Source organism: Adiantum capillus-veneris, chromosome 27 (assembly GCF_014529385.1).
Source record: "Adiantum capillus-veneris isolate H3 chromosome 27, ASM1452938v2, whole genome shotgun sequence".
Classification (NCBI taxonomy): domain Eukaryota; kingdom Viridiplantae; phylum Streptophyta; class Polypodiopsida; order Polypodiales; family Pteridaceae; genus Adiantum; species Adiantum capillus-veneris.
In genome coordinates, this window is record NC_140957.1 from 95,404,985 (window position 1) to 95,549,163 (window position 144,179).

Below are 144,179 nucleotides of genomic sequence, written 5' to 3' on the forward strand. Positions count from 1 at the left end.
AGATATGCAAGTATTGCGTACATACTTGCAGTACGTGTGCGGTACGTCTGGTGGTGTATGGACTTACACGGGAGCAAGACAGTCGGATGCACATGATCATAGCCAGGCAGTGGGTATCGGTTGAGAGAGGTTTTCTCTCGCCTTTTATAGTCTTTAGAATAGGTTCTCTTCCTTAAAGGCACAGTCACCTTTAAGTGGGAGGTTGTTGGGGTATAGGCGTCTGTGCCTTGCCCGACCGCCCAGAGTTGGGCGCCCACTGACTTGTATACCTTATACATAGCATAAGTGTATAGGGGGCTGCTCACTCTTTGAGTCTCCCAACCCATATCTGTGTGTCGTGTGTCTCCTTCTCTCTCTCACTCTCCATCTGTGGTGCTCCCCGATCTCCTTCACTAAGTGAAAGATTAGTGAAAACCAAGCAATATTGTACTAGTAACCCTAGGTTTTGCCTTTGCAATCAAAACCCCTTGGTTAAATTTGAGAATGGCAAACCCCTTGGTTAGAATCTCTAGGAAAATTGCTCAACCTAGAAACCAAACATGCTTGAGTGGAATGAGTCCATAATACTCACATGCCATGCATACATACTAGAAAAATAGGGTTATAAGTCCTTGGCTTCAACGACGGTCTCCATAATGTGAGTAGATGTCATATGTCCCTTGCATGACGTGTACTATCATGGACACATCAGAGTTGGTTATTGCCAACCATAATTGTGAGCTTATATCCTCATATCGTCAAATTGGTGTGGCACTATTCTTGATCCTAAAGTGTAGATTAACCATGAGAAGTGGCTACATTGATGTTACCACCTTTTCTTTGAGCAGTAATGTTCAACTATACCTGTCTAGTCCAATTTTTCAGGAAAGTGACTCTTGCAATAGCAATGCGCATAATGCATCAAACTTGACAACTTCTAGATGTCCTTGGGTTATAAGTCTCCAAGTCCTACGAAAATTCTAATAAGATCTGGCAAAGCATCAAGAAAAATTTGCACAAGAGAACTATCAGGAATGACTTCTCTTGCATAAATAAGTTTCTCATTGATATCCTTGACACCATCAAGGAAAGTTTCCATATCATCTTCCTCATGCATAATCTTCGACTCTAGCTCTTTACTCAACAATGAAATTTTTGCCTCATGGCGACTTCATAAAGACCAGCCACAATATCCCAAGCTTGTTTTGTAGATTTTGTTAAACGAATGTGAGGAGTAATGGTGGGGTCCACATTCAATGCAATCAATGCATGAGCCTCGGCAACTTCTACATCCCAATGAGCTTGCTCAGTCATAGGAAAAACAGCTCTGGTAGCAGCAACCCTGCCACCAAAACCTGCAACATCCTCAACATTGCCTACATCCTCAGAACCAGGACGTACATCAATGCCCTGCACAATATTCCAAACAGCCTTTGACACAAGGACATGTTGCGTCATATAAGCTCACATGGGGTAATTGTCTCCATCCAATCTATCCTCAGCAGCAAACATCTTGAACACATCTATGTTGTTGTCACCCATGGAAAATGTTGCACTTGATGTGAAAACTTCTCGAAAAGAGGAGATACAAAAGAGAGAACAACACGTGCTATATAGCACAAATCGTAGAAGATTGTAAGGGACTTGTTATGCAGAAAGTGGCACTGATAGAAATTATACACAAAATAACAAAATTGCATGTGTAGCATTGCCTGTAGTGGAAATAGAGGTGGAAATGAGATGGAATAAAAAATCTTAGCACCTTTATCTTTGGACATGCTGTCACTTAGACACCTTGTCCTCGGGGTTCGAAGATTGTGGATACCCTTTGTGTGGCATGCATGATTGCGAGACTAGCATGGATACCACATAAAACTTGATGGGAAAAAAATCTTATGCTATAGAAAACTCTTGTAGCTTCCATAGCCCGTTGGTGCCGATTGACTACGCTTACCCCACCTATCGTTTCCACCCGCATGACAAGGGAGGGAGTGTACCCTGGGTGGGCATGCTCCCTTGAAGAAATTTGGGGGGCGTGGGGTACCTGCCCTAGCAGGCGCTTCATGTGAAAAAGAAAAAAAGCATTAACAACTTTTTAGCTTTTCCATGGAAATGGAAAGCAGTAACGTAGAGAGAGAGAGAGAGAGACCGTTGCAGAAACAAAAAATACTGTTGAAGCCGGTGCGAACGAATAGAGAGAACCATCTCATGTATTTGTGTTAGTCGCCCTGCTTCCCCTCCATAGCTAAGGGACCTTTCCCACACCGCCTTGCTTCCCCTCCATGGACAAGGGTCCTTCCCCATACGGTTGCGTCCAAGACCTTCCTCCTTCTCTCCATGGCTTTGCCTGCATGTAAGCACGCTTTCCATGTCCATGACCTTCCTTGGTTCTTCGTTCTATAGCTCACCCTGGAGGGAGAGAGAGATAGAGATAGAGATAGAGAGAGAGAGAGAGAGAGAGAGAGAGAGAGAGAGAGAGAGAGAGAGAGAGAGAGAACTCATACATCCACTCTTCTCCTACTCCTTCATAGATCCCCTCTCCCCTGAGTTCCGATACCAGTGTAAGACTGCAGGGGACTCGACCATGCAATTCTCTACCCAACCTCCCTATATATAGGCTCCTAGCCGTCCAAACATAGCACCCCTTCATCACATGTTCTTCTTGGCCCTTGGTCTGCCCGATCCTACCCTAGGCATGACACAATGATGATTGTAAGTAGATACCTTCAAATCATTGTTTGGTCTTTAATGCTAAATCTTGAGATTGAGAAAGCCCAGAACAAATATTTTTGTTGTTACACTCGTTTCTTTAACCTCTACCTCCCTCCCTCTCTCTCTCTCTCTCTCTCTCTCTCACACACACACACACACACACATGCACACTCCCATTCACACATACATCCTTAGCAATACTATTCTATCTTTTGAAAGGCCATCCTGAATTCTTAGCATTTCTTATCGTTGTTTCTTGTTCCTACCTCTATTTGTATGCTTTAAAGTTTTCAAAATTCCCCCTTAGTCCTGCACTTATGTGGTACTATAAATTTCACTTAAGCATGGGTATTAGTGTGAGTAAGAAGAGAAAAATAAACTAATGTTTCTATCACCCAAGTGTGGTACAAGTTTCTCTCAAGCATGGGTATTTGTGTGACATGAAAAATAAACTAATGTTTCTATCACCCAAGTGTGGTACAAGTTTCTCTTGAGCAAGAAACTTAAGAAGAGAAAAATAAACTAATGTTTCTATCACCCGTGTGGTAGAGAATTAACGCATTTCACTCTTGCATAGGAGGTCATGAATTCAAGATTCAAATGGATCTTTGAGATCTTTTGGTACCATTCTTATGACAATAAGTGAGTGTGTGTGTGTGTGTGTGTGTGTGTGTGTGTGTGTGTTTGTTTTGTAGAGAAGAGAAGAGGATATCCTTCCGAGAATTTTAAAGAGAGAGAAAGAAAGATTTGAGAAGTAGGGAGACCATAAAATTGACCTAAAAACAAACTAAAGTGTCCAAGAGCCCTTACCAAATTAAATCATGAGAGAAACAATGATGTCAAACATGATGTCAAACATGAAGAGAAGTCATAATGTTATGATGAAACTTGAACTCAAGATCTAGAATTTTAAAGGAAAGTTGGAAGTTGGAACACTAGTCTACCAGACTTGAGAAAGAGTGTTCATTGTGAGAAAAAGTACATTCTTGGTATTATGAAGAGACTTAAAACTTTACTCTCTCTCTCTCTCTCTCTCTCTCTCTCTCTCTCTCTCTCTCTCTCTCTCTATAACATGCAGCGGAAGTGAATGTTAAACTTTGCTCAAGATGAGTGCTCCGAACTGTGCTCAAGGTTCCTTTTACTTACGGAAGGGAGAGCCTTGTGTTCCTTTAGTGAGAGAGTGCAATGGACACAAACAAAGTGGATGAACACTGTGAATGAAGGTACTAAGACTCAGAGATAGAGAGAGAAGAATACGACACCAGAATGTTTTCACAAGAATATACTACCTGGAAGTGGTTGATAATACCTAATGTTGATCCAGCAAATGCACTGGATGCATAAGGACAGTCTTTCTACCGTTACGCCTTTGGCATATGTCCTTGTTCGGAGAGACTTCGATCTCTGCTGTCCAGAAACCAAACACAGGCTCCTTTATGTCCTCTGTGATATTTGTAGAATAATGAGCTTGCCATTGACATGCTAATACTAGAAATCTAAAAAAGGATTGTTCTCATCCTCTAAATGGAGTCGTGCATTTGCAAAACCAATATTTCTTTTTTGTATGCCCAAACGACTTTGCAAGTGCTCTATCCGTAAAGGGACATGCATCTACTTCATCCCTCAAATTAATGCATTCCATTACTGTTGCCCTCTTGAAAAGCATTTCCGTGGGCTGAGTGTGGGACCTTGACTTCTGACAAGGTGTTGCAAATGTTGAAAACACTACTCTCTGTATAGAATGTGCCTAGTTTTTAGGTTGCAAAAAACTGGTTGCTAGAGTAAATGCTCCAAAATATATCCTTGGAGTCTCGTTGTCAATCCTTGCGTCTGCTCTTGCCAGCATCTTATCGAGTTGGACATCCTTCCCCATTTTATCTCCTCACAGAGTCTGCTGCCTTTGCCTCTCTCTTTGTTCCCTTTTCTTTGCCGCCCAATAATCACGTAAGTAGCCTGTGAGCTGCTCGAGAAACTCTACTACACTTTGTACTGGTGGGCATGGATCCGGATCAAGAAAACCTGAAGAAAAAGAGCTCAATGCATGAACATACATCATGAAGAGCCCATGCATCAACAAGACCAAACATGTCATAGACACTGACACACACCTAACTGGCAAGAAGTCTCCATCCTATTTGAGAGAGAGAGAGAGAGAGAGAGAGAGAGAGAGAGAGAGAGAGAGAGAGAACTAAGCACACACAACAGAAAACCGTACGTAGAGGAAAGAAAGGGAATGCGTTGCAAAAACACCACACAGAGAATGAGAGAAAGGTGCTCTGCTCTATTCGAAAACCTCTCGTAGAGAATGCCCTAAACCTATAGCTTTGTGTAGAGCCACCACGCAGATAGGGAGACAAAGGGGGTGCTCGTACGTCCAAGACCTGGTGGTAAAAAAATGCATACGTCTCTTTTTTTTAAAATATCCCCCATCTTCATTACACTCATCATTGATTTTCCTCCCTCAAAAATCAAATGTAGACTCAAAAGTTCCCAAAAAATACCTTAATAAAAAGGAGTGTCCAAGATAGCCCTTTTTGGATCACCTATACACGCTTTTACCCTATGGAACATGTGATAGAGAAGATGACTATATTAGAATTAGAGAAGGGATAAGCTTTGTTGAAAGATAAACATAATAAAGAGGCAACAAAGTTAGCAAATAGCTTTAAAAGAGATGTATCAGTTAAAAGAACAAATAGGAGAGATCTGTTTGATTTTACAAGAAGAACATAGATCTCGTGTTGAGGAAGTGAAAACAATGAGTGATGATATTAAAGCGAAGAAAGAGGAGATTAATGAGTATAAGCAACTTAGATTAGGATTTCAAGTCCCTTGCACTTTACTAAACATGTTAGTGATGATGATGAGGAGCATAAGAGATATAAACATGAATTTCTATCACATGTGATCATTTTTTGAGGAATGAGATAATTAGGCAGTAGATTGTAGATGAGCAAGAGGGGGACATAGCCAAGAGATTAGAATACAATAGTATGCCTAGGAGACAAAATGTGCAAACAAAGTTTCAAATAGAGCCTATAAAAGATTGGATAGAAGCCAAGGATAGTAGAATATATGAGAAGAGACAATCTAGGTATAAATATTATGGTGTGATAGGACATATTGTAAAGCTTGCAAAAATACGGAATTACTAAGCCATACCCTTTTAGCTTTATGACAAGGGAATTATAGGAGAGAATTCGTGTGGTCTAAAAAATTTAAAAAATAATAATAAATGTTGTTTGTAATATGAAATAGCTGGCTCATTTTTTATTGAGATACATGGATAGTAAGTGTGAGTTCTAATGTATTGTCATTTATGTGTAGATATTTGGGCTACATTGACGATTTTTTGTTGTTCCTATTTGGATGTTTACTGATTTTATGTGTGTGCAAGATGAATACGAATATGAAAGTTGATTAACACTAGGGATTTGTGAACATGAGCCACTTTTATGACTATAAGTAACTTTTTTGTAAATTCGTATTCTCATAGACCACAAAATACGTCATCAAACCTTTCATGGATTTTTTCTCAAGGCACATAGGGAGTTGAAAAAACATAGAAATAATAATTTCATGTAAAATTGTTATTTTCTAAGAGCCATCTTTTAGGTACAATCGAGCAAAAATCGCTCAAAATTTTTGATATTCCTTGTAGACCCCTTACAAACCTTCAATGCACATTGAAACTCTTTTGAAAAATACATGGATATTTATACAATGAGAATCTAAGCATATACTATTTTTAGAAAAAAATTGGCAACTTCTAAGCCCCAAAAACATGTATGCTATTAGATTTAAAAGCCAGTTTTGTTGCTTTTTACTATTTTTAGAAAACTATTTTTTAAATTTTGCACATTTTTGGGATAAACAGTATGCTATAATTCTCCTCTATGTCATACAACCTCAATGATATCCTATGATCATGATTTCTTGCAAAATATCCAATCTTAGAGCCAATTTTATAGAATGAGGTGCCAAGACACTATTGTGGCTCAAGTGACTTAAGTGGCTCAAACACAAACCTAGTGTTGAATTAAGTGGTTAAGTTATCGTGCGAGAGAGAATCTAGTTAAGGAAGATTGTGAGTTTGAGGGAGAGCAAGAAGTGAGTAAAGAGTAAGAGTGAGTGTGGCTTGAGTGGTGTGAGATAAGATATAGTTGAGGAGAGGGTTCCTTGTTTATCCTTGATCTTATGCGAGTCATTTACATTCAATTGTAGGACGAATGATGAATTTTAGCTAACTACAAATTCAAACATATTTGGCTAAACTTTGGTGCTTGACTAATAGAAGTTTACCAAAATTGTGGAATGAGAAAAAATCAATGCATAATTCTATGTCAATTGAAATGGATGTAAAGCAATTCAGACATAGTAGACATCATGTCTAGTGTACTCTGTGTTTCAAAATTACAACGCATGTTTATGGTGAAAGAAATATTGGTGTTTCAGAGAAAAAGAAGTGTATGAGAGTAGAGTTGAAATAGTAGAAGTTACAAGGTGTAAATTGAAAAGATGTTAGCAAAGTGAAGGATTCTGGAGAGCATTGAACAATAGAGATGTTATGAAGTGAGGGATGCTTGAGAGTTGGATATGTCAAGGACTTGAGATATAATTGAGAAGTAGAGTAGAGAAGCTAGAGAAGCAAGAAGTTTGGGTGATGTTAGTGAAGATATTGGAGAGATAAGAGATGTTTGGGAGCTAGAAATGCTACAAGATTTTGAGATGTGGGGTTTGAGAGGAAGTTTCAAGTTGTTAATTTGTCAACGTTTGTGGTATTAGTTTCAAAGCAAAGAACTATTTCTTCGTAAGTGTTTATAAATAGATTTGCATTTGAAAAAAGAGATATTAGAACCCCTACCTAATTGGAGATAAATATTTGAGTGACCTAATTTTTTCCTTGAGTGCAATGTTAGTTTAAAACTGATGAGAGATAAATATGTTTGGGATGAATTATTTGTTTGGGAAATTGTGAGATGAATCTAGATGAGATGAATGAGGATCATGCAATGGAAAAACATTATTGATTGTACCTAGTGAGTTATGACTCCTATTGTTACCTCCTTCACATATACATCTTGGTTTTTTTAAAGAAGAAATTTTTCTTTTAAACATTTGTGTAGTGAATAGGGCATTGTACACATGGGACACTACAACTTTTTACTGGAAAGTAGGTGTCTGCAACATGTATGTATGCTTGGGATCCATATCACAATGAGAGAAACATGACTGCATGGTGGATAGGGGATGCCATACATGTAGGGAGCTTAAGGTCTACAGAGAATGAAGAACCTAACCAAAGAGAAAAATCTGCATTTTGAAAAATTAGGGTTGACCTAAGAAGAAAATTGTGATTTCTTCTTGACGGTTGTTGAAATTATTGGAACTTTGTGTGCTCATAGGCCTTGGTGTGAGAAGCTCACTGGTCATTTCAAAATCAAATTTGGACACTCAAATCACAGGTGAGGCTCAAAATAGCCAGAAAGAGACTCTAAAATTACCAAAACAAGATTAGGGGGCGTTCTAAAACTCAAAAATGGACCAAAAATGGCGGGTAGACTATTCATAAGCTAAGGAACCCAAGCAAAGTGAAAAAAATTGAAAATAAATTAAACGAGATCATCTTCATTAAAAAATCACATTTTTTTCCCAAGTACTCCAAAAATTTTGGTGTTTTTGTAGGGCATGATGTGTTGAGTGCACAATGAAAATTTTGTGTCATTTGGAAATTGGGAGTGCAAGATACAAGTAAAACAGTCTACCAAGAAAGGCTCAAACTATTATTTTTTGTGTTTTCCTTCACCTCAAAAGATCAAAACTTGATACACATGGTATATTGAGATTGGGGAGCCCACATGACTCACCAAAACTGAAAAAGGTTGCAAAAAAATATTTTGAAAAAAAAATCACGCTATCAATTTGCTACAAAGATCAAAACTAAACAAGACTTGGTGAACTTATTGTGCATGACTTGCACATTGCACTGATCAATTTTCGGCCAAAAATACCTAGCAAAGCTCAAGCTACAACTAGTTTTGTGTTGCAAGTGAAAACTAGTTTTCACAAAAACGGCCATAAGTTTCACATATGGACTCCGATTGCCCCAAATTTTCATTTTTGTTTAGGGGTGTTTGAAACTAGCTTTTTGGCAATTCTGGGAGGAAACAAACAAAGTTTTTTGACATAGTTTTGAATTTTTTTCAACCCTGACCACTTGGGACAATTGAGAAAAGACCTTAGGAACAAAGTAGGGTTGGAGTTCCCATCATAACACTTCCTAGAAACATACCATTCAATAGCTGACAATTGTAACTTAAAAGAAGAGCCAATTTTTTGCGGGTTTCCTTACCATTTTTTATTGTTTGTGAGTATACACAAATTTTACATAAGTTCTAGACAAGAACACAAGATTCAAAGAGCCAAAATCTTTTAGACAAGTGGAAAAGCGTTGTTGCAAGTTTTGGAGAGAACGTTAATAGGTAGCGGGTTGGGTTTGCGCAAACACTCAATTTTTTTCGATTTCATGCTTTTAAGATCTGGTAACTCTTATAATTCAAGGGTTGGGTTAGAGAGATATATTGAGAGTAACGTCTCATTAGAAAACAATATCAACAATCAGGAACTTATAGCAGAGCCTATGGAAAGCCTAGAACCTATCATTGAGGACTATGTGTCTGATACAACTTGAGAGTCTTCTCATTTCTACAAAAGGTCTTTTGATATATGTGAGAAAGAACCTGAGATAACTAGTTCTAGCCAAAGAGATGAAGTGCCTGAATCATGGGCATTGCCATCTTCGAAAATATCTCAAGTAAGTACATTGCTTGAAAACAAAACATGCCTTGACAAATGATACATCCATAACTCTCTATTGGACATCCATAGGAGAAGATATTAACATGTACAAAGGGAAGTCCATTGGATATAAAAAGATCACAAAAGAGAAGATCCTATATGTTTTTCCTTCAATAATTATACAAACTATCTTAATCTTAGACAAGTTTGGATATAAGTTTGAAGCAATATTGATGTGGTCTGAGTCAGGTAGCAAGAAGAGTGGCCTCTAAACACCTGTATAGACTCCCTTGATACTCAATTGGGTTGGGGGTTGCAGAAAGCAACAAATAAACACAAACAAATCCACAACCAGACTCTACACAAATTTGGGGCACCACCTAGTTTTGGATGCAAACTAGGATGTGTAGAGAGAGAGAGAGAGAGAGAGAGAGAGAGAGAGAGTTCTATTATCATCCTCGGAGATCAAATATGACCTATGGGACCAAATGAACATGTCACGTGGTGTGAGTGGACATCATAAGTGACTCTCGATGCTAAAAAATGGCTTAAATGAGCATGGCAATAGAGAGTCCACATCGTGGTTGGGAGAGAAAGGTATGTAGGGAGAGCTTCTGGCTGAATATATCGGGGAAATAGGACCTAATGTGGTCAGAAGCTGAGCACTCAAGGTATCTCTCACTTGACAAGGGCATAAGGTGCAACGTCGATGAGACTCCTTGCCAGTGCCCCAACATCCTGTCTTGCAGTGTAGAGAATGGGAGCTAAGACGAATGGAGGCAATGGTGCAGGTTGCACTCAACGAGATGGTCTCAAGGATGTAGGGATGGGTTCAATTACCTTGTTTCGAGAAGAAAAGAGATTTGTAGTTTGGGGCAACATGTGTGGTGTAATGGTTGAAGCGATAACCTCCAGATTTCTCCCAATCCATGATACATTGGCGTCGTAAGAAGGCCTCATTAACTTCAGAGTCGATCGATGCATCCTTGACCCAGTGACATGGATCCCATCTTCCAAACCATTTATTGATGTCAAGCATCCACCCCGAACATAGTATTTTGCTCTTGCATGTCTTTTGGACCTTTTGACTTGCTTCATATGCGATTCTAGGAAGTTGATGCAAAGAGATATGTTGTGTCTTAAGCATGTACTTCACAAACCTTTGCATGTCAAAGACCTCAATGGGAAGCGATCTGCACTCAAGAAGTAAGAGCATGTAGGGTGTTTGTGTCTTGAATTGGAGAAAGTTGGTGAGAAAACACTTTTGAACATTCTTAAACTCTTTCCAAGTAGACTTCCCGATGCTTCCACCCCACACATCCACTTAATAAAGAAGCATCGGTGTCACCAATGTGTCAAAGAGGTATTTTTTGAGAGCCCAACACTTGATCTCTCCAGCATTGCACATGTTCTCGAATGCATAATAAGCCCTCTTTCCGGCTTCCAAGTGACACATTTCACAGTCCTTCCATTTATGATTGGATGGAACTTCAAGGCCAAGGTACTTGAAGTGATCTACCACTTCAAGTTGCTCATTGTTGTATACAATGCATGGATTTTCATCATTGAGGGTCTTTACAAGCATAACCTTGGTTTTGGATACATTCACGATCAGCCCGCTATGTAGGAAAAAGTGTTCCAAGACACTCATAAGCTTTTGTGCATCTTCTAAGGTATGTGCCAAGAGCACTACATCATCGGCATAAAGCAAAAGCATGATCACGGCATTTCCAATATTAACCTCTTTATGACTTCTTGCTGCATAAAATAAAGAACCATGCATTCCAATTCATCAATGAGTAGCCCAAAGAGGGTTGGGGAAAGTGGGCATCCTTGTTTGACACCAATGGTGCTCCCATATGTAATCGACATATCACTTTTTGGTAGATGCGAAAGACTGCATGCATAAATTCTTTCGGCACGTGAAGGCTTTGCATACGTCTCCAAAGATTTCGTCGCGGTACCATGTAAAAAGATTTTTTGAAATCCACAAAGCAATAATACAACTTTTTTCCTTTCAATCAAGAGGCTTCCATAAGAACTCGAAGAGTGACAAAGTGATCAATAGTGCTATGATGCTTTAGAAAACCTGCTTGGCCAAGCGCAAGTTTGCCATTCTTTTTAGCCCATTCACTTATCTTCATCTCCATGATACATCCAAATAACTTTTCCATGAAAGAACCATTATAGTGCGATAGTTGTTCACATTGTTTACATCTCCTCCTTTGTGCAAAGGTTTGATCCAATTTTCACTCCAATCATGAGGCATGCCATGTTGAACATATCGCATATCCAATATCATGTTTTCTTGCTTGTCCATTTAATCATTTCAGCCAAACCTTGAAGGTCCCTGCCTTGCGAGTAGCAAGTTTCTCAAGCGCGGGACATACATCTTCAATGGTAAAGAAGGGAGACATAAACGGAAGGGAGCTACAATACTCCATCTTATCAACATTGGGTTGCTCATAGAGGTTCTTGCAATTCATATACATAACCTAATGAGTGAAGTCACCAAAGCTCTCAACACGCTTGCCTTTTAGATTTTGCCAAAACTTGCCACATGCATGTGCTTTCTCTTGCAGTAAAAGAAGTTGTGTTTTGACTTCCCACCTTCTCCTCTTCTTTTGAACAAGTGCTTTGTATGCATGTGAACATTCCAAGTAAACTTCATTGTCTTTGCTTGCATCCAATCTTAGAAAGTGTTTTTGGGCTTCACTACATTCCATGTCAAACCATTTCTTCTTGGTGCTACCCTTCTTAGACCTTTTGCAAGACATGTGTTTCACTGAAAAGCATTCCTTCGCACAAGAGAAAATTACTTCTTTGAAAACTTTCCACTTGCATTCTAATGTTGGGCTCTTTTGATGCTCTATCATGCTTAACATTTGGTTTACCATATCAGCATATATAAGTGCTCGTTCGAAGTCTAGACGTAGGTAGAAATGATTCACATCATGATTGGATGCTACATGCTCGGGCCGTTTACCACACTTGAGCTCTATCATGCTTAACATTTGGTTCACCATATTAGCATATATAAGTGCTCGTTTGAAGTCTAGACGTAGGTAGAAATGATTCACATCATGATTGGATGCTGCATGCTCGGGCCGTTTACCAAACTTGACGTCAATACATAGCATCCTATGATCCGATTCTGGATTCCATTCACCAAGTGTAAAGCTCTGTATGCATACTAGAGTGGCTTTCGAGAAAAAAATATAGTCAATCAAGCTATCACCATTGTGCTTTCTACATGTAAATTCATTGGTGCCTTGCTATAGAGATGCACCATTTGCAATGAGCATTCCGGTACTATTGCACATATGTAAAGTGACTTTCCATAGTGATCCAATTCTTTTGCATCATTAGAACTTCAATTGTACATGTATAAGTCATCCATTCTTCTTGAGACATGCAGCATGTCAACTTGTGTGTCATGTTGTAATTTGTGCGAGCATTCATGTCTCCAAAAACAATGACTTCACCTTGATCCTTGTAATGAGCAATGTCTTCCTCTAGTTCAACAAAGGGCTGAACTCTATCCATATCCAATCGAGCATAAAAGTTAGAGTCATAGTGAGGAATGTAGCAACCAGCCACAAACATGACTTGACCATTTGTGGGCTGATTTTCAACCATAATTAGAGTTTATACTTATCTTCTTTGACAATGGAAACATCTTTCAAACCCTTTTTGTTCATACATGCTACGCCTCCTTGGCCTCTTCGTTGCTTTGCATTTTTAGCCCACATCAAAGAATGCACATTGTATTTGTCAAATCCAAGAATTCCTTGTGCATCATGCTCCCATGTTTTGACAGTAAGTATCACATTGGAGTCATTGGTAAGCTCATCAATGCCAATTCCCGCATTCCATGGATACCCGTTACAATTCCAAAATCTTATTCGCAAGCATGAGTTGGTCTCATAGATCATGTGTCCCTATTTATTGGGTGGAGTTGCATCCTCCTTAAGTGTCTTTTCTTCTTGAGATGACACCTTAACCTTCTTGCTTCTTTCCTCATATGCTTTGCGACGTACATTTTGTTGCATAGGAGTGCGACCCTCATATACATTACAACCCGTTCCTTTGAGGTAGATCCAACTATTGTCAAGGATGATCTTTCTCTTTACCTCATCAGCCATGGTACATACAATAGGTCTTTCTCCCGAGCGAGGGACTCCTTGTTTTCCAACTCAATGTGCACCATAAGCCATGATTCCTGACATGCCAAAGTGTGTAACCAAAAACTCTTCAAAAGCAACCGCAAGAGATTGGGGTGTTTCCATTCTTTTCTCCTCGATTCCACGAATGACGATGTTCTTTGAGCGTTTTTGTCGTTCTTGCAATTCTTGAGTGTCCACATTCTCTACATTCTTTGCTTCGAGAACAGCTTGCGTAATAGGAGATGTAGAAACCACATTATCCTTACATATATCAGCCCATGATTTGGATGCATTTCTCATCTCACATACATCATGTCGTATTATATCTATCATTTCCTCTTTCAATACATGATCACTCTCAACTTTGCTCAAGCGCTCTTTCAATACATTCATGTCAACAAGAGAGCGTTTACATTCTTGAACTTCATTCTCAAGATGCATCAAGTGTGTTTTTTGCATTTCAAGAACCTTCTTGAGGTGGTCATTCTCCACAATGAGAACTCTTAAAGTGCCATTGTCCATTGCAAGTGTGTGCAACTGTTCACCTTGCTTGTTGACAATTTCTTGTAATGAGATCAAGTAAGCCATGATCATTGTTTTCGTTGTTGTAGACGATGTGGTTGGATTAACATCCAAATTACTTGGAGATTTTGCATCATTCTCCATGGCGAGTGTGGATTTTCCACCCTTGCGAGTTTTGTCTGATATTGCCTTCATGTCGGCAACAAAAACGAAAAGTTTTGACAGTTTTTTCAGTTCTAAGATGCTGTTACAACAAAGCCTTCCATTACACATAAAGATTCTGTCTTTACATCAATGTGTAAAGGGCTTCATGCTCTTCCATTGAGGCTTTAGACCACCTAAATCGAAGTTCAAATGAGTGAGTTATGGTCAAAAGAGTGAACTGCTGTCTACTAGGTCAAAAAACGGTTGTGTGTGTGTGTGTGTGTGTGTGTGAGAGAGAGAGAGAGAGAGAGAGATGCTTTGAAACTTAGTGACTATTATCAAGCAAACCCGATATATATATACACATAAAGAAGAGAGGGGGGGGGGGGGGGGAGAAAGGGCTTATTGCACTAATACCTGCTCACCAAGCAGCCATGACCAAACAAAGTGAGATTAGCATTTTTCTCAACATAGCCTGAGTATAATATACCACAACACATCACAAGACAAGCCACCCCAATCACAGCTAAGGGTGTCCTCTCCATCCTGCCACCCCGTACGTAGGCTCGGTAAATACCCACACTTCAATATAGGCATATACAAAAAATTTTAACATACTTACATAAACAAACATTATGTTTGATCCAAAATTAGGGTACAATAATATGTATAAACCTAACCATAATACTTATCTATATGTTTTTTGTCTTGCCTATATAGATACCTAGTTAGTTGAGGTCTCTTCCATGGAATAATAGGTCGCATAACACACACACATATATATACATATGAATAGGTGAGGATAGCCATAGTGTTAAAGTGATTTTTCTTGGATTTTTCTTGGGTGATGTGGCTCCATATGAAAAATATGAAGAGCCAAAAAACAACTATCCCCCCCCCTGCATTCATGTACCATCTATCTGATCACATAGTATGTAGACCTTATAACATCTATCTCTTTCTGCTTTCACATTTCTTGAAGGACCTTTTTTGTATGATTATAAAACCTTGTGTGTTGTGAAATAATCTCTCCAGATCCAATAGCATGCTCTAATGATGTTGTTGAGTAAGCTGCCTCCATTAAAAAAGTTTTCATAAGCACCCCCAGGATCAAAGATCTTGAAGTTTCTATCCCAAAGAGAGATGTATGGCATGGAATCACTTACTATATTCGGTATAAACTTGTAGCTCTTAATTTTATCCATCATTGATTCCACCACTATGAATGTGATATAAAAGATAGGTTGCTCTTTCTTGTAAAGTCCCCAACCCCGACTATACCGAGATCGGGATGGGATCCTTGACAAGTCTCTAGGTCTAATAAGAATCAGAGTCTCTAAACAAGAAAAATCCGAGGAATAGACCTTTACCATTGACAATGGCTTGGGTTTATAGCCTTAGAAGTAGACCTAGTCCTGTCTCGCAGCGGAAACAGGACAATGTATTCAAACGACCTAAAAAAAATTCTTATTTAGGCCCTATAACTTCATCATTCAGATTATGGTTTCCTTAGCCAACGCTTTTTTCCCCCTAACATATGTGAGGGCACAGCCGTTGGTGGATTCCTCTTCCAAGTGAGAAGTTTCTAAAACATTTTAGTGCGCAAAAATGGATAGTTACCTGACTAATCAGGTCCACCTGTCCTTGATTGACAACCTTAGTCAATCCCCACTTACCACCCCGCACTCACACATGATTCAATTATCTTATTATCACATTGTTTTAGCACTTAAAATAATGATTCCTTTTAACTTTGTGTCATAGTAATTCCTTGAATAAATTATTAAAAACAACATTGAAAGCATTCTTTTAGAAAACAGACATCTTTAAACTTAAGACAGGGTACTCTCAATCAAAACATTATCCATAATAACCATGACCAGTACTCTTCTTGTCTCAAGACCACCTAAGGGTGAAAAACGACACCCATTCCTTATTCAAATCCGGAGTGGATAAACCCCCACCCAAGGTTCCAGGTGCCCATACACCAAACCAATTGCCCATACAACCGGGCGGCTCCCCTAGAATAAAAACGGTCTCCTAACTTATGTAGAAACATCAAAACATGACACGGAGTAGAAACTCATCGTTCATGGGGGTAACTGACTTAACCGTGGCTAGAAATCCAATCATTATCATCAATTTATATCAAGGAGTCGGAGGTGTCTTGAGACAAGCTGTCTTAAGGATGATCAAACATATCTTTCCTAATTCAGCCAGTTTTAACCCAAACAATTCTTTCCTATATTATAAAAAAATGCACGTTGGAAGTTACGTTCCGTTTTCAGCCAGATTATCCTTCTTACGTATGCAATGCTAACTTATCAAATAACTTAAAATAATTAAGTTAAACGGTATCCTAACTTATGTAGAAACATCAAAACATGACACGGAGTAGAAACTCATCGTTCATGGGGGTAACCGACTTAACCGTGGCTAGAAAGCCAATCATTATCATCAATTTATATCAAGGAGTCGGAGGTGTCTTGAGACAAAATGTCTTAAGGATGATCAAACATATCTTTCCTAATTCAACCAATTTTAACCCAAACAATTCTTTCCTATATTATAAACAAATGCACGTTGGAAGTTACGTTCCGTTTTCAGCCAGATTATCCTTCTTACTTATGCAATGCTAACTTATCAAATAACTTAAACTAATTAAAGACTTAATTGAATAAGGGACACCCACCTGGGATTGATTAGCCATCTGCTGCTGCACTGGCGCCTGAAGACTCTCCTCCGTAGGCCTACTACTAGGCCCGACTTCGTCATCGTGTGACGCTCTAGTTTGTTTTGGAGCTACTTCCTCATCATCAGATGTAGGATTTGCTCGGGTTCTTTTTGGTGCCATAACTTCTTATCCTTATAAAAAGGACGTCTAATCATTAGGTAAATAATTCAAAATCTAGACTTAACCTTTGTATTCAACCGTAACCCATCCAAGGTTGAATTTATAGTCTTAATTGATAAATTCTTGACCTACTAATTTCTTATTTGTCTATATAAACATGATAACTTCTTCCACCGCTTCCCTAAGGGTTTTTTAAGCTCTCCTAATTTTTTTATAATTTTCTATATCTTTTTCCTAATTTTCCTATCAACTTTTAAGCTAATAATCTACTTATTTTGGGCTTAATATTTATTGTAATTAATTTCTCTTAAATATTTCATTTCCTTAACTTGATATCATAGGTTTTCACTTACTATAATTTTTCTAAAAACTTTTAACCACAAAGTCTATTTATTTTAATTAATCATTTGCTCAAAATAAAACTTTTGGTCAATTATGATTTACTAACCTCACTAATTAACTATGGTATAGTTACCACAAGTAGATAAGGATATTTTTGACCTTTGGTAATTATCTTATTATTTTATAACTTAATTATATAATTTCCATGTTCAATTTTTAGCTAAAATTATGATAATTTGACTTAAATAAATACTTATACTACTTTTCTAACCTTGACATATTTATCACGGTATCTTTATTATGTAAGATAACTGTAATAAATAGAATGTAATCATATAGCATGATTTACTAATTTCCCCTTTGAAATTTCCACCAAAATTAGTATATTTTGACTTAGATAAATATCTATACTACTTTTCTAACCTTTGAATAATTATCACGGCCTCTTTACCCTATAATACAGCTCTGATAAATAGCATGTAATCATATAGCACAATTTACTAATTTCCCTCTTTAATTTTTAGCTAAAAATTGTGTAATTTGACGTAGATAAATATCTATACTACTTTTCTAACCTTGGCATAATTATCAAGGTCTTTTTACCCTATAATATATCTCTGATAAATAGCATGTAATCATATATCATCATTTACTAAATTCCCTCTTTAGTTTTTAGCTAAAAATAGTGTAATTTGACTTTGATAAATATCTATACTACTTTTCTAACTTTGGAATAATTATCACGGCCTTTTCACCCTATAATATAGCTTTGATAAATAGCATGTAATTATAGAACATGATTTACTAACTTTCCACTTTAATTTACCCCTAAAAAATAGCGTAATTTTACTTAGATAATTAGTTAAACTAATTATCTGAGATCAGCATAATTATCATAGGTTTCATAACCTCTAACTAACCTCTAATAAATAACTCAATTTAATTTGAATCTATTTGCTAATTTTCCCTATTTAACTTGTCGTAAAATCAGAGTTTTTCTACTAACATAATTATGTAGATTAATTATCTGAGCTTCCTCTAATTATCATGGGTTCCTTAATACCTAATTAACCCTTGATAAATATATCACAAAATATTGACTACTATAAGTGAATGTCAAAAATAACCAAGAGCTATAACTCTACTCTAGGTACGGTAGCAATGAAATGCACTCAACTGATCCAAAAGAAGCAACCTGCAAAACGAGAAAATGCTCTAAAAGAAAAGAGCTCACCAGCACGTATAATGCTCATGCGAATCCACACATAAATCTCTCGCAGTAGTGTAACCACACTGTGCTCCACAAATGGAAATGATGCAAATCCCAAATGCCAAGTGTACAAGGCTCCTGTAGAGTAAACCAAGCTCTTGTGTGGCTATAAAATATGGCTACAAATCAGCCCCAAAACAGCCCCACAATTCAGCTCTTAAACAGCTGCATAAAAAGTCACAAACGTGTCCCAGATCAGCCTACAATTGAGCCATACATGGACACCTGCAAAGAGGAAACAATGGCTGCAAATTCAACGTCCAAATAAGCCAATAAACCTGCCTGTAAACCTGTAGCTGAAACCTATTGAAAAAATTCAAGCCATTAGTGCTCGAATCCGGCTACCCAGCCACACAAGCATACATCACAATATTCACTCTTGTGAGTACGCCAAGATAACTATACGCTTGTCAAACCGTGAGCTAATCACCAAGCCACACTGTGCGGTATCGATGCATACACACGCACAAATCTCCCACATGTAGAGAACACCGCACGCAAATGCTGAGTGCAACCCGCAATCTCTACCTGATCGCATAAATGATGTGCATAAAACTCCTGGGAAAATTTCGCCAAAGTTTCGACGCACAATGGCTATCAACACAAAAGAACTATTGTCCTGCAAGCTCAATACAATGAGCAATCAATGTGCATCAAACTACACTCAACATACATGCATAAGCTCTGCAAACCTGTGTCCAACAAATGCTCACAAAGAGTATCACAGGTGACCATACATGTTATCCACAACCAACCTCTGCACTTACTCACAAGATCTACTGCTCACCATATAAGCATACATAGAGCATTACCCGCTCAAAGACCATGTATGCAAGCCACAACACTGCAGAAGAACCACTCAACTGCAACAACTGACAATACATGTGGGAGTACTAGACTCAACCTGTACCTGGGAGTCAAACCCAATCTTAAAACACCTCATATGTGCCTGCTACCTGCAGTGTGCACGACTAAGGTCTCTGCAGCAAAGAAAACAACAGAGCCCAAAACTGTCCTAAAAAATAGTCTCTGTGTTTTTAATTTTAGATCCATCTGCACTCCAAATCAGAAAACAATTCCTTCTACAAAGTCGTAGAACTTAAAGCCAGCTTCGTTTTGAACCAAAAAGGTTTGGAATCGGAGCTTTGTAGCTCAAGTTATGAGCAAAACAATAGACTATTGTCAAACTGCCAAAAAACTGAACGACTTTCTTTTCTGCTTCTTTGAGCTCATAGAAAGGCTCAAACTCACTTCCCACCTCAATGCGTGAGCTGAATGTATCAATCTCACAATGCTTCCATGTCTGTGGAAGCTCCAAGCTCCAATCTGTCCGATGTAGCCATTGCAAAGCTTGCCGAGAAGAGGGAAGATGATGTACACAGTGGGCTGATCTATAGAGGAACTGTGGACTGATCTGTGAGCACTAGGAAGCTCCTGAGAGCTCTCCTGCAAGCCTCTGTATGGCTCTCCACAAGACTCCTCTATTTCTTTGCTCAGATCTGTGACCTCTCCGCCATAGCTGACGAGTTCATCGCGAAGCCGTCCATCTACGCTCTCACACCTGTCGCTTTGATACCAATTGAAGGGAATTGGGGAGCATCACAGATGGAGAGTGAGAGAGAGCAGGAGACACACGACACACAGATATGGGTGGGGAGACTCAAAGAGTGAGCAGCCCCCTATACACTTATGCTATGTATAAGGTATACAAGTCAGTGGGCGCCCAGACTCTAGGCAGCCGGGCAAGGCACAGGCGCCTATACCCCAACACTTAGTGTTCCTAAGACTTTGCACGCAAGAAATTTGGGCATGTGCATTTGACTATGGGTAAGTGAACACTGTGTTCAACCTCCACGTATGCATCTATTTTGGTTTTATTCATTTTCTAATATGTTTTGATTGAAATTTCCAAGTAGGATGCATAAGCTTCTATGCTTTCATCCATTTCTCTCTTCAAGAGACATGACAAGGTCATGTAGGAGCAAAGTATTTTGGGCCACAATGGCCAAAATACATTTATGAATTATATAGTTATAGATCTACATGTAGGGTTTTGTTTGGCACTTGTTTTCACATGGGATACAAAATGGTCTAGGAACTCAAGGAGTTTAGTTTAGCCAGTGTGTAATAAGGATAATGATGGTCCCTCTCACTCATGTCGCAGAGTGCTCACAATTACCTCTACACACAAGTACATCTTGTACTTGAAGGATGTTCTTCCTTCAGACATCCTTATCTAAGACATATTTCACATAAGGAGAATATGAGTCTCTAGAATTGACATTGGTGCCCGTTATTCCAATTATGTGTTGAGACAAAGTCTCTATTATCAGACAATTTGAGCACATTGTATCATGAGCAATTTCAGTGTGGCAAGAATTCATCAGATACTTTGTAAGACTTGTTAAGGCTGGAAGTATTGTTAAACAACTTTGACGAATGGTTGTTTTTACAAGTAGCAAAGTTACATTTTGTTGATGAACTAGTTCATTTGGTACCTAGATGTAATGGATTTTCACATTATGGTCCAAATATGTTGGCATGGTTTTCATATGGACAGTATTTAGTACTTTTTCTGTGAACCGTGGGCATAACATTAGCCATAAGCATTTGCACGTATGGTTATGAATATGTAGGTTCAGATTAGTTTTGCTAAATGCATGCACACTAGGTGGTATTGGGCCTAGTGTTTAGCAATAGCTGATTTGGAGCAGCATGCACATTCATGACATTTGTAGCTCCTATAACATTTCACACTCTATGAGATTAGTTGTAGATCTATCAATCACCAGTAAAGGTCATGGATTGGTTTGGGTGCTTGTAGATCAACTCACTATAGTTAATCAAGATGGTTGTTTCTAGAATTATTGATTAATGAGAAATAATATAAGGAATTGTGATCCCTGTTTACCAATCATTTTGGAGGAATGTTTGTAAACAATCGGAAACACACCTCAGTATTGTGAGTTATCCAAAGAGGATACACAGTTTACAAACGTTAATCTTGTGCTAAAGGATATGCTAAGCCTGTATTTTAGCACCAAGCAATTCATTTGGAAAAATTATCTCTCTACTTGGAGTTTTCTTACCATGAGGAATACCATGTTGCAAGACTAAGTTTAGCCTCTTCATGTTTAAATTAGGTTCTCAACCTTGAAAATTGGTTATGGTGGGGTTTTCTACTAATGAAGAATGATAACAAGTCAAAGACTTATTCTTTATTGATGAGTCACATTAGATAGTTACTTTCATGGAAAGTGAGAAGAGGCATTCTTTTAGATACATCTTAGTTGTGATAACTCGTTTATCATACTCACATGAGTTCTAAATGGAGTCTATATGCTAGGTTGGCTAATCAAACAAGGGATAAAAATATGGAAGATCAAGATGCTCTTCTTGAATCAATGAGCCTCCTACTGAATCGTATTCCGATCAGATGCATAGCTGGATCCATGGAGGATGCCACTGAAAAAACCGTTAGTGTTCATATGAAGAGCTCACCACTTTTTTTTTTGAGGACGAAAATGCTTCTCCAAGGGGGGAGTAATGTCATGCCTAGGGTAAGATTGGGCACGTCAAGGGCCAGGATGGACATGTCATCAAGAGGTTCTATGTTTGGACGGCTAGGAGACTATATATAGCGAGGTTGGGTGGAGAATTGCATGGTCCAGTCCCCCACGGTCTTATGCATTGTCTTACCCCAAAGTGGGATATTTCCAGGCAAGCAGTTTTTGGTGAGTGCTTTTTAGGAATCAGCTAGGTAGATTCCTAAAAAGATTCTCTCTTCCTCATTGTCGACTCTTTCGTCTTTTTCATATCTCTATCTCTGAGAGAGAGAGAGAGAGAGAGAGAGAGAGAGAGTTGAGACGTAGTCAAATATATGGAAGCTAAAAAAATTGTTTCAAAAACAATAGAGACAAGGGTACTTAAAACAAGAACACCCATTAATAATAAAAAAGTTACATTTTATTAAACTTGCATTACATAGGCAAGAAGTGTTCATCTTCTAGAAGGCTCGATTTTAGGAGTTGATGTGCTCCCTTCGAGTGGAAAATTAAGATTCACCACGTTCCCTAGCTGCTGTGTCATTTCCTCCTCATCCTCCTCTATGATGAGCCTAGTCTTCTTCCAGCAAGAGAAATCAAATTGTCCCGTCTCGTTCAAATTGATTAAGCTCCGCATATTGAGTTCCTTGTGGCATCGATAGAGGCGATACACATTGATGGTTGCCTTTAGAGCCTCCCTAAACCAGTCGGCTCCATACAATGCCTCCCCATTGGGAATGGCTTCCATGGCATCCCACGTAGACTTGATTTTACTCTCAAGATCGTCGGACATCGTGAAAAGAAAGAGAGGTGTGCTAGGAATCTAGTGGACACTTTCACAAAAATAACTCAAGCTATGGAAATTTTTAGTCATTGTGGTAATATTATAATACTTTTTTCACGATTTGACACATAAACAACCAGTACTCAAATATGAAAAATAGCTACAAATAAATGTATCCAAATGTGGCCATCATAAGATAAAATTAGAACGTAGTATAGTTGTCTAGGTAAAGCATACTAAGAAAAAGTGAGAATTAGCAAATGCTATGCATCCATGCCTGGGTAAGTCCGGCTTCGGCTCAGTGCCCTAAAGATATCAATATCTACGAGGATTGGTTGATGGATAAACATGTTCTCATTTTGGCTTATCCCTAGCACACGCAGATAAATAAAATGCAAATGTTTACATGCAAGATATGGTTTTTCCTTTGACACCCGTTCCATGAAGTCTGGACATGTGAACGATGGCTGGTTGCTAATACAAACTTTGTACATCCCAACATGACCATCTTCACTTTTCGTCTCTACTTTGAAGACCTCATTAACACCATCTGTTGTACATATCTCTTCTACGAACTTCGCTCTCAGGGCTAGTGCTAAACTGATCTTGCGAGCAGTATCCTCGGAAATGGAAGTCTGATACCGTACACACAGACCATCTCGCACTTTGGCTCTTGCACTGCCTTCAGGAGTGGATGTATCTTTTGACTCGAAAGGAGAGTTTGTCATATTTTTTTCTTGAGCAACTGGAGTTATATTAGATACTCCTTCTTTGCTTAGATCCACTTGATATCCCCCTTCATGCAATATTTTCACCTCATCCTCCGATAGGTTGGTGCCCACATGAAAGGGCCAAGTGTGTGGTGGATGCTCAGGCTGCGGCTCTTCAATGTTTTGGTCTACTATATGGCAATGCAAGACATGATCTGGAAAAAACCAAAACCATTGACGCACCACACCATTTGGATGTTTTTGATATCCTTCAAACAATGGGGCTGGTATACCAAGGCTAGAACCTGCTATACTGCATCTACACCTGCATCCTCCTCTTGGCGTGCTGCTACATGTGACCCTACTACCTTGTGGAGTTTGGCGTATGGCCCACATTGCCTCATTGACCTTGCACTCAACTACACTAGAACCTTGCCTCTTTTGCCTCCACTTCTCACACATTTCTTTGTGTGTGTGTGTTGAGAAGCTTGCACCACATACTTTGTTGTGTGTTGATTCAAGCTTTGCTTCCAATGGAAAAGACAAGAATGCTCTCGACCGCTCATTGTATTGGTCTTGCCACCACCATTGAAAACAATTCTAAATGCATTCCAATTTTCTTGAGCTTCATCTGCCATGTAGCCAAAGAAATTAGCTTTGTCACACCCACATGATATCATTACATCATTGAGGCACTCCCAAAACAAACATTGAATTTTCATGTCTTCCTGTTTCAATTCACAAGTTGCAATAGTCAAAAGGTCCTACATGCTGCAAACAAATTGTTTTAGAGAGAGTAAAAGGCAAGCCACAAATCTCTTAAGGTGCTCCATGTACCTTGGATCATAGACATGACAGGCCATAGTCACCCATTTGTTAACACGTCTGGTGTGATCAAACTGGATCCATGCACGTCGAATATCTCCATCCCAATCTTGTCTCATTCGGTTCACTAGGTCCACACCGGATGCTAGACCAACTGTGGACATTTTGAAGACATAACATTTCTCCCCCTCCATAACTTGACCAGGAAACCGGCTTCCATGGAAAAACTAATATGTGCAATTTCGATTCAATTTTAGGAGTGCATCAATGCCAAAAGATTCTTTGTCAACTCCTCCACGTAAAATAGATACTGGCCTCCAAAACCTATCAATGTAAAAGTGTTTAGATAAAAAAATAATTTAGCATAGAGTTTTGCATCGAAATAAGAATCTAGGAAATTCTCGTACCAATTATCTTGCACCAATGTCCCCAACTCCTCAGCGATTGCAAATAGTTGTTGCTCGCCTAAAATTCCTTCATTGGTGTTGTTGCAAAGAAGTGTTGTACTTGTAATTTCTTTTGCCAAAAAAAATTGAACCTTCCTGGATCCTGCGTGTGGGTCAACAATCAAAATCCTTTGCACCATCATCTTGGTGTTGTCCGTTAGTGTTTTGGATGTGCCGCTGCGCACATCGTGTCGATGTGTGCAACGATGAATCATGACTCTAGTGGCAGTCTCATCGGATGGCATGGCATAGTATACTACACAATCACATGTTGCAATACAGAAAGAAATTGCCTTACAAAAGTGGCATGTAAGGCTCTTATCTCCAACCTTACAATATTGCCCGGGTGCAGTTTCCTTTTGTATGTACCCATTGAAATGACTTGTATTAGGAATATGATAATTATCCAAGCGGACACATTGTTCATTCATGCACTTGAGAGATCTTATGCAATGACTAAGACGCGCTACACCTGGAAAAACAATATTGGATGTAGTAGGCTTCGACCACAAATGAGGATCATTCTTATGCTCCATCGCATCCATATGGTGAAACTTTCCCATAGTAGGTGGAAATTCTAGAACGAGATCTCCATTGTAAGACCTTGGAATCTCTGTAACTTGTTCCACTTGTTGTATTTGCATTAAAAGATTTGTCAATGTGCCCTTCTTTTCAGCGTGTAAGAGTTTTTGTCTTGTACTCCTTTTGAAGCTGTTTGAGGGCAAAAATCGAGGGGGGGTACATAGATCTATTAACTCCTTTTGACCGAATTGCATCTTTGACGGACTATCCACAATGGCAACGGGAGTCATGCTAGGTGAGCCGGCATATTGTGTTTGTGATGGGATACGTTGACTTTGTATTTACGTGAAAGCTGCTCATCCAGTACATAGATGAATTCACCCAAATTGTTGAGCGTCCTCTCAAGAGGCAAATTCATTTCAATATCACTTGCTTCGATGACTGCATCTAAAGTTGTAAATTGCATTGGAGAAATTAATTCTAAAAGAAATGGTTCAGATATTATAAATTTACCATTGTAATTTACCAAGGAAAAATAAAGAGCAAGCCATAATAGTATGCTAAGCAAATAATTAAGCACAAGATCACATTATATAAACTAAAACAAATTGTTTATATACTCACGTCTAATAATATAGCCGTTATAAATTGAAAATTAATATAATTTTATTATTTTGAAAAATTAATGTAAAAAAATTATCAGATATTAAAAAAAAAAGATTTGTTACAAAATATTTGTTTGTGATTGTGTGATCACGTGAATTTATTTATTCTAATTTCTTTTTTTAATGTTTGTGTAAAGGAGATGTGTGAGGAATCGAGTGTGCTAAGGATAGAGGAGCAAGATGTTGTAAGTCGGAGAATGTATAAAGAGCAAGCCATAATAGTATGCTAAGCAAATAATTAAGCACAAGATCACATTATATAAACTAAAACAAATTGTTTATATACTCACGTCTAATAATATAGCCGTTATAAATTGAAAATTAATATAATTTTATTATTTTGAAAAATTAATGTAAAAAATTATCAGATATTTTTTAAAAAAAGATTTGTTACAAAATATTTGTTTGTGACTGTGTGATCACGTGAATTTATTTATTCTAATTTCTTTTTTTAATGTTTGTGTAAAGGAGATGTGTGAGGAATCGAGTGTGCTAAGGATAGAGGAGCAAGATGTTGTAAGTCGGAGAATGTTTAGGAGATAGTACTCCCCAACCCCTACCACGCCATTCGGGCGACGAGGTACGGGGGTGGGGGATGTGTGCGTTGGTGGGGTAAGGAGAGGAAGGGCGGGGCTGGGTGGGTTTTGCATGCAAAGCCGCCACTTGGGGCGGAGGCAAAGTCAGGTGCGGGGGCGGGGGAAGAGTACACACACCTATCACACGTGTGGCAGTGCATGTCAACACGTTGGCCATCGCGTGTCCACGTGGACTCGCCACGTATACCATCCTCAACCAATGGTACACGTGGCAGGCCACGTGGCCAAGAGCACTGCCACATAGGCAGCATGTCGGTAAGTCCACATGGACATACGACGACCGGCGTGGCCAGCATGTCCACATGGACTGCCACGTGTGTGTGTCCACACACACACACACACGTTGCAAAAAGCGTGTGTGTGCGTGTGAACACACACACACACACAAACGCACATACACGCACCACGAAGGCGTGTATGTGTGTACACACACACAAACGCACACACACGCACCACAAAGGCATGTATGTGTGTACACACACAAACGCACACCACGCAGGCGCGCGCGTGTGTGTGTACACCACACACATGCATGTGTGTAGCGCGTGTGTGTGCACGCATACACACACGCGTGCACGCATACATGCACACACACTCCTCTCTCTCTCACACACACAAGGATAAAATAATATAATTAAAAAATTAAAATTAATAAAAAAATATGAAAGCTTTATAAAGTGCATTGATCTTCTCTTTTCACTTTCTTCTGCTCTATTTTCTTCTATTGCACATATCTCTTTCTTTCTCTCTGTCAAGTTTTCTCTTGTTTACATCTCAAACTCTTACCTACAATTTCTCATAAATCATCCTATATCTATCTTCTTTAATTCTTTAGCGCAAGCATGAGAACAAGAAATCAAACCAAAAGTACTGGTGTCGTGGATGAGGTTAATGTTACTACGTCACAAGAAGTACCTCTGCTATGCACACAGGATGCCGAACAATCTCAAGCCTTGAGTTCTTTAGATCGCACTGTGTCCAACATCGGTGGATGGAACATCACAATCAAGTGCCGGACCCAGTCATCGTGTGGAACTAGGTACCGCTATTGAAGATGTAAAAGATGAAGCATTTGGAAACGTTGTCGACAAGAACATTTCACTGGGCTGGGTGGATTCTCATAGAGTACCATACGATGGCAAACTTCCACGCTTGCCTCTATGTCAACTTCTTTCAAACCCCGCCATCGGCACGCATGATGACCATGTGGCCAATTTTGAACTCTCCATTGCAAATAAAAGCTACCAACCAACCATGGCAAGATTTATTGTTAGTGAACGGATTCCTATGGAGGATCAAAAACAATTTTCTCGTCGTGGTCACGCTGCAAGGGATCTTGCAATGTCATATGATTTGGATGAGGAGCTTCGCCAAATTCCCGAGCTTAGTCACATGGTCGAGAGGTACTTTGTGGTTGGGGATGGTAATCACTGATTGGAGGCATGGATGCGGTGGATGAACGAGAATGACATTTCAATTGAGAAGGAACCAAAGGTGGAGTGTCTTCTAGTTGATTTTCAGCCCCATGAGACAGCGGAGTTTCTATAATTGGTTTGGGTATTATCAATATGTAAGCCCCTTTTTTTGTGAATGTAAATGCATCTTATTTTTTAACTATATAAATTACAATGGAGTGTTAAACAGGGCCACAAGGGTTTCAGTGCCTCACACAACTGCTCATGATACTTTTATGATGAGAAAGCTAGGGTTGGCGGACCCTACTTCACTTTTGCAAAAATTCCCCGAAAGAGCGTGTTTGGCAGCAGAAAAGGCTTTGAATTTTAGAGGTCCAAACAAGTCAAAGTGGCTAAAATTGCCAATGGATGTCCTTGCGCAACTACTTTGGAAGTATGCTTTAAACCAATGCTAAATGAGAATATGTTTTGATTGCGAAATCTTATTATGGGTATTTCAATTGAATTCTTGGAAAATGATAGGAAGAGTTCGATCATATGTTTAGTAGTAAAACAGAAGGGCTACCATCAAAAGGAAGTTTTGACTACGAGTTGGCACCTGACGCATACGAGGAAAGCATCAATCTAGCGCTATCTTAAACGGAGCAATACTTTATGTGCAAAGGTCTTGAGATAGCCACCATTGCAAATCCAAAGAATGGCAGCGATGTTTTCCAAAAATGTATATCGTTTACAGGTTGGGGCGAGAAGACCATGAAAATGACACCCTCGACAGTGGTAGAGGTTGCACATGCACGCTGTCGTGCTGTGACACGTACATACTGGGAACGCATGCTACAAGATCTATCTTGTAATTTTTTAGATACATAATTATCTTTCTTATAATGTACATATGCATATTTAAGTATAATAATAAGCCTTCTATCTCATCCTATTATTTTTCTCAAGGGTAACCTATTCTTACTTTACCACCATCAGAAAATACTATGGGAAAAGCATCAATAGCTCCGTCTCTTTAACTTCGGGCAAAAAGCATTGATTCTTTATTTCTACTATCTCATTATCATCTCACACCCTAGCTAGATCCTATATCTAAGGTAAAATCCAATATATATATATTCTATGTATTTTTCTGATATTTCTTTTTAAATAGCTACTAGGAAGGAATCAAATCCTAGTCGGACACTAGCTGGCATGATTTCAAAGATACACTTATTTTAATGCATTATTGCAAGCATGATTACAAAATATTTTCAAGGATCAATGTCATGCTTTCATATGGCATGAGGTGTCCTTTGGAATCAAATGAAATTCTAGGCTAAGGGGACCACAGGAAGACTTTTGCTGCCAGAAATGGACCCTATCTTGATGATTTTTTTACACAAGCTTCCAATCCGAATTGGATAACTATTTTAAATAAAAATCGTAGCTAATGAGCTGAAGTTTCTGCCCATATTTTTACTTTTTTATTTGGAGCCACGGTTGAGGAGATACAATCAAAATACTGGACCCCAGTCTGCCCACATCATGTAGCGACAGCTCATTTCTAACTTTTCCAATTTCTGTTCACACTGGCTCTTCTCTTCTTGTGTAAACCCTTGGGGGTTCCCTTCACCTATAAAAGGAGACCTTTTCATCCTTGAAAACCACTCAAGCATTCAAGTCATTGATGAGAGGAATTCATGAGGGAGTGAGTAGTAATGCCAAATTGTACTTAGCCATTAACATAAGCCTAAGCCTACACTTTCTCCTAGAGGAAGAGGAGCCATCCTTGCAACAAGCTAACCTTGGAAGATCAACTCTAATCAAAGAAGGTCTTGTACTTGGTGTCTCAATACAAGTGGAATTCTCCACTGTTCTTCTCTCTCCATCAATAATGGTGCCGAAGGGTTGTCAAGTAAGATGTGTTCTACATTGATGTTTTCTTGATTTCTTGCTGTTTTCTTTTTCATCTCTAATCCTACACATATATATATCTAATCTCATCTCCTTAACCCATTATTAGTAATTCATCCTCTCTACAAATTCTAGGTTCTCTTTGCTACAGGTACATCTCTCCCCGCAGTATCCTTATTGCCTACGGGCAAGAATAGGGCTTGGGAGGGAAACTTCTCATCTCTTCACTTCTCTCATATCTACATTTCTCACATACTATCCTAGATGAATAACCCACATGATGATAATTTCTATCGCTTTCACTCTGTACGATCTATTAGAATTAACATATGGATTAGCCGTAAAATACACTTTCAACAACGTATAGTGTTTCTCTTTGGCCCAGAAAGGCTCAATGAAATACTTCTATAACTGGATCCCATTATACTACCTCTCCTTGACTATAAATTTTCTTTTGATGTAAGTGTAGTTATCTTGCTATGAACCAAGAGGATTTGTATACACAATTAATCCCAATCACTAGACAAAATATATATATTATGGTAAGCACAACACTACGATTCCAAAGAACAATTCGTGGCCTATTTGGTCAGCCAAGATTGAATGCCATTAACTCATTTATTAACCCTTTCATAATACCCATGATATGATATGACCATAGCCTTGATGTTTTTATCTTTGTGTTATTTTGACATTATCTTTTGTGTTCTTTGTTTGTGTGTGTGAGTGCAAGAGAGAAAGAGTGGGTCTTCTTTGATTGCACTTCTTTCCAAACCCTAGTCTTCATGGCATCTATGGTTTAACCCCTTCATATAGTTTTTGTTGAGTTCTCTCACAAACTCTCATAGCCATAAGCCCGGTGCTTTCCTGGCAAGACCGCAAATTTCTCGACATATTTTTGGTGAACCCGATGCAAATCTTCTAGGATGAGAGTTTGTGGGTAACCATGGGTGATCATGTTGAGCAACAGGGTATGCATTTTGACCCATCAACAATGCAAATATTTCAAGCATTTGCAATGTTCATGCAACAACAACATGCTACTGAAAGAAGGTAGATTTTAGCAATGAAGGCCATACAAGCGGTCGTCAACAGAATGGATCAGTTCAATGGCAAATATGTAACCAAGTACTTACGCGAGTATGTGAAGGAGATGGAGCTACATCGCGTGTCAGAAGGTGAGATGACTCAAAGCTTTGAGCTAGTTGTTGCTCCAGAAATTAGGGAGCATGTTAGGGCAATTAAAGATGGGCATGGAAGAAATTGGGAAGAACTCAAACTAGCTTTAAAGGAGGAATATTTCATGGAGGACTCGGAGAGAGTGACCAAAAGGACATTCTTAGAATGGGTAGTCAAGCCAAAGCGAGGACTATCAATAACAGAGCTACTTAGGGAATTTGAGCGGTGCTATGCACAACTCACTAGGACAAAAAGGGACACACTAGATGCAGAGAAGACAGATCTTTTCTTACAAGCTGCAGGTAAAGAGTTTCAAGAAAATTTGGAGCTTCTTCTTGAAGATAAAGATGCTGAGCAAGGACTAAAGACCGACTGGAATGAGGTTGAAGGTGCTGTCTCACTGCTTGCCAAACGACAAAGAAGAAGGGACAAGATGGTAGTAAATACTACAAGTCCTTCCACCTCAACTTCTGACAAAATGGTAAAGCCTACTTTTATCACTCCTAAGTTTGATGAGTCCATACTAGATGAGCTTGTGAAGGGAATGCGTGACTTGAAGGTGAAGTTTGCAAAGCTTGAAGAAAAAGGCTAACCATCAGGGCCACTTCCTAGGCAAAGACAATAGCCCAAAGAAGGGTTTGTTAATAGATGTATTTGGTGTGATAGTACAGACCATGTAAGAAGGGATTGTGATGATTTTAGTGATGCTTTGTCAAAAGATGTTGTCTTTTTTAAGGATGGTAAAATCCACTTAAGAGAGACAGGTCTACCCTTGAGAACTAAATTTGGGAAGGGGGGAATGCAAACCTTAGTTGAAGATATGGCAACCAAGCATGCCACCTCTTCAGTTGAGGCAGCTATTTATGGAGTAAAAATTGAACATTTTTGTGATGAAGAGGTGAGTGACCATCATGGTCAAATTTGGCCAAATGTCATGCAATTAGCTAAAAAGGGAAAGCTTACAAAAGAGATTCTACATGAAGCAGGTGATTGCATACGTCTAGAAACATGATGGAATGATCCAGGACTCATTGTCAGTGCATGCCTATATTACAAAATGTCCACAAAACATTAGGGAAAATTTGGACTCACAAAGGGGCCTTATAAGGAGTTTGACTTCCTCTCTCATGTGCAAAATGGGCGTGTGGTAATTTTTTTGCAAATCAACTCTAAACTTAGCAGAGATTTGGCAGTTAGAATCTACTCTTCAAGATCTTTCTATTGGTATATAGCATGACACGAGATTCCTCATATTTCGAAAGATTCTATTTTTTATTCTCTTGTGATGTGACTACTCCGTCTAGAATCTAAAGAATCAAAAATATAATCTTTCAAAATATGAGGAATCTCATGGTGTGCTATATATCAACAGAAAGAGCTTGAAGAGTAGATTCTAACTATAAAATCTCCACCAAGTTTAGAGTTGATTTGCAAACATTTTACCACACGCCCCTTTTGGACATAAGAAAGGAAGTCAAACTCCTTATAAGGCCCCTTTGTGGGTCCAAATTTTCCCTAATGTGAGGCGATTGTAGAAGAGAAGCGCAGACGTGAGAATGCTGATGAAGGAACATCAAAAAGAGCTTCTAGAAGTGGGGGAAGAGGCAACTCAATGCCTTCTCAAACACCCTCAACACAAGGAGCATCTCCACCTAAAGTACTCATGGAGGAGTCTACAACAGGAAAGAAGAAAGAGCCAACAAAAGGTAAGACAAAAGGCCCAACTTATAAACTACAATATGATATTGAGGTTGCTACAGATTTAAAGAAATTCTTGGAGGAAAGGATCTTGAATAGAAAGATTGAGTTTACTCTGGGAGAAGTTCTTGGCATTGCAAAGCGTGAATTCCATGAGGAGATCATTGACATCATCAAGAGGAAGAGGCAAACCCTTGCTGAAGTTTCTCGTCCACAGGTTGAAGGGGAAACCTCAAAGACACAAGAGATGCAACTGCAAAATAAGGAGAATGATGGAGCTGTGGTAGGATGCTACCAATCTAGTGGGAGAGTGAAGCAAGTGCATTTCTCAAATGATGATGAAGAAGTTGAAGATATTCCTAGGAGTTACTATTCACGAAGTCATTGGGCAAGGGCTACTACAGAAACTTTGGTCAAGGTAGGTGATCTTGAAGGCCATTTGTTGCCTTGATTGACCATGTTTCAGAAATAAACATGGGGGAGCTTGATGCTATAATGGGGTCTAGTTTGCATCTTGAAAATGAAGTTGTGGAAGTTTGCTCTATGGAAATGTATCAAGTAATAGAAGCCTTTAAACAAAACCAAACAGTTGGCCCAGAAGTCCATGTTGAAATTAAATACAAGAGTGTAGCAAAGAAGGTGAAACGAGTAGCTTCACCCTTACCACCCAACAATAGGGAAAAGATTGAGCAGGCTTCTTTACAACCAAGTTTGAGGAATCCTAAAAAGATTGGGAATACCTTCACAAAGGAGTCTTTCCAAGAGTTGCAGATTGGTCGTGAGGAGTTTCTAACACAGGAGGAGACAAAGTGCTTCAAAGAAATGCTTTCAAAGCATGGTAAGGCTTTTGCATTTGATCCAAATGAGATAGGATGTGTTGATCCTTCTATTGTAGCTCCTATGGTAATTTTCACAATACCTCATGTGCCTTGGAATGTGCGGCCTATTCCGGTTACAAAGGCTCATTTGCCAAAGTTAGTAGAGCTACTGAATGAGAAAATCAAAATGGGAATCTTGGAGCCTTCTTGTGCTCCATACTCAAATAGGTGGTTCACAGTTTTGAAGAAGAATGGTTCTCTATGCTTCATCCAAGATATGCAACCAGTGAACAAGGTGACAATTAGAAATGTAGGTACAGGTCCAATTGTGGATGAGTTTGCAGAGGCATTTGCAAGGAGGGCAATCTACTCAATGGGGGATCTCTACTCAGGGTATGATCAATTTCATCTTGCAATCGAAAGCAAAGACTTGACAACCACGAGGACACCTTTGGGTTTGGTAAGTATGTGTACCTTGCCAGAGGGAGCAACCAACTCGGTTGCACATATGATGAATGGGATGAATAAGGTCTTACGTGACTTTATTCCTCAAATCACAATGCCTTTCATTGATGATTTGCCTATCAAAGGATGTGAAGAAAGTGACAAAGATGAAGCTTTGGATCTCAAGGGATGTCGCAGGTTTGTGGTAAATCACATAAATGATTGTGATAAAATTTTGTATAGGTTGGAAGAAGTGAATCTTACATTGTCAGGGAAAAAGTCTATGTTTGGTGTCAATGAAGTGCTTATTGTGGGGCACATGTGCGGGCCATATGGTAGGAAACCTTGTCCATCAAAGGTAGATGCCATCCAAAGAATGAAAGAAACATGCACTAGCATCACTGAAGTTAGAAGGTTTCTGGGAGCATGTGTCTTCTATGTTATTTGAATTCCACATTATGCACATGTAGTTGATCCTCTTTATCAGCTACTTAGAAAGAATCAGAAGTTTAAATGGACAGAAGCACATGTAAAATCCATGAAAAAGCTAAAGGAGTTGCTCCAGTCAGCAACAACTTTGAGAAAGGTAGACTATGAGTGTCAAAGGCCAGTAATTGTGACAGTAGACACCAGTCCTACAGGGATTGGATGGGCAATAGGGCAAGATGACAAAGAAGGACACAGGTATGTGGTAAGATTTGGAGCAAAGGTACTAAGTGCTTACCAAAGAAACTATCCACAGATAAAGAGAGAGTTATGGGGTATGGTTACAACCTTGAAAAGTGCGAAAGAGTACCTAATTGGTGCATGTGTGGTTGTAGAAACAGATTGTCTACCACTTCTTGGGATGATTACACACTGCTGAACGCCAGACATTGCTATGTTGCAGTGGATTGCCTACATTAAGTCCTTAAATCCCGAGTTCAAGCACATTGCAGGTAAAGAAAATACAGTGGAAGATATTCTATCAAGGGCAAGGTATGAAGATGAGTCACAAATGATTGATGAGGGAGATGATGTAGGCACAAAGTTCTATTCTATCTCTCACGTCAAAGGTAACAATGTCTGCATGACTAATTCACTTGAATTGTTCTTGAAAGATCTTTATGAAGGTGATTGGCTTTCTATTGGAAGGTACTTGAGTACTCTAACAAAACAGGATGATTGGTCTGAACAATAATTCAAGAGGATACGCAAGAAATCATATGGGTACTTTTTGAAGGATGGTTACTTGTGGAACGATCCTAAACAAAAGGGTGCTACACCACAACGGGTTATATGTAAAAAAGAGACTCAAGTAAAGCTCATGCAAGATTTTCATGAGAGTCTATGGGCTGGACACGGAGGTGTGTGGGTAACCTTCTCCAAGTTGAAAGAAAAATACTGGTGGAAGGGTATGTATAAATATGTATCTCAGTTTGTAGAGTCGTGTGTAACTTGTCAAATGCATTCAAATGTCCGACATCGAGATGGATTGCACCCTACATATCCACTAGCCATGCACTATAAACGGGTTGTGGATCTAGTCACAATGCCTTTAGGACTCTGGAAAATGAGATACTTGGTTCTTGCACGAGAGGACCTAACTAATCAGGTTGAAGGAAGAGCATTAAGAGCTAAAACCACAGAAGCTGTGTGAAAATTCCTTCTTGATGAGGTGATTTGCCGTTATGGTTGTGTGGGAAAAATCACTGCAGATAGAGGTGAACTGGATGCCGAAGAAGCAATGGAGTTCTTTTCTAGATTAGGAATCAAGCTTTCTCTTACTACAGCTTACAACCCTGAAGGCAATGGAAAGAGTGAAAGAGGGCATCCTCCTATCATCAAAGCTTTGGCCAAGGCTTGCGAAGGAAGAGTTGGTGAGTGGCCAAAACTGTTACCATATGCTTTATGGGCTGATCGTACAACACATAGCTCAGTAACTGGCTACATGCCTGCGGAGCTAATGTATGGTCAAAAGCCAGTGATGCTGATTGAAGATACAATTCCCACATGGAATGTACTACCTTGGCAAGAGGGGCTTAGCAGGGAAGATCTCCTTGCCTTGCGTATAAGGCAACTAGAGAGAAGACCTGGAGACATTGAAGCTGCAAAAGAATGACTCAAAAATGCAAGGTTGAAAAACAAGGACTACTTTGATAAGCGACATCAACTCAGGAGCAAAGCAATTGACAAAGGTGACTGGGTTTTGGTGTATGATGGTAGCCTTGACAACCAGCACACAGTCATGCATAAGTTTTCAAAAACATGGTTTGGACCGTATGTTGTAAAGCATGTGCATGAAAATTCTACTTACAGCTTGTCTGAACTAGATGGTACAGAAGTAAAGATTCCCATTGCAGGAAAAAGGATCAAAATGTTTAAGAGAAGAGGAGACAATGATCCAAAAGATGTTGATGAGGAAGAAGAGCAAACCATAGGTAAAGATCAAAGTGAAGATGAAGCTTTAGAATCAGCCAGTGAAGAAGAAATCAAGGAAGATGTACAAGAGGGATGATCTTACAAAGAAATAATGTGGCACATACTGGAGGATGTGCAGGTTTAGAGGGGGTGGATGTCGTGCTGTGACACATACATAGTGGGAACGCATGCTACAAGATCTATCTTGTAATTTTTTAGATACATAATTATCATTCCTATAACGTACATATGCATATTTAAGTATAATAATAAGCCTTCTATCTCATCCTATTATTTTTCTCAAGGATAACCTATTCTTACTTTACCACCATCAGAAAATACTATGGGAAAAGCATCAATAGCTCCGCCTCTTTAACTTGGGACAAAAAGCATTGATTCTTTATTTCTACTATCTCATTATCATCTCACACCCTAGCTAGATCCTACATCTAAGGTAAACTCCAATATATACATATTCTATGTATTTTTCTTATATTTCCTTTTAAATAGCTACTAGGAGGGAATCAAATCCTAGTGGGACACTAGGTGGCATGATTTCAAAGATACACTTATTTTAATGCATTATTGCAAGCACGATTACAAAACTTTGTCAAGGAGCAATGTCATACTTTCATATGGCATGAGGCGTCCTTTGGAATCAAATGAAATTCTAGGCTAAGGGGACCACAGGAAGACTTTTGCTGCCAGAAATGGACCCTACTTTGATGATTTTTTTACACAAGGTTCCAATCTGAATTGGAAAACTATTTTAAAATGAAAATCGTAGATAATGAGCTGAAGTTTCTGCCCATATTTTTACTTTTTTATTTGGAGCCACGGTTGAGGCGATACAAACAAAATACTGGACCCCAGTCTGCCCACATCATGCAGGGACAACTCATTTCAAACTTTTCCAATTTCTGTTCACACTGGCTCCTCTCTTCTTGTGTAAACCCTTGGGGGTTCCCTTCACCTATAAAAGGGGACCTTTTCTTCCTTGAAAACCACTCAAGCATTCAAGTCATTGATGAGAGGAATTCATGAGGGAGTGAGTAGTAATGCCAAATTGTATTTAGCCATTAACATAAGCCTAAGCCTACACTTTCTCCTACGGGAAGAGGAGCCATCCTTGCAACAAGCTAACCTTGGAAGATCAAATCTAATCAAATAAGTTCTTGTACTTGGTGTCTCAATCCAAGTGGAATTCTACACTCTTCTTCTCTCTCCATCAATAATGGTGCGGAAGGGTTGTCAAGTAAGATGTGTTCTACATTGATGTTTTCTTGATTTCTTGTTGTTTTCTTTTTCATCTCTAATCCAAAAAATATATATATCTAATCTCATATCCTTAACCCATTCTTAGTAATTCATCCTCTCTATAAATTCTAGGTTCTGTTTGCTACAGGTACATCTCTCCCCGCAGTATCCTTATTGCCTACGGGCAAGAATAGGGCTTGGGAGGGAAACTTCTCATCTCTTCACTTCTCTCATATCTACATTTCTCACATGCTATCCTAGATGAATAACCCACATGATGATAATTTCTATCGCTTTCACTCTGTACGATCTATTAGAATTAACATATGGATTAGCCGTAAAATACACTTTCAACAACGTATAGTGTTTCTCTTTGGCCCAGAAAAGCTCAATGAAATACTTCTATAACTGGATCCCATTATACTACCTCTCCTTGACTATAACTTTTCTTTTGATGTAAGTGTAGTTATCTTGCTATGAACCAAGAGGATTTGTATACACAATTAATCCCAATCACTAGACAAAATATATATATTATGGTAACCACAACACTACAATTCCAAAGAACAATTCGTGGCCTATTTGGTCAGCCAAGATTGAATGCCATTAACTCATTTATTAACCCTTTCATACTACCCATGATACGATATGACCATAGCCTTGATGTTTTTATCTTTGTGTTATTTTGACATTATCTTTTGTGTTCTTTGTTTGTGTGTGTGAGTGCAAGAGAGAAAGAGTGGGTCTTCTTTGATTGCACTTCTTTCCAAACCCTAGTCTTCATGGCATCTATGGTTTATCCCCTTCATATAGTTTTGTTGAGTTCTCTCACAAACTCTCACAGCCATAAGCCCGGTGCTTTCCTGGCAAGACCGCAAATTTCTCGACAACGCATTAGCCCGACAGAGTAAGTAAAAGTCATTTAAATCATTGGATATATTTCTCTTTTTATTATGTAGCAATAAAAAATAAGTCTCGCTTTTCGTTTGATAGGAAGTACTGCTTGCTTAATTTGCTCCAAGGCGGTGATGCATCCTTGAAGGAGAAGGGCATCGGTTTGATGGAGAAGGCTTGGATCCAATGGCTTCGATATCACGTGTACTGGTGGCAATTAGAAAGGTTAGATTTAGTGATTATCTGCACCGGCTATAGAAATTTGTTGATAATGTAACTTGTGACTTATTATTTGCTGCTGCTGCAGGAGAGTTCTAGAGATGGCCGAGAAAATGGAGGCCGAGAATCATGATGTTTCTATCCAACATGAGAAAGCTGAAGGTAGGCATGGTTGCACACTTGCCCACACATTACTGACATATAGACGCAAGCACTTTGAGAAGGCCTTCAAGAAGTGGAGTGCTCGAATCAACTCCACACAAGATCCCAAAGAGAAACCCCATTTTGCTTGTACGGAACGACGCTTGTTGTACAGGTTTGACATCTTTAATTGACAAATTAAGAATGTAGTAGGACACACTAATCTTGTTCTATGCAAATGAAAACATTGTGGTCTGTCTTGTGTTAGGAAATAAGACGTAGCTAAATAGATAATTGAGTAGATTACTTAATGGAGAGAAACAGGTTCACATACACGAGATTATAGAGTAGAGAGAGAGAGAGAGAGAATACACACGATATACATGGTTCACCCAATGTGGGCTACATCCACTGGACAGCAGCCACCCAATGGCTTTAGTACTTCAAAACAAGAAGTAATTTACAAAGGGATTATACCCTTAATAGAGCTCCCACCTTGCTTCACTCTCACCACCTCACACCCACCTTGTTGCATCAACTTCACACTATGTAATGTGTGTAGAAATGGCCTCTTTTTATAGGCCAAAAGGGTTTCCCACTCTCATGAGAGGCAGCCATGTGTAGCTGCCCTTGTGTAGATAAGTCCAGTAGGACCCTCCAATCCACCCATGTGTGGCCGCCCTTGTGTAGAGAAATCCGCTTTTGAATTCGGCCACCGGCCACCACCGTCCATTGACTTCCGACCACTGGCCACCGGCCACCGGCCAACCGACCGGTCGATTTTCGACCACTTTCTGCCCACTGTCGGGCCATAATATTCCGGCAAAATATTCCGGCAAGGGGGAAAAAAGTCTCGGGGGCTTCCGCCCCTGAGGCCCCTAAAGTTGTCCTTGAATTTTGGCTGCGAAAATTTTGGTTTTCGGGTAAGTGATTTTGCTGCACGCACGATGGATTCTCCTCATAATGGGGGCCTTACAAATGTGCATTTTTACCACAAAAATTACAAGGGGTAAATCAGGCTCCATACTTAACAATCTCCCACTTGGAGACCGATCTCCAAACCTGTGATTGCTTTCCATCCTGGCTTCTTATCCTTGAATTCCAATTGAAGATGAGAAAAAGCTCAACTTCTCCTTGTTGATCACCTTTGTAAACCTTTTTGCAGGATTTTCACTTGTATGCACCGTTCCTAGCTTTAGTTGTCCCTCTTCCAAAAAAGTGCGTATGAAGTGATATCTCACCTCAATGTGCTTTGTCCTTGAAGGAAAGGCTGAGTTCTTTGCAAGATGGATAGCACTTTGGCTATCACTGTACAAGACACAATTGTCTTGTTTGAATCCAAGCTCTTCTAAGAATTTGTGAAGCCACAGAATTTCTTTGCTTGCATCCGTCATTGCTACATACTCTGCTTCCGTGGTAGAAAGTGAGACCACTTTTTACAGCTTTGAATCCCAGATTACTGCTGTGCCTCCAACCATTAAGAGATAGCCAGTAGTGCTCCTTCGAGTATCTTTGTCACCTGCAATATCTGCATCAGCATATCCTTCTAGAAAAATATTAGTTCCTCCAAAATACAAAGCATTTTTTGTTGTCCCTTTTAGATACATAAGTATCCACTTCAGCGCTTGCCAGTGCTCTTTACCTGGGTTGTCCATAAACCTACTTACAACTCCTTGTGCATGTGCAATGCCTGGCTTTGTCCATACCATACCATACATAAGAGAACCTATCGATGCAGCATATGGAACTTTAGACATATAGGCTATTTTCTCTTGTGTCTTTGGACACTTGTCCTTGGTTAGTTTAAAATAACCAGCCAAAGGTGTAGAAACCATTTTTGCATTTTGCATTGCAAACCTTTCTAGTACCTTCTTGATGTAATCCTCTTGAGATAGCTTTATTGTCTTGTTCATCCTGTCCCTTGATATTTTCATACCAAGTATCCTCTTTACAGCACATAAATATTTCGTTGAAAAAGATTTAGACAGCTCCTCTTTTAGGTCTTTGATGTCCTGCATGTTAGCACTTTCAATCAGCATGTCATCAACATACAACATTAGGATGATGAACTTCCCATCTCCCAAATTCTTTGTGTAGACGCAATGATCTGAGTTGCATCTACTGAATCCATGATCTAACATCCATCGATCAAACTTCAAGTACCATTGTATTAATGCTTGCTTTAATCCATACGAGCTTTTCTTTAATCTGCAAACCATTTTCTCCTTACCTTTTACTTCATACCTCTTTGGTTGAAGCATGTAGATTTCCTCCTCTATGTCACCATGAGGGAATGCCGTATTTACATCCATTTGCTCGAGATTTATATCATGAGCAGCCACAAGGCTTAAGACAAGCCTAGTTGAGTTCATTTTTACAACAAGAGAAAATATTTCATTGAAGTCAATACCTTTCTTTTGAGAAAACCCTTTTACCACAAGCCTCGACTTGTACCTTTTCTTCCCACCTTCTTCTTCCTTTAGCTTGTACACCCATTTGTTTTGAAGTGACCACTTACCTTTAGGGAACTCAACCAAGTCCCATGTTTGGTTGGGATGTAGTGATTCCATCTCCACTTGCATGCTTTTTGTCCATTCTTCTTTGGATTAGTGTTGCATAGCTTCTTCGTATGATTCCGGTTCTCCAGAATCTGAGATCAAGAGATGGTTGAAGGAAGGAACAAATATTTTTGGAGGTTTACTTTCTCTTGTAGATCTTTGGGGAATAGGTTGAGGCTCCTCATTTGGTTGACATTGTTGCACATTGTCACCGTTTGCAGTCCTTGAGTCTTCACCGTTCTCAAGATCCATGTACTCATCACGTGTTTCTTTTGTTTGTTTTCTTTCCAAGTAATCTTTGTACATATTTTGTTCGTTAAAAATTACATCCCTACTCCTTAAGATTTTACCATCTTCAGGATTCCATAGGCGATACCCAAAGTCACCTTCTCCATAGCCAATGAAGAAACAATTTTTGGACTTTGCATCTAGCTTTGATCTTAGTCTTCTATCTATGTGCATGAAAGCCTCACACCCAAACACTTTGAGAAATGCATAATTCACCGGTTTACCTTTCCATGCCTCTTCTGGAACTCCCCCATCCAATGTCATTGAGGGTGACCGATTGATTAAGTACACAGACGTACTTACAGCTTCCACCCAAAGCTCAAGCGGTAGGCCTACATGTAGCCGCATGCTTCGTACTTGCTCCATGATTGTCATGTTCATCCTTTCAGAAATGCCATTATGTTGAGGTGTCCTTGGGGTTGTCGTTTGCCTCCGAATGCCATTGCTAGCACAAAATCTTTCAAAATCTTGGTTGCAATATTCACCTCCATTGTCGGCTCTGAGGCATTTAACCTGGTACCTGTTTCATTCTCCACAAAGGCTTTCCACCTTTGAAATATGGAAAATACATCGAACTTATTCTTCATGACATAAACCATGTTTTTCTAGTCGCATCGTCATGAATGTTACATAGTACAATGAACCATCAAGTGATGGTGTACTTGCAGGACCCCAAACATCAGAATGAACCAACTCAAGTTTTTTTTTCTTTCATTTCTTGATTTTTGAAATTTTACCCTCTTTTCTTTACCATAAACACAATCTTCACAGAACTCTAAGTCCACTTCTTTCAAACCTGGTAGAAGCTTCTTTGTTTGAAGGATTTGCGTTACTTTGGCACTAATATGCCCAAGCCGGTAGTGCCACACCGCACTGTCAACTTCTGTAGTTGTTCCACAAGTTGAAGGTTGTGAGCTGATAGTACACAAGTAAAGTGTACCAACCTTTTCTCCCTTGGCAACCACCAAAGATCCCTTTGAGATCTTCCATGGTTTATTTCCGAATGCAATGTTGTGACCTTCATCGTCCAATTGTTTTGTAGAGATCAATTTTTTCCGAAGAGAAGGAACGTGCCTATCATCTTTAAGCTTCCATTCATTTCCGTTAGCAGTTTTGATAGAAACTGTACCTTTGCCGACAATCTCACAAGCTTCATCATCTGCCAAGTATACATACCCAAAATTACCTTTGGTGTAATCTTGGAAATGTTTCTTGTGTGGTGTCGCATGGAATGAAGCCCCGGAATCTAATATCCAAGAATTAGACACATTGTCTAATGACAGAATTAGAGCATCTTGCTCTACTTTACCTACCACATTGGCTTGTTGTCTTGAGACTCTGTCTCCTTCTTCTTATTGGACCAGCAATCCTTCTTGACGTGGCCCTTCTTGCTGCAGTTCCAACATTCAAGAACTAACTTTGTGCCTGACTTGCACCGCCTTTTGGTTTTTGAACCTCTCCTTAGGCCTTCCTCTTGTTTCCACTGACAGTGCAGCACTTGATGATTCTCCTGTACTTCTCCTTCGTATTTCCTTGCTTAGGAGAACACCCACGACATCATCAAACTTAAGAGTATTTGTGCCAGAAATAGAATTACTTACATCCATATTCACAAGGCTGTCCCAACTATCTCGTAGAGATGATAGTATAAGGAGAGCTCGCACTTCGTCATTGAAATTTATTTTTACCGATCGAAGTTGACTTATGTTTGTGTTAAAGTCATTTAGTTGTTCTGCAACTGAACCAACAAGCACTTCATAAGAAATACCTTATCGGATACCGATGGTTTCTTGTAGAAGTCGTCAAGTGACTTCATCAAGTCCTCCGTAGTCTTCATCTCCGAAACATTGAAGGCCACCGTTGATGCCAAGCTTAACCGGATTGTTCCCAGTGCCTTTTGATCAAGGACAATCCATGCTTCATCTGCCATTGTTGCGGGCTTCTTCGCAAGACTGCCTAGTGGCAAATAGAGGTCCTTCTAGTAGAGATAGTCTTCAATCTGCATCTTCCAATGTTGGTAGTCTTTGCCGTTGAGCTTCTCAATCTTGAGCTTCCCTTCCTCCGCCATAACTGCCACTCAATTCAAGGAATCCTTTCCTTGAGATAATTTAGCTACGAGCAAACCTTGCTCTGATACCAGTTGGTTGCTAGGAAATAAGACATAGCTAAATAGATAATTGACTAGATTACTTAATGGAGAGAGACAGGTTTACATACATGAGAATATAGAGTAGAGAGAGAGAGAGAGAGAGAGAGAAAGAGTACACACGATATAAGTGGTTCACCCAATGTGGGCTACGTCCAGGGGAAAGCAGCCACTCAATGGCTTTAGTACTTCAAAACAAGAAGTAATTTACAAAGGGATTATACCCTTAATAGAGTTGCCACCTTGCTTCACTCTCACCACCTCACACCCACCTTGTTGCATCAACTTCACACTATGAAATGTGTTTAGAAATAGCCTCCTTTTATAAGCCAAAAGGGTTGCCCTCTCTGGTGAGAGGCAGCCATGTGCAGCTGCCCTTGTGTAGATAAGTCCAAATCGGACCCTCCAATCTGCCCATGTGTGGCCGCCCTTGTGTAGACAAATCCGCTTTTGAATTAGGCCATCAGCCAATCAACCGATCGATTTTTGACCACTTTCTAGCCGCCGTCCAGCCATAATATTCCGGCGAGGGAAAAAAAAGTCTTGGGGGCTTCCACCCCCAAGGCCCCTAAAGTTGCCCCTGAATTTTGGCCACATGAAAATTTTGGTTTCCGGCGAGTGATTTTCCTTCACGCACGATGGCTTCTCCTCATAGTGGGGGCCATACAAATGTGCGTTTTTACCACAGAAATTACAAGGGGTAAATCAGGCTCCATACCGAACATCTTGTATATGGTGGAGAGATGCTCTTCTCTTTTCCATTCCCGAGCACCCAGTGATGTATGTTGCAGGTCGGAGAGAGGGGAGACGGGCTTATATCTTGACAAGTGAATAGACGACTTGCGGCCAAAGGGAGCCTGGCTAAAGTGTCCTTGGTGGCTGGACTACTCAGAGAAGGAGTACCCACCCAAAGAGGAAATTCTATACATAGGTATCATTCTATATAGTTTTTACCTTTGCCATGAAGCAATAGAATATGGTCTCAATAACTCTTCTTCTTTTAATTAATAGCGGAGCATAGTGCGTCACGAAAGAAAGCGGTTGTGATTGAGGATTCTCTATCTCCAAACACATCAAACAAACCTTAGAAGAAGAAACAAACCTCAAAGAAAGACTCGCAAGCACAACCGGCTGACAAGAAACGTGGGAAGAGAAAGAAGAGGGCTATAGTTTCTAGTGATAGTGAGAGCGAGCATGTGGTTGCGGAGTATTCTGTAGAAGTCAGTGATAGTGCTCATAGCCGGCTATGAGCCACAATGTACTGACACTATCATTCACTCCAAGACCAGTGGGGGGCATCCAGGAGTCCCCTCCATGTTCACCACCATCACATGGCAGGGCTGCAGAGGACCTATCAGACATGGCCAGAGTTGTGGGAGATAACCATCCAGGTACGTGAAAATGGTTAATGTTGTGTTGTTCTCTTTAGCATTGTCTGAAAGATATATTTGATCTTATGTTGCTACATACAGATATGCATGTAGAGCCATGCCACCTTGCAGTGCATGCTAGTGCCAAAGAGTTGGCAAAAGCTATTTCAGATGTGTTGTGCAATGACAGGTAAGCCACGCTTATTTACAATCATAGTTATGTGCACAATTTTAGTGCTAACAAAGATTTCATGCAGCTCTATGCAGTCACTATGTAGATTCTTGGTCTCTCTATCAGGAACACAGCAAATGAACCCGAGCTTGAGATTGGGTGGTGTACGTTTGGTGTACATGGACTTTCCCTTACACACTAGGCCACATGCAGCTAGCGTGGGTGGGGTTCCTTTATGGCACCAATGGGATAGTGAGCTTGTGGATGCTACATTCCTTCTGGCATCCGAGTTTCTTTTCGTTGATGGCATGATTGTGGTGACATGTCGTGCATAACATCTTTCCATTGTCACTTCGAAGGCAGAGGGAGCTGATTTCGAGTTGTTGAGGATATTGTACTACGGCTGTCGGAGTCTAGTTGTACGACTATTCAAGACTATTTAGAGGGGGTATGTTTCTTTTTTGTTTTGATAATGAATAGTAACTTTGATGTTTGCATGTCAAAAAATAATTTTTTACTTGCATTCGTAGGTTGTTACTTTGTTGTTGCTGACCATTTTTTCACCCCCTAGAACTGGTGGGTGTCGGCTTCCGAGGTACGATCGAGCGGATGGAGAGATTGCAGCAAATGTACGTGGCTTCTCTGCAGATGAAGACATGTTGTGGGAGAAGCTACCAGGTTCAGATTCCACACAGTGGACACTTGATCGTATGGGCCGGCCTTATCGTAGAGGTGTTGAGAGGAGTCCAGCGTTTGCCAGGTGGTAGAAACTTTTTAGAAGTTTTTTTGATTGTTCCTATAAAATTATAGGTATAATAAATCTAAAGGTTACTTTTTTTTTGTAGATGTCTACTAGATACCTTCACAAACATGGGAGATGCTGTGTTGGATTGTTTTGCAGGAGTTGGGACATTGGCAGCACAATGTTTACTACTACATAGACATTGCATCAAATGTTGTGAGAAGGATTGGGCAGTTTTTAGTGCTTTTCTGGAGCCAGATCAGCGCCTACCTTCCGATTTAGGCTCGACATTGATGTTTCATAGGAGTGTCAGAGCTCAGGTAGCTGAGCAACCAAAGCAGGTGTCCGAGTAGCTTCATCTGCTTGACCCACCGTTCCCGACACCACTCAGCTAGTCAGGGCGGGGTAGTAGCAGCACCATATCCCACTTTCACGGCCCCAGTTTTGGCATGGCGTGCAACTGAACCGTCTCCCAGTGCATTCATTGCCTTCACATATGATGCCCCGCCCGGAGTTTATCCGTTGCCTCTTTCGCTACCTATAGCCCCCCCCACATATAGTTCGTACCCTTTGCCATTTGGAGGAGTTCCCCCACCATTTGGTGCACTGCCCCCATTGGCACGACCTTTGTTTCCTCCCAGAGCATATGGCCCCCCACCGCCCTTCTTTCCTCCACGTCACCCATGATGTATCACCCCCCATATGTATTTACTTTTGATGCAATGGAACACATAGATTTGGGGTTTGCTATATGAAATAGACCATAACTGTGTGTAAGGAACTTCTGTTTCTCCTATTAATAGTGTATTGAATGATTCCATGGTGTTTTCTGTTTGAATGTAAGTTGGTCGTGAAACGACAATCAAATTTTAGTTGAAGAGAGAGAGAGAGAGAGAGAGAGAGAGAGAGAGAGAGAGAGAGAGAGAGATGAGTAGATTGTCCCTTCGTTTGGGAATCTGCTCGCCCAATTCTTAAAAAGCGATCGCCAAAATTTGCTCGCCCAGAAATTACGCCCTACCCCAAAGCTAAAAACACCAACCAAACACTAAGGACTTTGCTCCTAGCAAGCCAAAAAAGGGGGGGGAAGAGGGGGGAGGTCCGGCAAAGGAAAGAAAGAGCTATGAGTGGTGTTTGGGCATGTGAGAGAGTGTATGAGTGAGTAAGAGGAGAGAGGTGGGGAAATGGGCACAAGAGCTCTAGAGAAGTCAAACCTAGAAGCAAAGAAGTTGGTCATTTTCAAAACATAGCAAAGTAGGATTTTCAATTTCCTCCAAAAAGTGTTTCACTAGAATCCCCCCCCCCCCCTGTCTCCCTCTCCCTCTCTCTCTCTCTCTCTCTCTCTCTCACACACACACACACACACACACACACAAGTGCGCACAAATACACATGTTGTTGTTAATACAAGGATTAAACTCCTTTTTTGATATAGAAGTGGTTTGTTGTTTCCACGGATTTGGTGTAATTAACTGGGGATTAGCCTCAATATCTTGTATAGACCTAGGAAATTTCTTGTAAAAAAAAGGGGGTTTGAATTTCGAGGTGAAATTTGTAATAGGAAATTTGTGGGTGGTTGCGTAATATACTGTACCTAACACCTAGTGAGTTAAGGAAGTTAATGGGTTTTTACAAGCTGGTCTGACTCTGTACAATGTGCCCTCATATGATTAATGATGTGGTGGCTCCCTCCTGTGGCATCTTCTCTACAATGCATCTCTAGCGCTCTCTCTCTCTCTCTCTCTCTCTCTCACACACACACACACACACACACACACACACACACACACACACACACACACACACACACACACACACACACACACACACACACACACACACACACACACACATACACACACACACTCTGTACAAGGCAGCACTGTTGGTTCTTTTCCCGCTTGAAGACGGACCCGCATTGCCCTCTTGAAGACATACGCACCTTGCTGCTATGAATGGAATGTGGTTACTGGGGAAACAAAGACTATAAAAGGTTATCTTCTATGCTCACTTAGCATTGGTACATGTGGGCATCTGTGGTGTGTGTGTGTACTAGTGAAAGACCGTCTGTACCTTCAGATTGTGAGGATTTAACTCGCAAGGGGATGTGTGTTGTTGGCTCTATGGAAAAAGGCAAAGACAAGGAAGCTATTGTGGAGCTAGTTGCTTTAACTCAATCTCAGGTGACTTTGTCTCCAATATGGACTATTGTCCGAGCTGCTTAGTTGTGTTGTGATTCACCTTTGACATGGTAGTAGAACTCATGCATGTTCTTGACTATACTAAGTCAATGTATGAATGTTATGGGAATAGTTGGCTATTTGTTCTGACCCTTAGGTGAGGGTTACCTTCTCAATTATGGTTTTCAATGTTCCTTGACTTGAAGCTGGCGGAATTTTATATCTTCAAGCTCTTGATTTTAATACTTGTGTATAAAGACTATTCAGTACTATGAATGGGAATTTCCACCTTTTCCTTGACATAGTTTCTAGTGTTTTTTGTAATTTGAAAGGATTTTTTGGTGTATCAGTACCAGTATAGTAGTACTACCAGTACCAGTACTACCAGTGCCAGTACTACCTGTACCAGTACTACCAATAAAAATCTAAGACCAATACCAGTATACCAGTATACAGATACCAGTATTGCAGTATCGCAGTATAGTAGTACCAATACACCAAAACCAGTATAACAGTATAGCAATATAGAACTCATGCATGCTCTTGACTATACTAAGTCGATGTATGACTATTATGAGAATGGTTGGCTACTTCTTCTGACCAATAGGTAACCGCGGCACTATTTGTTTTTATCTCTTTCGAGTTCAATTAAAACTGTCAATATTTACTTACTAAACTATCGTAAGGATGTGTATGGGTAGTGAAATACATTGAAAGGTCTTTCTCAATGCAAGTTAATGGTTACCTTGTGACTGATGGTTTCTCTTACAAATTGGTAGATGACCCTATTTTATGGTAGGTACTCGCTTACCTTGGGGTTTGAGTCAAGCGGCCTGGTAATGTGAGTCAAGCGGCCTGGTAATGTTTTTTGGGAGCAGCTACTGCGGTTATATTTCTCTAATGTGGTGCCTTTGGGTTTGGTATTAAGGCTACTTATGTTACTCAGATACGGTCATGGGCAAAGCTGCTCATGTAGCGGAATATAGTCGTGAATGATTGGTTGAGAATATGTAACATTTAATGGCCTAAAATCTTATGTGTAGCGGAAATTAGCATGAACATAGTGAGCATTTCATTAGAGTTGATTCCTAATGAGAATTACAAGAGTGCTTGGGTGGAGAGAGCAACAAAAAGCATAACACCTAGTTAGATAGCATCGACAATACTTTCAAAAGAGAGAGCAATTAAGCTATTGACAACAGTTGAGGACCGGATTTGCATGGAGCCGGTCCCCCCTCCAAAAGGCTTTGTATTATGGTTTCTCCCATCAAGAGAGACATTGTACAATACAATTCTTTGTGTTCCTTCAAGACGAGCTAGTGCAATGAAGATGGAAGCTTCATACACCAAGCAAAACACTTAATCAAACACAACTTGAATTATCCCCGTTCTCAGACCCAAGACCTCACACACCTTCGAAGATGGTGAGAGCTAGCAGGGTATGAGAGTAGATTGAGAGGAAAAAGAAGTATCTTACGAGAAAGAAGTACATCTCCTCACATAATCACTCATATTAGCATAGCTTAGCTTAGTAATTAGCTTGGTAGAGAAGATGAGCATGCATTGAAGCTTGGCTCTTGGTTGGATTTGCATCCACATGCCAAGAGAGTGTTGATGTAGGCTTCTATCTCACAAGCTTGGAGTAGGTGATGAGCTCTCCATTAAAGCTTGGGAGGAGATAGAGTATTTTCCCTTCACACATGGTCAAGTGTGAGAGTGTGTGTGTCCATGCCAAGCAAAAATCAGCCCCCTCTCTCTCTTGGGCGAGCCCTAGCTGCTAAGTTAGTCTGGCTTTTGCCTCATTGGACCTCCCCAGGTCAAGCCAATAGGGATTAAGCAGCATAAGTGATAGCCTTCTGACATGTGTCCCCCTTTCCCCTTTTGTGAGAGCTTTAGATAATTAAATAATTAAACTAAACTCTCATTGGACCCCTTTGCCTCCTGGCCAATAGGAATCAGGCAAGCCATGGGGCTCCTGAATGCTCATTGGACCCCTTGGGAGACTGCCCAATAGTCTTCTAGGACACTTAATTCTTATTGGTTTCTTTTATTAAATGTTTTTAAATTAATTAAACTAGATTTACTCTAGCCTAATTCTCATTGGTCCACTTCAAGGGTCTTCCAATAGGAATTGGGCATACCTTGTGGGCATCTGGCCTAGGGAGCTGACATGTGTCCCTCATTCCCTTTGTGTAAAGGGAGCCTGTGTGTGTGTGTGTGGCTTTCTCTCTCATCCCCTAGCTTTGGGGCTCACCCCCTCCCATGTAGGGATGTAGAAAGACTTTTTGGGCACACACTAAGCATCCAATTTTCCCTAAGGTTGACCTTTGGACACAACCTTTGAATTTTGGAACCTTAGCATTTTGGAAGTCTTAATGGGCTGAACCTTAGGGTCTTTTTAGCCCGTTGTTTCACATGGCTCTTTTGCAGATGGCCCCCCCTTTGGATCCCTATTTTCCCTCCTTTGGATCCCTACTGTGGCCGGTCTGCTAACTTAACCAATATCCTAGCTTTTTCTCCCTTGGCACTTCCCCACATTAAATGATCAGTTTAATATGAGAAAATCATTTAGGAGAATTAGATATTGATTATTATGACATTACCTCTCTCTTGAAATCATAGTCGTCCTCGACTATGGTGTAGAGAAGATAAAGCATATGCATGAGTCCTTTTCTTAGCGGGTAGAGGATCCCTATGTTACCCTACGACATCATTCCATAATGGATGACTAGTCCATTTGGCGCTTGAGAGCCTGAGGCTGCCGCAAGCATGTCTGCACATTAGTCCTATCAATCTTCCATAGTAGAGTGACAAGCTCTACTTGGTGTTCGGGAGACGTCGTCTCCGCAAACTTGATCTAAGCATGCATACTACTTCATTTTTGTGCACAAATAAAGAAAAAGAGAGTCTTATAAGACAAAAATTTTTGTTCATTTTTAACATTTTGTACATTTTCTTACTCTTGGGAAGCATTGTAAGCATTGACAAGGTTTAGGTTATCCTTTAATTGTATGCCTTGCATCCATCTAGCATCTTCAAAAGGATAATTCTTAAACTTAATAAGATATCGTCGGATAGTCTTACCGCCTCTTAATACCTTGTCTTCGTGTCGGAGAATGGACTCGGGCTGCAGCACCTCCTCGTGGTCCTCGATCTCCGGTGGGTCTTCAATAGTTGGTTCTTGAGGTGGCTCTCCTTTGTAAGGCTTTAAGAGGCTCACATGAAAAGCATTGTGTATGAGCCAATGATTGGGCAACTTAAGTTGATAGGCCATCTCATTGATTGGCCTAAGAATCTGGAAGGGACCATAGTACCTTTTTGCTAGTTTAGCATAGTACTTTTGGTGGCCCGTAGGATTCTTGCCCGTCGTGTGCCTTAATCGAGCCTTGGGAAACTTTAACAAGACCCAATCGTTTTCTTTAAAGGCTTGGGCTCTTCTGTGCTTGTCAGCAGCAGCCTTTTGCCTTTGCTGTGAGATAGAGATAGCATCCTTAATCTTTTGGAAAGATTCTTGTAGGTCTCGGCTATACTCATCTGCAGCGAAGATCTTCCCATGTACCTTAAGTAGCAAGGGACTTTTTGATCTTCCCTCAATTACCTCGAAAGGTGCTTTTCCTGTAGAAGTATGTACAGTGTTATTGTAAGCATACTCTACTAAGGGTAAGTACTTCTCCCATTGGGATCTTTGATCTACTTCCGTTACATAGGCTTTTAGTAGATCGAGAATAGTTAGGATAGCTATTTCACTTTGGCCATCAGTTTGTGGATGATAGGCCGAAGAGAAGTTTAGCCTTGTTCCTAAATTCTCAAAGAGACCCTTCCAGAAATTACTGGTCATTCTAGGATCTCTATCCGACACTATGGACATTGGCAAGCCATGGTACTTGAAAATTTGCGAAATGAAGAGGGTTGCCATTTGATGGGCTTTGATAGTCTTTTTGACAGGTATAAAATGAGCTTGTTTACTGAACCTGTCTACTATCGTCCATATTCCCGTATTCCCATGGATAGACTTAGGCAATCCAAAGATAAAATCCATGGATATGCTCTCCCATGGTGAATTAGGGATTGGCAAGGGTTGAAGCAATCCAAGTTGCTTCCCTCCATCAAATTTTGTCTTTTGACATACCACACATTTGGAAACATACTCATGTATGTTCACTTTCATGGTAGGCCAATAGAAATATGTTTCAATTCCCTTTAGGGTAGACTGAATCCCTCTATGCCCCGCATATGGGGGAGCATGAGATTCATACATTACTTTCTCATGTAGTGAGTTAGTAACGCATAGTCTATTGCCATAGAGAAGATAGCCATCTTGTAAAGTAAATGGTTCTTCTTTCTTCCCTAAGGCAAGGGCTGAAATCACATCTCTAAAATCGGGATCAATAGCATACTCATCTATCATTAAAGATAGATCATTGTGAGTTGCTATGGAAACCGCATTCACTCTCGGTCGTCTTGAGAGTGTATCGGCTACTTGATTATGCTTGCCAGCAATGTGAGCAATATGAAAATGAAATTGCGAAAGGAAATTTGCCCACCTCATTTGTTTGTCGGAGAGCTTGGTCTGCGTCATGAAGTACTTAAGACTTTGGTGATCCGTTCGCAGAATGAAAGGAGTCCCCAATAAATAGTGCTTCCATGAGTCTAAGGCATGTAGAACTGCAAGGAGTTCTTTTTCGTATATGCCTAGAGCTTGCTCAACAGGGTCGAGCCTTCGACTCTCATAGCCTATGGCGTGCCCTTCTTGGAGCAAAACAGCCCCAAGGCAATCACCACAAGCATCACATTGGACCTCAAATGGTTTTGAGAGATCCGGTAGTGTAAGCACAGGTTGAGAGATAAGCTTTTCTTTAAGCTTTTCGAAAGCATTGTTCTCCTTAGCAGACCACGTATACCTAACATTTTTCTTTGTTAGGTCATGTAATGGTCCCGCAATTTGTGAGAACTTTTCTATGAAGCGTCTATAGTATGCACACATACCTATAAAGCTTCTTAGTTCATGAAGATTCCTTGGTTTAGGCCATCCTTTTATTACCTCTAACTTGGATGGATCCATTTGGATTCCATCTTGAGAGATAATGTGACCTAAATATTGAATCTCTTGCAAGAAAAATTCACTTTTCTTTCGATTAACATAAAGTTTATTCTCTCTTAAAACTTGAAATATTACCTGGAGGTGTTGCTTATGTTCCTCTAATGAATTAGAGTAGATGATAATATCATCAAAGAACACTCCAGTGAAGGTTCGATGAGGTCTGAACAGCTTCTCCATCAAGCGGTTAAATGTGGCTGGTGCATTAGTCAAGCCAAAAGGCATGACAATGTATTCGTAAAGACCAAATGTAGTACGAAATGCGGTCTTTACAATGTCTTGATCAACTATCCTTATTTGATGATAGCCACTTTTTAGGTCAATCCTACTGAAGTAGGTCGATCCTTGTAGCTTATCAAATAGGTCTTCTACCCGTGGAACGGGAAACCTATTCTTGATAGTGATCCTATTTAGTGCTCTATAGTCGACACACATACGATATGTGCCGTCTTTCTTTTGCACTAATAGCACAGGTGAGCAAAATGGAGATGAGCTAGGCCTAACCATGCCCTTCTCAATTAACTCATGCACTTGCCGCATAATCTCCTCTTGTTGAGCTTGAGAAACTCTATAAGGAGGTTTGTTAGGCGGTGAACTTCCTGGAAGAAGTTCAATTGCATGGTCGTCATTACCTCGTTTAGGAGGTAGCTCAGAAGGGATGTCGTCAATAAAGACATCTTGAAACCCCTTGAGAAAATTGGATAACTCTAATTCCTTTTGGTTGCTTTTATTTTCTTTTGCTAAAGCATTAGGTTCATTTTGAGAATCTTTAACAAAAATCATGTACACGGAAATAGAGCTCTTTATTGACTTGTTGAAAGCTGGTGTATGTACAATGGGGATGGTGTTACCCATCTCCCTAGCATCTATATACATGTCCTTTTCCCTGAACTTAAAGGAGATTCTCCTTTCAGGAAATTTAACATGGGCAGCCAGACGGTCAAACCATGGTGCCCCTAGGATTACATCCTCATGCTTGAGAGGAGAGATAAAGAAATCCTCTTTGTCCACATAGCCTTGGACATGAAGCCTCAATTTCCCGATTAAGGGAGTGACTGAAGCTTCTTGCCCCTTGAAGGCACTGTCTGCGGGTAGGATATCTCCCATCTCGTAGGATTGTATGCCTAGCTTGGTGGCTAACTCCATAGATATGAAATTGTGAGTAGAACCAGGGTCAAAGAGAATAAAAGCATCATGTTCTCTTACCTTTCCCCAAGCATGGCATAGAGGAGATCCTTTGTGGTGAGTTTGGTGAATCTCCTCCTCTTGGATTTCAACCAAAGAAGCTCTAGGAGGATCTTGGCGGTTGTTCTTTTGGGGACAAGCGCGGTACGCATGCCCTTGTTCGCCGCACTTGAAACACCGGTTATCTTTACGATAACGCTCAAGCTCTTCAGGAGAGAGTTTATTCTTTCCTTTGTAAACTCCCTTCTCTTTAGCTTTGTTGGAATTGCCCTTAGGAGACTTTTGGACATTGTCCTTCCCCTTAGGCTCATTGGAACCTTTGTTTTCCGGGGGCTTATTATTTCTTTTACCCCCCGTTTGGAAATTGATTCGCGAGGCCACCATAGTATGGTGTATTACCGCCGATATGGTACGTGGCCTTTGGGAGTTGACATACTCCGCCATTTCTTCGTTTAAGCCCGCACAAAATTGTTGCTTTTGCTCTCCAAAATCCAACTTTTTGAAGACAGTGGCTTTGAGTTGTAGGTCCCAAAACTTGTCTACATATTTGTGGATGGATTCATTGGGAGAGAGCTTTAAGCTTCGCCATTCGGTGAGTACTTTGTATTTGGCATCGGTGGCCAAAAACTGCTTCATAATGGAAGCTCTTAAAGCCTTCCATGTTCGTGGAGCTTCACCGTTGGCTCGTAGGCTAGACCACCATTGTCTGGCGGACTTTTGAAAGTGCATAGCTACATGGCGTAGCTTAGAGGACTCCGTGAAGCCCTCATCTCCAAACGCCGCATCGAATTGCTGGATAAAGGCCAAAACTTTGTCTGTAGCACCGAAGGTGCCATCATAGGTAAGGAAAGAGATGCTCTTCCCTCCCTCTTTGAATTTCTTCAGCTTGGACGACCTCTTCCATGCGGCATAGGATTTCCTATGGCCTCTTCTTTTTGATGGTTCAAAAGTTCCACCATCACTTTCTTCAGAAGATGAAGAATTTGAAGAAGGTGGAGAAGAGGGTGACCTCTTTCTCGCCTTTTTCTTGTCTTGATCTTTGTCGTCTTCACCATAGCTTTCATAAGAGGAAGAGGATAAAGAAGATGGAGAAGAGGGTGTCCTCTTTCTCGCCTTTTTCTTCTCTTGCTTTTTATCATCCCTCTTTGAATTATGGCGTGGAGAAGAGTGTGATGGTCTTCTCCGCTTTGGTGGTGATGGAGAGCGTTTAGCCCGCCGTCTTCGTGGAGCCATCTCCGCCGAGGTGGCGGGAGACTCGCTTCTTTCTCGTTCCTTCGGTGGAGGCTCTTGAGTTCTCCTTTGGGAAGGAGATGCATCATCAAGAAGTAAGTTCTTGAGCCCTTCATATGGATTCTCACAAGGAGGCTTCCTAGGTGTTCTCTCGTCATGGTGATGAGCTTGGAGAATCCCGTGAGCACGGAGCTGCCGTTGCACTTCACTTTGGAGAGATGGATTGCCCATGGCTTGTTGAAGCCTAGAAACAAGATAATTAACAAGCATTGAAGCATCATTAGTAGCTTGCTCATGAGCAAAATCAAAGTTATCAACATTAATTTCACTCTCTTTAATATTGTCAGCCATTCTAACAACTTTTAGGTGTAAACTTTTTAGGTGTACTTTGGCACTTCAAGCCCTAGTTGCTACTCCTCTTTACCCCTTTAGAAAAAGCACTCAAGCTACTGTACCCGCGGCTCGAATACCATTAATTGCAAGGAATAGAAGAGAGGGTCTTTCGACACCAAAACAGCACCGGCTCCTGTCAAGCTTCTAATAGCTCAATAGTGGTTAAGCCGTAGGCAAGCCCCGTAGGACTCCACTATTAAGACCATAGCTCTCGACGGTGATGGCCCGTTAACTGCACAAAGGCAGGCGCACTGCAAGGCTGAAAAATCCCTATTCTACTTACTCACAGGCAATTAATAATACCAACCATTTGTAGCTAGCTTGAGGACCTCCCTTCTTGAGCAAGAAAAGAGAAACCTTGAGCTCTGATACCAATGTAACATTTAATGGCCTAAAATCTTATGTGTAGCGGAAATTAGCATGAACATAGTGAGCATTTCATTAGAGTTGATTCCTAATGAGAATTACAAGAGTGCTTGGGTGGAGAGAGCAACAAAAAGCATAACACCTAGTTAGATAGCATCGACAATACTTTCAAAAGAGAGAGCAATTAAGCTATTGACAACAGTTGAGGACCGGATTTGCATGGAGCCGGTCCCCCCTCCAAAAGGCTTTGTATTATGGTTTCTCCCATCAAGAGAGACATTGTACAATACAATTCTTTGTGTTCCTTCAAGACGAGCTAGTGCAATGAAGATGGAAGCTTCATACACCAAGCAAAACACTTAATCAAACACAACTTGAATTATCCCCGTTCTCAGACCCAAGACCTCACACACCTTCGAAGATGGTGAGAGCTAGCAGGGTATGAGAGTAGATTGAGAGGAAAAAGAAGTACATCTCCTCACATAATCACTCATATTAGCATAGCTTAGCTTAGTAATTAGCTTGGTAGAGAAGATGAGCATGCATTGAAGCTTGGCTCTTGGTTGGATTTGCATCCACATGCCAAGAGAGTGTTGATGTAGGCTTCTATCTCACAAGCTTGGAGTAGGTGATGAGCTCTCCATTAAAGCTTGGGAGGAGATAGAGTATTTTCCCTTCACACATGGTCAAGTGTGAGAGTGTGTGTGTCCATGCCAAGCAAAAATCAGCCCCCTCTCTCTCTTGGGCGAGCCCTAGCTGCTAAGTTAGTCTGGCTTTTGCCTCATTGGACCTCCCCAGGTCAAGCCAATAGGGATTAAGCAGCATAAGTGATAGCCTTCTGACATGTGTCCCCCTTTCCCCTTTTGTGAGAGCTTTAGATAATTAAATAATTAAACTAAACTCTCATTGGACCCCTTTGCCTCCTGGCCAATAGGAATCAGGCAAGCCATGGGGCTCCTGAATGCTCATTGGACCCCTTGGGAGACTGCCCAATAGTCTTCTAGGACACTTAATTCTTATTGGTTTCTTTTATTAAATGTTTTTAAATTAATTAAACTAGATTTACTCTAGCCTAATTCTCATTGGTCCACTTCAAGGGTCTTCCAATAGGAATTGGGCATACCTTGTGGGCATCTGGCCTAGGGAGCTGACATGTGTCCCTCATTCCCTTTGTGTAAAGGGAGCCTGTGTGTGTGTGTGTGGCTTTCTCTCTCATCCCCTAGCTTTGGGGCTCGCCCCCTCCCATGTAGGGATGTAGAAAGACTTTTTGGGCACACACTAAGCATCCAATTTTCCCTAAGGTTGACCTTTGGACACAACCTTTGAATTTTGGAACCTTAGCATTTTGGAAGTCTTAATGGGCTGAACCTTAGGGTCTTTTTAGCCCGTTGTTTCACATGGCTCTTTTGCAGATGGCCCCCCCTTTGGATCCCTATTTTCCCTCCTTTGGATCCCTACTGTGGCCGGTCTGCTAACTTAACGAATATTCTAGCTTTTTCTCCCTTGGCACTTCCCCACATTAAATGATCAGTTTAATATGAGAAAATCATTTAGGAGAATTAGATATTGATTATTATGACAGAATATGGTTAAAAATGTTGGTGGCCGAATATGGTTATGATTATGGTAGTGAATGGTGTGAAATGTGGCTGAATATGGTTGCTACATCTAGATATGGTTGCTCATATGGCCAAAAGGGTGTGAATATGGTTAAGAAGGATTCTGGCTGAATATGGTTGCCAAGTATGGTTGTGCATGGTACCTTATGGTTGCTCATATGGCCGAATATGCTGGCTTATTGCATCATTTTCATATTATGTAATGGGCATTGATGATACAATCCCTTGGCTTATGGAGCAACTAAGGGACTCTGGAATGTCTCACCGTTATGGGTTTATGGTTGAAGGGGATTGAGCATTCATACTTTCTATCTTTCATATGGTTTTTTTTTACTCCATCTAGGTAGGAGTAGTACACAACTACTAACATTTCTTTGTGTTACAAGTGACTCCAAAGTATAGTTTGACTACACGTATGAGCACTATTACTGAATCAAAAAAAATTGCGGCAATTAATGCCAAAATTTCTAGAGTCAAGAAACATGTATATGTGACCCACTTCAGGGCTAAAAACCTCATAAAACTTGTCTACGACCTATCTCATGAGAACTTGCAAAGAAAAAAGGGCTCCATTTGGATTCCTTGCAACCCCTTCTAAATGAAACCATATCTGAGTATATGTTATGGTTTTTTACTATTTATCTTTGAAAGCAATCTAGTTGGTTGCCATCTATAACACGTGGGATACCCATGCATCACCTTCACACGGTGCCAATGCTAACTATATGTTGTGTTGTTTCCATGGGTGCAGGTGAGGGTTACCTTCTCAACTATGGTTTTCAAAGTTCCTTAGCTTGAAGATGGTGGACTATTATATCTTCTGGCTCTTGATTTCAACACTTGTGTATGAAGACTGTTCTGTACTATGAATGGGAATTATAGCACCTTTTCATTGACATAGTTTCTAGTGTCTTTTGTAATTTGAAAGGATTCTTTGGTGTATATGATATATTGTTATTGGAAAACACACAGACACACACACACACAGGGAGTGCTCATATATTGGCTTTCCTACTTGGGTTCACATATTGACCCCAAGAGCTTCACTTTCAAGAAATCTTTTACATCACACGTGCAATGCTCATTAAAAACTTATTTCCAAAACCTTGAAAAACCTACATATTAGCAGTTTTAGAGGTAAATTGATCATATTCAAACGTTGCTATACTAAATTTCTTTAAAAGTTTTAGGTTTTGTCACCTTTAAACTCAGCATTTAGATGTAAATTTCAAATTTGTAGATGGGATTACACTACAGTTTGGGTTTTTTGGAGCATTGTACACATGTCCAATAGGTTTTTCCCCTTATCTTGAAAATGTTGATAAGTTTTAGATGAACCCTCTACGAATCGCCTACATAGGGGAGCCAACAAACCCTAGCGGAGCTCAGCATCAGACAACTCTAGTGGTTGCTCATCGCATGGGAGGCCCTTATGGAGGGGCAATTGGGAGTGGGTTATGCTGTGGGGCATGTTGGTGATGGGCGGGTCTAGCTTTTGGTTTGTGGGATAGGGGTTGCTCTGAGAGGTGGGCACTCGGCTGCTCGTGCCCATTCTTCACTGTCTGTTGGTGTATTGTGTTAGTGGGTATAACATAGCTTTTCGACACTAACATAACGTCAATACTCGGGGAAGCGACTTAGATTGGGCATGTAGAGTCTTTGAGGTTGTCACTATCCTACCAAGTTCGGTCGCATTTCGAGGAGGTACCATAATCACGAATTATCATAATTTAAGTCTTAGAGAAAACAACAGAACACATCAAATAGGTCACCCTAGGGTCTAGGGACACTCCCTATAAACGAAATGTCAAAAAAAACTTATTAACACACTTAATTTAGTAAAATTTTCCTTCTAAGTGGTAGTCACAAATAACAATAGAATCAACAATGAGCATCCTTGAATGAAAGAGAATTGAATAAGGAACACATTGCAAGTTTTAGAATTGAAATGTCATTACCAGAACTCAAGATATGTGGATTACAAGTTGCAGGGAAAAATCACTGTTAGCCGTATGCTTTGAACTCTTAAAAACTTGATAGTGATGCCCTTTCCCAGTCTACACTTTATACCTAGGGCTCTCTTTGCTAGTGGCTGATCGTGCTGGACTTAGAATTGTTACAAATTTTACCCTTAGCTTCTTAGATCTTGTCCATCTTTCAATCAAACATGATCAAGATAATTACAAGACTTACGAAAAAAGAGTGAGAGTAAATCAAAATTTTAGTCTTAAGGAAGAAGGGGTCAGCAATATAACATTCATGGATATTTTTCTAAGCCTGGGGCCATGGAGCAGACCTAGACAAGAAAGGATAGTACTCCAACCCCCAACCCAAGCCCACCAACAAGGAACTATGGTTGGAAAGTGCTGCTAAATCTATCATTAGGAAATTTTGGAGGTCATTTGGAGGGCCTTATTGAAGAGAGAGAAAAGAACGCACAACCAATGAGCAGCAACCTTGAGTAACGTAGAAATGCATGGAAAATATCACAAAAATGAAAGAAAGCATTTTAAATATTGAGATTTGTCCCATTTTTGTAAGGTAACTTCCTCGTCTCACAAAGTAGGGCCCACTGCCAGTAGCCTCAAGTTGCTAAAACCTAACTAACTGATTCATAGCTAACTCTCTCTCTTCATTAAAAGATATCCACCACTACCTTTATTAACGGATTTCAAAACTCATTCTCCCTCCATTATAGATATGGCTTCGTCTTCTTCCCGCCCAAGAAGTTCTAGAGGTTGCTCTACACTATTCCCAACTAACCTCACCATTAGTGTGCCAAGAAGACCATGTAGTAGCATAAGAAATATCTTACTCTCAAACTCTCTCACTACAGATAATAGGTGGCAAGAGCAGAGGATAATCAAAGGTTCTTGGGTTCTTATGTAGCCAAGAAGGAGAAAAAGCTCGAAAGCAACAAATATGTTTCGTTTTGCATGGAAAGCAAGAGTTTTGGATTTCAAAGTCGAGATTGGTAAGAAGACTGTGAAAGAGGTCTTTGTTCAACATTTTTTCACTCATCACTAAGATGTGATTGCTAATGGCGGTGATGTCTCCATTGTGAATAATCCACAGTGCAACTATGAGTTAATTATTTAGCACTCCTCTATAAATGTTATCTTACATTTCAAATGTGAATCTGTTTTTTTCTTCTCTTATTACAGATATTTATATAGTTTATAGAGATGTTTGTATTTATTTCTCTTCTTTTACATTCACAGATGTCTATCCTTCCTCATATGAGGAATGGGAGCCACTGGAGTGCACTATAGGTCTCATCTCTATGACCCATGCTCATATTGGGATCTTGCAATATGCGGGAAAAACTAGTAAAAGACTTGCAGACGAGGGTATTTTCTTCTATGAACATTTCTACCAACTCAATCAAAGGAATCAGAGAGAAGGGTTGGTGAAGGTTTCACTACCAACCAACTAGAACTCCGTGGATTGGCCCGTTCTCGACACAACAATGAGTGAGGCATTGAGGAGCAGGCTCTATAGGGAAGTTCAGAGGTCTCTCCGAAACCATGTACCCACTAAATTGGTGAAACTTGCAAATTTATGTCGTGTTGGTCTCTTTGTTGAGTTATTTCATACCTGCAATGTACATGTTGCTAAAACTATGCTGCTTTGTAAATCTTTTGATTCCCTTTTGTGTGATAAGCTTCTTGATCAAGGGTGGTATGTGAAAGAAACAGATGGCACATGTTGCGAGATTTCTCTTGACACTTTCATTATCAAGTATATACTTGTGACACAGAAATTAATAATCTCCTTTTGGCACAAGCGTTGTCATATTGTTGAAAGTTGCTATGTGTCTATGGATCAAGAAGCAGTAAGTTTGGGAAACAATGTTGTCATAGACGTGGAAGTGGTGAAGAAAGACCTCAATCTTATGACAATAATTACAATAAGGTAGCAATGCAATATTTTGCAACTTTGATATGACATAGTGGAGGAGAGTGCCGACATTGATTCCGTAAACGTTTAGTTCCTGCTGGGCGGACGAAGAGTAATGCAACGAAGGGAGAAGTATTTTCTGTGTGGGGATCTTTTTGGCTGTATTCAAATTGTACCCATGTAATCTAGCTTGAATGGATTCTAAAAAATGTTACTTTTTTGACTAGTTTAATCTTAATATCAAGTGTTTTCTCAAGCTCTCTCTCTCTCTCTCTCTCTCTCTCTCTCTCTCAGTATTCAAAACACATAGACAAGTAGACAATATCAATTTATTGTATAAACAATGAATTACTAAGTACATTTGGAAGTACAAAAAATTCCGATGTGCTCAATGGGCTTAAGTACATTCCTTGCAGGTATGGGATCAAAATGTCCTCTAGGTAAAAATCATGAAGATGCCCTTCAAATGAAGGTGGGGAAATAGTAGTTCCAGGTGGATTAAGTAAACCCTTACGTGGTGTGTCATAAATCAACAAAGTATTGAAAGCATCATAAGGCACATTGATTTGTTCAAAGGGCTTGTAGAAAAGTGGTACATTAGATTTAGTTGGGTGGAAATGTCCCGCGATGGTATTACAATTTCTTTGACTATAGACAAAATAAAAATCCGATCTCTGAATTTCAGCCAAATTGCAAACTATGGAAACAAGGGGATTCAAGTTTTGGTCCTGCATTGAAGATCAGATAGAAACCCTAAACCGTGGAATCAAAAAATTCAAAAATTCCTTTGTGCCTGGTCAAATTACTACTTTGAGATTTCCCAAGAGGAAACTACGTAAATCGGAGATCTCTGTATGTACAATGTACGACTATCATAGCAACAACAATCCATTGAGATCCAAAATAATTAATCCATGCAATCATTGTGTGCATACATATGAGTAGTTAGAAACAAAAAAGAGTATATTATTTAAGTACAATGGATATTACCGGAACAACCATATCTACTTGAAGCAAGAGTCCATACGGGTCACTTCTAATGTTGACATTCTCCTGTTGAGTGTTGATGTTCCCTTTTGTATTGCCAAGGGTATCCACCTCTTGTGGTTGTGAAGTATAGGACTCTTGTGTTTCCGTGGCCGAATGGTTAACTTATTCTGTATTTTGTTCTCGGCTTTGATTTGCAATTTTGGCCTCCTCCTCTACATGGTCTAGACACTCTGTTTCTTCTCTCGGCTCTGAAGAGCTCTTCACATCAGCAAGTACAAGAGATTGGGATTCCTCATATTGATCTTGTGCCAAAAATAATAGGCACTCCCTTATCCTCCTCTACTTGGCCTAGAACCTCTTATGCATTCCTCAGCTCTGAGGAGCATTTTACATCTACATTTTCAGGGGCTTGTTCTACTTCACATTGATCAACCCCAACTTCGGATTCAACCACTCCAACTGAAAATCATACCGGTGTATGTTCCTCTAATATGGGGCCAGTTTTAGGGATTTGGTTTCCAGTGGCGGAAACTGGCATGACTTCCTCATCATCGGGTCATTGTTAAAGCTATTATATGGTTGTCAAAAAAATTGTCTTTTGCATCTAAAACTCTTGGAGTTGAAATAGATGTTGTATCATTGATGCGCGGTACATTTATAAATATTCCAATGTATAATTTTCCACAGCATTCTGCAAAATTAGGTTAACTTGTGGTCAATACTTCAATTAATAATAGCACCAAGTTGGTCCAAACCATAGCACGGAATAACCTTAGACATAAATGGATTCAAAGCAAAAAAACTCGTAGTATGTACTCTACATGGAGAAGAAATCTCCAACCATAGGAATTTAGATCTTTTTGATTAGGCACTTCGACAGCTTTAAAGGTTGCCCTATAGAGTTCATGATTTCCACAAAGCCTTCCATAGACACAAAGTAATATTTTTACACATCTATGAATCGTTATTTTTTATTGACAATATTGAGGTCATCATCCATAGCCCAAATAAAAACACAAGGTTATACCAACACTCACACTCTTATCTCTGAATGTGTTCCTCGTATGGAGTTGATACTCCATACCACTTGTTTGTCCAGTTCAATGCATACAAGGCTCCAATGATTATTTGATTCGGATGGAAACACCAGAGTTGTGACTTGAAGCATTGAACAATGGAAAAACCATCTCTCCAATATGCCATGAGGGGTGTTTTTTATTCGAAGTGGCACAGACAACTGTGGATCTAAAACATGTATTTCAGTATGGGCTTGTTGAGGGAGCTGGCTCTTTATTAAGCTACAATCAATAACAAAGATTTAATTAGAGACCAAATACAAAATTAAAGGATCTTAAAGGTAGAGAAGAGCACTTAATTTAGGCATAAATAAACAATAGAGTGTGTAATTTGTGCATTGGGATCTTTCAAAATCTCAATATCAACAGAATCCAGAGCTAATTTCCGAGTACCATCAGCAAGGGGAATGGTTGCTAACAGTCCTTCTTTCATGGAATGTAAAATATTGTTGTTTATTTTATTCAAGTTTGTGGTAACTTGCTCATAGTTTCTCCTCTGTTCCTCTTCATCAGCAGAGCAGCAATCTGTATCCTCTTTAATTTCTCCGATTCCAGGTTACGTCTTTCTTCTTGCTCAGCTTTGGTTCTGGTGTTCACATCATGAGTAACTTCATGAATCTTAACCCCATGATCCCATCGGCCTGGTGGTATTAGCAATATATCCTTCATTTTAGGGTCAATAAACTCATTGGGAATGAGGAGCTTATCGTATCTCCAACGTATTCTATTGAGCGTCTCACTGTCCTTGTCCATTATTGTGACTTGGTGAGCATGAGCAACAACAACGGTGATATCATTAAAAATACTCTAGTAAAAAATCTTCTACTGCTTCTTGAAGACAGAGTAGGGCAACAACCTTCCATCTCATTGTACCAGCACATGCTTCCTCACAAAGTTGCCTTATTGCCCTTTGAAAAGAAAGTTTAGGGACAAAAAGCTCAATACATTTCTAAGATTTTCTTATCTCACTAAATAAACCCATGTTTCTATGAATATTCATCATTCTTGGTCCCTTGTCAAGAATTGCAAGAACGACAAAAACGCTCAAAGAACATCGTCCTTCATGGAATCGAGGAAAGCATGGAAACACCCCAATCTCTTGCGGTTGCTATTGAAGAGTTTTTTGCTACACACTTTGGCATGTCAGGATTCATGGCTTATGGTGCACATCAAGTTGGAAAACAAGGAGTCCCTCACTCGGGAGAAAGACCTATTGTATGTACCATGGATGATGAGCTAAAGAGAAAGATCATCCTTGACAATAGTTGTATCTACCTCAAAGGAACGGGTTGTAATGTATATGAGTATCGCACTCTTGTGCAACAAAATATACGTCGCAAAGCATATGAGGAAAGAATCAAGAAGGTTAAGGTGTCATCTCAAGAAGAAAAGCCACTTGAGGAGGATGCAAGTCCACCCAAAAAATAGGGACACATGATCTATGAGACCGACTCATGCTTGCAAATAAGTTTTTTGGAATTGTAATGGGTATCCATGGAATGTGGGAATTGGCATTAATGAGCTTACCAATGACTCCAATGTGATACTTCTTGTCGAAACATGGGAGTATGATGCACAACGAATTCTTGGATTTAACAAATACGATGTGCATTCTTTGATGTGGGCCAAAAATGCAAAGCAACGAAGAGGCCGAGGAGGCGTAGCATGTATGACCAAAAAGGGTTTGAAAGATGTTTTCATCGTCAAAGAACATAAGTATAAACGCTACCTATGACTGAAAATTAGCCCACCAAATGGTCAAGTCATGTTTGTGGCTGGTTGCTAAATTCCTCACTATGACTCCAACTTTTATGCTCGCTTGGATATGGATAGAGATCAGCCCTTTGTTGAACTAGAGGAAGACATTGCTCATTACAAGGATTAAGGTGAAGTCATTGTTTTTGGAGACATGAATGCTCGCACAAATACGTTACAACACGACACACAACAAGTTGACATGCGACATGTCTCAAGAATAATGGATGACTCATACATGTATAATTGAAGTTCTAATGATGCAAAAAAACTGGATCACTATGGAAAGTCACTTCTACATATGTGCAGTAGTACCTGAATGCTCATTGAAAATGGTGTATCTCTATGGCAAGGCACCAATGATTTTACTTTTATAAAGCACAATGGTGATAGCGTGATTGACTATATGTTGTTCTCGGAAGCCACTCTATAATGCATACAAAGCTTTACACTTGGTGAATGGAATCCGGAATCGGATCATAGGATGTTATGTATTGACCTCAAGTGTGGTAAACGGCCGGAGCATGTAGCCTCCAATCATGATGTGAATCATTTCTCCCTACATCTAGACTTCAAACGAGCACTTATATATGCTGATATGGTGGACCAAATGTTAAGCATGATAGAGCATCAAGAGAGCCCAACATTAGAATGCAAGTGGAAAGTTTTCAAAGAAGTAATTTGCTCTTGTGCAAAGGAATGGCTTGCTACGGAGTCTACAATAGTCATACATACCCCACCCTAGATGCTTCCAGGTCCAAAAGCAGCTGACCAAAAAGTATCATACCATCCACGCAAGAGATGACCACAACATCTAATGCGGCTCTCACACAGATGGTTCTCCTGAAGCATAAGGAGATCGATCTCTCCTCCCACAAGGCAGCGCTGAAGCTCCTGACGCAGTCAGCCCCACTTATGCTGAAAATGGGGCCCACCTAGTCCCTGCACGTTCCATGAGACGATCCTCATGGGGAGCGAGAGAGAACCAGATGCTGCCTTGGGGAGTAATCTGCATCCAAGAATCCTCTAGATAGGCGTGCCTGGAACGAGTGCCTGGCCCAAGCCCAAGCAGAGCGAGCCATATGTAAAGAAACCTCCTTTGTCCAGGAGTCCTCATGAATGTATACATAGCATGTCAAGCACTGTGTATCGGCAAAGAAGTAAACCACAATGTTTCTACATCCTGTTGAATCTGGAGGTGTCACCGCAAACTTGGCCAATGGACACAAAGTCTGAAGCATGTCTGTAACTCCTAGCTCTCCCATGTGGTGAGAGAACTCTAGGACCTGTGTGTGCAACCATCCCAACACTGAGTCAAGAGTCCACTCAGTCTGATCCCTGCCGCAAAGGGGAAAAGAGAAGCCAACTACTAAGTCCAAGGCCTCTGTCCCCCTAGCTGGAAGGATCAGAACATGGACCCTGAAGCAAGCTGCCTCATGGTCTGCTGAGGGGTTGCCGAGAAAACCAGTGAAGTCGTAGTCGAAGAAGTCCCATCGGCACCTGGTGTCAATGCTTGTCAGACCACGAGGGATATCCGCAAGGGGGGGTGTTTGTACCTATAGAGCGGGCCGCAAGAAAGGCTGTCCCTCTCTCGCCAAGCGACTCGTGGCAAAGGCGCTGCTAAGAGATCTCCTAGCAGCTGGAGAAGGCCCTGCCCCCTAGGTCGACTGTGGAACTGAAATGGGATGGGGGGGAGAAGGAGCAGGGGGGAGCGGTGGAGAAGAGCGGTGGGGGGAAGAGGCGGCGGGAGAAGGAGGGGGGGGGAGGATGATGAGGAGGGGGGGAACTCTGGGGGGGGGGGAGGGGCTGTCGAGGGTGAAGCTGGGGTGGGGGCTAGAGAAGGGACCTCATCCTGCTCAAGATGACCAAGCCAGTTCCCACCCACTGCTGAGTAGGCACCTGAGGACCACTCTGAGTGCCAGGATGTCGCTAGGACCTGCTGCCATCCCTCCTTCGTTGGAGCCCTAGGCTTAGAGGGTGGCTCTGTATGTGTGCGTTGTGTCCTTGTCTGTGTCTACTCGCTAGCCCTTGCAGGCTGGGGCTGAGGCTGTGGTGTAAGTCGAGGCCTCCTCCGTGGACAGGCCTTCTCTAGATGGCCCATCTGTCGACAAATGAGGCCTAAATACTCCACACTCTGTCTAAACCAACCTCCACTCACCCAAGGCAGAAGAATAACCTTCGGTAGCATGTGAGTTTCTCTGACCAAAATGTGAACTGAGGGAATGAGAGCCACCTTGGCAGCTATATTGAGGCTACCATGGGAGGTGACTCCAGGACAGTCCCAATGGTTGAGCCAATCCTGGACAAAAGTGGTAGGTACTCCCTCCGCAAACTCGGAAAGTAGACGGAGATGGGGATGTCTGCCTCCTCTACTAGAACATCCGGAGTAGGGTCAAAACCATGTCTCCACTTTCCAAAGTGGTCTCGTGCTGCTTAGATGGTCAATGGACTCATGGCGATGACCTTGGACGCCATCTTGGAGATCTCAAACTTGATCTGATAGTAACCTCGTCCGAGTATCTGTACGTCCAAGATCTTGCGCACCTCTACGAGAAGGCGGGCCTGCTGGAGAAGGTCACGCAGCTCTCCTTTACTAGGTCGGGTGTCGATAATCTTGCAAATGATAGAAGTCGCCTGTAAAAGCGCTCTACCTCTGTGGCTAGGCTTGTTTGCTCTGTCGGTGAAAGAGCAGGTCAAATGGTGGGCTCAACGGGGTCGGACGAGGGGGCTTTGAATGAGTCCCTCTGTGGCGGAGGTGGAGCCTCCATCAGTGTCTACTGCTGTGGCAAAGAAGCGGACGAAGAAGAGACTCTACAGTCAAGCACGCTGAGCACAAGTCCAAAGAAAACTATGTTGCAAGATCCAGTTGGGAGTCTTCGGGAAAGAAGAATACGGGGGGGGGGGGGAGCGGATAAGACGGGAAACCAAGAAGCAATGGGCGTGGGGGGGGGGGGGGGGGGGGGGGGGGGGGTGGAATGGCGGCACGAGGGGGGTAGCGGGCGGGTACGCGCAACAAAGTGTGCAGGCGGGTTGGGTTGTCGCGCGCAAGGACAGGCGGGGGCGGGGGGCAGTGTGAGGGCAGCGCGAGGGGCAGCGATGGCGCAGCAGGGGGGGGGCGTTTAGTAGTAGCGAGCAGCACGTACGCTATGCAATTTTTCATAGAAAGCACAACTTTTCAACTCCCTTAATGGAATAAGAGGCTTTGTTGGAACTAGTGACTGAACTCCTATGAGGGACATATTGAGAGAGGTAAATAAGTCACGATGAGAGGTAATGTGCTTTGTATCACCACTGTCAAAGTACCACACATGAGCACATGCATTGTAACATTTAATTGTTTAGTATCTTGTGTGTAGCAGAAAATAGCATAGACATAGTGAGCATTTCTTTAGAATAGATTCCTAATTAGCATAGCAAGAGTGCTTGGATGGAGAGAGCAACAAAAACAATAACACCTAGCTAGATATGCATGAACAATACTTCAAAAAGAGAGAAAAATTAAGCTATTGACAACAATTGAGGACCGGATTACCATGGAGCCGGTCCCCCCTCCAAAAGGCTTCGTATTATAGGTTCTCCCCACCATCAAGGGAGACATTTTACAATACGGTACTTTGTGTTCCTTCAATAAGGCTTGCTGGTGCAATGAAGATGGAATCTTCAAGCACCAACGCTCACACTTATAGAACACAGCAATTCCCTCAAGATCTCAGACCCTAGACCTCACACACCTTCAAAGATGGTGAGAGCTAGCGGGGTATGAGAGTAGATCGAGTTGAAGGAATATTCTTATGACGATAAAGAAGTATGTCTCCTCACATAATCACTCATAATAGCTTAGCATAGCTTAAGGATTAGCGTGGTAGAGGAGATGAGCATGCATTGGAGCTTGGGTCTTGGTTGGATTTGCATCACAAAGCCAAGAGTTGTTAGTGTAGGCCTCCTTTCTCACAAGCTTGGAGTATCTGATGAGCTTTCCGTTAAATCTTGAGAAGGAGATAGTCTTCTTTACTCCACACATGAGATTGTGTGAGTGTGTGTGTGATAATGCCTTGCTAAAATCAACCCCCCCCCCCCCCCCCCCCCCCCCCCCTCTCTCTCTTGGTCGAACCCTCTTGCTTTTTACTCATGATGGCATCCTATTGGACCCTGCAAAGCTTAGCCAATGACAATTAAGAAGCATAAGTGATATCCTTGTGTGTGACATGTGTCCCACTTTCCCCTTTTGTGAGATATTTAGGTATTTAATTAATGCAATTAAATTCTCATTGGACCCCTTAGTCTTTTGGCCAATAAGAATCAGGCAAGCCATTAGGGTGCTGAATGCTCAATGGACCCCTTGGGAGACTATCCAATAGTCTTTTAGAGAGCCTAATTTCTATTGGTTATTTTATCAAGTGTTTTTAAATGAATTAAATAAATGTACTCTAGCCTAATTCTCATTTGTCCACCTCTATGGCCATCCAATAGGATTTGAATGCACCTTGGGGGAAACTGGGCTAGGGAGCTGGCATGTGTCCCCTATTCCCTTTTTGTAAAGGGAGCTTTCTAGAGTGTGTTTGTTTTTCTCTCTCATCCCCTACTAAAAGAGGATCACCCCCTCCAAGATAGGGATGTGGGAAGACTTTTGAGTCTTCCCACAAGCATCCAATATTTCCTAGGTTTTGACCATTGGACCTTACCTTGAATTTTGGAACCTTAGCATTTTGGAAGTCTTAATGGGCTGAACCTTAGGGTCTTTGAAGCCCATTGTTGCACATTGATCTTTTGTAGATGACCCCCCCTTTGGATCCCTAATGTGACCGGTCTGCCAGCCTAACCAATATTCTAGCTTTTTTTCCCTTGGTACTTCCCCATATTAAATTATCAGTTTAACATGAGGAAATAATTTAGGAGAATTAGATATTAGTTATTATGACATGCATCATGGATAGAAGGATCATACGTGCACTATGTACTAAAGGCCCATTCTACATCAACATCAACATCACAATTTCCTTTCACAGAAGACTCAACTTGATAATTGAACTTAAAGTGGAGCCAGCCTCTTTCCTCTTAGCCACTTTTGCCTTCAACTTAGGACACTACTTGATCAAGTAATCATTAGCCTTACAATAATGGAAACACATCGTCATGTTGCAAACATGCTATCATTTTCTCTTGATATTGCTAACATCTCTAAGGAATGCAAAAATATATGCAATGATCAGATTTGAGCAATTGTCTAAATTCTAAATTCCATACAAGATTTGGGCAACCATCCAAACTTTAAACACAATATTTAAACAAAATCATCCCATTTTGTTTACTAGTTGAAGATACAGTCTTGTAAGCCCTTAGATCCAAACAGAAACTATGATCTAGTGTGATAATTAGATGGTCGTCCAAATCTTAGAGATTGATCCTAGCGTTGGAGGCCTGTTTAAATATCAATCCTAAATTCAAAAAATATCAAGTCCAAGAACCTATTTCAATCAATCATGAACCTAGGCCTTATGTTTTCTTCATCAAATATGCCAAATTCTATCTTGTAGAAAAAAACCCAAACCCCAAGCAATAAATATGTTGTTGATTGAGATTTGGACAATAGTCCAATATCTTAGAGAGCCATCTCAATCACGAACTTAGGCCATGAGATTTCAAAACTATTTACAACTTAACTACAAAAGCTAACAAAAGATCAAGACCTCACCTTCATACTTGGCTAGTGACTTGAAACCTATTCTTGATGCATGTTTCACCAAACATTTGGAATGTTATGGAAATCCATAGGCTTATCATCTCATAGACTTGTCATCTCATAGACTTATCATCTCATAGACTTGTCATCCAGTCTACCAAATTATTTTTTTGTGAATTCTCATTTCCAATTGGAATCACAAATCAGATTTGGACACTCGTCTAAAGCTTAAACCCCAAGCAAGATGTGTTGATTTTGGACAGTTGTACAAATCTCAGAGACTTATCTCAAATCATGAACCTTAGATTCAAATCCCATCCCATTTATCATAGATTCACTACAAACATTCTACCTTTTTTACTTAATATTATTAACACCTACAAGAAATTGAAAAACATATGCAATGAGCAGATTTGAGCAATTATCTAAATCTCAACTCCATACAATATTTGGACAACCGTCCAAAATTTGAAGACAAACTTTAAATACCATCATCCCCATTTTTTTACAGTATCCAATATACTGTCTTGCAAGATCTCAATCCCAAACAAAAACTATCCTGTTGTGTGATAATTAGACGGTCATCGAAGTCTTAGAGACTTTTCTTAGCTATTTGAAAACCTTGTTAAATTATTAATTCTAAATACAAAAGATCTCAAGTTCAAGCGCCTTTTTTATTCAATCATGAACCTAAACTTTATGTTTGCTTCATAAAAAATGTCAAATTCATTCTCTTTGAAAAAAAACTCAGAACCCAAGCAATAGATATGTTGTCAAGATTGAGATTTGGAAAATTGTCCAAAATCTCAAAGACTTATCTAAACCACAAACCTAGGCCATGAGACTTTCAAAAAATTTTACATCTTAACTGCAAAAGGTAACATGTAATCAAGAGGTCCTCACCTCCATACTTGGCTAGTGACTTGAACCCTACTCTTGATGCACTTTCTCATCAGAGATTTAGATTGTTATTGAAATCCCATAGATTTGTCATCCAGTCTACCGAAATAGTTTTTGTTAATTCTCATTTTCAATTTGAAACTCAAATTAGTTTTGGACACCCGTCCAAAGCTTAAAACCCTAGCAAGAATCATGGTGTCGATTGAGTTTTGGACGATTGTCCAAAACTCAAGGACTTATATCAGTCATGAACCTAATCCATGGGTCGGAGATTTAAATACCATGATATGTGTCATAGACTTGTTGCAAAAATGTTATAAGTTTCACTTGATATTGTTAACATCTCTAAGGAATGCAAAAAATTATGCAATGATCAGATGAGCAATTTTCTAAATATCAATTCCATACCAATTTTGAACGACTCTCCAAAATTTAAACACAATCTTTAAATACCATCATCCCCATTTGTTTACTACGTCCAAGCTACAGTCTTACAAGCCATCAGCCCCAAATAGAAATTATGCTCTAGTGTGAGAATTAGACAATCGTCCAAATCTCAGAGACCTTTCCTAGCCATTTGAAAACATGTTTAAATATCAATCCTAAATGCAATAAAAATCCATAGACTTTTCATCTAGTTTACCAAATTATTTTCTTATTAATTCTCAAATTGAAACCTAAACCAGATTTGATCAACTGTTCAAAGCTTAAACCCCAATCGAGAAACATGGATTTGATTGAGAATTAAATCTCAGAGAGTTTTCTCAACCGTTTTTAAAACTATTTAAATATCAATCCTAAATGCAAAAAATCTCAAATTGAAGCTTCAAAAAGATTTCTCAGTCACTAACCTAGGCCAAATTCTTGCTACATCAAGAATACCAAACTCTCTCTCGTAGACATTTTTCTAAAACCCCAAGCAACAAATACGTTGTCCATTGAGATTTGGACGGATATCTAAATCTCCAAAATTTTTCACAGACATGAACCTAGGCCATGAGACTAGTAAAACAGTTTAAATTTTGACCACAAAAGCAAGAATGCACCACTATACTTGGCTAGTGATTTAACCCCAAAGAAAACCTTCATGAGAGATTTGGACGGTTGTGCAAATCCCATAGAGCTTCTCCCATGTCAAACAATTTCTCAAACCTCAAGTAATAAATATGTTATTGATTGAGATTTAAAAAGTTGTTCAAATCTCAGAGGCTTATCACATTCCAAACACCTAGCCATTAAACTTCCAAAATTGTTTAAATATTAACCGCAATCAGGTGTGCACCTCCATACTTGGCTAGTTATTTGAACCCTGCATCTAATTACTCATGTGTCATCCAACGATTTGGATGGTTGTCAAAAAAACTATGCTTTCAGTTGAGGATTGAATGGTTGTCCAAATTTGGAAGTCCTATCTTAGCCACAAACTTAGAGCATTATATTTATACAACTACTTAAGTCTTTCTTGTAAAGTGTAGCAAGCAAACAAGCATGCACCTCTACACTTGGCTATGGATTTTTTGAATGACCATCTAGGTCTCAAACATACTATATGTCAAAGATTCTAATTTATAGATCAAGATTGTGAATCTAATTTTTGTGAATATTTTGGTGGCAGATATCACAACAAGCAAAACAAGAAAAATAGCATCCACTAAGGAGGTCATATATTGTGCATCACATGCACCTAATAAGTGGTACTTTGATTTCTACAATTCAAAGTACACAAAGTTTCCAAAGCTACATTTATTTGTATTGATGGTGGCTGATAAGAAATATTTCATAGATGTGAGGATTGTGAGAGCTATTGAAGAAAGTGTGATCTCTCAAGGTGAAGCTTGTGTGGCAGTCCATTCACAAGCTGAATCCCACTACAAGAGGTTGTGTGCTCTTGTGACGCTGTTAGCGACGGAAATACATTGGGTTTTTATAACCCCCGGCGTCGCTAAAACCGTCGCTACGAGCGTCGCTACGAGAGCGTCGCTATAGGCGTCGCTATATGCGTCGCTATCAGCGTCGCTATATAGCGACGCAAATAGCGACGCCTATAGCGACGCTCTCACAGAAGACTATAGCGACGCTCATAGCGACGCTACAGAGCCATAAATAGCGACGCTTATAGCGACGCCCGAGAGAATATTTTTTTGGTGGCAGGGCATTGAATGCCCTGCCACCCATCAACCATATTGTACTTGATTCACTTTTTTAAAAAAGTGCAAAGGTAGATAATAGACCCAAAATAGTCACCCACAAGACGCATTGTTTGCAAAATTGACAATTGTACACATCATAGGCAAAATGAATTGATTGGAAAATGTAATAATGACAATTGTACAACATCATAGGCATAAAGAATTGATTGGCAAAAGGAACTGCGGTGACAAATGTAATAATATACATGGTTCAAAAAGACGTATAAAATCCGTCTCATGATACATAAGCTATGAGAAACCCTAAACTAATGCTATCTAGCTACGGCTAAACTGACATCGTCTAGTCAGACGTCTCATCGCGTCCAAGCGGCGTATCTGTCGTATTCTGCAAAAAAAGACAATAAGACAGTTTTCAGTAAATATAAACATATAAGGACATTTATAAAACAATACAAAAAATAAAAAAGAGTAAACCCTAATACTAACCATGCCGCCGCGAGAACTGAGAATGTCCATCAGGGCGTTTAAGCCCTTCCTGCCTGCGTACTCGCGCTCGTACGGTGTGGGATCACGTCCTGTCATCGACCACTGTCAAAACATACAAAGATTTCATTATGTTAGAACTAAAAAACTCATAAACCCTAAACTATCGAACATGCATAAAGAGCAATGTGAAAAGACTTACAAAATTGGCCTCAAATGATGCCCATCCACTGCTCCCCAAGTGGTGCGAGCTCCCTGCCTCTACTCGTGCTCTGGCTGCATCCTTTTGTTGCTTCCACTTGTCGGGATTCTCGCGCGCTGCTTTCTTCACATTCTCTCAATCTTCTTTGGCCAGCCAATCTGGCCTATTCCACCCATTCTTGATTTCTTTTTGCACTTCGGAACGCTTGTGTTTGCAGTATTCGCGCATTCGAATCTTCATCACGTCTTCATTGAAGCACTGATCCCGTGTTGGAACGGGAAACTCATCCTGAAGTATGCTGATGACTCTGTTTTTTAAATCACTCGGTACTTCACTCCATTTTTTTAGTATATAGTGTCTAAACAGCTGAGAGCAAAGACCACGCATGCTCGAGATCACCTTCTTGCCATCATCATCCATGATGATGCCGCCGCTGATGTCGACGGAGTAAGGCAAGCCCTCTGGCCGGTGACGCGTGAACCTGGGTGTCCCGGCAGGGGTCTCTAGCGGCGTGTCGATGGGGGTATGGACGTCAGGTGTCTCCACCGGCGTCTGGGCCCCGAAGCGAGGAGTGTCGAGTGGGGTGGCTCCTGGCGAAGTAGGTAGAGGTGTGTAGCTTCTAGGAACAGTCAGCCGTGCAAAACCTGGCGTAGATGGCGATGCTGTGGCTGGTGTGGGGGCGGGCAAAGAAGGGGAGGGTAAAGAGCCTCGTCGAACACGAGGCGGTGTGGAGGCATCGGTGGCGGAATCCCCACAACAACCGCCACCGCCACCACTAGAGCGCCGGTGTCTAGACGAGTGTGACGCTCGTCTCGTCGACGCCGAAGCTTCGGAGCGCGCCGAATGCTCCGAAAGAGAGGGAGATGCGGATGGTGTAGGAACGCGCGATGATGCGCCAGAGCGATGACGCTCCACGTACCACTGTCTCTGCTGCGGTGACAAAGAAGAAAGAAACTCCTCATCATCCATACCTGCATTAAACACACGAATATTTAAACTTAATATTGAATGAATAGAGTAGACAATGACGCAAAGACCATTAAATACAATGACGTAATGACGCATATAAATACAATGACGCAATGAATCGAGTGATAGAAGAGGCAAGTCGAAAACTCAGAATTTTCAATCAAAAGATGTGAGCGCGAGTAGAAAAGAGCGTTATACACCATGGAAGGTACTTAGAGAGCCAGAGCTTTTACAACACGGAGCAAAATTGTTCAAATACAATATTTGTGGCTTTAAGAGATCTCTCTCTCATCCTCGCATAACTCAGCATAACTTCCTATATCTATATAGAGCTCTCCGTTTAAACACATATCCTCTGTTTCATTTTGTAGCTCCTCTGCATGCACCCCATATAGAGTAGTAGCATCTTGATGCTCGTCTGGCACCACCGCAGCGGCTTCTGATTGAGCATCTTCTCTGATCTCCTCCATTGATGTCGTTGTGATTGGCACATGGTAGCCTTCATACGTCCTTGCACTACGAGGGGCTACCTCTATGACGTACCACCAGTTTGATGTAGACTTTGTAGGATGAAATACTACCTGCCAGAGCCACATAACTTACATGAGAGCTTTCAAGCACATAACTTGTAAAAGGGGGATGTTAACTATTTATATACTTACTTGTTCACAATGCTCGGGTAGTACGAAAGTGTCTCTTAGGTCAGTCCATTTCTTAGTAGAATCCACCTCAAGAAAACCAGACTCTCCTCTACGCACAGTAGCGTTGCGACCCTCCATGATTATCTTGAACCATTGCACGTCGAACAAGTCGACAAAAAATCCTCTGTAATCGATCCTCAAAATCTCTTGCAGCGTGCCGAAGTAAGTGAGTTCCGCCACCACAGGATCTGCATCAGAGGAACGTCGTCGACTAGACTGTTCAAATTTTGCCATGATTCCACAATCTTGAGTAAAACGCTTTTTGTCGATTCGTTCCACCCTAAAATGTCGACCTTTACACCATGCTGCTGTGTATGACTTATACTACAACGAACAAAGATTATGAGTGGCCGTTCAAACGTTTATAAATAAAGTCACTTGCTAGTCGTACATTGCAAACTTACCTTGGTCGCGCAACCCCGAGAGTACTCCCACTCTTCTTCAGTCACTTCGTCACCGCATTGTTGTGCGCTTTTCAATTGGTTGTGCAACCATCTTAAGCTCATGAAGGTTGGTAGGCTCTCCAGAACCGCTGGATAGTGCATCGGTGGTCGTCTTCCCCGTCTCCACTCGATTCGTGCCCTTTGTCGCTCTTGCTTTGCATCCTCATATTGTGAAATCCACTTTTGCATCACTGGATTGTGAAGCATGCAAAATCGGTTGATTTTAGCCTCTAGATCTTCCGTCATCTTCTTCTCAACACCGAGATTGCACATGACAATCCCAGATATGCGCTCATCATCTATGGTTCGCCATAGCGTGTCCCGGGATTTATCAAATCCGTCTAGCCACTCTCCAATGTACACTAGGGACTCTGATACCAACCAACCTTCTGCCATGCTACCCTCCGGACGTGCCTTTTGACGCACATATCCCTTAAGCGTTTTCATGAAACGCTCTAAGAAGAACATCCATCTGGAATGAACTGTGCCAGCTATTTCCACCTCATCAACTATGTGAACAAGAAGATGCACCTGAATGGTTAGCATTGTAGTAGGAAAATGTTTCTCAAACATGCACACAAGCTCCGCAGCATTTAGTTTGGCGAATGGTATGGAGTCTACGTCGATCTCCTTTTGTGAGATCCATTGCACCAGCTTTGCAAGTTTGTAGATTGTGTTACGGATGTCGAGAGACAAACATCCCTCAATGGCAACCGGTAAAATAAACTGTAAAGTATGTGCAGCAATGATATTAAAGTCCACATTTTATGCAATGATATTAAAGTCCACTATGAACGTACCTGACACATTTTATGCCAATCGTGTGACTTCAAACCAGTAAGCTTTCCTTCTTTAGTAAAACACGTTCGGAGCGAGTGCATTACGCCAGTGGGGGTCCGCAAAGATCGAATGGCCTCTTTTACTTTGCGTTCTTGGGCTCCTGTGAAAATCCATGGTGCTTTAGGGAGTTTTATCGATCCATCAGACGCTGTTTGCGGCCAATATTGCTCCATACGATCCACATTTCTAAGGTCAACTCTGGCTCCCAAAGTATCTTTCTTGCCGGTCAAATGGTCCCATAGTAGATTACCCACATTCTTGAATATGTGCATTGGATCGAGCAAGTGATTGATCACGAGTCGGGGCCAGTATGGTAACTCGTACCATAGAGATAGTCTCTTCATCCCTGGAGGCAATCCGTCATCGCACATCTCCTTCTGCTCTAACCATGCTTGTGCAGACATCCTTGGTGGCTCTCTTCCCAAAAAGCCGTCGCGTAACACATGATTCTCTGGAAGATACGCTTGATGACCTTCGTAGATTTGCTTCTTCAGTGAGGGTGCCCTACGTGCATTCAGTCTAGGTCCACATGTGACACATGCTCTGTATCCGCTTGTTTGAAGCCCTGCATGTATACACATGATAATAGATCAACTATGGGAAAAAACAAGATTTACAGTGTCTGAGTGAGGAGTGTCAATAGATCACCTGAGCATTCTGTTAGCCCGGGATAGTCATGCATGGTCCACATTAGAATACCTCTGATCAAAGCATTCCGTCGTCCTGTGTGTCGGCTCATATCCACCACCTCTATGCCAATCCACAATTGTTGTAGCTCTTCCAATAGTGGACGAAGATACACATCCATATTCCCCACTTTATATCGCCCTGGCACAATCAAGCTTAGCCATAGGTGCCCCTTCTTCGTAGTCAACCACGGGGGAATGTTGTAGTTGACGATGACAACGGGCCATACACTATAAGATGTTGATATTTGACCAAATGGATTTACGCCATCCATAGCCAGGCCTAAGTGCAAATTTCGAGCTTCCCTGGAAAAATCCGACCATGTTCCATCTATATGTTTCCAGGCTGCGCAATCTGCAGGAATTCGTAGCACACCATCCGAAGATTTATTCTCCTCATGCCATGATGCTGGGGCGGCCATGGACTTACATTCGAAGAAATGCTTGATGCGAGGAAGCAAAGGAAAATGTCGCAAAACCTTTTGTGGAATTTTTGTCCCGTGGAGATCTACTCGATATCTTTCGGAATCACATTTCGGACACTTCTCCATGTCTGTGTATTCCCCTCTGAAAAGAATGCAGTCATTAGGACAAGCGTGGATAGAATTGTAATCCATCCCCAAGTTTCGTAAAATCTTTCTTGCTTCATCTTGGGAATCTGGCATCACATTGTCAGCTGGTAGTATGTGCTCTTTCAGCAATCTACACAACATAAAAATATGATACAGTCGTGTAAAAATCTATCAGATCATTATACATTTAGAGTTCTATTAAAGTAAACTAATTGTAATAGATCACCTGAAAAGCGCTGTGACGCTAGTGTCACTCCATCCAAACTTTGCCTGCATGTTGAGAAGAACCAGGAGTGCTTTCAATCTAGACATACGTGCTCCATTATACAATGACGTATCGGCTTCACTTTTCATATCATCATAGATAAGCCTTTCTGAATCCATGATCGTCTCGATCATTTCATCAATCTCGGGCTCAAACATTGCCTCGTTGGGAATGTGCTCTGCATGATCATCCTCCGAGCTGTCAGAGGCTACATCTTGTGGCCTCACATATGCTGCTTGACCAAAGCGCCTGCAAACACGTCTATTGGGTTGCAAGATTGCTGCTTGTTGGCCAGCGTCAGAGTCCGACGAGTTATAATTGGCAACAACTCGATCTATAATAGATGGATCGAACTCGCCAAATTCGCGAACGTGCTGCAAAGAAACACGTCTTGTCCGTCGCACAGCATGCTTGCATTGATTACAAGGACATAAGACCCTCGTTGAGAGATAGGTGTTTCGGTTGGACGGTCCCACATCCTCGTCGCTACTCATAATGAGGATAAAAAACTTATAACCTGGAAAAAAAATTTAATATTCTATTGGCATTCTTCGTCTTATCTCTCTCTCTCTCTCTCTCTCTCTCTCTCTCTCTCTCTCTCTCTCTCTCTCTCTCTCTCTCTCTCTCTCTCTCTCTCTCTCTTTACCTCACATTCTCTAGTCATGTCCAATCCCCGCACACCTCGGTCTAGAGGTGCACGGAGATCAGAACCACCGGGTTATAATCTCGTCTTTATTGGTCAATACCTATATTTGTGGGTACAAGAAATCTACACACCCACGTCTACATGATACTGCATGTAGTGGACAAAATCCCTTTGCCTCTTCTCTAGCTGTAGCACTTCACTTCATCTTAACATCTTTTCATAGTAGATCTTTTCACTGTTCGTCTAACTCTAAACCCTAAACCGTAAGTAATTCTTGCGTGGACTCGATCTAACGTAAATAAGCGTAAATCTAAATAAACGTAAATCTAACTAAAAATAAAGCTAAATCTAATTTAACGTAGATCTTGTTACTAACTTTGAAGTTGCTGTTGAATGACTAGAGGTTGTCTAGATGGTCATTGTGTCGGGGATGTACTGACTCTTGCCGCCCTGAAGATCCACCTTCTTCCCTATCTTCTGAAGACATTTCACCAGTACTTTTGGATCGACGGAGCCCACCATGAGTGAAGGCAGCAATACCCTATATTCCATTGAGGGCTTTCTTCACCCGCTTCATGCAGGCATCGCAGTCTATGGAGACCTAAATCTAATCTAATATAACGTAAATCTAAATCTAGCTTAAATAAACGTAAATCTAGTTAAAAATAAACCTAAATCTAATTTAATGTAAGTCTACATATAACCTAATCTTTAACGTCTTTTAAGATAGTTTCCTACGACGTTATAACTCTCTCCTTCTTGTGTGTGTGCACGTGTGTGGATGTGTGTGCCAATAAAAAGAGATAAATGGTATAACCTTTCTATCACCCATGCCAAGTATGATAGATTGATTATGCCATTTCCCTCTTGAATAATAGGTCTTCAGCTCAACTCCTCGTCGGCTAGATCTTTAGGTCTTTTAATTTTAATTAGTTTCCTACGACGTTAAATTAGTTTCTCTCTCTTTCTCTCTCAATGTGTGTGCGTTTTTTTGGATCGTATGCATGTTTTCTCTCTCTTTTCCTCTTTCAATGTGTGCATTTTTTGTTTATGCATGTTCTCTCTCTCTTTTCCTCTCTCAATGCGTGCGTTTTTTGTTTATGCATGCTCTCTCTCTCTTTTTCTCTCTCAATGTGTGTGTGCATTCTTTGTTTATGTATGTGTGTGTGCGTTTTTGTTTTTGTTTGTACTCTCTCTCTCTCTCTCTCTCTCTCTCTCTCTCTCTCTCTCTCTCTCAAAAACACTATGTGTGTGTGTGTATGTGTGTGTGTGTGAGAGAGAGAGAGGGAGAGAGAAAGAGGGGAAGGGAACATGAGAATGAGGAGAGGAAAGGAGCATACCTGGCTCTCCTTCCTCTCCTCGTGTGTGTGTGTGTGGAGAAGAAAAGAGAGAGAGAGAGAGAGAGAGAGAGAGAGAGAGAGAGAGTGAGGGAGAGCGTTACCTGCTCCTTGCTTGAGGGCGCCAAAAAACTCAGATCTGAGATCTGAGTTTTTGGGCGCGCTCGGTTATTTTTTTTACCCCAGCCGGCGTCGCTATAAGCGTCGCTATGAGCGTCACAAATTTACAAATAAATTTGCGACGCTTGTAGCGACGCTCATAGCGACGCCGGGAATTTGTTTTTTGAGCGTCGCTAATATGAAGAACCTCTTGTAGTGTCCTCTCAAAAAACTAACAACGGGCTCTTAGATCCTGGGTGCTATTACTTCTACGGTATGAACAATATTCCATCAGGATGACATGGTCTTGTGGGGGTGGTTCTCCAAGCCAAATGATATGAGTAACATCTCTATTGGTGTTCTCCTTGATTTGTACTACAAGCTTGCAGATTCATTTGTCTATATGAAAGGATATAAAAGGAAAAAAAGGTGTAGTCAAGATCAGATCGATGAAGGATCCCCTTCTAGGCAAAAATCAATGCAGCATATGGAGATTGTGGCCACCTCATAGCATGGCATGGTCCAACAAGAAGAGGATGATTTGACCTTAAGTACCATTAAAGAACATGTGACAAATGATGCTGAAGCTGTAGAGGCAATTTCTAGTGAGATTTCAATCCAAATCAATGATTAAGAAACACCAAATAAACATCATCGTGTAACTTGTTGCATATCAAGAATGCATTTAGGAGAGTGTTGTGAAATCTTCACCTAGTGATGACATGATAGCATTCCTAAGTGATACAAAATCCTATACCATTATAAGTTCTCAATATATCTTAACCTCAATTCTTTAAAATAGGGGTTTTACTCATCTTTACGATTCTCTCAGACTTTCTAAGATTTTATGGGTTTTCTTGTTTTCAAGGCTTATCTGAAATCTGAATCCTAGAACATTTTTCTTTAATGTCTTAAACATTTCAGACACATATAGAACCCTTTGGGAAGAGACTTTATGAGATATTATGAGATTTCTTTTTTTCAAGGCTTATCTCAAATATGAACCGTTGAACATCGTTTTTAACATCTTGAACATTTTAAACATAGAGAGAATCTTTCGGCAAGAGGCTTAGATAATTGCAAAATCTCTTTCTCAAAGAAAATTGATGGTTGAATATGAGATTTGGACGATTTTCCATATCTCAAAGACTTGTCACTCTAAGACTTAGAACTCTCCATATCTCCTAGGGATGAGAGATCTAGATAACTATGAGAATTTCAATCTTAGACCAAATTTGGAGAATTATCCAAATCTCAAAATCAAGCTTTAAAATCAACTATCTAATGTTCGAAGACTTACATGCATTGTTTTGTACTCTAAATATACATTCATGAACAAAACGTCTTTAAGGTGCTTTTGATTGATTTTTGTGGGTGCTAGTGCTTGATTGGTGGATTTGGTTTGTGGCTTGCAGGCATTTTAAGGAAATTGGTGTCATTACAATAGGGAAAGAGTTTGCTAATCGTGACATGGACATTGTGCACTTACCAAAGACAATTTACAATAGGTGGGTGAAAATTTTATCAATGCATGTAAATGAAGGTTTTGTATGCCCACCAACAATTTCAATCGTCAGATGTCTACAAGGCTTGGATGCACAAGGTATTGAGTAGTTCAAAAGAAGTTGGAGAAAAAAATTATTGTCATGGTACAAGGTAAAGCCCATTCCAAGTACATGGATATACAGCAATGTTCCTCAAGGGCTTATCGACATGTCTATAGACCCCACACATGTAGTGTTGATTACATTTATCAATGAAAAGCACATTAGTATTTTGAAGGAAGAGTGAAATCTATTGCTAAATGGAGCCTAGTAATATTAGTGTGGGATATATTGATTATAGCTCACACAAGATAGATTCTCAAAAGTTATGTGTTGATAGATTTGTACACAACTTCCAAGGAGTTTTGTAACTTAGATCGCTATTAGACATTGATAAGTGGAGGGACAATAGGAGAGACATTGGTGAACATTGAAAATCAATATTCTACTTCAGATAGTGAGGACACAGAGAAAGATGTTGAAAAAGATCAACTGACCATAAGGACAACCAAGATGAAGCATTTTGTGGACTTGACTGTACCTATGTTTTGTAGAGAAAATGAAGTTGCCATTGATCTTTTCTTCAGGCTTATTAACAATAAGCAAGCACTCCTTATGAAGAGAAAGCTAATAATTGTTGTTGGTTCACCACTCCAAGTGACCGAGGTGGCAGCAGAGCTGGAGAGTATTGTGCAGGGGTCAAAGCGACTTAGGCATGGTTGAGCACTCGAGAGAGCTCAAAAGGAAAGGAGAAGATTATTGATAGCCAAAGTGGTGAAGAAGCCCAATAGGAACTCAGGATCAAAGGTACCTCTTCATGTATCCCAATACTCAAAAGAGATTTTGTAAAGATCTGGGGATGTTATTTTGGCCAAAATAAGGGAGTTGGTTTAAGTGGCCCTTTGTATAGCGATGGTAACACTTCTATAGTCCTTTGTATGTTAGCAAGAATATTATGCTTTATTCACATTTAGAGTGAAAATTTAAGTAAGATTTTGTTGCAATTTTGTGTCATAAAATCTAATATCTAAGTAACCCAAATGATATTCTCATATTAAACTGATCACTTAATGTGGGAGAATAAACGGGAACAAGAGTTAGAATAGAGACATATGCTTCTAGACCTTTCTCAACAGGGGACCAAAAGGAGAGATGGTTGCATCTCAGTAGGGGTCCAAAAGGAGACGGTCTACCAAAGAGCAATGTGCAATAAGTGCTTCTAGACTTATCTCAATAGGGGACCAAGAGGAGAGATGGTTACATCTCAATACGGGTCCAAAAGGAGGTAGTCTATCAAAGAGCAACATGCATCTAATGGATCTTAAAAGACCTCCAATGGTTAGTGTTAAAATTCCTTTGACCTTAGGCAAGCTAGGGCTGAGCTTGAGGTGGGAACCCAGCCTAAGCTTGAGGTGCTTGTCGTGTTTGTTGATGACTAAGGTGCGTGTTTGATGACTAAGGTGCTTGAGGTGCTTGTCATGCTTGATGACCAAGGTACTTGAGGTGCTTGTCATACTTAATGAGGAAGGTGCTTGAGAAGATTCCCATGCATGGGGGGGTAAGGTACTTCAGTCAAAAAGAGACCCTACAAACTTAATGAGGAAGGTGCTTGAGAAGCTTCCCATGCATGAGGGGGTGAGGTGCTTGAGTCAAAAAGAGACCCTAGAAAATTAATGAGTTAGCTGCTTGAGAAGTTTATTATGCATGAAAGTCCCAAAGTTAGGGGAGTCTTTGACTTAACCTTCCACTCACCCAAAGGGTGCTCCTTTTCTCAAAGGGCACATGGGACACATGTTAGACTCTCCCTATGCTTAACCACATGGTGAGCTTGAATGCTATTGGTTGGGCTGAAGAGGGGTCCAATAAGCTTCTAGTTCCATCCAAAAAATATGTAGATAGTTACAAGTTGTCTTTCTCTAAGGGGTAAGGAGGACACTTGTCCAAAGACTACCCATGTACTTGAATGCACGTTGCATGTGATTGTCTAGGGAGAGAGGGGTCCAATGAGAATGAAATATGTGTAAAAGCTACAACTCACACCAAGAAAGCAAGGGGTCTACTGGGGGATATACACCACACACACACACACTCATTTTGTGGATTCATTCTCACTTGGTGAAAGTTGAGGAACTCCAGCTCCTTCTCCAAGCTTGTGAGAAGTGAGAGCCTATACCAACACTTTTGGCTATGGAATGCAATCCAACCGAGAGCCATGCTTCAATGCTTAAGCTTTCCATCTTCTCCATCTTCATTACTATGTTATTATGTATGCTAGCAAGAAGAGTGATGATAAGTGAGGAATTATTACTTTCTCCTATGGAATTTTTTTTCTTCCTCTTCCCTACCCTCATTCCCCGCTAGCTCTCCCCACCTTCGAAGGTGTTTGAGGCCTTGGGACTGAGACTTGGGATAGTTAATGCTTTCTACAAAGTTTATGTTATGTTTGTGATGCATGAAGCTTTCCATCTTCATTGCATCACCTAGGTCACAAGGAACACAAATATTGTATTGTACCAAAACTCTCTTGATGGGAGAAACTATAATACAAATGCCTATTGGAGGGGGGACCGACTTCGTATGAATCCGGTACTCAGCTATTGTCATGTTCTCTAAACTCTCTCTCTTGCAAAATTATTGTTCACTCCAAGTTAACTAAGTACCATATTTATGCTGCTACCATCAATTAAGTTCACCCGCGATGCTCACAAAGTAATTTCACAAAAGTGCTTCATCTAATTTCCTAATTCCGCTACTCTCAAAGTTCATAGGCCATTTCCATTACATTGGTATCAAAGCATTTGGTTTCTCTTTTCTTGCTTAAGAAGAGAGGTTCTTAAGTAGCCTATTAATGGTTGATTTGGTTAATTATAGTAGGGTAAGTGGGACTAGGATCTATTATCGGTTTTGTTGAGCCCACTATGTGGGATATGGTGCACAGCTCGGGAGCTTTGGTCTTAATAATGGAGTCTTTTTTAGACTTGCCTACGGCTTTAACATTATTGAGCCATAATAAGTCTGAAAGGAGCTATCCCTCGGCAACTTTTCTATGTTAGAATCACTCCACTACTCTTTATAATTAACCAATTAATCAACAACTTCGCGCTTAAGGGATTTCCTTTCCTCTCCAAGAGGAGAGAGAGCTTAAGAGGCCTCTTGATAAGAACCCCAAAAGAAGAATCTGTCCCATACAAGAGGAGCAATCTAGAGGTCAAGAAAGTAATGAAATCCCTAAATTCTCCTCGTCACTTCAAAAAGGAAGAGAGGAAAGGAAGAAAAGCGCAAGAAAGAGGTCACCCTCTTCTCCTTCTTCTTCACCTTCCTTATCTAACGATAAAAAGCTATGGCTATTCTTCTAGCGAATACAAGAGGTCGGACATCGCAAGCTTACTATGCATGGAGAAGGTCCCAAAAGCTCAAGAAGTTCAAAGAGGGAGGAAAAAGTATCTTTTTTTCACTTATGATGGCACCTTTGGCGCTACCGACAAAGTATTGGCCTTCATCCAACAATTTGATGCGGCCTTTGAAGACAAGGGCTTCATGGAGTCCACCAAGCTACACCATGTAGCTATGCTTTTCCAAAAATCTGCTCGTCATTGGTGGGCTAGCCTTGGCAAAGGCGAAGCCCCAAAGACATGGAAAACTCTACGATTTTCCATCATGAAGCAATTTCTTGCAAGTGATGCAAAGGACAAAGTGCTCACTGAATGGCGGAGTTTGAGTCTTCTCTCTCATGAGTCTATCCACAAATATGTGGACAAGTTTTGGGATTTACATCTCAAGGCTATTGTCTTTCAAAAGATAGACTTTTCCAGGCAAAAGAAACAATTCTATGCAGGATTGCCCAAAGAGATGGCCGAGTATGTTAACTCTCAATGGCCTGGTTCTATTACTGACGTAATCCACCACACCATGGTTGCTTCTTGCATCAATTTAAAACAAGGGGCTAGACGGAATGTCAAGCCCATGGAAAATAAAGACAAAAGTCATTCCAAGAGGAAAACCAATGCCCAAAATTCTTACCAAGGCTATTCCAACAACAACAACAATCTGTCCAAGGAGAAGGGAGTTTACAAAGGTAAATATACACTCTCTCCTAAAGAGCTAGAATCTTTTTTTAAGGACCACAAATGTTTTAAGTGTGGGGAGCAAGGCCATGGTTATCGTCCTTCCCCCAAGAGAATTGCCCACAATGAGACTCCTAGAGCCTCTATGTTTCAAAATTCAAAGAGGATGCTCATTGCCAAGGATTTCTCCTTTCCTATGCTTGGGGAAAGATAGAAGAGCATGATGCCTTTATTTTTTTGACCCTGATTCAACTCACAAATTCATATCCACAGAGTTGACCACTAAGCTAGGCATACAAGCCCAGGAGATGGGAGATGCATTGAAAGTCAATAGAGCTATCAAGGGACAAGATGTCTAAGCTACTTCCTTAATTGGAAAACTAAGGCTTCATGTCCAAATCTATGTGGACAAAAAGGATTTCTTCATCTCCCCTCTCAAACATGAGAATGTTGTTGTTGGGGCACCATGGTTTAACTGCATGTCTTCCAACATGAAGCTCCCTAAAAGAAGAATCTACTTCACCTACAGGAAAGAGAACATGTATATAGATGCTAATGAGTTGGGGAACACCATATCCCTGCAATAAAGGGAATCGAGAGGAATTAGAGTTCTTGGAACATTGGAACTTTAAATGAATGAGTTTTTGAGTGAATTATTACTAGAATTACTGTCTTGGTGCCGCTTTACAATACTGGTTGAAGGGTTGTATTAAGAACTTGTGAATCGGAAAAATAAACAAAGAACTTATATGTTGAACAACCATTGTGGTAGTAATTAGGTAACAAAAGAAGTGTGAGTATGGGGTGGAAAGTGGGGGCTTGGCTTGGGTTGCCAATGCCTATGAGAAAGGTGGTCCCGATTGGTCGGGAACTCTCCGTCATCATAGTGTTATAAATTGATGTTAGTAGTACTCATTTCCCCAAGAGCGGCGAAGCCTCAAGTATACGTGCCTCTAAAACATGGGGAAAAAGGCACTCGGGACTTCTCTCATCTTGGAAAGTGGGTCTTAGGATCGCTAGATAACTTAATCACACTTCCTCTGTGGGGTGGAACTAGATCTCGATGCTAGTAGGCTCGAACTCGACTCACTTTGTGATGAGAGATTGTCCGCTAGATGAACCATAAACCACTTTGTTTGGTTCCTCTGTAGATCTAGTGGCCACTAGGTTTACCATCAGATCCGTCGTTTGAGAGGATGGGGTGGGGACCTCACACTTGGTATCAGAGCTATAGGTTTACGAACTGGAAAATGACGTTGTTTGAAATTTTTAAAAATAAGGGATAGTAGGATAGCTCGTACTCAAAGCTTGAGCATGATGTTTCCCAGAATAATGACATTGGATTTGTCTAGTGGATTGTTTCCTGAGTGATGTTAAAGAGTTTTACTCGTTGAGCTTGTTGGGATTCAGTGGGTTCCACATTATGTTTTTTGAGAAGTCGTTGGTGCGACTAGTGCTACGGGTAGGTAGCCTGTTGATGCACATAAAGTTATAAGTATGGATCAAAGCTCTCGAGTAAAGTTTTTACCATTATTTATTGGACAATTTTGGATGTATTCAATGGAATTTAAACTAATGGTGGAATGGTGAAATCCTTTGTGATAGCTGTACAGATTAAGTAGGCTAGTTAAGCCCAAAAAGTTAAATTTCTTCTTGAGTATGGAAAAGCCTAGGTTCATTTGAGAAGAGCGCTATAGTAATGAGTTTTATACCATGGGATAGGTATCGTCTATTGTGTTATATACTGCCGTTCAAGAGAAAATCTTCTCCTTAAGCAAGCTCAGCCTCCAACCTTTAAAGGCAAAGGGGTTAATGTGGAGAGAGATGCGGAAGTATGGATGGAAGCAATGGACGACTATTTCAAAGCTTCTGGAACTCAACCCGAGAACCAAACCATGCTTGCGATGTTCCTCTTGTCTGGTGATGCCAAGATCTGGTGGAAACAACATTGCAGGGACTTGGATATCAAGGGATCTTCCCAGTCATGGGAAGACATCAAGGCTACTGTGATAGAGCGATACTTACCACCCGCTCACAAAGCCTTGAAGATGAATGACTTTTTCTCACTTCAACAAACTGAATTCTTTCGTCGAAGAATACTACTCGAAGTTCGTCACACTTCGAAGATATGCTCCTAGGATGACATTGGAACAGCAAGTAGCACGGTTCTGCCAAGGACTCATCGACCCCTTGAACAACTGACTAAAAGCTCTCAGGATAGCAACTCTGCAAGATGCGTTGCTAAGGGACAAACTGTTAGCTAAAGAGATTCAAAGGACTACCCAAGATAGTCAATACTATTTGTCAAAGAGGGTCATGCCAGACAACTGGAGTAACAGACCAATCAACCCTGCATACGACCATTGTCCGGTAGTAGCTACTACGGCAGCCTATCGAGTTTCCCAATATAAGATGCTTTGAGTTCCAGGAGTATGGATATTACAAAATCCGATGTCCAAAAAGGATTTCCCCAACATCCGGTGCTAATAATGTACCTCTAAACGTCAACAGGCGAGGTCAACCAAACGGAAGAGGAGGCCGAGGAAGAGGAAACATAGGACAAGTAAGCAGAGCTTTCGCTAATGCCGAAGGGAGACAACCAACTGTGGGTGACGAAGCTGATGAGAGAGCAGCTCTGTATTCTTCAACTGCTAATCCTAGTGATCAATAATTCAAGCACCGGGATCTCATCAAAGTTCAGCAGAATAAGACGCATAAAGCTAAAGACTATTCTATTATCAAAGGATGTCTTTACTTTAGACAAAGGATATATGTACCTAAGTAGTTAGCATAGAGTTTATCCAAATGTATTCTTGAGATGAGGAAATCTCAAATTTTTCATGTTGGGGAGGATGTAAGGTCTCCGACCCCGAGCTCAAAGAACACCATTGTACCATGAAACAATCATAATGGAAAAAGTTACTAGTTTTCCAAAATCTGTCGATGCCATGATGTTTAGAATGTCATAAAGCTTCCAAAAGTGACTAAAAATAATTTTAATGGAAAATTTCCAAAAATAGTAATTTGTTGGTCACCCGACCCGTCTAGTTTTAACCGTCTCGAAAAACTCCACCCGTACCCCGAATTTGAAAAAATGTATTTTTTCCGACACCGGGGACTGCTAAATATGGCAGGTACTCGGACAGGTACACCTTAGTTAGATCTTAGTATAGCAATTTACGACATTAAATTTCAATTCGTATCGCCCGTTTTAGCCTAGATTCAAAATTTCCTAAGGCTGTGCGGGGAGCACCGGGGCTCGGGGGCTATCTGGGAACAGGTCCCAGGCCATTGGAAGCTTGCTTTAGCAGCTAGGGGGCGCCCTCACACCTCAAGGGCCTTGTGGGAGACTTGCCATGCTTGCGAGAGAGTGTGAGAGTTAGTAAGACTAAATTAACTGAACACTTGGTAAGCATGTAACTAAGTTACCTTGCATGAGGTGAGTACTCCCTCAGATGATTTTGTAGCCTGGTTCCATTTTCATCTTGGGAGAGCCTATATAAGAGTGTGCTCACACACACACACACACACAACCTATACACACGCATACCTTGGGGAAGTGTTGTCGGCAGATCAGACATAGCCTTTGGAAGAAGAGTTAAGGAGGAAAGTGCTGCCCGTTTCTCATCTCGAGCAGTCCATTGCATCAGAATTTCGGGAGGAATTCAGCCTAATCCCAGTAATATCCAATTTAATTCATGCTTGTTGCAATTCTCTCTAATACTCTCTTAATCCTGCATCTATTGTGCATAACCCTAGCTAAATTACTCAATGGATACTCTCTAATTCTCCGTATCATTGATCTATTGCATAAAAATTAATCTAATTAGTAATTATGCAAGCAATTAGTCTCTCTTAATCATAGATTAATGCATCATTAAGGAATCAACCGCTAGTCACCATTGTAATCAAGAACAAGTCGGCATTGAGGTAGAGATGGTCAACTGCTTTCTATTGCCACACAATGTTTAAACAACTAAATTAGAATCAATTAGCTCATAGGTTAGGATGTAATTAGTGAAATTAATCCATCATTAATCTCTAAGAAGGGAGAAACCCTCTCACCTATGCATACGGTAAAACTGCAAACCTCTGCTTGCATTAGGAAGTGATTAAGCATGCCGAATTCATCGCGCTAGTAAATAGATTGAGAAGAAACCTCAAATTCTTAACTACCTAGGCCAAATAATTAACCTTAGGGCCAATTCCCATAGAACAAGTAAGGTGCTATCAGAAATCTCTATGTCTTGAAGTAATCAAACCTCTCGTATTAAGGGATTTGCTTATTGAAACTAATCTCTATGTCTTGAAGTAATCAAACCTCTCGTATTAAGGGATTTGCTTATTGAAACTAATCTGTCATTTTGGTCGTATGTTGCTCTCGAATATTAGCTCTTTTTTTTTCTCCAAGTTGTCAATTTAAGTAGTGAGTATAAAATGTCCCCGATAAAGAGAACTCGTTTCGGTGGTTCCCATGACCGCGAGGCTGGGACAAGCAACAAAATGGTAAGGGAAAGGCTCTCATGGTCGACCAAGTACCGGCCAACTCACGGAGCAATGACCAGATTATATAAGCTCTTGCATTGGGAAGAAAAAGAGAACAATTCACCTTGTAGTTTGGTTTTCTTCTCCATCGAAATAGGCTATGTGTTACCCACTCCCTTTGTGAGAAAGTCATATAAGAATCCCATGCTCCTCCCTATGCGAGGCATAGAGGCATTCAACCTACTTTTTGAGGAGTAGAGTTGTACTTCTAGTTGCCTACCATAAAAGTGGACATACAAGAGTATTATTAAAAATGTGTGGTATGCCAAAAGACTAAGTATGATAGAGGGAAGCAACTTGGACTACTCCAACCATTGCCAATCCCTAATTCACCATGGGAGAGTATATCCATGGATTTTGTCTTTGAATTACCCAAGTCTATCCGTGGGAATACGGGAATATGGACAATGTCAACAGGTTTAGCAAGCAAGAACACTTTATTCCTATCAAAAATACTATTAAGGCACACCAAATGGAAACTCTCTTCATATCTCAAATTTTCAAACACCACAAATTGCCAACATCCATTGTGTTAGATAAAGATCCTAGAATGACCAGTAATTTTTGAAAAGGTCTCTTTGAAAATCTAGGTATAATATTGAATTTCTCTTGGTCTATCACCCACAAATAGATAACCAAAGTGAGATAGCCAATCTTAAGATATTCAATCTACTAAAGGCTTATGTTATAGAAGTAAATCAACGCTCATAATGAAAAAATTATTTACCCCTTGTAGAGTACGCATACAATAATATCGTACATACTTTTATGGAAAAAGAACCTTTCAAAATCACAGAGGGAAGACCTAAAAGTCCCTTGCTACTTAAATACATGGGCAAATATTTGTTGTCGACGATGAGTATAGCTGTGACCTACAAGAATCTTTCCAAAAGTTTAAGGAGGCTATATCTATCCCTCAACAAAGGCAAAAAGCTGTCACTCACAAGGACAGAAGGGCCTTAACATTTAAAGAAAATGATTGGGTCTTACTTAAGTTTCCCAAGGCTCAATTGAGGCAAAGGATGAGAAAAAATCATACGGGCCATCAAAAGTATTATCCTAAACTAGCAAAAAGATACTATGGTCCTTTTTAAATCTTGAAGCCAGATAATGAGATGGTTTATCAACTCAAGCTACCCAACCAATCGCTCATACATAATGATTTTTATATGAGCCTACTTAAGCCCTACAAAGGAGAGCAACCAAGTGAACCAATTATTGAAGACCCTTCCAAAATCAAAGACCAAGAAGAGGTGCTACAACCAGAAGCTATCCTTTGGCATGAAGACAAGGTACTACGACATGGTAAGATTATCCGATGGTATCTTATTAAGTTCAAAAATTATCCTTTTAAAGATGCTAGATGGATGCAAGGAATACAACATAAGAATAGTATGAACCTTGTCAATGCTTACAATGCTACATTAGAGTAAGAAAATGTACATGTTTCTTATTAATGATCGATGTTTTTGTCTTATAAGACTAATTCTCTTTTTATTGTGCACAAATTTAAATAGTATGCATGCTTTCAATCATGTTTGTGATGACGATGTCTCTCAGAAACCAAGTAGAATTTGTCACTTTACTTTGGGAGAATGAAATGGACTAAAGAGCAGACATGCTTGCGGCAGCTATGTCTCCCAAGCACCAAATGTGTTAGTCAACCACTTGGAATTATGACGTAGGGTAAACAGGGATCCTATACCCGCTAAGAAATAGTGACTAATGATTAAGGCTTTATCTCTTCTACCTCATAGTCGAGGATAACTATGATTTCAAGGGAGAGGTTTGTGTCATAAAATCTAATATCTAACCTACCCAAATTATTTTCTCATATTAAATTGATCATTTAATGTGGGAGAATAAAGGAGAACAAGGGCTAGAACATAGAGATGTGCTTATAGATCTATCCCAACATGGGGCCAATGGTAAAGGGGTCCAAATGAGAGATGTCATGTTAAAGAGAAAGACTAGCTAATGTAGCTTCAAGACCTTAGGGTTAGCTTCATTAAAGACCTCCAAATTTTACTGTTAAAATTCCTTTGACCTTAGGCAAGCTAGGGTTGTGCTTGAGGTGGGAACCCTGGCCATGCTTGAGGTGCTTGTTGTGCTTGCTGATGACTAAGGTGCTTGAGGTGCTTAACACTAGACTTGTAATGAGCCACAAAACTGACTGAAGCCACAAAAATGGCTCACATTAGGATTCTAGTAAATAAAGCATAACTTTTGTATATGATATCAAAATTTCATGGAACTTCTCAATTATGAATTCTAGATATGAAAAAGGTTTCTAAATACAGATTTACATGAAAAGCTCAAAAATAAAAAAATTACTTTTATGAAATTAGTAAAATTTACGTAAAACTGCACTCCAACACTTAACTTGGAGAAGTAAAAAATGTCGGTAGTCTTTGTATATAGGTTAAAAAAGCTTGGTACATCTATCACATACCTATTGAGGGATTTTTCAAAGAAGTTTGGGCCTACTTAACAATGATTTGATTTACTTTCAAAAGAAAATAGAAAAATTTTGTCCATCTGCACAAATTAGTTGTAGAAGATGGCAATGGAAAGACACCTTAAGACCTTCATTTAGCTCTGTACTATTTTTTATCAACTCATATTGAGTGTTGGTCATAATTACCTGAAAGCATTTTCTATTTAGATAACTAACATAGTGTTGAGAATTTTTTTTCAAAAGTCTCAAAAAGCCACAAAAGTGGCTGATTTTTTACAGGACTAGTGTTAATGACTAAGGTACAAAGATATTCCATGAATAAGGTGCTTGAGGGGTTAAGATGTTCAAAAAGTCAAAGCATATCCCTACTCATGAGGGGGTGAGCCCTCTTTGAGAGAACACACACACCCTCGCACAAGGCAAGCTTGGTTAGAGAAAGAAACTAGGACACTTGTCGAGCTCCTCAAGTCATGTTTCCCTAATAGTGTGCCTAAAGCCTATTGGTTGGCCTCCCAAGGGGTCCAATGATAATATTGTTAATTGTTTTTGCATTTATCAAGTCGTATCTCTCAAAGGGGTAAGAAGGATACTTGTCGTGATGCTACCCTTGTTGCTTGATATGCACAAAATATGTGATTGGCCAAGATTTAGGAGGTCCAATTAAGTGCAAGCTAGTTCTAGGAGAGGGGTTCAACCAAAGCAAGGAGGGGGGTAGCTTGGTGGGTATACTCCCCCCCCCCCCCCCCCCCCCCCCCCCTTCCCGCCCAACTCTCTCTCTCTCTCTCTCTCTCTCTCTCTCTCTCATTGTGTGAGTTGCAAAGTGCAAGAGCTCCATCTCCTTCTCCAAGCTTGTAGAGAAGTTGAGAGCCTACACCAACACTCTTCGCTATGGAATGAAAATCCAACCAAGAGACATGCTCCAATGCTTAAGCTTGCCATTTTTTCCATCTTCATTACTATGCTATTATGTATGCTAAGCAAGAAGAGTATGATATGTGAGGAACTATTTCTTTCTCCTATGAATGTTTCTTCTTCCTCTTCCCTACCCTCATTCCCCGCTAGCTCTCTCCACCTTTGAAGGTGTTTAAGGCCTTGGAACTAAGACCGGGTTTAGTTGATTCTTTCTACAAAGTTGATGTTATGCTCATGATGCATGAAGCTTTCCATCTTCATTGCATCACTTAAATCACAAGGAACACAAATATTGTATTGTACCAAGTCTCCCTTGATGGGAGAATTATAATGCAAAAGCCTATTGGAGGGGGGACTAGCTTCACATAAATCGGGCTCAACTATTGGTCAAGCTCTCTAAACTCTCTCTCTTGCAAAAGTATTGTTCATGCCAAGTTAATTAAGTTCTATGGTTATGTTGCTACCATTAATTAAGTTCACTGTTTATGTTCTCAAAGTAGTCTCACAAAAATCCTCACTCTAATTCTCTCAGTTCATAGGCCATCTCCATTACATTTATATTCTCTGCAACAACTAATACTCACAATTAGAAAGTGGTCATCCATTTATGCCTGCTAGTCATGTGTGGATACTATTTGTCTAACAAGTGTGTTCTAGTCATGTGTGGATACCATGTTTCTAGCAAGTGGCTCTGTTAATGAAGCATGCTTGTATAAATGCAGGGAAGATGCTAGTGAGTCGAAAGGGATGTAGCCTACTGTCTCACCGTATGTTAAATCAATTTTGAATCATTCTATCCTTCCCACTCTCATCTGTTTCTTATCTTGTTGAAAGCATTTTAAAAAGAAAATTTAATAGGATATAAGACAGCTTAGTGAATTAAAAACGACATAAAACACATTTGTGTTTTTTTGGCCAAAAAAGTGAGAGGTGAATTATATTAAGAACTCATGGAAGATTATAGAGAATTGTAAGGTCACATAAATTTTGGTGTACAAATTGGTAGTTCTAAAAAAAAATTCAGCCTACACTAAGTATATTTCAACTCAAAGAATGTAGGGCATACAATAGGGGGGCCTTTGGTAAGGGGACATCCAATCCCTCAGGGAGGATATCAATCTCCACCAGATGGCTTCAAGCAACTCCCTATCCCTAGCCATGTCATGTAATACTTCTTGCACAATTTCCCTTGGAATCATGTTAGAGTTGAGTTTATGTGGCTGCAATGGAGGTAGTGTAATGGCTATTTGTTTGAAGGGGCTTATCAGAGTTTATCTCTGAGAAACGTTTTGATGATGTTCATATTCAGGTGTTGATGATTTTTATATTACGGGGCAAGAATATCTTGAAAAAGATATGTAGGATCTATCGTCTAAAGGAAAAAATGATGGAAGACATCTCTCGACATTATGCCTGGTTCACACTTCATCAAGATAGGAGGGATTGGGCTAGGGAGAACACATTTTTGTCATTTTTTAACCAACTTTTCATATCTTTGAAGGGATTTTGAATGGAATATTTTTTTGTGAAAGGCTCTAGAATTTAGATTTCAATGGGTTCTCCACGTGGAGTTCAACATATTAAACAAGCATAAAACTTGTACTACGGAGGTTGGGGTGAGTAATGGTTAGGATTAAGGACTCATAACAAGGATACAAATAGCTAGCTAGAAATAAAAACAATTCGCATTATCACACCATTCAAGGAGCTTCTAAGCACCATAAAAAGGCTACTTGGACCATCTCATTCCACTATTGTGAGGAGTAGTTGCAACTTATATAGAGCAAGCATTGCATGCGTTTATCATTCAATAAGTTTACACTACATCCTTTATTCTCTTATGTTGTTTGCAGGTAAGCATGCAATCAAATTAGAATGATCGTGGCCTCTCTCTCTCTCTCTCTCTCTCTCTCTCTCTCTCTCTCTCTCTCTCATTGGCATAGGTACGCATTGCTACTCCTAAGAACAAGATGCATTTGGTTGTGCCTGTTGTTCACATCTTTTTGTGTCTCCTAATGAATTAATTCAAGGGAAAATAAAAAGATAACAAGTGAAATTGATTAAGTGCTAATGGGCCAACACGTCAATCTTGGGATCAAAAGGGGAAAAGTCCATCAAAGAGCAAGGCTAATTGCTAAACTAATTATCTCAGTCATAGGTACACATCAAGGACGATTGTTGAGAGCAATTACAGGAGTCAAAAAAATAGAAAGTGATTGTGCTAAGCTCAAGTCATTAGAAAAAATCTTAAAACTCCAAGTATGAAGTCTGGGAAGCCTTTGGGTGAAATTCTAACTTCCCATAAATTGTCTAAATTTAGTAGGTTTTTGGAGCAACTTTCCGGCACTTCCAACAAATTTTGCTAAGTTTTTTCACAAGAAGTGAAAGTTTTAATCCAGTGGATGAGATCTATTATTTTCAAAGCTTATCCTAAATAAGAAGGTCCTAACTTAGCAGGTGGGTTGTAGCCTCGGGTCAGCTTCGTAAGCCTCTAAGGTGTGTACAAAGGTCTTGTACCTGAGCTAATTAATCAATAGGTAACTTAATGGGTTTTAATAAATGAAAGGAAAAAGCTAAAGAATAATATTGGATCATCCCTTCCTCATTTTTTAAGTTTAATTTAGTCTTTTTCTACTAAGCTTGGCTAGGTCACATGTCCAAAGTAGTTGTTGAGCTATATATAGCACCCTTGTCCCCTCTATATAAACTCATCTCATGTGATAAATCGACACACTTTTGGGGTTTTCATATGATGGTGTCGTCTCTCTCTCTCTCTCTCTCTCTCTTGTCATTTGTGTGCGGTCTCTCCCTCAAGTTCAACATGGTATCACAGCTATGGGGAGCATAGATATAAAAATATAAGTTTAATGTGCTCGTGTTTTTCTTTTCTTAAGTTGATTCAAGAAGCATTCTATTTTTGTTTCTTTCTGGTTGATTTAATGTTTCAAACGAAAAACGTCGTTGGAATTTTGGATGCGACTACGACCACATGACTCATATTCATACTATGATAAGTTTTATCCAATTTTGTTTATGGTTAAGCATAGAGGCTGGTTTTGTGTGAATATGGAAAGCTTTCAAAAAATTCTTTTCTTTTCGGTCAGCATGGAAACTATTGTAGAAGAAAGTAGCTATGGTGCATGCATGGGTTGAGAAAGTCTAGTGAATTGATGTAGGGTTTATGTTGAGCATGAAGCACTGAGGTCCAATAGATAGAGGCTTTTTGTGTTGTTCAAAATTAAAAAATATATATTTGGAGCCATAATATATAGACTAGTTTTATATATACTGCTTTTGTTATCAATGTACAACTTTTCGAAGCAGGCAATGTTTTGTGGCCTTTCCTGCTCATAACAGCAAGGACTTTGCTTTTTCCTACAGTGTGCAATGGACCGCCTAACTTTTTTTTTCTTAAGCAATTTGAAAAGCAACATTGACCTATTGCATGTGTAGGTTCCTTCATCTTAGGATCTACTTGGCATTTGCCACTGCGGGTGCTTGGCTACCAATTACCTCTAGTGTGACGCTCCTTCGGCTTAGTCGAGTACCAAATAGTACTGAGCATCGGGGGTCAACAACACACAAATACCCAATTAATATTTGGGGGAGCATTGACCTATTGCATGTGCAGGTTCCTTTATCTTAGGATCTGCTCGTCATTTGCCAATGTGGGTGCTTTCCCACCAATTACCTCCAATGTGATGCTCCTTCCGCTCCGTCTAGTACCAAATAGTGTTGAGAATCAGGGTCAACAACACACAAATACCCAATTAATAATTGGGGGGGTGTCGATAGTCATAGATTGCAGTTAGAGCTAATTCAAAGAGTGTTCTTTCATGGTCATAGCAAGACCCTATATTCACCTAGTTTTTATGAATGCACCTTTTATGAAGACCATACCATGGTACATAAAGCCATGATGATTGCTATTTCAAAGTTTTTCTGAGCGTCTTTAATGCCATGGTGAATACCATGATGCCATGGTACGTAAATCCATGATGATTGTTGATATTCAATGTTTATATTTGTTGAAAGAGTCTATGATGCCATGGTATGTAAATCCATGATGCTTACTCCCATTTCAAAGTTTTTTTAAGCTTCTCTATTGCCCTGGTATGTAGAGCCATGATGATGATTGTTGTCAATTGAGATCTTGGGGACCCCAACATGTTTATTACATGCCATCTTTGTATATATGTGCGTACATGTGATTACGTTGATATTACATTATTTCTATGTTGTCTACACATGTGCTTGCATTGGCATTATGTTTGTTTGTATGTCGTCTCTAGAGAGGCGTCACGAACCGTCTCTAAGGACATTGTGATGTGGTTATTTCTAACCTTCATGTCTCGATATGTTTCTTGAGATGATATTGTATACAGGTTGAAAGTCATGTCAAGTAGTGTGTACAGGGGCTCAAAGATATTTAATCTTTTCAAAGATATTGAAGAATTTGCATCAATTCAATTGTATATATAGTGTTGTTCAAGACCCTTGAAAGGGCACATTGTAAAACACGAGTGATGTAGCTCCTTTGAACATTGTAAATGTATATTTAAAATATTTTAATGTAAGAGTGGATATATATAGAGCTGTGGGTTTTTCCGTAGAGCCCCCCAGGCTTTTTCATCCACAATTAGGGACCTTTATTTGAGTGGGGGTGTTGAGCTATATATAGTATCTCTATATGTAACACCCTGGTCCCCTCTATATAATTCATCTCATGTGATTAGTAGAGACACTTTTGGTGTTTTCATATGATGGTGTCATATCTCTCTCTTCTCGTTGTATGCACTCTCTCCCTCCACTTCAACGGCAGCACACACTTGCTTTGTGTGAATTAAGTTAACAAGTGTGTGTGAGTGTGTATGATATGTCTACTTACCAAGAAGAGTCCAAAGAAGGGAGGGTGAGAGTTATTCATGCATGGTAAGCTAGAACAAGTGTTGGATAAGCATGATTTTCATTATGAGTTGTTTCCACCTCATTGGTCAAAATGCATACATTCTGATTGAAGACTAGTTGCACAATTACTTGGATTTATGGATCTCATGCTCCTTTTGCACACGCTCTCAAGTTTCCAAGTTGGAAAAGCAATCTCTCTCTCTCTCTCTCTCTCTCTCTCTCTCTCTCTCTCTCTCTCTCTCTCTCTCTCTCTCTCTCTCTCTCTCTCTCTCTCTCTCTCTCTCTCTCTCTAGACATGGACTCTATGGTGAAGCTCTTCGCTATGGATGCAAATTCAAGCCAACGAAAGCTCCTTCTTCTCTATCTCCACGTTTAGAAAGCTATGCTAAGAATTTTACCATGAGCAAGCATACATGGATTATCAATTTTCTTGCTTGAAAAATACCTATTTTCACCCTCATCTTCCTCTTTTAGAAATCTATGCGAAGAGTTTTTCCATGAGCAAGCGTACATGGATTATCAATTTTCTTGCTTGAAAAATACTTATTTTCACCCTCATCTTCCTCTTTCGCCATAGTTCCTTTCTCACTGCCGCTGAAGTGATTAGGGTTTGGGAACGAAGGTTATACCATGGAATCTTGAAGGGCACAATATTCTTGATTCAAGAAAGGCTCTACAAGAGCACAAACATGTATTTTTACAAAGCTCTTATTTGAGAGGACTATAATACAAGTTCTTTTGGTGGGGAAGGGGGAGATGGTCTCCAAGAAAATCTAGTCCTTATCAAGTTGGAATCTAAATTGTGTATTATCTTTGAATTATGTGCATGATTATAGTATTTTTTGATGTGTAATTGTGTAATGAAATCAGTCCAATACAACCTATAATCTCTCTGTTATCTTTCCTTATACAAAAACTCTCTCCCTTCATAGTTAAATTCCATTGAATCTAAAAGTAGCATTATTTTCTCTGACACTAATACACTCAAGATTGAAAAGGAATCATCCATTTGTGCCTCCTAGCCATGTGTGGATACTATTTGTCTAGCAAGTGGCTCTATTATGAACCATGCACATATAAATGTAGATAAGATGCTAGCAAGTGGCAAGGATGTAGCGTACAATGTCACCCTATGTTAAATCAATTTTGAATCATTATATCCTTCCTGCACTCGTTTGTCTCTTATCTTGTCGGAAGATTTTTAGAAAGAAAATTCAATAGGATATAAGACAGCTTAGTGAATATAAAACAACGTAAAACAAATTTGTGTCTTTTTTTCACAAAAAAGCACGAGGTGAGTTATAATAAGAAAGAATATAAGATTATAGAAGAATGTAAGGTAGCATAAAGTTTGGTGTACAAACTCATAGTTTCCAAAAAAAATGCAGCATGCACTAGGTATATTTTTCACTTGAGGAGAGCAGGGGGGCCTCCAATGAGGGGACATCCAATCACTTGGGGATGATGTAACTCTCCACGTGGATGGATTCAAGAAACTCCTTGTCCCTAGCCACGTCCTTTTTAGCTTCTTCCACATGATGCTTGGAATCATGATATTTTATGTGGTTGAAATGCAGGCAACTTAATGGCTATGTGTCTAAAAAGGCTTACTAGATTTCATCTCTGAGAATATTTTTTGATGATGTTCATCTTCAAGGTAAGAAGATCTCAAAAAAAGAATGCAAGATCTACCGATTGAAGGAAAAAATGCTAGAACACATCTCTTGACATTGTGACTAGCTCACACTTGATCAATCTAGGAGGGATTGGACAAAGGAGAGAAAATATGTGTGGTGCTTTTCCATTTTTTCATAGCTTTGAAGGTATTCGGGTTGGAATGACTTGTTGTGTAAGGCTTTGGAATCTAGTTGCAATAGGATTTCCACATAAACTTTAGTGCACTAAACAAGTGCAAAACTCATAATGGGGTCAAGGTGAGCAATGATCAAGAGTCAACACTAAAAACATGGATACAAGAAATTAAAGTAGCCAGGAACTAATAGCATTTGTATTATCATGCCGTTCAAGGATATTTTGAGCACCATAAAAAGGAGACATGGACCATTCAATTCTGCTTTTCTATGGAGCGAGCAAGCATCACACTACATTTATCATTCTATAAGTGTATGCTAATGCTTTATTCTCTCATGTTGTTTGTAGGTAAGAATTCAGATAGATTAGACTCATCCTGGCCTCTCTCTCTCTCTCTCTCTCTCTCTCTCTCTCTCTCTCTCTCTCTCTTCTCTAAGCATATCGACATGGCTAAACAGGCATTATTCATTGCTATCATGACCATCTATAAGTGTGTGCTATAGCTAACACTGCACATTTGCTACTATTGATGTGTATAGTAAAGACCTTAAAGAATATTTTCAAAAGATCAAAGTAACTATATCCTTAATGGTACAAAAGTACTATTCAAGCTCATCAGATCATGCAAATTCTACTTCTTGTGTCAACTTTTGCAAAGGGTGAAGTAACTTTGAGGCTAAGTGAATGAAGCTTGACATATACTTCACCTTTTGAATGAATGAGATGACCTCCTTAAGACTCTTGGGTGATGGTAACTCAATAAGAGTCTTTGCCTTTGAAGGATCCACCTCAATGCCTTTGTAAGAAACTTTGTGACCAATCAAGATCACTTCATCCTCACCTATGTGGCACTTGTCGGGATAAAGCTCACCTTCCATGTCATAGAGATTCTTTAAACCTTCTTCTACCCTTTGTAGATGCAATGATTTTGAGCTATAAATGCAAAAATCATCAATGAACACCCTAATTGACTTTTCAAAGAATGCTTAAAACACCATATTCATTAAACATTGGAAAGTTGCAGGAGCATTTGTAAGGCCAAATGGCATGACTCTAAAAGCATAACAACCCCAAGGAGTGATGAAGGTTGTCTTCAATTGATCTTCCAATGCTATCCCTATTTGAAGGTAGCCTGAGTAGCCATCACACACAATGTACTACTCATGACCAGATACCTCATTTAGTATCTCATCGTGAAATGGGAGGGGGAAGTGATCTCTTTTTGTTGCCTCATTTCGTGGACGGTAATCCACACACACCCTCCATTTGTCGTTCTTCTCGGAAGAGACTCACTCTGAATTCTCCTCTCGATAAATGAAACCTGCCTGCTAGAAACTTTCTTAATTCCTTGAGTAAAGCATGCTCCTTGATGACTCCTAGACTTCGTAGCTTCTAAGCCTTAGGTGTGGCCTCTAGCTTTAACTCAAGCTTGTGTTGAGGAGCATCTACTCCATGCACATCTTTGTAGTCTTTAGCAAAAAGCCTAGGAAACTTCCTTAGCAAACATTTGAACTGCTCTCTTTTGTCCTTTGTAAGTGTTGTAGACAACATACCTTCTAAATTCCTTCATCTTTCACACCTTGGTTCTCTTGAGGACCTACCTCTTCCAAACCTGGGCAAGAGGTCTCTTGGTTGGTTGGCTTAAACCTTACCCCCATGACTTCGATGGAATAATGCTTTTCAATAATGTTGCCATTACTTTCTTCTTCTGAATTGCTATCAGTCCAGTCTTCTTCCATCTCACTTTGAGGTGATTCTTCATGGAGTTGCTCTTGGCATTGCTCCTTCATGTCAAAGACAACCTTCTTATGATTGTCATCCTTGAAAATTAATTTTTCACTCTCCCAATCTTACAAAGCTTGCATTTTCATTAGCAGTGGTCTTCCTAGGATAAATGGGTAACCATTTTCTTTGATATACATAACATAGAAATACACTGCCTTCTTAGTGACAAAGGCCTCCACAAAAATATATTTACAAATGCCTACGCACCTAGCCTTGCTATTATTTACATTTTTACTTTGATTTTAGGTGTCTCATGGATGTGAATGCATAGTCTCTGCATGAGTCCCTCTGTCATGATGCAAATCTGTATACCCCCATCCACTAGACCTTTCTTAACTAACCTTCCTTTGATATAGCAGTCTAGCACCGGTGTAATGTCCTCATTCATTTCAGCTTGTGCAAGTTTTAAAACATGCACACTCTCTTTTACCTTTCTCCTACTACTAATTGCCTTTGCTAAATCCCTCCTAGCTTGTGGACATAATGCAAGGACCCTTACCTCTCATGTCTTCCAACAGGTTGTATGGAGGGCCAAGAGGAAAGTCTTGGAGGTTGATACGATCTCAAGTCCTCTTGGATTCCTTGTTCTCCTTCGCCCTCTTTTCTTGTCCATGATCGCTTTCTAACGTGACTCCTTCTTTCTCCTTACCTTTTCAATGACCACGCTCTCTTTTACCTTTCTCCTAGTGATTTTTGTATGAGGTTTCCTATTTCAAGGTAGAGTGGAGTGGGTGCAATTTACAAAAAAGGGTTAGCAGTTAGTGTTAGCAACCACTAGAAAAAGTTAGTAGTCTAAATTCAATGGGTAGAATGACTCAAAGGATGAGAAAAGAGGGGTGAATGAGATGGGTGTACCCTTCAGATGGTGAATCCTTGAGGAATGTTGGAATCACCCATGCATACATTATGAAAGTGACCGTCGTTCTTCTTCTTCTTCTTTTCATGTTGCCATGATAGTTGAATCACTGCAAAGAGAATGAGGGTTTTGTTGATAAAAAAACCCTATTTTGCACAGATTAAGTATGGTTAGGTTGATGATTTTTTATGCATTCTTGAAAGGGTAGAATAAAATTGTAATATGAGAGTAATAAAGAGAGATATGGAGATGGTGGATGTAGGTAGAGCTTCAAAAGAGAGCTATGGGTGTGAAAGGGAAAGGTAATGGTGAGGAGGGTGAGAGCAACCATGGAAGGTGCAGGTTTGAGTGAGGGATGGAGAGGAATGAGTGTGTGTGTGTGTGTGTGTGTGTGTGTGTGTGTGTGTGTGTGTATGGAAGTGTGAAAAGATGTGAGAGAATACTAGGACTGACTTGTGAGAAAAAGTGGGTAGATTGGGGTCCACCATAAAATTCATATCTCACTGATGTTTGCTATAAAAGAGAGATTGACATATATTAGCTTGATAGATAGATTTAATTTTTCCTAGGTTACCAAACTAAACTTAACTCTTTCTTACTTTTATCTTCTTTTTGTTGCGTTACTTTGTTAATTTTTTATTTCTAAGTTTCAACTTTTATGTTTAATTTTTAACTATATATATTATTATTTAAAACTTTAAAATTTTTATTTTCTATTTTTATTCATAAATTTTCTTGTTAGTATTTATATTTTATTACTCATGTCTTGTTTACTTGAGAGATGCTATTGATAGCCGTTTTTTGGCTCTCCATAATTGCCATAGTAAGTTACTCCACCCTACCAAATTCACCCAAACGCTATGGCTATCCCTACCATTTCACTCTACATAGGCGTGTGTGAGTTAGGGGGTTTTTTCCATATCTTCTTAAAAACCCTCAGCTAGCTAGTCACTGGGCTAGTTGAGCCAAAAGAAATAAAAAAAATAAAAAAATAAAAGTATATTATGGCCTCTTTGTGTGTAAATATTTCATTGTATATATGGCCTAAATATAGGGATTTTTTATAATTATTTTGGTATTTTATTTAAATATTTCTACTTAGGTGTGTGTTTTATTAAACCTATGTACACCTTCTTTCATTCTCTTACACCATAATTATATTGTTTGCCAATATGTACATACTCTAACCTCATATTTTTCCTTTATACAAATCACTCCCACATTTTCACCCTCACCCTCGTGAAAACAAAAAATTGATTTCTACTCATTGGTTACGTTTATTATATTATTCACTTGCGTACCTTTTCCTCTTTCACCCAAAATAATTCAAGGAGGGACCATATCATATGATTCCAATATCTTTCCATATCCATAAATCCTCCATATTTTTATTAACATTTTTACTCATTATTCTAAAACCATGTGCTCATTGAGCTAAAGTCCATGAATAGTCCATACACTAGTCCCACCATGTATATATTTCTTTATTCACCAATAATCCTCCTCCATGCATGGGTCAAGGGCAACTTGGATGCTTTGTATTATAATATGACAAAGGAGGGGCTCACTCTTGGATGCAGTGTACAAATTCAACAAAGGAGGGGGCCACTAAAAGACTTTTGCGGGCATAAAAATAGGTTTTTTGGTGAGAATTTTGGCACCTATCTCCACTCCGAATTTGGAGCCATAGTCAAAAGAGAAAATGTAGCCCACACTCTGAATAAACACCTCAAATTTTGTCATGATTTTTGGAGCTACCAGCGGTGAGCTAAGATTTTTTCAGTGGACCCCAGTCTGCCCACTTTTCTCACAAGTAGCCCTTAGTCTTCTCTCACCCTTCCACACACCTACTCACTCTTACACATCCCTCCTTCTCCTTCCCTCACTCAAACCTGAAATTTCCATGGCTTCTCCCACACTCTTCACCATTACCCTTTTCTCTCATCCCTATAGTTCTTTTATGAACCTCTACATACATACACCCTCTCCATGTCTCTCTCTATTGCTTCTATGTTACAATTTCATTTACCTCTCCTAAAAATATCTAAAATTCAGCATCTTAACCATGATAACTTCTTCAAATTGAGTATTTTTCATCAACAAATCCTCTTTTCATCGTAGTGGTCAACCGTGGCGGCGACGTAAAGAAGAGAAGAAGAAGAAGAAGACCAGCGGTCATTTTTTCCACAATCTACACAAGGGTGAGTTCAAGATTCTTCAAAGCTTCACCATCTCAATGATTCTCTTTTAATTCACCCCTCTTCCTTCATCAAATCAACTCATCCTACCCATTGTAAATGTATCACTAACAATTCTAGTGATTATTACCACTAACAACTAACTTCTCTTGTAAAAATGCACCCACACTATCAACATATGGAGTAGGCAACCGCACAAGTAAAACAAATTCACTCACTCCCATGGAAGTTTCTCTCCTTTCACCACATCAATAATTCTCTTACTTGAGCCCACATCCATGTGACTCAAGAGAAAAGAGAGACCCCATTCTCATTTGAAATTCATAAAAATTCATAATCCTTGATCTTTCAAAATAAAATTGATTAGGCTTAATCCTAATCAAGGCTTCTAAAACCTATAAATAGAACCCATTCCTCCTTGTAAAAGACATCACTATACCATTGCACACTAGATTGAGCGTACCACACGCCAGTTCTATCTTGGTTGTAAAGAGAGAGTAAGCTTTCTATGCACCATCACCTTGGTGCATAGAAAAGCTTGAGATAGTTTGAGTGAGTGCGAGTAGAAGATATTCTTCCTACCATTGGTGTATCTACCCCAACAGCAATGAATTGGTAGTTTTGGGTGCAATTCATGTCCAAAGGCTCACGCTTCTCCTCCAATTTGGCTTGGCAAACTCATTCAGCTTCATAAGGTGACTTGTTTCATTGAAGGTTGTTGTTTTGTTGCTTGTGATTCATTGACTATTGTTTGGCTACCATTGTAAGAGGGTGGATGGTGAGAGGGCTCCCATAACCCTAAGACATTGTGCTAGTGATTCTATAACCAAATCTTGTCACTTGATTTCGCAAGCTCTAAGTTCCTTTTTGTGCAAAATATAAAGTTGAAGCTAAGTTGTACACCATTTCTCTCTCTCTCTCTCTCTCTCTCTCTCTCTCTCTCTCTCTCTCTCTCTCTCTCGTGTTTTAGTGTGTGAGAGTGTTCCATTGGTGTTAGGGTTAGTGTAAATTCCTTGCTTGTTTGTGGGTTGCTCTAACGATTCTCCTCTTTTGCGTCCTAGTTCGCTCTTAAACTAGGTGGTGCCCCTTGTGTAGTTGGGATTTGGTTGTGGGTTTGTTGTTTTGGTTTGTGTTGTGTTGTGCCCCAGCCCCATTGAGTAGCACGGGAGCCTTGAAGGGTGTCTAGACGTTTCTCTTCTTGTTGCCCGCCCCGGACCGCCTCAATTTTGGTGCCCCCACTGAGGACAGGCTTGTGTATGTTTTGTGAAGACTCAACCTTTAGCATAATCAAGTAGCTTGCATGAATCACGAGAATTTGTATGATCCCTTCATTCCCATTGCAAGGAAAAAGTTACACATAATTGTTAGTACTAAGTTGCAATTTCAGCGAGTAATTCATAGAATTTTAGGTCCTCTTAGGTTGGGAGAGATAAACGCATCAGTAAATCCTTTTATTTTGCCTCTCATTAGGTACGACCTTAGTTTGGACATCTATATTTTTGTTTTGTTTTAAGAATTAGGTCATGCATAGACCATGGATAATGGCCCAGGAATATAGGTTTTTCCCTTTTATTTCACTCCACACATTAGAGTAAACATTGCAATTAGTAGAAAAATCCATTTTCAACAACGTACGGTATTCATGTTTGGTGCCCAAAGAGTAGGAGAAATTCTCGCGTCACCAAACCCTGTCATTCTACCTCTTATTGATTATCATAGGTCATTTGATGTGAATATTTTTATTTTGTTGTAGAATAGATTGCGATTTAGAAAATATTATTGTGTAAATATTTTAAAGAAAGAAAAAACAAAAATGCGTCACTTTGAAATCAATTCAATGGAGAGCCAACGCCAAATGTGAGGATATCCTCTTTTCTTTGGAGAGCCTGGAGAGGATGCAGAATTATTTCTAGCGAATTTCAAGATGTCTTGCCGTATCAAGAGGATAGTAGCTGATCAAGAACGTGTAGAAATGTTTGAGGTGGTCCTTAGGAAAGATGCTAGCACTTGGTTTGACTCTTTGCCTGAGGAAGTTAAAGGGAATTACACGGAAGTTTTGAATCATTTCAAGAAATACTTCTTTGATCCCCAAAACACTCAGAAATTATGGCAAGACATTGTTTCTCATAAGCAAAAAGACTTAGATGACTACTACTTGTACAAGCAAGAGTTCCTACGTCTTTGGGCTCTATGGATACGAAATGTTGCTAACCCTGGTGATGGTGCAGAATTTTTAAAGAAGGAGAGGTTCATAGCCGGACTCTTTCCTGACCTTAAGGTAAAAGTTGAGGCGGGTGCACCTGCTACCTTTGATGCAGCAGAAACTAGGGCTGTTGAGAAATATAGGAAACTCAAGTGCTTAAGGGGGGAGGTTCCAATAGAAGGTCTTAGACCCAAAGGTAAGTCACAAGCATCAACATCTAAGGAGCTTCCAGAGGTAACAGCGGAAGTGATTGAGAAGTTAAATGAATCTTTAAGCAGCTTGTCAATTCACCTTGCACAAGCTGTAGGTCCAAAGGGACAAGCAAAGAAGTCTGAAGAGCGAGACCCACGACCTAGGAGAGTCTTGCAATGTTGGAATTGCGGTGAGTCTGGACATGGGATGTATAATTGTCCTTGGCCCCGTGGGGAGCCAGGGAGACCTAACTTGAATTACCCAGTGATGAATGCAGGTGAAGGAACTAGTGAGCAACCACGGTTTATACAAAGGACAAATGGAGCAAGACCACCTCCACAAGGAGTGGAAGGAGTTCCACGTTTGCCGGACCCAAACGTGCATGTGGTAGAGGTGACAAATTCAAGAGAGGTTGACATGGAAGCAAATGGCATTAAGCGTGGCCAAGGAAAAGGTAAAGAGAAAGAAGGAGTCACATCACAGAGTGACCATGGACTAGGCAAGAAGGCAAAGGAAACCAAGAGGACTCGACGTCGTATCAACCTCCAAGACTTCCCTCTTGGACATGGTATGGCTCCATACAACTTGTTGGAAAGACATGAGAGATAAGGGTCCTGATATTTCATGGCCTCAATTTAGGAGAGATTTAACAAGGGCAGTTAGCACTAGGAGAAAGGTAAAAGAGAGTGTGCCTGTTGTAAAAATTGCACAAGCTGAAATGAATGAGGACATTACACCGGTGCTAGACTGTTACATCAAAGGAAGATTGGTTAGGAAAGGTCTAGTGGATGGGGGTGCACAAATTTGCATCATGACAGAGGGACTCATGCAAAGATGAGGCATGCACATCCATGAGACACCTGAAATCAAAGTAAAGATGGCAAACAATAGCAAGGCTAGGTGTGTAGGCATTTGTAAAAATGTCTTTGTAGAGGCCTTTGGCATTAAGAAAGCGGTGGATTTTTATGTTATGTCGACCAAGGGAAGTGGTTATCCATTTATCCTAGGAAGACCATGGCTAATGAAAATGCGAGCTTTGCAGGATTGGGAGAGTGGGAAATTAATTTGCAGGAATGACAATCATAAGAAGGTTGTCTTTGACATGAAGGAGCAACGCCAAGAGGAGCTCCATGAAGAATCATCTCAAAGCTAGACGGAAGAAGGTTGGACCGATAGCACTTCAGAAGAAGAAAGTAGCGGCAGCATTACTGAAGAGGAGTCTTCCATCGAAGTCATGGGGGTAAGGTTTAAGCCAAGCAACCAAGAGACCTCTTGTCAAGGTTTGGAGGAGGTAGGTTCCCAAGAGAACCAAAAAGTGGAAGATGAAATAATGCTAGAAGGTATGCTATCTACAACACTTACAAAGGATGAAAGAGAGGAGTTCAAATGTGTGCTAAGGAAACTTCCTAGGCTTTTTGCTAAAGACTACACCGATGTGCGTGGAGTAGATGCTGTTCAACACAAAATTGAGTTGAAGCCAGAGGCCACACCTAAGGCTCAGAAGCTACGAAGGCTAGGAGTCATCAAGGAGCAGGCTTTACTCAAGGAGGTAAGAAAGCTTCTAGCAGCAGGTTTCATTCATCCAATGGAGAATTCAGAGTGGGTCTCTCCCGTTGTTGTCACTCCTAAGAAAAACGGAAAGTGGAGGGTGTGTGTGGATTACCGTCCACTCAATGAGGCAACAAAAAGAGATCACTTTCCCCTCCCATTTCAGGATGAGATACTAAATGAGGTAGCTGGTCATGAGAAGTACACTGTGTGTGATGGCTACTCAGCCTACTTTCAAATAAGTATCGCATTGGAAGATCAATTGAAAACAACCTTTATCACTCCTTGGGGTTGTTATGCTTTTAGAGTCATGCCATTTGGTCTGACAAATGCTCCTGTAACATTCCAACGTTTCATGAACATGGTGTTTCAAGCATTCTTTGGAAAGTCAATTAGGGTGTTCATTGATGATTTCTGCATTTATAGCTCAAAATCATTGCATCTACAAAGGGTGGAAGAAGGTTTAAAGAATCTCTACGACATGGGAGGTCAACTCAACCCCGACAAGTGCCACATAGGTGCGGATGAAGTGATCTTGCTCGGTCACAAGGTTTCCTATAAAGGCATTGAGGTGGATCCTTCAAACGCAAAGGCTCTTATTGAGCTCCCATCACCGAAGAGTCTTAAGGAGGTCATCTCTTTCATTCAGAAGGTGAAGTATATGTCACGCTTCATTCACTTAGCCTCGGAGTTGCTTCATCCTTTGCAAAAGTTGACACAACAAGTAGAATTTGCATGGTCTGATGAGCTTGAAGAGTATTTTTGTAACATTAAAGTCATTTTGTCAGAGCTACCAACACTCATGCCTCCTTGTTGGGAGTGCACATTCTTTGTTAGCTCTAGTGTTGGAAGGGAAACAATTGGTGCTGTGTTGCTACAACAAGATCCCCACAGTACAAGGATGCGACCCATCTACTTTGCTAGTAGGGTCATGAATGCTTTGGAGAGAGACTACACAGAAGCAGAACTTATGATGCTTTCTCTCATGTTTGCGGTGAGAAAGTTTAGATCCTACCTGCTACCAAAACCTTTTGTAATTCTCACTGCAGAAAATTTGTTCCCTTGGGTGTCATCTCAAATGAATCTTAGTACTAGGATCTCAAAGTGGATTATGGAGTTGCAAGAGTTCCAATACTCTTTCAAGGTAGAAGATAGTGTGCGTGCACAATTGGTAGGGATTCTCACTTATAGGGTACATGAGAAGGAAATTAAGGTGCCTCAAGTAAAGACCCTACCATTGCCACCACCAAAAAGTATTCCCAATGCTTTTACCTTGTTCTTTGATGGAGATTTTCGACAAGCCACAGGGAAAGTAGGGGAAGGGCTAGTGTTGGTCAACCCAAGTGGAGAGGTGGTCATGAAAGAGAAGGTCAATCTACTAGGTTCAACTAGCAACAATGAAGCAGAATACGACATACTACTTCATGGTTTGAAGATGTGCATTGGCCAAGGGATAAAACGTCTCATGGTAAAGGGAGATGCACTTCTCTTTGTTAAACAGATTTTAGGCATTTGGGCATGCAAGAATGAAAGCTTAAGGACAAAAGTTCATGCCATTCGTAGGATGTTTAAGTAGTTTGAAGAAGTGCAACTATATCATATTCCGAGGAAACAAAATGAAAATGCCGATTTACTTGCACAACAAGCAGTTACATGTGTTGAGAGAGAAGTGCAGGTCATCATGGTGGCAGCAGCTGTCAAGCAACCGAGATACCAGGGATTGGAGTCATTGGCTCCCATTATTGGCTACATTTTGGAGGGTGAGTTTCCACAAGACTTCACGAAGGCTCAGAAGAGGAGACTCATGAAGAAGGCAAGTTTCTATCTCTTCCTAGAAGGCTCCCTCTATCAAAGAGGGAAGGATCAAGTGTGTAGAAGAGTACCAACTATCGAGGAAATTCCAGCCATTCTAAAAGGTTTGCATGAAGAGGCATGTGGTGGTCATTTTGCCCAAGAATCAACTGTGAAGAAGATTTTTCTTGCCGAGTATGTTTGGCCAAGCTTGCATGTGGATGTTCAACATTGGTGTAAAAGCTGTCACAATTGTCAGATAAATGGAAATAGAAGGTTGGTGCATGGCCCGAGGCAAATAGTGCTTGCAAATGGACCCTTTGAAAAGTGAGGCATTGATTCTATGGGTCCTCTGCCTAGGACAAAAAATGGTAAACTCTACATTCTAGTGGCTGTAGACTATATGACTAGGTGGGTGGAAGCTCAAAGTGTGGCAAGAGTGAATGAGAGTACAGTTAGCAAGTTTGTGTACAATCACATTTGTTGTAGATTTGGCACACCTTTGGAGATTGTTTCTGATAATGGTCCAGGGTTTAGGAAGGGCTTGCTCACAGAAGTTTGTGAAGAGCTTCACATTCTACATCGTCATAGCACACCATACTACCCACAGTCAAATGGTTTGGTGGAGAAGGCTAATGGTGTCATTGCAGGAATCATTAGAAAGATGGTGCAAAACAAGACAAAATTATGGGATGACTTCTTGGATGGTGCCTTGTGGGCATATCGAACCACATATAGGGAAGCCACGGAGTTCACACCATTTCACTTGGTCTATGGTCAAGAGGCTTTGCAGCCTATCAAGCTCAACATTCCAACAATGCGACTTTATGGCAAAGGAGCACAAGATGATCAAGAGGTATGGATGGATCGACTTCTTACGTTAGTGGAGCTTGAGTGGAAAAGAGAAGCAGCATACGAGTGCTACAAGAGGAAAGCCACACAAGCGAAAGAAAGGCACGACAAGAAACTGAAGGACAAAGGCATCAAGGAAGGAGAGCTTGTGCTAAGGTATGACAATCGACTTGAAAATCGTTTTGATGCCAAGTTTGAAACTAGATGGCAAGGGCCATACATAGTCAAGAAGGCTTTCAATTCTAGTTACTATCAGCTTATGGACTTGAATGGTAAAGAGCACTCCAGGAAGGTAAACGGGTATCGCTTGAAGCCCTATTTGAGTCGCCTTCTACCAAAGGATGTACCAAAGATCTGTCCAAAGGCCGTTGTCTCATGTAAGTATTGTTACATGAAGCATGAGTGTAACTCTAGCCAAAATTCTGAGGGGCCAAACAATGAAGATTTCGTCAAGGACTCAGAAGCACTCTCTTTGGAAAAGATGCTCTATGATGGTACATGAATATACCATCATCCTGGGGGAGGGCTAATGATAGCCGTTTTTTGGCACTCCATAATTGCCATAGTAAGTTACTCCACCCTACCAAATTCACCCAAACGCTATGGCTATCCCTACCATTTCACTGTACATAGGCGTGTGTGAGTTAGGGGGTTTTTCCCATATCTTCTTAAAAACCCTCAGCTAGCTGGTCACTGGGCTAGTTGAGCCAAAAAAAATAAAAAAAATAAAAAAATAAAAGTATATTATGGCCTCTTTGTGTGTAAATATTTCATTGTATATATGGCCTAAATATAGGGATTTTTTATAATTATTTTGGTATTTTATTTAAATATTTCTACCTAGGTGTGTGTTTTATTAAACCTATGTACACCTTCTTTCATCCTCTTACACCATAACTATACTTTTTGCCAATATGTACATACTCTAACCTCATATTTTTCCTTTATACAAATCACTCCCACATTTTCACCCTCACCCTCGTGAAAACAAAAAATTGATTTCTACTCATTGGTTACGTTTATTATATTATTCACTTACGTACCTTTTCCTCTTTCACCCAAATTAATTCAAGGAGGGACCATATCATATGATTCCAATATCTTTCCATATCCATAACTCCTCCATATTATTATTATTATTTTTACTCATTATTCTAAAACCATGTGCTCATTGAGCTAAAGTCCATGAATAGTCCATACACTAGTCCCACCATGTATATATTTCTTTATTCACCAATAATCCTCCTCCATGCATGGGTCAAGGGCAACTTGGATGCTTTGTATTATAATATGACAAAGGAGGGGCTCACTCTTGGATGCAGTGTACAAATTCAACAAAGGAGGGGGCCACTAAAAGACTTTTGCAGGCATAAAAAAAGACTTTTTGGTGAGACTTTTGGCACCTATCTCCACTCCGAATTTCGAGTGGTGATCAAAAGAGAAAATGTAGCCCACGCTCTGGATAATCACCTCACATTTTTTCATGATTTTTGGAGCTACCAGCGGTGAGCTATGATTTTTTGAGTGGACCACAGTCTGCCCACTTTTCTCACAAGTAGCCCTTAGTCTTCTCTCACCCTTCCACACACCTACTCACTCTTACACATCCCTCCCTCTCCTTCCCTCACTCAAACCTGCAATTTCCATGGCTTCTCCCACACTCTTCACCATTACCCTTCTCTCTCATCCCTATAGTTCTTTTATGAACCTCTACATACATACACCCTCTCCATGTCTCTCTCTATTGCTTCTATGTTACAATTTCATTTACCTCTCCTAAAAATATATAAAATTCAGCATCTTAACCATGATAACTTCTGCAAATTGAGGATTTTTCATCAACAAATCCTCTTTTCATCGTGGTGGTCAACCGTGGCGGCGGCGTAAAGAAGAGAAGAAGAAGAAGAAGACCAGCGGTCATTTTTTCCACAATCTACACAAGGGTGAGTTCAAGCTTCTTCAAAGCTTCACCATCTCAATGATTCTCTTTTAATTCACCCCTCTTCCTTCATCAAATCAACTCATCCTACCCATTGTAAATGTATCACTAACAATTCTAGTGATTATTACAACTAACAACTAACTTCTCTTGTAAAAATGCACCCACACTATCAACATATGGAGTAGGCAGCCACACAAGTAAAACAAATTCACTCACTCCCATGGAAGTTTCTCTCCTTTCACCACATCAATAATTCTCTTACTTGAGCCCACATCCATGTGACTCAAGAGAAAAGAGAGACCCCATTCTCATTTGAAATTCATAAAAATTCATAATCCTTGATCTTTCCAAATAAAATTGATTAGGCTTAATCCTGATCAAGGCTTCTAAAACCTATAAATAGAACCCATTCCTCCTTGTAAAAGACATCACTATACCATTGCACACTAGATTGAGCTTACCACACGCCAGTTCTATCTTGGTTGTAAAGAGAGAGTAAGCTTTCTATACACCATCACCTTGGTGCATAGAAAAGCTTGAGATAGTTTGAGTGAGTGCGAGTAGAAGATATTCTTCCTACCATTGTTGTATCTACCCCAACATCGATGAATTGGTAGTTTTGGGTGCAATTCATGTCCAAAAACTCACGCTTCTCCTCCAATTTGGCTTGGCAAACTCATTCAGCTTCATAAGGTGACTTGTTTCATTGAAGGTTGTTGTTTTGTTGCTTGTGATTCATTGGCTATTGTTTGGCTACCATTGTAAGAGGGTGGATGGTGAGAGGGCTCCCATAACCCTAAAACAATATGCTAGTGATGCTATAACCAAATCTTGTCACTTGAATTCACAAGCTCTAAGTTCCTTTTTGTGCAAAATAAAAAGTTGAAGCTAAGTTGTACACCATCTCTCTCTCTCTCTCTCTCTCTCTCTCTCTCTCTCTCTCTCTCTCTCTCGCTCTCGTGTTTTAGTGTGTGAAAGTGTTCCATTGGTGTTAGGGTTAGTGTAAATTCCTTGCTTGTTTGTGGGTTGCTCTAACGATTCTCCTCTTTTGCGTCTTAGTTCGCTCTTAAACTAGGTGGTGCCCCTTGTGTAGTTGGGATTTGGCTGTGGGTTTGTTGTTTTGGTTTGTGTTGTGTTGTGCCCCAGCCCCATTGAGCAGCACGGGAGCCTTGAAGGGTGTCTAGAGGTTTCTCTTCTTGTTGCCCGCCCCGGACCGCCTCACTATGTCATCGCACAACATTGCTCTTATATAGAGAGTGTGAGGTCCCCACCCCGTCGTATCAAACAACGGATCTGATGGTAAACCTGGTGGCCACTAGATCTATAGCGGAAGCAAACAATAAGGTTCACGGTTCACTAGTGGACGATCTCTCATCACAAAGTGAGTCGAGTTCGAGCCTACTAGCAACGAGATCTAGCTCCACCTCGCAGGGGAAGCGTACTTAACTATCTAGCGATCCTAAGACCCACCTTCCAAGAGGAGAGAAACCCTGAGTGCCTTTTTCCCCATGTTTCAGAGGCACGTACTCTCGAGGATTCGCCGCTCTATGGGCAATGAGTAATACCAATATCGAGTAAGCACTATGGGGACAGAGAGTTCCCGACCAATCGGGACCACCCATCTCGTAGGCATTGGCAACCCGAGCCAAGCCCCCACTTTCCACCCCCATACTCACACTTCCTCGTGTGACCTAATTACTACCACAAAGGTTGTTCAACACAAATATTCCTTGTTTAATTCCGAATCACATGGTTCGTTAAAACAGCCCTTCAACTAGTATTGCAAACAACACCAAGACAGAATTCTAGTAAAAATTCTACTCAAACTTATTCATAAAAATTCCAATGTTCTGGAGGTACAACATCCCCCCTCCAGCGAGAGTTCACTCCTCCCGTTGTCGCCTAGCTGCCCATACAACTAGGTATGTCCACCGCATAGAAAGCACGTCATGGACACTCCCACCGCATAGAATGCAAGACGTGGGTTCCCACCGCATAGAAAGCAAGTCGTGGGTATCCACCGCATAGAAAGCATGTCGTGGATTCAAGAGCCCTTAACGAGGAACTCTACCCCCTGTGATCAGTAGGGGGGTCAGGACTGATTCAACATTGGAAATAAAATGAACATGTCGAGCTAAATTTTTCCTAGCAAACATTCTTTCCTCTTGCAAACAGCATACCCATCAATCATTTCTTTCCTACTTTATACTTAAATGTACTATGCATTCAATGCCGAGGTTTCTGTCGGATTTCTCCAACATGTTCAGGGATATGTTCATTCCTAACTAAACGTGTGCAATGTTAAATTAAACAACTTGAATGAAGTTAAGACCTACCTCTTCCATTTCTTCGTCGATGGCCCGTGAGATGGCCGGTATTTGCTCGTCCATGGGAGCCTTTCCTTTTCCGTTGACATTGCTTGTTCCCGCCTCGCGGTCGTGGGCTCCACCGAAGCGAGTTCTCTTAACCGGGGCCATTTTTCACTACTTTAAATGATTAGCTTGGAGAAAGAGCTAAGGTTCACATCGTCATAACAATCCAATGGGTAGGTTAGTGACATCAATTAATCCCTCCTATATGAGAGTCTAGATTTCTTTTATAAAGCAATCATTAAGGATGGCACATAATCCTATGGGAACCGGCTCTAAGATGACTACTCGGCTTACATGATCAAGAATAATTAGGATTTCACTATTGGAATTACCAGAGGATTGGATTAAGTATGATTAAACTATTTCCTAGCAATTAGATGATGCAGATTTACCCTATGCATATGTGTGAGGAAAAACCAATTCTTAGAGACTTATTGACGGATTAATTTCTCCTTAATTACGTCTTAATGCATAAGAGAAATGAATTCAATGAAGCTTCAATGTTAATGAGTGATTACAATAGTGATTCTCTTCAATCTGCACAAATACTAGCTTACCGATTAATTACTATGCTATCTAGAGAGAGAAGATTCTGATACTTATGCTCTAATCATTAATCGAGAGTGAAGAATGGCTGATAATTCAGCTATGGGATGATGATTACATAATAGCGTACGAATAAGGAGAATCTAGAGAGTAGTCATAGAGATTTTTGACTAGGAATAAGCATAATAGACAAGGGATTTAGATGGTAGAGAAAAAGATTCATAGATGGCATTAATTAAACTGTGGTTACCGTGATTAAGAGCTGGTAATCTTCTCAATTTTCTAATCTAATCGAGCTTCTTGAGATGAAAATTCGGCAGCACCTCCCTCCTAGCTTCCTCTTCAATAGGTGTGTGATTCGGTAGCACCTTCCCAATGTGTGTGGGTGTGTGTGTATGCACTGTGTGTGTGTGTGTGTGATCATAAGTGTGTGTGTGTGTGTGTATATGCAGGTCTTTAAATAGGCTCCTACAGGCTGAAAATCGATCTGGGTTGCTAAATGCATCTGGGAGCTTCTCTAGTTAAGCGTGGCAAGTCCAGTTCTCTGCCCACCAAGTGTCAGGTTTGCTTGGTTAACTGGTTCTGAGACTGAGTTGTAGGCTTGGCAGCTTTCCCAAGACTCCCACAAAGCAAGAGGGTGCCCCCCAGCTGCGAAAGCTGATCTGGAGTGGCTTGGGACCTGTTCCCACACAGTCCCGGGCCCTCGGTGCCTCCCGGACAGTTTTTAGGAAATTTGGTTCTAGGCTAAAACGGGTCATACGAATCGGATTTTGATGCCGTAAATTGCCATACGAAGCTCTAACTAAGGCATACTGGCCCGAGTACCTGCCATATTTAGCAGCCCCCGAGGTCCGAAAAATGCATTTTTTTCAAATTCGGGGTACGGGTGTAGATTTTCGAGACGGTCAAGACTGGACGGGTCGGGTGACCAAAAACTTACTATTTTCGGAATTTTTTCACAAAAATTATTTTAATTCACATTTTGAAGCTTTATAACATTCTAAACATCATGGCACTGACAGAACCTGAAAAACTGCTAAAAATAGTAACTTATTCCATTGTATTCATTTCGTGGTACAAGGGTGCTCTTGTGATCGGATCAGAGACCTTACAACCTCCCCAACGTGAAAAATTTTGAGGTGTCCTCATCTCAAGAATGAGTTTGGGTAATTTTTTAAGAGCGTCGATTCGTCCTCCCAAGTTGCATCTTCTTCAGGGTAATCCTTCCATTTTACTAGATGCTCCGTGATAGTTCTATTGCGTAACTTTCTTTCCCTTGTTTCAAGTACATAGTCAGGTTGGAGCTGGAGAACTCCTTGTGCTGGCATGACTATCTGATCTGAGTCCAAGAATTGATAAGGGTTGAGAATATAGGGTTTGAGTAAGCTGACATGGAATACATCATGAACCTTCAAGTTTGCAGGTAACTTTAGCTTGTAGGCCTGGTCACTTATAACCTTAACGATCTCAAATGGTCCACAATATCTTGGGCTAAGCTTCTTATATCTGCCTAGTGATAAGTTGCTTTTCTTAGGTCGGACTCGTAGAAAAACCTTATCTCCTTCCTTGAAAGTCCTTTCCGAACGATTCTTATCTGCATAGTGCTTCTGTCTATCCTGAGCTGCTTGAATGTCCTGGTGAATGGCTCTAGTCTGGGCTTCCATATCTTCTAACATCTTTCTAGAGGCTTCTACTCTGATGGTTGGATCTGAAAAGTTCAGTGGTGCTAAACAGTCCTGTCCATAAAGAGCTTTGAAAGGTGACATTCCAATGCTTCTGTGTTCGGAAGAGTTATAAGCATATTCTACCAAAGGTAGATATTGTAACCACTTCTTTGGTTCTTGCGAACAATAGGCTCTGAGAATGTCCTCGATGACTTGATTAACTCTTTCGGTTTGCCCATCAGTCTGCGGATGATATGCTGTGCTGAAGTCTAATTGTGACCCAATAGATTGGAAAAGAGAGGTCCAAAATTTTGATGTAAACTTGGCATCTCTATCGCTGACGATACGCTTGGGTAGACCATGTAACCTAAAAATCTCCTTGATGAATACCCGACTAATATCTAAAGCAGTAAAGGTTGTCTTTACGGGTATTAGATGAGCCACTTTTGTGAGCATATCAACAACCACAAAAACAGAATCATAACCTCCTGTAGAAGGTAACCCTGTAACAAAATCCATACTGATGCATTCCCACTTCATCTGGGGTATGTCAAGAGGTTGAAGTTGCCCTAGTAATTTGATCCTTTCGGCCTTTATCCGTTGACAAGAAAGACATTGTCTCACATAGCGAAGTATGTCTCCTTTCATTCCAGACCAAAAATAACTCCTTCTGACGGCGTGAAGAGTTTCAGCATAGCCTGGGTGTCCGGATGTAGGTCGATCGTGTGCTTCATATAGAATGGCCTTCTTTAAAACTGGGTCTCTGGGTACACAGAGTCTATGTCTGTAGTAAAGACATCCTCCCATAAGAGAGTAATCTTTAGCTTCAGGCATCTTATTCTGTTGGACTAATGAAGCCATACGTTGGTACTCTGGATCTTCGAGGGATGCTTCTTTGATTCTATCCCAGATAGGGTTATTTGGAATAGAGATAGCCCCGAGAAACGATTTTCGGCTAAGACCATCTGCAACTGCGTTTTCCTTCCCTGGTCTATACTTTATGTTAAGGTCATATTCCTGTAATAGCTCTATCCATCGCCGTTGTCGCATATTGAGAATGGGTTGAGTAAAAATGCACTTTAAACTCTTGTGATCTGTAACCAACTGAAACTTACGTCCAAGAAGATAATGTCTCCATAACTTCAGTGCATGAATAACTGCTAAAAGTTCCAGATCATGAGTAGGATAGTTCTTCTCATGATCTCTCAGCTTTCGCGACGTATATGCCACCGGTCTTCCTTCTTGAGTAAGAACTCCGCCTAGAGCAGACTTACTAGCATCTATCGCTACTTCAAATTCCTTACTGAAATCTGGAAGCTTTAAAATAGGAGCTGAGACCAAGAATCTTTTTAGCTTAGCAAAGCTAGACTCGTGCTCGGTCTTCCAATCAATCCTCATTCCTTTCTTCAGGAGTCCCGTTCAAGGTGCAGCAATACGTGCATAATCCTTGAAAAAAATGTTGTACCATCCCGTTATTCCAAGAAATCCTCTTCCTTCGCTGACAGTGGATGGTTGAGGCCAGTCAACGATGTCCTTGACTTTGTCTGGGTCCACTGAAATCCCTTCAGCCGAAATGACAAATCCAAGATAGTTGACCTTTGGTGAGCAGAAAGTGCACTTGCTCTCTTTAGCGTAAAGCTGGTGTTCTCGAAGGAGATCAAGTACTTTGCGAACATGTTCTTCGTGATCTGCCTCGTCTTTGGAATAGATCAGAATTTCATCAAAGAAAACCAAGACAAAATCATCCAGGTAAGGTCTGAAAATATCCTGCATAATTCGGTTGAAGCTTGCAGGAGCATTTGTTAGACCAAAAGACATTATTGTGAATTCGTAGTGCCCATACCTAGTATTGAAAGCTGTCTTCAGAATATCTGATTCCTTGATCCTGATTTGGTAATATCCTGACCTTAGATCTATCTTTGTAAATATTTTGGCGCCGTGGAGTCTGTCCAAAAGTTCGTCAATCCTTGGAATTGGATACTTGTTCTTGACAGTTACCTTGTTCAATCCACGATAGTCTATGCATAGCCTTAAGGTTCCATCCTTCTTCTTTTGGAAAAGAACTAGAGCACCCCAAGGAGAAGTACTGGGTCGAATGAATCCTTGCTCAATGAGTTGCCTAAGTTGTTCTTTGAGTTCGATGGCCTCCGGAAGTGACATTTTATAAGGTCTTTTTGAGATAGGTTCACACCCAGGGATAGTCTCAATCTCATGATCTACCTCTCTGTGTGGTGGAAGATTCGTAAGGTCCTCGGGGAATACGTCATCATACTCCCTCAGCCAGTCTGGTCGAAGTGAGGTATCTGATTGGTCCACCTTATTGAGTTTAACTACATATATTTTCTGACCCTTCCTTAGTCCCTTCAAAAGTCTGCTGGCCTTAACTAGAGTAGCCTTAGGTCTCCCATTTTCCCCCTGAATTAAGGCTTCATTACCCAAGTTATCTGTAAAGGTAAAATTCCCTTGTGCACAATGTATGTGGGCCCTATTTTGCTTTAGCCAGTCCATCCCTAGTATCCCATCAAAGAATCCTAAGGGTAGGGTTTGAAATTGGGCAGAAGTTGGGTGTCCCCCTGAATCAAAGTCAATTTTGCCTACAGAGTGTTGAGATACTACCTCCTTGCCGTTTGCTAACTCGACAACTAGCTTGCTTGATGGATACTTATCTAGCTTAAGCTTTCTCATGCATCTGGGTGAAAGAAATGAAAGAGTACTGCCACAATCTATAAGGAAGTTAACTTGTTCACCTCTGAGAGATCCTGGCGTATGAATGACTGCGTATTGCTCGCAACCATTGGGATTATCAATTGCAGCATGTAGTGTTGATCTCTCCACTGCTTCATCACCCACAGTTGGTTGAACTACTGCGGCATTCACTCTGGCGGTAGCTCCACGCCCTCGCCCTCTGTTCATTCTTCCGCGTCCTCCTCTTCCATTAGCTTGGCCACGCCCACGGGTATTCAAGGGTATGGCATTGGCGTTGGTTGCATGAATGTTCCTGGGGCAATTTGATTTGTAGTGTCCATGCTCGCCACAACCATAGCATGGAACATCAAGGAACTCCATGGTTGTGGTGGTAGCCACAATAGGGCACTGGTTATAGGTTTGGTTGGCTGGTCTGCTGTCCAGAGTAGTGTTCCTTGCCCTCTTTGACCAATGATTCCTCCTGTTCAGATTAGCCTTTTGTACTTCGAGAGCTAGAGGTTTAGCCCTCAACAAGGCATCCTGTAGCGTTGACGGCCTGAGAGCCTCCAGCCGAGTGTTCAAGGGATCGATTAGTCCTTGACAGAACCTTGCCACCTGTTGTTCCAAGGTCATGTTAGGAGCATATCTCCGAAGAGTGAAAAACTTTGCATAGTATTCTTCGACCGTTGAATTCAGCTGCCGAAGTGAAAAGAATTCATTCATTCTCAAGGTCCTATAGGCAGGTGGTAAATAACGTCCCATTATTGCAGCTTTGATGTCTTCCCAGGACTGGGAAGATCCCTTAATATCCATGTCCATGCAATGTTGCTTCCACCATATCTTGGCATCGCCAGTCAAGCGGAACATCGCAAGCATGGTCTGATTCACGGGTTGGGTTCCCGCAGCTTCAAAGTAATCGTCCATGGCTTCCATCCATACTTCCGCATCTCTCTCCACATTTTCCCCCTCGCCCTTAAAGATCGGAGGTTGGGCTTGCTTAAGGAGGAGCTTCTTCTCTTGCGCTATCGAGTACAGAGCAACAGGCGGTACCTACATGGGTTATACGAAATTCTTGATACCATTACTTGAATTTCAAGATAGACTCGAGACTTTAATAAAATTCAAAATTCCACTTTATCAAGAGACAGAGATTCAGAGACAAAAAGCACTTTATTGATGGAAATTTATTACAATCGAAACTCCTTAAGGTTTAGAATGACTGGTGACTGCTTATTACAAGGCTTTATGGATTTGCGTATAACATACGCCTAGGAAATGATATTGACATGATGCACTACTTCATTCGTGTAATAGTTCTTATACACATTCTTGAGGGGATAATAAACTAAGGTATCGGGCCGGAGTTCCGCTTTCTGTAATCCAAAGGTTTTGACTCGGTTTGCTGGGATCACATTGGTGACCTTCTCCAAGAGCCAGTCATTGATGGTTTGGTTGGAGTTGCCCGAAACAGTCTGATCCAATCGTGTGGGCACCAAGTAGAATATCTCTATTACTCTCAACTCTTCTCCCCAACGTATCTTCTTCAAGTCGGTATCCAGGCATCCTAGCTTCCGAGCGTTGATGTAGTAAACCCCTCCTGGAAATGTCCAATCAAGTTCCCATCCTTTGTCAATGCGAGTGGAGTGTGGCGTATAAGCCTTCAACAGTATCTCCATGACATCTCGCCTAAACTGGTAAACAGGGGATCTTTGAGCTTGCTCATAAATAAACTCAAACACTTGGAACTTCCGATATTCGAGCACGGGGTCTTCCTGCAACACCAATGCAAGGAATTCAGATCAACTACCTATATACTTTCAGTTCCTTTTAAATGTTCAAACAATACGACTTTATTTTCCCAGCCTAACCTAGGCTCTGATACCAGGTGTGAGGTCCCCACCCCATCGTATCAAACAACGGATCTGATGGTAAACCTTGTGGCCACTAGATCTATAGCGGAAGCAAACAAAAAGGTTCAGGGTTCACTACCGGACGATCTCTCATCACAAAGTGAGTCGAGCTCGAGCCTACTAGCAACGAGATCTAGCTCCACCTCGTAGGGGAAGCGTACTTAATTATCTAGCGATCCTAAGACCCACCTTCCAAGAGGAGAGAAACCCCGAGTGCCTTTTTCCCCATGTTTCAGAGGCACGTACTCTCGAGGATTCGCCGCTCTAGGGGCAATGAGTAATACCAATATCCAGTAAGCACTATGGGGATAGAGAGTTCCCGACCAATCGGGACCACCCATCTCGTAGGCATTGGCAACCCGAGCCAAGCCCCCACTTTCCACCCCCATACTCACACTTCCTCGTGTGACCTAATTACTACCACAAAGGTTGTTCAACATAAATATTCCTTGTTTAATTCCGAATCACATGGTTCGTTAAAACAGCCCTTCAACCAGTATTGCAAACAACACCAAGACAGAATTCTAGTAAAAATTCTACTCAAACTTATTCATAAAAATTCCAATGTTCTGGAGGTACAACATCCCCCCTCCAGCGAGAGTTCACTCCTCCCGTTGTCCCCTAGCTGCCTATACAACTAGGTATGTCCACCGCATAGAAAGCACGTCATGGACACTCCCACCACATAGAAAGCAATACGTGGGTTCCCACCACATAGAAAGCAAGTCGTGGGTATCCACCGCATAGAAAGCATGTCGTGGATTCAAGAGCCCTTAACGAGGAACTCTACCCCCTGTGATCAGTAGGGGGGTCAGGATTGATTCAACATTGGAAATAAAATGAACATGTCGAGCTAAATTTTCCCTAGCAAACATTCTTTCTTCTTGCAAACAGCATACCCATCAATCATTTCTTTCCTACTTTATACTTAAATGTACTATGCATTCAATGCCGAGGTTTCTATCGGATTTCTCCAACATGTTCAGGGATATGTTCATTCCTAACTAAACGTGTGCAATGTTAAATTAAACAACTTGAATGAAGTTAAGACCTACCTCTTCCATTTCTTCGTCGATGGCCCGTGAGATGGCCGGTATTTGCTCGTCCATGGGAGCCTTTCCTTTTCCATTGACATTGCTTGTTCCCGCCTCGCAGTCGTGGGCTCCACCGAAGCGAGTTCTCTTAACCGGGGCCATTTTTCACTACTTTAAATGATTAGCTTGGAGAAAGAGCTAAGGTTCACAACGTCATAACAATCCAATGGGTAGATTAGTGACATCAATTAATCCCTCCTAAATGAGAGTCTAAATTTCTTTCATAAAGCAATCATTAAGGATGGCACATAATCCTATGGGAACCGGCTCTAAGATGACTACTCGGCTTACATGATCAAGAATAATTAGGATTTCACTATTGGAATTACCAGAGGATTGGATTAAGTATGATTAAACTATTTCCTAGCAATTAGATGATGCAGATTTACCCTATGCATATGTGTGAGGAAAAACCAATTCTTAGAGACTTATTGACGGATTAATTTCTCCTTAATTACGTCTTAATGCATAAGAGAAATGAATTCAATGAAGCTTCAATGTTAATGAGTGATTACAATAGTGATTCTCTTCAATCTGCACAAATACTAGCTTACCGATTAATTACTATGCTATCTAGAGAGAGAAGATTCTGATACTTATGCTCTAATCATTAATCGAGAGTGAAGAATGGCTGATAATTCAGCTATGGGATGATGATTACATAATAGCGTACGAATAAGGAGAGTTTAGAGAGTAGTCATAGAGATTTTTGACTAGGAATAAGCATAATAGACAAGGGATTTAGATGGTAGAGAAAAAGATTCACAGATGGCATTAATTAAACTGTCGTTACCGTGATTAAGAGCTGGTAATCTTCTCGATTTTCTGATCTAATCGAGCTTCTTGAGATGAAAATTCGGCAGCACCTCCCTCCTAGCTTCCTCTTCAATAGGTGTGTGATTCGGCAGCACCTTCCCAATGTGTGTGGGTGTGTGTGTATGCACTGTGTGTGTGTGTGATCATAAGTGTGTGTATGTGTGTGTGTGTATGCAGGTCTTTAAATAGGCTCCTACAGGCTGAAAATCGATCTGGGTTGCTAAATGCATCTGGGAGCTTCTCCAGTTAAGCATGGCAAGTCCAGTTCTCTGCCCACCAAGTGTCAGGTTGTCTTGGTTAACTGGTTCTGAGACTGAGTTGCAGGCTTGGCATCTTTCCCAAGATTCCCACAAAGCAAGAGGGCGCCCCCCCCTAAGTGCTCCCCCCAGCCAGCCACGGTCTTCATTGGAGTTGGCTTCCCCACAGTCTCGAGCCCCCGGTGCCTCCCCGGATAATTTTTAGGAAATTTGGTTCTAGGCTAAAACGAGTCATACGAATCGGATTTTGATGCCGTAAATTTCCATACGAAGCTCTAACTAAGGCGTACTGGCCCAAGTACCTGTCATATTTAGCAGCCCTCGGGGTTCGAAAAATGCATTTTTTCCAAATTCGGGGTACGGGTGCAGATTTTCGAGACGGTCAAGACTGGACGGGTCGGGTGACCAAAAACTTACTATTTTCGGAAATTTTTCACAAAAATTATTTTAATTCACATTTTGAAGCTTTATAACATTCTAAACATCATGGCACTGACAGAATCTGAAAAACTGCTAAAAATAGTAACTTATTCCATTGTATTCATTTCGTGGTACAAGGGTGCTCTTGTGATCGGGTCAGAGACCTTACAGAGAGTGTTTAGATCTAAAGATCTTTGGATCGAAAGCTCTTTTGATCGAAAAAAATCTTCGATCAAAGAAACAAAGAAATAATACAGTTGTCCGTTTTTGTGGACGTGGCACCGCATTATATGGGATATCGTATAATATACCCATATATGGCATATTATACGTATCTCGTATAACGTATATGCAACTTAGGCCGGTTTTTTTATTTTCACAAGGGCGAGGATAAAAATATAGAGGTGATTTGTATAAAAGAATAAAAATATTTATGAGATTAGAGAATGTACACATTGGAAACAAAAATATACTTATGGTACAAAATGATAAAAGAAGGTATACATAGCCTAATAAAACACACACTTAGGTATAAATATTTAAATAAAATACCAAAATAATTATAAACAATCCCTATATTTAGACCATGTATACAATGTAATATTGACACACAAAGAGGCCATAATATACTTTTCTTTTTTATTCTATTTATTTTTTTGGGTCAACTAGCCGAGTGACTAACTAATTGAGGATTTTTAAGAAGATATGGGGAAAGACCCCTAACTCACACATGCCTATATACAGTGAAAGGGTGAGGATAACCACAGTGTTTGAGTCATTTCAAAGGGCGAGTAGCTCACTATGGAAATTTTGAATAGCCAAAAAACGGCTATCATTAGCCCTCCCAAAGGATGATGGTATATTCATGTACCATCATAAAGCATCTTTTCCAAAGAGAGTGCTTCTGAGTCCTTGACAAGATTTTCATTGTTTGGCCCCTTGGCATTTTGGCTCGAGTTACACTCATGCTCCATGCAATAAAACTTACATGAGATAGGTGAGTTTTGACAGATCTTTGGTACAAGGCAACTCAAATAAGGCTTTAGCCAATACACATTCACCTTCTTAGGATGCTCCTTGGCATCAAAATCCATGAGCCGATAGTAACTTGCATTAAATGATGTTTTGACCACATACGGACCTTACCATCCGGTGTTGAATTTGGCATCAAACCTATTTTCATGTCGATTGTCATACCTTAACACCATCCCACCTTCCTTGATACCCTTGTCCTTGAACTTCTTATCAGGCTTCTCCTTTGCTTGTATCGCTTTCCTCTTGTAGCATTCATAAGCTACTTCTCTTTTCCACTCAAATTCAACTCAGGCAAGAAGTCAATCTTCCCATGTTTCTTGGTCATCTTGTGTCCCTACATCGTGAAGCCGCATGGTTGGAATTTTGAGCTCAATAGGCTGCAAGGCCTCTTGACCATAGACCAAGTGAAATGGTGTGAAGTTTGTGGCTTCCCTATAAGTGTTTGGATACACACCCACAAGGGACCATCCAAGAAGTCGTCCCACAACTTTGTATGTGGCTTCCCTATAAGTGGTTCGATACACCTACAAGGCACCATCCAAGAAGGCATCCCACAACTTTCTCTTGTTTTCCACCATCTTTCTAATGATTCCTGCAATAACACCATAGCCTTTTCCACCAAACCATTTGATTGTGGGTAGTAGGGTGTGCTATGATGATGTAGAATGTGAAGCTCTTCACATACTTCCATTAGTGGACCCTTCCTGAACCCTGGACCATTATAAAAAACAATCTCCAAAGGTGTGCCAAATCTACAACAAATATTAGTGTAAACAAATCTGCTCATTGTTTTTCCATTTACCCTTGCCACACTTTGAGTCTCTACCCACCTAGTCATGTAATCAACAGCCACTAGAATGTAGAGCTTTTTGTTATAGGGAACGCACCCATAGCATTAATGCCCCACTTTTTAAAGGGTCCACTTGCAAGCACAATCTGCCTTGTACCATGTACCAATCTCCTATTTCCTACCTGACAGTTGTGACAACTTTTACATCAATACTGGACATCCACATGCAGGCTTGGCCAAACATACCCCGCCAAGAAAAATATTTTTCACAGTTAACTCTTGGGCAAAATGATCGCTACATGCTTCTTCATGCAAACCTTTTAGATTCTTAGGAATTTTCTTGATAGTTGGTACTCTTCTGCACACTTGATCCTTCCCTCTTTGATAGAGGGAGCCTTCTAGGAAGAGATAGGAGCTTGCCTTCTTCGTGAGTCTACTCTTTTGAGCTTTTGTGAAGTTTTGTAGAAACTCTCATTCCAGAATGTAGCTCACAAACTGAACCAAGGAATCTTTTTGCAGGTCGCCGAGACGGACATCCATAGCATAGCTCTCAACCATCAACATATTTATCAATACAGGGGAAGCGACTCGGATGAGGCATGGGAACTCCCTAGGGTGTCAATCCTAATGAAGTGAACTCGAAGAGATGCAACTTACTAACTCTACAAGCAAATCAAACGCGTTACCGCCAAGTAATCTGCCTATGTTCTCCTACACCGTTCTTCAGTCATCATGCTCTTTTACCATGCAAATCATATTGGAATTGCACGAAACTTGAAGGAAAGCTACAGGGGATTATCAAGAACATGTCCTATCACTGTCACAGCATTCTGGAGAGGTACAACGATCGCGATCGTTAGTAGAAAAAACAGCAAACAAATGATCCTAATGGGTTGTATTAGGGTCCCTAAATCCTCTCCTAGGGTCAAAACAACATAAAACACGCATATAGGCACTCAAAACAGCGATTTAAGGCCTCAAACTTGTAGTTGAAAACCTTCATCGAATCTTGAATGATTACACTTGAATGAAAGAGCAAGTGGAGAGGAACACAATGTAATATTCAAATTTGAATTTGGATTACCGTCGTAGCCGCAATAGCGAAGATTACAAGTTTGAACAAGAAGGAGCTCTCAAACGTACACTGTCTTCTCAGGTCTCCATTCAAAAGATTATCCTCAAACTTACAAAAAATGACCTTTATAGATTAGGTCTTTACAAAATGGCTTGTCCGGCCATAAGCTCCTAATCCGAAAATTGGCTCTCTAATATACAATTGCTCCCATAAGAATAATCATACATCTTTGACAATTTCCCGGCTTAGAGATGCTTCTTTACAAAATAATTTTACAATGGTTTCTCAGAAAAATATGGTCCTTCTGGCTATGGCCGCTTGTTGCTTCGTCCACCAAACACTCCCCCCTTCCTTATCCTTGCACGCCCTTGTGCATGTTCAGTGCTTTGGCCGTTGATGTGGCTCTAATGAAGCGAGTGTCGCTGAAAAGCTTCTTGTTCGTAGGACGGCTTCGAGGGCTTCTTGATGCTGTCTGAATGGATTTTCAGATAAGGTGTGTTGCTATGCCACATACGTTGCCTTGAGGTCCTTTGGGTGAAAGCATGTGAACCGGTCGCGCTTTTTGTGCTATTTAGCTGTTTCAAGTTAGCACATCTTTGAAAAGTTGGGCGTCTGGTAATTTTTTTACAAATAATATCAAAAATTTTCGGAGGTTGTACATTTGGATTCCTTGTTTCAAGTGCTTTCTATTGATATATCATATGTCATAGATCTTGGAGATGTAGCTCAAGTTATTGTACTAGTTAGCACATGTCAAAATTGTGCTAGTTAGCATTGTCCGGGACATGAAAAAGCATGACAGGTTAACATGCTTTCACCCCTTCTCCATGGGATGGAAAATCCTTGAATCCATTTCGAAGAATCCTGTGACGAAGGCCTCTTCAAATGTCTACAACAAGTAGTGTGATGGCAGGTACATTAGCCTGGAGTACATGGCCATCAAGATGTGTCGTGGCGGTGAATCCTGTAGATTCTAGCAGATGCCTCTGTGTCCTTCCAAGAACAGATTCCACGGATGATCGTTGCCTTCAGTATCTTTAAACACCTGGATGCAGGTGACGATCATCCGGGCTATCTTTACTAACATCTGGCACGCCAAATCAGGGACGTCCCGCATCAACGTGACTGTTGAGTTTAGTGTGCTGACAATGTAAGCCACCGTAGGGGGTTGGTGCACTGTTAGAAGCGGGTAATTTAGCTTGTGCTACCTCGACCCCTTCCATGTGGTGAAATCTTTCCAAGTGCGTCTTCGAGGGACAGGTTGAGGAGCGTTGTGGTAATTTGTTAGATCATGTGGCCTTTTGTCCAACCACTTCTGCCTCCACTTGGGGTGGTCATCGACAAGCACCTGAGCTTCTTTCACTGTGAGTGCAATGCCTTCATAACCCCCTTCTTTGTTTCGTGGCAAGGCAGGCCACATCTTTTCTTTCCACAAATTTTCTTCATGGCATAGCAGAGGAAACGGGAGGTATTCGTGGCCAAATCCTTCCACCTCCTCTTCTAGTTGTAAGTATGCCAGGGCTACTGACTCCAGTATCTTCTTTTCATAGAGCATATACTCCTTGGCCGGCCCCTCTGGCATGTTCTGAATGCTTTCACTGAGTTCATCTCTTATGTCCACATCGGGCACTTGAAATTCCTGCTCCTGTTGCCCTTGGTGTGATGTTCCAGGCAAATCTGGCGCTTGTTGTCCAGGCAGTAGTTGTGGCTGAGTCTGGGCCTTGTCTTCTTTGATCGGCTATTGAAAAAGCAGATCTTCTTTTTCCTTTAGTAGCATGTCATCGATCTGTTTCTGAATCTGTAGTTCAACGCTTGCTTGAGCTAGTTGCTGCTCCATTTCTTTTAACTATAGCTCATTTGCCGCTGTCTGGGCCACCATCCCTGATACAAGCAGCTGTCTTTGAAGCTTTTCTTGCTCTAGCTTTGCTTTTAGCGCTGCTATAGTGTTCACTGCTGTGCCATTGTCAGATGTGGAAACCAATGCCCCAGCAGGTTCCTGATTCGCCATTAAAGTCCTTAGAGTGCCCTTGACCGTGCTGTAGGAGCTGCTAAGCCTTTGGAATCTTGCACTCTTGTAGGGGAGCTGCTCTGTTGCTTTCTGGACTCTTGCCATCAGCTCTTGGCACTCTTTCTCTTTGGCGATGAAGTCTGTCCTAATGTCCACCAAATCTTTGATCAGAGACTGAGCCTGCTGTCGCTCAAGGTCCCTTTCCTCCGTTATGCATTCTAATTGCGTCCTCGGGCTCTCTAACTCTTCTTGCCCTGATGCTTGCTTTCGTTGGGCTTCATGTACCTGTGTTTCCTTCTCACTCAGCACCACATTCTAACACTGGAATTGCCGTTCTAAATCTCGTAGAGTTTGCCTGTAATCAAATCCAGCCCCACTGCTTGGCAGGTTTCTTGGTATCCGATGGATTCTGTAGGTGGTATAACTTCCTTTTGCGAGGTTGAAATCGGAGGAGTTGGCTGTTTTTTGTTCGATGGAGAAGGGGGAGGAGGAGGAGATTTTGGTGAAGGAGGAGGCGATTTTCTAGGCGAGGCAGGAGGTGATTTGGGCGAGGGAGGAGGCGGAATTGATTCTTCTCGCACACGTCTCTTCTTGGAAGTCTCCTCTTCTTGTTGCGAAGTAGATGCTTCCGCTTTTCTTTTCTTTAAAATCCTGATTATTCTTTGGCAGGTGAGGTCCGCCGCTCGTCGCGCTTCCAGATTCCTATCTCTCTGGATCTTCTTAAGTTGTTCCGCCTGATTTTTCTCATCAGCCGTGTCTTTCTCCTTCGTTCCATCAGTGGACTGCGAAGAAATGTCCACCTCCGCAGCCTTTTGTTCTGCTTCTAACCTTTGCTTCTCAGCCCGTAGGCGAGTTGCATTTTCTATCCTTTCTTGCCTTTCCCTTTTGAGTCTTCTTTTTTGTGCCTGTTTTGTTTCAACCGCTAGAGATTGTCTGTCAGCCCGCAATTTGGTTCGTCTTTCTTCAACTCTTTTCTGAGCTTCTGCATATTCTTTTTGCAGGTCCGACTGCGGTACTGCGCTTCTCTCTCCTCTTTTCTCTCGAGCTGCTTTGTTGAATCTTCCTCCTCACTTTCCTCAAACTCTGAAGGCACTTTGTCTTTAGATTCTTGAGACTTTCCTTCGTCATCTGTCTCCGTTTTCTCTTCATCACTCGAAATTTTATTGGTGGCCTTTGCGGAGTGCGATGATGTCCCGTCAGGGGTCATCCTTACGGAAAGTGCAACCAGCTTAGCTTTCTGGATCAAGGCCGTTTGTGAACTGGCACAGCTAGCAAATCTTCGATCATTTCCAAAGCTTGGTATGCTATTCTCGTTAGCATCGGGCCTGCAATCATCTAGGTTTTGTTTTTTGCCGAGCTTTTCAAATTTGCTTCAATCAGATTATCCAGAATATAAGAACCGTAGTCGCAGCGAATGGATCTATTTTCTGTTGTCGCTAGAGCCATGACTACGGCAATGTGCAGGATTGGCTCTGTATAGCGAGGAGGTTTTTGAACTCTGAAATGCTGAGATATCAATCTCATCAGCAATTCCAGCTCTCCGTAGATCATGTCACTGTATTTGTATTTGTTCCCCTTGGCTTTGACGAATGCCTTCTCATTGTCCAGTGACTTTGTCTTTGCTAGAAAATTTTGTAGCCCGGGGAGGAAATGCAAGGCTTCATTGATGATTTCCTTCGTGATCTTTACTTTCACCTTCGACCCGTCCTTGTCTATGAGCATTGCCTGCCCATCATATTGTATCGAGCTCATGAGCTCGTGTGCCCTCATGTAATCTATCCCCCATGGCTGCAATCTGAAAAATTGTTCCAAGTGTACAGCTCGCACTGCCTCTATTACCTCCAGCCTTTGGTGGAGATTCCATATCTCTCATGGCATGATATTTGTCTTCACCAAGTCACCATCCGCATTCTTAAACTTTGAGATGAATATGTGGGCAGGGATTTGAGCCAGTATCTCATCCGAGATGTGAGCCTTTTCATTTGTGGCGAGCTCCTCCACTTCATATGGTGCTGTTGTCCATTGCCTTTCTTTCTTTTGGCGAGGAATTCTGTGTCAGGAGAATCACAAGCTATCAGGATTTTCCCGTCGCAATCAATTGCATTTAGACTTTTAGTAAAAAACAGTTCAAAAGTTAAAACTGATCATAACCTGAACAAATTTCATCCATTCTTGTCCATATTTCACCAGTGGGACTAGGAAGACTAGAGCTATGATTGATAAAAATATGAGCCAGTTCTGGGTCTGAGGTACATCGATCATGATCGTAGTATAGAGGCCAAATTTGGATTTGATCATATGAGTGGGTTGCTGATGTTGGAGGGTCATTTTGGGCCACTCTGTGTGTCATTTGAACCACTTTTGAGTTTACAGGTCCCATTTCTGGGTTACAAGGGAGTTTTGGACTAGACTCTGACTTTTCATGAGTTTTTGATGTCCAAATGGCTTGAAACTTGGTTGGTGACTTGAACAAGATGTATACAGGGGATCTAATGGTTTTTTGTCAAAATCTGAAGCTGAGGTACACCAATCGCGATCGGTGTTCTGGGACTGTTTTTGGTGAAAATTAGATGGTCATGAACTCCTATGCCTGCCTAGCCCATTGATGATTTATTTCCAAGTTTGGACTTCAATTGAACAACTTAGAGCAATTTTTCACTATTTGACCATATTTTACTAAGTCTAACCATATTTGGTTTTCCTAATGAATTTTGGTTGGATCCTGGAGTTAATTGAAGTTAGTTTTAGAGCTCACACTGCTTCCATGATGTTATGCTACCATCAGCCTATTCCATTGTCTAATTTTGACCTTATCAGGCACTTTATACCCTGTCTTAGGAGGTTTTCAAGATGTGTGCATTTTTTAGGCATTCCTTGGATCTCCATGTGATATTTGAGCATCCCTAATTAACCTTTTGGTCTTTGGCATTGGCTCGGCTCCAATTCTATCTTTATGTGATCATTCGAGACTGAAACCACTATATCTGCACTTGTAGGAGATTCATAGATCCATTCGAGGGTTTCTACAACTGTTCTGACTCTTAGTCGGCCAAGTGTACCTTTCAAACCATCCATCAATACTTTTAACAGGATTTTGGCAGTTGTAGGTCAAATTTTTCCCTTTGGTTGTGTTTGAAAAATTGGGCCCATTCCCTGAGAAAAAATTGTGCATTTTCCTTGAAAATTCAAGAGAGTGTACTTTTAACTGAGTTCCAAGCATGGACCAAGTCAAAAGTTGAAAAATCTGCATCTAGAGGCACCGATCGCGATCGTACCATGGAGGCCAAATTTGGTTTTGACACCAGTAGGTTGTAGGCGAGGCTGAGGGGGAGTGTTTTACATTTTCTGTCCCAGTTTTTGTCAGTGAGGTACACCAATTGCGATCGGTGTACCACCACCAATTTACTGACTGAATCCAAACCTCTTACCTGGAGATGGAAAGATCTTTCAATTCCTTCGACTGCATGGGTTGTTACTTGATCGGTCTCTGCAAATGATTACACTAGATGGCTATGAGATCACTGTATCATTCCAACTGTCAGCAGATTCAACGCTTCAAATTGTTCTCAACACAATTTTGCTTGCAGATTATTGACAGTATGTCCAATTTGAGTTTTGAAAACTCCTGGTATCTTGTATAACCTAGGTATGTGAACAGGTCAAAAATGAGTTGGATCTGGGCCAAAGGTACACCGATCGCGATCGTACTTCTGAGACCAAATCAGATTAAACTTCACCAGCTTGTTCACTAGGCTATTTTAAGACTACCTGCCAGACACTTTTGTATTTGGACTCAAAAAAGTCAAGTTTTTACCATTTCTTGGTTGTAAGTGCCTGTTTTCCCAAATTTATCTGTTTGACTGGATTTTGATGTTTGATTTGGGATTTGAGAGATACCTAGGATTTTCTTGTGTACAAGCTATCCCTCTGTGTAGTTCCTTCTCAGTTTGGATGTGTTTTGGTCTACTGAAAGTTAATTTCTAAGCCGGTTTAGCAATTTTTGACTCAGATCTGTATTCAAATGGTTGACAGGTATTTTGAGGTTTCTGGATCTAGGTCTTTTAGACTTTTATGTTTATATACACCTGGGGATCCCACAGATGAAAGTCAATTTCTAAGCCGGTTTAGCAATTTTTGACTCAAATCTGTATTCAAATGGTTGACAGGTATTTTGAGGTTTCAGGCTCTAGGTCTTTTAGACTTTTATGTTTATATACACCAAACTTGGCATGCATGTAGACACTGATGTTTTAAGGCTATCCCCAAAGTCTTTTTGCATTTGGATCATCAAAAGTCAAGATTTTGCAGTTTCTAGGTCTGTCAGGCTAGTTTTACCCAAGTGGCCTGATTTTCTTGGTTTTTGATGTTTTTGGGTGTGGTTGCTTTAGACAAAGTTGTTTAGAATCTTATCAGGAAGGCACATGTCAAATCTGGTCCAAATCTGACACTGAGGTACACCGATCGCGATCGTAGTACCTAGGCCAAATATGATGAAATTTTATATGCTCCCTCTAACAAGTGTTTCCTAGTGTTTTGTGCTACCACTTTGTGATTTGAATCAATATCAATCTTGTTTGGTCAGATTTTTAGAATTTCAGAGTCTTATGGCTTTTTTGGCCAAAGTTATGGTTTTCTGGTTTCTCGACTCTAACTTTTGTCCCAAATCTGATTGGAATGTGATTTGCTTATCCCACTCCTAAGTACAAAACTGAAAAAACATAAGAAATTCAATCAAACAAAACAAACACGACAGATTTTGGGTGAGATTTTAGTACTCAATCGAATTAGAGAAATTGAAGAGCAAAAATGCTTTAACACATTCACTCACAGCTCCCTAAATCTCCTAAGAAAGGATCTAGCCGGTCCACTGGCTCTAGACTCCACTAGGCTCTAAACCCTTGTCTAGCAGCCTAACTGAGGTGTAAAATGGATTCGTGAATTGATCTTTTTAAGGAATCTAACTGCGCACTGGAGCACTCATCACCTAAGGTGCATTCCCCGGCAATGGCGCCAATGTTTGCGGGTCGACGCGCGACGGACGTCCATAGCATAGCTCTCAAGCATCAACATATTTATCAACACAGGGGAAGCGACTCGGATGAGGCATGGGAACTCACTAGGGTGTCAATCTTAACGAAGTGAACTCGAAGAGATGCAAATTACTAACTCTACAAGAAAATCAAACGCGTTACCCCGCCAAGTAATTTGCCTATGTCCTCCTACACCATTCTTCAGTCACCCCATGCCAGTTTACCATGGAAATCATATCGGAATTGCACAAAAATTGAAGGGAAGCTATAGGGGATTATCAAGAACATGTCCTATCACTGTCACAGCATTCTGGAGAGGTACAAAGATCGCGATCGTTCATCCCAAAGTCAGCAAATAGATGATCCTAATGGGTCGTTTTAGGGTCCCTAAAGCCTCTCCTAGGGTCAAAACAACATAAAACACGCATATAGACACTCAAAACAACGATTTAAGGTCTCAAACTCGTAGTTGAAAACCTTCACCGAATCTTGAATGATTACACTTGAATGAAAGAGCGAGTGGAGAGGAACACAATGCAATATTCAAATCTGAATTTGGATTACCGTAGCCACAATGGCGAAGATTACAAGTTTGAACAAGAAGGAGCTCTCAAACGTACACTGTCTTCTCAGTTCTCCATTCAAAAGATTATCCTCAAACGTACAAAAAATGACCTTTATAGATTAGGTCTTTACAAAATGGCTTGTCCGGCCATAAGCCCCTCATCCTAAAACTGGCTCTCTAATATACAATTGCTCCCATAAGAATAATCATACATCTTTTACAATTTCCCGGCTTAGAGATGCTTCTTTACAAAAGAATTTTACAATGGTTTCTCAGAAAAATATGGTCCGTCTGGCTACGGCCGCTTGTTGCTTCGTCCACCAAACAGACTCCATCCTTGGTACCTTGGTTGCTTTACCACTACTTTCACCATGATAATGTACACTTATTTGTTAACACATGTAACTGCTTTCTCTGCAAGCAAATTAGCATCTTCATTTTGCTTCCTAGGAATATGATACAATTGCACCTCTTCAAATTGATTAAACAATCTACAGATGACATGAACTGTTGTCCTTAGGATTTCATTCTTGCATGCCCAAATGCCTAAAATCTGTTTCACAATGAGGAGTGAATCCCCCTTTACCATGAGATGTTGTATACCTTTCCCAATGCACATCTTTTTAAACCATGAAGTAGTTTGTCATATTCTGTTTCATTGTTGCTAGTTTAACCTAGCAGATTGACCTTCTCTTTCATGACCACCTCTCCGCTTGGGTTAAGAAACACTACCCCTTCCCCTACTTTTGTGTGGCTCTTCAAAAAGATCCATCAAAGATTAGGGATACTTTTAGGTGGTGGCAATGGTAGGGTCTTTACTTTAGGCACCTTAATCTCCTTCTCATGTACCCTGTAAGTGAGAATCCCTGCCAATTGTGCATGCACACTATCTTCTAGCTTGAAAGAGTATTGGAATTCTTGCAATTCCATAATCCACTTTGAGATCCTAGTACTAAGATTCATTTGAGATGACACCCAAGGGAACAAATTTTCTGCAGTGAGATTTACAAAAGGTTTTGGAAGCAAGTAGGATCTAAACTTTTTCAACGCAAACATGAAAGCAAGCATCATGAGTTCTGCGTCCGTGTAGCCTCTCTCCAAGGCATTGATGACTCTACTAGCAAATTAGGTAGGTCGCATCCTAGTACTATGGGGATCTTGTTGTAATAAAATTGCACCAATTGTTTCCTTCCCAACCCTAGTGATAACAACGAATCTGTCCCAACAAGGAGGCATGAGTGTTGGTAGCTCTGACAAAATGACACAAAAGTACTCTTTAAGATTATGAGACCATGCAAATTCTACTTATTGTGTCAAATTTTGCAAAGGGTGAAGTAACTCTAAGGCTAAGTGAATGAAGTGTGACATATACTTCACCCTTTGAATTAAAAAAAAATGACCTCCTTAAGACTCTTGGGTGATGGTAACTCAATAAGAGCCTTTGTCTTTGAAGGATCCACCTCGATGCCTTTGTAAGAAACTTTGTGACCAAGAAAGATCACTTCATCCTCACCTATGTGGCACTTGTCGGTATTGAGCCGACCTCGCATGTCATAGAGCTTCTTAAAACCTTCTTCTACCCTTTGTAGATGCAATGATTTTGAGCTATAAATGCAAAAATCATCAATGAACACCCTAACTGACTTTCCAAAGAATGATTGAAACACCATGTTTATAAAATGTTGGAAAGTTGCAAGAGAATTTGTCAGGCCAAATGGCATGACTCTAAAAGCATAACAACCCCAAGGAGTGATGAAGGTTGTTTTTAATTGATCCTTCATTGCAATCCCTATTTGTTCGTAACCTGAGTAGCCATCACACACAATGTATTTCTCATGACTAGCTACCTCATTTAGTATCTCATCCTAAAATGGGAGGGGAAAGTGATCTCTTTTTGTTGCCTCATTTAATGGAGACGGTAATCCACACACCCCCTCCACTTTCCATTGTTTTTGGGAGTGACAACAATGAGAGAGACCCACTCTGGATAAATGAAACCTGCTTCTAGAAGCTTTATTACCTCCTTGAGTAAAGCCTTCTCCTTGATGACTCCTAGACTTTGTAGCTTTTGAGCCTTAGGTGTGTCCTCTGGCTTTAACTCAATCTTGTGTTGAGCAACATCTACTCCATGCACATCTGTGTAGTCTTTAGCAAAAAGCCTAGGAAACTTTCTTAGCACACATTTGAATTGCTCTCTTCTGTCCTTTGTAAGTGTTGTAGACAATTTATCTTCTAACAATCCTTCATCTTGCACACCTTGATTCTCTTGAGGACCTACCTCTTCCAAACCTGGGAAAGAGGTCTCTTGGTTGGTTGGCTTAAACCTTACCCCCAGGACTTCGATGGAATACTGCTTTTCAATAATGTTGCCATTACTTTCCTCTTCTGAAATGCTATCGGTCCAGTCTTCTTCCATCTCACTTTGAGGTGATTCTTCATGGAGATCCTCTTGGCATTTCTCCTTCTATCAAAGACAACCTGCTTATCATTTTCATTCCTACAAATTAATTTTCCACTCTCCCAATCTTGCATAGCTCGCATTTTCATTAGCCATGGTCTTCCTAGGATAAATGGGTAACCATTTCCTTTGGTAGACATAACATAGAAATCTAGTGACTTGTTAATACCAAAGGCCTCCACAAAAACATTTTTACAAATCCCTAAGCACCTAGCCTTGCTATTGTTGGCCATTTTTACTTTTTTTTTAGGTGTCTCATGGATGTGTATGCCTAGTCTCTGCATGAGTTCCTCTGTCATGATGAAAATTTGTGCACCCCCATCCACTAGACCTTCCTTTGATGTAATTGTCTAGCACTGGCGTAATTTCATCATTCATTTCAACTTGTGCTGCTTTTACAAGAGGCACACTCTCTTTTACCTTTCTCCTAGTGCTAAGTGCCTTTGTTAAATCCCTCCTAGCTTGTGGACATAATGCAAGAAATTGAGGCCATGAGATACCAGGACCCTTAGCTTTCATGGTTTCCAATAGGTTGTATGGAGCCATACCATGTCCAATAGGGAAGTCTTGGAGGTTGATACAATGTCAAGTACTCTTGGATTCCTTGGTCTCCTTCGCCTTCTTTTCTCCTCCATGATCACTTTGTGACGTGACTCCTTTTTCCTCTTTACCTTTTCCATGGCCACTCTTAATGCCATTTGCTTCCATGTCAACCTCGTTTGAAATTGTCACCTCTACCACATGCACATATGGATCTGGTAAAGGTGGAGCTCCTATTCCTCATGTAGGTGGTCTTGCTCCATTTTTCATTTGTAGAAGCCGTGATTGTTGACTAGTTCCTTCACATGCATTCATCGCTAGATAATTCAAGTTAAACCTCCCTCGATCCCCAGGGCCAAGGAAAATTATACATCCCATTTCCATATTCTCCAAAATTCCAACATTGCAAAAGTCACCTAGGTCGTGGCTCTAGCTCCTGAACTTTCTTTGTTTTTCCCTTGGGACCTAGAGCTTGTGCAAGATGAATTAACAAGTTACTCAAAGACTCATTTAGCTTCTCAATCACCTCCGCTGTTACCTCAAAAATCTCTCTAGATGTTGATGCTTGCAATTTTTCTTTGGGTATAGGATCCTTTATTGGAATCTTTCCTCATTGGCACTTGAGTTTTCTATACTTTTCAACAACCTTAGTTTCATCTGCATCAAAGGTAGCAAGTGCACCCGCCTCAACTTTTATATTGTGTGTGTGAAAGAGACCCGCTATAACTCTCTCCTTCTTTAGAAACTCTGCACCATCACTAGGGTTGGAAACATTTCTCACCCATACAGTCCAAAGACATAGAAACTCTTGTTTATACATGTAGTAGTCATCTAAGTCCTTTTGCTTGTGAGAAACAATGTCTTGCCATAGCTTTTGAGTGTTTTGGGAGTCAAAGAAGTACCACTTTGAATGTTCAATGACTTCCTTATAGTTTCCCTTAGCATCCTAGGATAGAGAGTCAAAGAAAGTACTAGCATCTTTCCTAAGGCCCTTTTTAAACATTTCTAAGCATTCATCATGCCCTATCACTCTCTTTATGTAGCAAGCCATTTTAAAATTTTCTCAAAATAGCTCGACATCCACACCTCGCTCTCCAAAGAAGAGAGGATATCTTGACATTTGGTGTTGGGCCTCCATTGAATCAATTTCAAAGTGATAAAATTTTTCTTTTGTGCTTTCTTTCTTCAAATGATTTACATAATAATGTTTTCTAAATTTCAATCTATTCTACAACAATATAATAGTGTGCACATCAAATGATCTATGATAGTCAACAAGAGGTTGGATGGTAGGGTTTGGTGACGCAAGAATTTTTCCTACTCTTTGAGCTCCAAATATGAAGACCATATGCTGCTGAAAATGGATCTTTCTACTAATTGCAACATTTATTCTAATATGTGGAGTTAAATGGAAGGAAAAACCATCTATTCTTGGGCCATTATCCATGGTTTATGCACGACCTAATGCTTAAAACAAACAAAAATATAGACGTCCAAACTAAGGTCGTACCTAATGAGAGGAAAATTACAAGGATTTACCGAAGCGTTTATCTCAGTCAACCTAAGAGGACATAAAACTCTACGAATTACACGTTGAAATTGAAAATTAGTACTAACAATTATGTGTACCTTTTGCCTTGCAATGGGAATGAAAAGATCGTACAAATTCTCATGATTCATGCAAACTACTTGATTATGCTAAAACAAAAAAATAGACGTCCAAGCTAAGGTCGTACCTAATGAGAGGCAAATTACAAGGATTTACCAAAGCGTTTATCTCAGCCATCCTAAGAGAACCTAAAACTCTATGAATTACATGTTGAAATTGCAACTTAGTACTAAAAATTATGTGTACCTTTTGCCTTGCAATGGGAATGAAAGGATCATACAAATTCTCATGATTCATGCAAACTACTTGATTATGCTAAAGGTTGAACCTACACAAAAACATACACAAGCTATCCTCCGTGGGGGCACCAGAATTGAGACAATCCGGGGTAGGAAATAAGAGAGGAAACCTCTCCCGTGCCACTCAATTGGGGCTGGGGCTACCACAAACAAGCAAAACAACAACAAACCCACAACCAACAACAAGTGAAGGGGCACCACCTAGTTACAGAGTGAGCTAGGACGCATGAGAGGAGAATCTCTTAGCAATGAAAGCGAGAATAAGGGTACACTATTACTAATATCAATGATATAAATACGCACACCAAACACATAGAGATAGAGGGATAGAGAGAGAGAGAGAGAGAGAGAGAGAGAGAGAGAGTTTTGTGCAAGAATTTAGCTTCAATTTTAATGAATTGACGCAGTGTATAAACTGCTTGGACGAGAGTCAAGAGACACAATTAAGTTTGATGACGTTGCAATCTACACATTATCTTAGAGTTATGGAACCCTTTCACCATAAAACCCTCTTATAACATTTTCCCAAGCAACAAAACAAACACAAGAGCTCTTGAGTCACATACAAGAAAATTATACAAAAGAATCTCAAAATGAGAACGCGTCACCTTAAACCAAACGATATGAGGTTTCCAAGGGTGAATTGGAGAGATTGAAGAGACTTTTGAGCCGCATTTGCATCCAATGTAACATTTAATGGCCTAAAATCTTATTTGTAGCGGAAATTAGCATGAACATAGTGGGCATTTCATTAGAATAGATTCCTAATGAGAATTACAAGAGTGCTTGGGTGGAGAGAGCAACAAAAAGCATAACACCTAGTTAGATAGCATCGACAATACTTTCAAAAGAGAGAGCAATTAAGCTATTGACAACAGTTGAGGACCGGATTTGCATGGAGCCGGTCCCCCCTCCAAAAGGCTTTGTATTATGGTTTCTCCCATCAAGAGAGACATTGTACAATACAATTCTTTGTGTTCCTTCAAGACTAGCTAGTGCAATGAAGATGGAAGCTTCATACACCAAGCAAAACACTTAATCAAACACAACTTGAATTATCCCCGTTCTCAGACCCAAGACCTCACACACCTTCGAAGATGGTGAGAGCTAGCAGGGT